Genomic DNA, 129,370 nt, shown 5'->3' on the forward strand with positions numbered 1-129,370 from the left:
CTTTGCCTCGACTAGCGACTTTGTTGACACACGTACGGGTCAACCGAGCATGTGGTTTCTGGTGGCACTGGTTACCCCGCCTCAGTTTACCAGAGCCGCCCGCTTAGTGACGATCTCGCTTGTAAAGAATTTAATTGTTTTTGTGCTTTTTTGTTTTTTGAACATTAATTATTTATATCATGCCATGGGTCTCAAGAAAGTCAGTGGTAAGGTTCAACCTAAGAAAATAGTTGTGAGTAGAGGCAGAAGATGTCCCTTCCTCATTAAGAAAATGTGTGAAGTATGGGAAGAACTGCAAAGTTTTGTTGAAAAAACTCACCCAGATAAAGCTGTAGCAGGCCGTTGCATTGACCTTTTAAATGACGATGTGATGTCTCACTACAGACAAACAGACAAGTGTTAAATGTAGGAAAAAACAAGTGTCTTTAGACAGAGTCTTAGTTAGACAAGCACGCAGTGAGCCACAACCAGGTCCTAGTGGTATGCCTACAAAATGTAGGAGAAAGAGAGAGAGTACCCCAGAGAAGTCATCAGTGCCTGATGTTATAATGGAAGGGGACTTCCCTTCCAAATAGTAACACCTCTCCTTCTCCCCTCCCTCCTCACCGTCTTCCATATGCCGCGAGTCCTCAATTAAGGCAAGATATACAGTCCATACTGTATTGTAGCTAATACAAAAAGAGTGGTATTCAGTATAAAATATATTTTAAGCTAATATGTTTTGGGGGTGTGGAACGGATTAATTCAATTTACATTATTTCTTTTGGATAAAGTTTGTTTCAAGTTATGAATTTTCGAGTTACAACCTGTCTCTGGGAACGGATTAAATTCGTAATTGGAGGTACCACTGTATGTGAATACTATATGCATTCTATAATTTGCTATAAATAAAACTTCAAAACATTTGGTGATAAATAGCCATTCCATAAAAGGTAAAAGTTCCCCAAATTCAGATTTCTCCCTAATTTGGATCAGGTCTGGAAAGATACTATAATCCACATTTTGGATGTTGTAAAGTTTATATACCTGTACATACATAAATACATTACATAATTTATTTATTTATTTTACTTAATTGAGTTGAGAATATTTCATCCGCTTAATTTTTTCCCAACAGAAAAAACAGTTGATCGTCTACTTAAGAAGCAAGACTCAAAAGTAGGAAAAATTAGTAGACTGAAATTCTCAAAAAAGGAAATTCCAATGTACTCTTACATTAATAATGAAGATATGGTGGCACTCTCTGTTCCAGTTTCTTTTCCTTTTCCAATGGAGAGGCAGCATGAAAGGTAGGAAGCAGAACAGAATGGAGTAAGTGATATTGTATAATTTATCCAATGATATAAGACTACCACTTCTTAGTGGTAATTTATTACATGCAGTTTCATTCTACTGAAATACCAAAGGAGTCTCTGTCCCTCAGTCTTTTAGGTAATGTACTATGCTGTGTTCATTATGGGGAAATATATTTAGGTGAATAGATGTATCCATCCCATTGGCCACTGCTGTGTGGTACAAAAAGCATCATATGCCGTATAATAAAACGGTCAGGAATTTGAACTTGGGACCTATGTTTTAATAATAGGTAAATCAAGATATACAGTGGATCAGATTACAGTTGTTACTTAGTGGGTAAAGTATTTGATATTTTATTTACTTGAGGGGCCACTAACCCTAGTGGCCTCGACGAGGGCAAGAAACCGGCAGCTTATTGAAGGTACTCCACATTTGTCTTGATCTTTTCCAGGTAGATTTGAAACTTAACACAGTTTTGGCATTTATGGCTTTGGCAGGTAGGCAGTTCCATGGGTTTATAACCCTGTGGGTGAAAAAGCATCTCCTGTTCTGTCCTACATAGAGGCTTGTTGAGATTGAAACTGTTGTTCCTTGTTTGTGTCAAATCTGACAGTACTAAGTAGTATTTCAAGGGTACTTTTTGTCAGGTGCCTACAATAACTTGCAACTGACCAAACTAGCCTCCCATGCATGCTTAATGATTTGTGCATTGCTGAAACTGCTATTGCAATCACTTGGAAAATTCATGTATATTTAGGGCAGTATTGGATTGATCTCTAATCTCTATTTGCTGCTTAGAGGGGGCAAAGGGATATTTCAAGGTTTATCATCTTGGGGTAGGCATTAAGGGTGCTGTAGGTATCTGACATTGCCTAGTCTTACATACAGTGGCCAGAATATATGCATAAGGTATGTGGATGCAAGATTAAGATGAAAGACAAGAGTAATTTTTTTGTTTAAATGAGTTTGAATATAAGAACTAGAGGAATTATTCTAGTGTAGTGGTTAGTGTGTAGAATAGGGATAGGAAGACAACAGAAAATAGGAACAAATTAGTTAGTGAAAACCAAGGAGAATTCTTTAGCAGAAGAGATTTGTGTGGATCAGATATTTACATAGTCAGCAAGTGGAGAAAACCTGCGGAAGATAAGGTGTTATGTGGCATTTATGGACTGTTGAGTCTTGTCATACGCTTTCTTGTAGATAGGGTCTGTCGAGAGTAATGAGTATGCATAATACTTCATTTTGTTGGGGACAGGAAGGCTGTATGTATAAATATATTTATTTAGGTTGGCATCGAGACTGCCCCTCCCTCCCCCCGGGTTGAACCACTGACCTTTACCAGGATGCAACCCCACAAGTTGCCTAACTGCTAGGTATCTATTTACTACTAGGTGAACAGCGGCATTAGGTGAAAAACATATCCAACCATTTATATCCCTCCCAAGAATTACACCCAGAATCCCCAATTAGGAGTCAAGAACGAAGCCAACTGTACTGTAGGTTGTTGGTGTAATGTTAATAAATGCTGTTGAAGAGCTTTTCAAAGGGAACCAAGGATTAGTATCAATGGAATTAAGTCAGTGGGAAACCATTGTAGGTGGAGTGGACCAGGGCTCTGTCCTGGAACCTCTATTGTTTATAATATACAGCATACTGTATAAACAATTTAGATAGAGGACTGAATGGCAACATTTGCAATATAATAGGGTGGGAAATAAATTCAGAAGACTCAGAATTTATACTAGATCATCTAGATAGGTTTTAAATGGATGAAAGTGTGGCAGAGGAGCTTAATGCTGAAAAATGTAGGGTTCTGATCCTAAGTATTGTTACCGAATGGTACCAAAAGGTTGAAAACTTCACATCACCTGCACAGGCACCAGCCGAGCCCTGACCACTCAAAGGTTCCCATAATGCAACCCACCAAACATCTAAGTGATTTGATCTGATATTGCTTTACATTTTACCATGGTGTCGGGAGTCTTTGGTAATGTTTTCACTTTAGTGACAGCTTTCCTTATGACCGCAGACTGGCATTATCACCCCTATGTTCTGGGGCTTGACCTTTGTCAACGACTGTGTTAAAACTCGGATAATAATGTTGAAGGTCGAGTGTCAGTGTTGATTTAGAGATACTGTACTATAGTGAGTTTGGTGGATAAACAATGGTACTTGGAGTTCTGTGCCATCATCCTTTAACCATTTTTTTTATTTTTTACCCAAATGCACTTTTTAGGTACATCTATTCTACTTTTTAATGACTGTAGAACTGCCTGGGAAACCAAATAAATTATGCAATAACATTTTCATCTTTAAACTCAAATATATTTTCCTTAAAATTTTCTAAGGATTCCATAGTCATGGAAAACCAGTTAAATTTTCATTCCAATTACAGCATTTTTATTTTAAATATATTTAACTCTTACTGCTGTACATGTGAAGATATTGAAAATTAATGGAATTTTTGCTGTTCATTTTATCCAACAATTAAGTGCTACAGATTTTTGGAGACATGTGCGGCTAAACATTTGCAACTGGCCGAGCATCAATGATCTTACCCTAAAAGTGCTCTTAATTATGAAAGTAAAATTAATTATTTGGTTTCTCATGCTTAGCTGTAATGTGAACATTGTATCTAATTGTCACATAAAAGTTGGTAGATTTAATTTAGTAATGAAAACTTAAAATGTTGATTCTGAAGACATATTATGGCGAGATAACATTTGTATTCTAAACGTCTTCAATATTTCAATGTCACAGGGAGAAGCCGGTGGCCAAGTTGTGTGGCGTTCCAGGATGTTCCAACCAGAAAAAATACTCGTGTTCCAGAACCGGTGTACCACTCTGCAGTCTCCAGTGCTATAAAATTAATATTTCTGTAAACAAATCTTCTATTACAGCATGAACAAATTATTTATAAAAAAAAATATACAGTATATATAGGAAATAAGTATGTAATTATCCCAAATTCTTATGTTTAAATAAAGAATCCAAGCAAGATGTCATTCATTCCAGAAGAGGAGGACAGTGTGGGTGAAGTTCTAATTCACCAACATAACAGATGTAGATAGAAAACATCACAGTTATTAAATGCAAACTATATTGGTTTGTTATATGGCTTGTGTAATGGGAGGCAAAAGGAAATAACAATAATGTGACTGAAAACATTGTCACTTTTCTCTTTTCATGCCCGTGGTGGGTCGAGTCAATACGGGAAAACTATTTTTGGTAACTTGTATAGAACTTGTTTGTTAAAAAAAAAAAAAAAAAAGACAAATCCTTTATATATATATAAAAAAAAATCTATGCCACAACATGAAATACCCTTTGCAGCGATAACTTGCGACGATTGAGGTAGTAATTCACATTTGTATGGTAGTGGTAACTATTTGGGTGGAGGCGGCTAGTGTTGGGAGAGCTCAACTCAACAATTGTCATCAGCTTTACATTGCAAGTCATCTCCTCACTCATCATCATTTTTTTTCTCCCCTAACAAAATAAGTGCAGCTTAGGTTTGGGCAAATATGGCACCAGTACTGTACTGCTTTTTAATTCAAATTTTGTATATCAGTATAAGGATTATATATATTTCCAAAATTCTTACTAATAAATTTGACATTTTAAGTGAAAAAGTTTATAAATATTTGTCAATAGTTTTGTGATAATAGAAATGAGAGTTTCACCACGCAATGAAGATTCCTGAGAAATGTGAATACAGTGATGGATGGTTCAGAAGCTTTAAAATCCACCATGACATTAGATACATTAGGGTACATGATGAAAGACAGTCTGCTGACGCTCCTGGTGCTGACGAGTATTTTAAGTAAATTTGCAGAGATGGTGCAGGAACAAAATTTATCTCCAGAGCAAATTTATAATGCTGACGAGACAGGTTTGTGCTAGCGTATGTTACCCACAGACACGATGGTTCATAGTGGTGAAGATGATCCTTCAGGTGGTTATAAGCTGAACAGAGAATTTCTGGTCAGTCAAGAATTAAAGTCAGCTAGGTGTCTCCCTGTGATTTATAAGAACCAGTGAAGGGGATAAATGTCTTGAGTATTATTTGCAGTGGTTTAATAAGAACTTTGTATCCGAGGTGAAGGAGTACCTGAAAAGTGTTGGCCTCCTGCAAAACAGCAAAGTTGTGCTTCTGCTAGATAATAATGCAACACATCCACGAGGTGATGAGCTAGTAAATGGCAATATCATTGGTACGTTCTTACCACCCAATACAACTTCACTGATTCAATCCATAGATCAAGGGATAATTAAGAATCTTAAGCACCACTACAAGAGATTGTTTGCCAGATGTCTTAATAATCAGCTAGGAACAGTTAAGTCTTAACAATAAAATCAGCTATCTGAACTATTGCTATGCATGGGACGAGGTAAAGCAAACAACACTAAAAAATGGTTGGAAAAAACTGGCCTACGTCAGGTCGGTTCCCAAAGAAGATGAAGATTTTGAAGGATTTGCAACCAAGAAAGTTAGCGAGAAGAAAAAATTGAGAGAGGAACTCCTAGCCTATGTCAAGGGGATTAAGTCCCCAGAACTGAAAGCAGAACTGATGACAGAAACAATAGATGACATAGATAAATGGAGAGATTATGACAAAGAAGCCCCAACCTTTCAAAACATGACTGATGATGAAATTATGGATTTATATACAGCAAAAAAGCCAGAAGAGGGCAAGGAAGAGGAAGAGGATGAAGCGTTAAAGGAAAAATGTAATATGGAAAAAGTTCAGCAATATCTTGAAGGCATTCTGGCATTTATGGAAATGCGTAACAGTGAGTTTAAAACTAAGGACATGACGAGCTTGTACAATTTGTACATGAAATTTTTTAAAACAAGAGCAAAGGGAATAAAACAAATATAAATTAGTCCTTTTGCAAAGGCTTCCAAAAAAGCTGGCATTGTCTCACCTGCGCCTGACTCATCACATGTTGACCCAAATTTGTCAACATCTGAGGTTACCTTATCACTATTATTCTCCACTTCAGTCAACCCAACATCCACCACCACCTCTTCCATGTAAATAACTATGCTTCATCAACATTTATCATTAAGATAGCAAGTGGGTCAGGACTTCTCGTACTGGTGAGTGCAAACAAAATACTGTCGAATTTATGCTATAAACTTCTCATTTTTCTCCCCCCCTAGATTTAAAGGCCATTTATATGAACGCAACAGGTTAACTGACAGGTTTCAGCCATAAGAGGTTCATAAAGCATATGGCTGTCTGTGGATTTATGTATGTACTGTATATATACATATGCTTTATTGAATAAATAATGACTGTACTATTGTAAATATGTTTACATAAATTAGTAAAGATGACTAACACTTTCGCGCACCCCGCGCGCCAGCCCTCAACTAGGCCTAGTGGGTCCCAGCGTTTCACGGGAGCGTGCGGTAGTTCTGAAAAGTGTTTACTCTCTTCAACTTTGTCACCTCAATTCTCGTCCAGGATTTTTCAATTTGGTATCATTGTGTTCGCAATAAAATTCTCTACACGACTAAAGACATAAATTCCAAAAGCCCGGCGTACCATCCACAACAAACAGAGAAAAAGAGTGCGCGTGTTACCCGGGAGCGCATAAGAGCAATAAAATGTGTACACTCCTTTCACACTTGTCACCTCAATTCCCGTCCTAGGTCTTTCATTTTGGTAACATTGTGTTCGCAATAAAATTCCCTACAGGAGTATATGCAAATATAAAGTCCAAAAGCCAGGCGTACCACCCACAGCAAACAGAGAAAGTGACGGAGCATAATCCCAGTGAGCGCTAATAAAATGGTATACTGTTTTCAACTTTGTTACCTCAATTCTGGTCCTAGGTCTTTCATTTTGGTATCAATGTATTCGCAATGAAATTCCCTACAAGAGTATATGCATATAATATCTAAAACCACTGTGCACCCCTCTTGAAGCCGCTGCCGAAAACGACGTAATGCTGCGTCATTCCTGGGATCGCGTCTACTAAAAAAATGACGCAATGCTGCGTCATTCCCGGACCAAAGTGTTAAAAAATAATGTTTTTCCCAATAACAAATACAAATAACGAGCATAACTTTTATCAATCAAATGAAGACAAACTAATAATTATTAGTATTTTTTTATGTAGAATTTGGCTCATTACAAAAGTGGGTACATTATTTACAATACATTACATTACTCATTACAATACCCTTTGCATCACCTTTCATAATACAGTACATAATAGATTAAAAAAAAATAAAAGAAGACAATATTTACACTTTATATTTAAGGTACAGTATAAAGAAAACCAAATGGTGACGGATGGCTGATGATAAGTAACACGTATCCTGAAAGGCTTTTCACTTTGGTTAGTTTATATTGAAAATGTTCCCATGCATAACATTTACACTTTTGGATATTTCATTTCTTATAACAATTGTTAAAACTTTCAATGGTTACATAAGGCACATATAAGCTGGAAATATTATATTTCTATGTATATGCTTATATATATATATATATATATATATATATATATATATATATATATATATATATATATATATATATATATATATTTATATATATATTTATATATATATATATATATATATATTTATATATATATATATATATATATATATATATATATATATTGCCTTATATATATACCTATAAGGCACAGTGGTTCAGAATGGTGACAGTAGTGTAAAGTAGTTTAAAAGGATGGATGTCAGGCAACTCAGTGGTTCATACAGGCGAGAAGTTGCAGCCACACTTGTTTCAGTAAATCATTATTTATATTATTCCAATGGTTCTGGTTATATACAAGGAGGGAGGGGAGGGGGGGGCACCTATAGTATTTTATTCACAACTTGAGTAATCACAAGGTCTTCTGCTTTTTTGTGGAGAAGGTGGGCTCATCAGTGGAATCTTCGATACATTCATCATCTTCTAACTGATCAAAATAGTTCAAGATGCTCTCTTGCTCATTTCCCTGAAAGAAAAAAGATGTAGTACTAAAGGTTACATGTTATAAAACTAACAATCCACGTTGACCAGACCACACACTAGAAAGTGAAGGGACGACGACGTTTCGGTCCGTCCTGGACCATTCTCAAGTCGACTTGAGAATGGTCCAGGATGGACCGAAACAACGTCGTCCCTTCACCTTCTAGTGTGTGGTCTGGTCAACTTACTTTAGCCACGTTATTGTGACTCATTGCCTGCTAACAATCCATACTACCATATTTACTCCGATACCAAAGACCTAGAATAAACGAAAGGCAAGATTCCAGGGTACAGAGGTACATAATAATTTACACGTGGAAAATATTAGAGGGGCTGGTCCCAAACCTGCACACAGAAATAACATCACATGAGACCAGAAGACATGGCAGGATGTGCAGAATACCCCCGTTGAAAAACAGAGGTGCAACTGGTACTCTGAGAGAGAACTCTATCAACATCAGAGGTCCGAGACTGTTCAACACGCTTCCACTACACATAAGGGGCATAACTGGCCGACCCCTCACAGTGTTCAAGAGAGAACTGGATAAGCACCTCCAAAGGATACCTGATCAACCAGGCTGTGACTCGTACGTCAGGCTGCGAGCAGCCGCGTCCAACAGCCTGGTTGATCAGTCCGGCAACCAGGAGGCCTGGTCGACGACCGGGCCGCGGGGACGCTAAGCCCCGGAAGCACCTCAAGGTAACCTCAAGGTAGGGTAACATTTGATACAATGTTCCAAAGAACTTTTGTCTAGCAAAAGCCTTATACTGTACTGAAAAAATGGCCATCTTCATTTCTGAGTTTTGGACAAAATCACGAGTTGCTGTCATGGATGTGAGACATGTGACCCTGACTGGGATTTTTCACCTATCCTGACCAAAGTGGCTATATTTCCAACTATAAATGCGAGCATCCAAATGCTAAAGCACGAATACACAATCTGTGAAATTTATACATCTAACGTTCCAAGTCCAGATATTGTACAGTATTATACATATTATATATTTAAACTGGTGTATGTAGTATCAGATCCGTTCCAAGCTGCAACAATACACATCATTACCACCACCACAACAGGGTGGAATGTATCAACTACACCTATTGCATTTAAAATCATACACAAAAGGGAGGCATCTTCACCCCCAAGAGTTCTAAATATTGAATATTAAATCTTATACACAATTTTAAAGTTAAAGGAGAAAACAACTGATTTTAGTGCTCAGTGTATGAATGGATTTTACAATGTCTGCACCAACCATTCAAGCATTTAAAAAGGTTTGAACTACTGTAATACTTTTGATAAGGCTTCCTACAAAGCTCAAAGTGAATACTAGGATACCTCCCATGTAATTCAAGACCTCCTTGGGATCTCTGTTGAATCCTCAACTTCCACTGTCCTCAATTAATACTACCATACCCAGGAAGACAATATTCCAAGATCATATGTGAAGGAATACCCAAATCCTAGGTGTGTACCCTAATAATGTACAAAATTGCATTTATACCTGTACAATGCTGCTTTGCTGCATTTAGTTTGCAATATTTAGTGATATAATTTATGGACAGAAACAATGTTTCAATGGATAAAACAAGCCATTTAGGCAAGGTCTTTGCCTGCCAACCACTCAAGGACAGTCGGAAAAAATATGACACGACTCAAATCGAGGAACCATGGGGCAGGCATTGGTGGGTGGCTGGTTTGATAAGGCATGCAGCCTGCTATCATAAACAATAGCCAAATGCTTGTTAATCTAGTTGCTAAACCCACCTGTTTATGAATGAAAAACACATTTTACACACAACTCAGCTGATGATTTAATTTTCTCGAACAGTACTGTACTTCGCTCACATTCTCTGTTTTGAGTCACCTCTAAGTGCTTCACCAATATTCTACAGATACAAATATTGTATAGTAATTGCCAACAGAGCCTTAACACCTAACATAATCTGGTCCTAACCCTATGCCAAAATCTAAAATATATAATAATTTTAATTTATATTTGAGAAAATAAAAATTTTGAATAACGAATAAATTTATTTAATAAATTTGAACAGTATAAGAGCAATTTGATGCACAATGAAATCACATTAACATCATGTATCAGTGAGAAAATGAGCAGGATCCATGAGAAGGATTCGAACCTGCACACTTGGTACTTACTCCCAGGGCCCCACATCGTGTGTGGTCTAGACCGTGTGCTTGGGAGCATACAGGTTCGAAACCTCCTCATGGCTCCTACTGATTTTCTCAGCAATTTGATGTCAAATCATTCAAAGCTGCACAAATTCTGTGAAATCCAAAGCAAGAGATGTTAAACAGGACTAGTTATCCACTCAGTGGTACTGCAGGTAAAATGCCAAATACAGTATTGTTTGTTTTCTATATAATGATTGACCTTGTATAGATAACAAATCAGAATAAGCAATTTACCTTCTGGAATGTTGAATCTGCAGTGGAAAAGTTGTCTTTAGTAAGGCCAGCCATTCCAAGCACGTCCAATTTAGACTGAATCAAATTCCAGATGTAGTCGTCAGCTGTTCCTCGAGCCACCAGATACTGCACCATCACACAGTCTTGCTGACCTATTCTGTGAGCTCGGTCCTCAGCTTGCACAAGAACCTGGAAAGAATGCAGGATTAAATTTTGTATTTTTTGCATTTATGAACTCAATCTTGACTTTTTGTAACTATAATTTAATAATTTTACAGCTACTGTACCTGTATTCTAAAGTATATTGTTTGTTACTGTAACATGTCCATTGTTTGAGGACAAATGACACTACATTTGTTTTGTTTTGCTTTGATGAATAAATATTAAAGGCAGTATAGGGTTACTGTACAAATACCCAATTACTGTAGTTCAAAAATGAGAGCTATGCTCACCGTGTCTTGTCTTCTCTATAATTTTTGGCTTGTAATGTTTAGAAGATCTATATGTTTTTGTATCCACTACCCACACATTTATTTTATTCCAACTGTTTACCTTTTTGTTCATAAAAGAGAATGTGTGTACACTTTTTGGCACTGTTTTCTTTATTTTATTCTATGGTCTTTTGTTCTTGAAGTTGCAAGTTAAACAAAAATTCCTGATAAATTCTGTCAATTCCTTTCTTAATTTTGCACGCAAGTACTCGAATCACCTTTTTTTTTTCTTTTTTTTCTTTTTTCTGGGTACTTGTTTTGCTATATATAACACCTTCAACCTTTCCTCGTAGCTCTTGTGGTTTGGGCTGAAAATTTATTTATTACAACAGCACATCTTTACACCTTTACTAATTACCGGTAATCATCATGCGTTTTGAGACGTGAATACTGCACAAATGCTTCTAATTTATTCTAATTTAGGTCCCACGAATGTTGTGGACAATTAATTCTGGCAGTTCTCCATCCATGAATACAATTTTGAAATTGGTCAAAGAAGCATAGTCCCCTCTTATAATGGTCCTTGATACAGTTCTCTGGTGATAGTTTATCATCAGTGTTACCTCTCGAGCTCTTTACTTGCACGAGTTCTCCAGCCACTTGCACTGGAATTTGCTTCATGCAGGTCACCATTTTATCCCCGATGGTCAAAGTCTTTTGTGTCTCAACCTTTGTACCCTTGAAATTAATTCAGGTCATACTTTAGATAAAAAAAACATGGATTTCACTATCAACTGAAAGGACATGATTTTTGTCTTTACTCTTGATAGTGGGTGAACAGAGATATTCATATCCTCCTCCTGCCCATGCATGCACACATACAAGCATATTTATACACACACAACATTATACAGTGTACTGTATATAAATAATATTAGATTTTAAGGAACATAGGCTAGTTTAGAAGCTGACAGTCATAAAACTGATACTGTACAAAAATACAATGAATATATAATGGTTTTACTGTGCAGTGTCAAGAATTCATAAGAACTGAAATGGTGATTGCAAGAACCCCAAAAAGGTGGAACGTGTGTATTTTTTCAGTCACAGTGACAAAACAAATACTATATGCAACGACAAACTTGTATACTCAGATGCACACAAATGTGCTCTTCATACAATTACAGTACTGAAATTCACTGATTATTTGTCACATACACTAGCTTTCTTGTTCATTATCTTTTCTCCCATTCAATTTCTTGTCTCTGCCCTATCATGCTTGTCTTTTCTATGCAGATAATAAGCACAATAACATGGCTGAAGACAAATACAGGAACCCAACCAACACATGGAATGAAAGGGATATGACAACATTTTGGTTTATCCTGGGCACTTGTCAAGTTGTGTGAAGGTTTTGGCCCATCTTGAATCTTTCACGTCATAACATTTTGCATTTTGGTCTGTCCTGGACCCTTATCAAGTCGTGACAAGGAATTGCGAAGGGCCTAGAAACGGCTGAAACATAATTACTTTCATTTAATTGTGTGTGTGTGTGTGTGTGTGTGGATTGGGTTATTTATCTATCCTGTTTAATACATTTGCTTTCCCTCTTTTTACTTACCCCTGGATTCCAAAATAATTCCGCAAAGACAACAATCTGAGCCGCAGTAAGCGTAATTCCAGTATTAGCAGCTGTAATGGACAGAACTGCAACTTTGATATCATCATTTGTTTGAAATTTTGTAACTAAGTTTTGCCTCAATTCTGCATTAGTCTTGCCATCGATCCTGATATACCTGCCAAGTAAAATTTGAATAGGTCAGACTATCACAAATACATAAAATACTTCATACATTGTGAAAGGATATGTATGTAGAGAAGCACCAAGAGGAGAGAAGATCTTAACAGTAGGTGACGTGTCACCTGTTAAGGCTTCATCAACTTTAATAGACAAACACAGGGGCTAGTGGATACAAAAGGGAAACATGTGGCAAAAGTGAAATTAGATAGGATGAGGTCAGTGATAGGGGCAAGAGATTACGTATTTTATATTTGTGAAATAATACGGGAGAGTAATGTTAAATTTTCCTTCATTCTCTTTGATGGTGTTGTAGTGCTTGATGGCTGCAGATCCCTACACTGTCTCTTAATGTTTTCTTCTTTGCTGGCATCCCTGAAGTTAATTGTGTGTTGCTCCTGGTTCCTGTGTGTAACACGGTTGGCGTATTTGTGTTTGTAAATCTTATCATCTAATTTTTGGGATGTTTTTCCTGTGTGTGCTTTTTCACCACTGTTTTGGTGGTACAGTATAGTTACCTGGAGCATACCTGGAGAGGGTTCTGAGAGTTGTTCTACTCCCCAAGCCCGGCCTGAGGCATGGTGATGTCACTAATTATACTGCTGGTGAGCGTTTTGACTGTACAGTAGTGGAAGTCTTGTGCACCATACCTTTTTATCAGTATTACTACAGGTTTTAGTTAAATACCCAACATCATTCATTAGGCCATGCAGAGAGATCAACATTAACACTAAAATAACAGGACCAAAATGACGATTTATTCTCCCGACAGGACAAATTAAAAAACAGCAACCAATACCTGCAATAAAGCCAATACAGTTCAGGATTGCACAAGGGTCTCCTAGTACCGTTGGCTTCATTCTCGATTCCCAATCGAGGATCCTGGGTTTGATTCCCGGGTAGGACAGAAATAGTTGGGCATGTTTCCTTTCACTTAGTGCTTAAGTTCACAAAGCAGGAAATGGGTATTCAGCAGTTAGGCAACTGTTGTGGGGTTGCATCTTTTGAAAAGTCAGTAGTTCAACTTAGGAGGGACCTCAAAGTACACTGTTGGTTGGGGCTTCCTCTCCTTGACAATGGGAATTAAACAATCAAAATCCCAAACAGTAGCAGAATTAGCAACAAAATGTCACATCAGATATGAATACTATACCCTGTAATATTTGTGACAAAGTGTACATAGATGAACCATCCAGAAACTTAAATGCAAGAATTTACAATCACAAGAATGCCTGCTGCATTAATAATACCAATAATGCTTGTCATACATACTGTATATTGTATACCTGGAGAAACACCTCATTGAGCATCAATGATGCTAAGCAAATCAACAAAGAACAAAGCAAGATTAGAAGACTGTGTATTGGATTTGTAGCCATCAAGCACTTCAATACTATCCAACAGTGAAGGAAAGTTCAACATGGCAACCCTCCTTTCTAAATTAACCACTACACTGCGCCAAACAACAAATAATATTTTGAAAATTGTTCGTTTTTATTTTTAATTAGGCTATATTTTAATGTTTTTTAATGTTTTCGTCACTCTTTGTGATTTAAAATGAAAATAGTTGAGTTTGGAAACATTTTGACATTAACTTTACCCGAACATTTATAAAAACTAAACAAAAATGTCCTTAACAATTGCACTATGAAGTTTTTTGCCGAAAACAGGTGCGCAGTGCAGGGTATATATACTATACCTTGTCTATATGTACATATATATATGTACTATGTCTATATGTACATATATATATGTACCTTGTCTATATGTACTATATGTACATATATATATGTACTATGTATAGTATATGTACTATACCTTGTCACTTTATAAAAAATCCATTATAATGCATAATCTCTTACTGTCTTCACAGACCACATTCTTTCTCCTAGAAATTGAAATAAGTTTATTGAGGTATAAACATACACAAAGGGATGAGGCAGCTCAAGTTACTTTCACCCTGTTCAGCACAACGTGTTCATATATCTATATACACAAACACACATCACAAACAAGCAAACAATTTTGCACCTTTGTAAGGCCAAGTCTTGTGTATTTCTCGTAGATTTGAGCAAAATGTTTACTCTGTCTTCGGGGTTTCTCTACTGTACATCGCTTGCCAGCATTTTGTGTGCTTCAGTACTAAGGATGTGCTTCTTTAATTATAGTTTACATTTCAAAGTAAATTATATGTCTAATGGAACATGGAATAATTTTTTGCTTCATGACACAAGTATGAAGATGGATACAGTAGTGTTGTTACAGCACTAATTGTAAGAGAATAGATGTTTTGTAATGAATTTGTAATGGTAATGAATAAATGCTGAACTATTCTAGCTTATGGCCAGAATGAACTACATGGCTAGCTAGCCCGTTATTGCTCACCATTTCCCATCCATGAAATGGCAACACATTTTACAACAGAACAGACCATTAGATCATCTAAATTCAAGATAAATAGGAGGGAGTTGCAATTAGGTTCATTGCTACAAAGGTGTGTGTGTGTGGGGTCACAAATTGGGAAATTGGTATGAATTGGTCAATTATTTCAGAAAGAATAATAATATACATTAATTGCAAAGAGAAAGTTGTTTGAAAAATTAGTCAACCTCTAAAGTTAAGTTTGTTAAGTTCCTGGGAAGGATACATTTAATTTACAAGAAATTCAGAAAACTTTAAAATAAAGAAATAAATGTAGGGTAAAATGAAAAGTGAGAAAGTTCATGACAAAAATCTTGATAGAATAATACTTTTTAGTATAAAGTAAGTTTGGCAATGATGTGTAGAAGTGGTATAAATCAAATGAGATGTCAAAGATAAAGAAAACGGGGAATACTGTACTGTAGTGTCTCCGAATGAGGTGAACACTAAGGAGAAGCTAAAGGTAAACTAAGGGGTGTATATGTATAGTTATAACACAGGTTGAACTATGTAAATGGGCTGAAGTCATGTGAAGGTTTACCCCTTCAAGTAGAATGAGAAATCATTTTGTTCATAAATAGAGTGACTAAATGTTAAATTTGTTATACTAACTTGCAGTTGACACTGTCACAAGTATTACACAGCTTGTCCATCATAACTTTGTGATGGGCAAACACTAGGAACTTCTTGTCCGACTCCAACAGCTCCTTGACGTAATCACTGTAAAAAAAATAAAAAAATAAATAAAAGATAATAATTTCACAAAGGTCATCTTTCCTTTAATAATCAAATACACTTTCAATTATATTGTATTGCAAGAACTTTGCTTACCATTCCCTTTAATTTTATGCAACTAGGTACACATACTAATGGATCAGGTTGATGTAATATAGACAAGCTCATGTCTTGCTGCTCTCATGTTGCAACCCGTTCTCGCAAATTTAATAAGTCAATATTGACTTATTAAATATGTGCATAGGTTACATACTTAACATAATAGATACCCTTAAAAATATTCATAGAAAACACCGACCTTACCTAACCTTGTTAGTATCTTAAGATAAGCATCTTATAGCTTCGTAATTACAATTATTACCTAACCTATACCTATAATAGGTTAAGTAATAATTGTAATTACGAAGCAATAAGATGCTTATCTTAAGATACTAACAAGGTTAGGTAAGGTCGGTGTTTTCTATGAATCTTTTTAAGGGTATCTATTATGTTTAGTATATCACCTATGCACGTAGTTAATAAGTCAATATTGACTTTACGAATTTGCGAGAACGGGTTGCATATTGGCATCTTGAGTAAGACATCTCACTCTTGCCAGCACTCTACTACCTTGAACAGTGTTGTTATAGTCATGTCAGTCTAAAGGCTTCTTCTGATATGTACTTACTTCATTGTATTGTTAGAATGATGTTGTTGTCTTAGATTCAGCTACTCGGAACACAACGTTCCTAGCAGCACGGGCTATGGTGAGCCCATAGTGAACTAACCTGGCACAGGAGTGGGGCTGTGTCCTACTGTCAGAAAATTATCTATTATCTAAACAAAAATCAATTGCAAACTGGATGAGGCTAGTCGTGATACCAGATAGATATATATTTAGATATATGCTAAGCGTCAAATATATTTACTACATATAGTAAAATATATATTTTTTTTTCTAGCTATAGAACTGGCCACACAGTTCATCTTTGGCTTAGAACAACTGCAATCAAGATGCATGCCTTAATTGAATAACAAATTTATAACGTTTCATGACATCACAGCTCGACCCATCCTCTTAACTGAATGCACTACATTTTTTATGCAACTGACTCCAGCATAAAAATTGTGGTGGTTTAGGGAAATTAAAAGCCCCGTAATATTGATGCTTTTTAGGAACGAATAAGTATCGGTTCCAGTAATGTTAGGTGGGGAAGGGAACTATCAGGAGAAAGCACCAAGCCGTTACGGCTATATCTCACGGGAAAGGAATAAGGATTTGGGATGGGAGAGGGAAAAAGGAATGGTGCCCAACCACTTGGACGGTCGGTGGATTGAACGCCGACCTGCATGATGCGAGACCGTCGCTCTACCGTCCAGCCCAGGTGGGTAGCCTGGGGTTTGATGCTTTCAGTCAGGCTAATCCACAGATTTGTTTTATGGAGGGGAAATTGAGCCAACAGACTGCACAATTATCTACCCACCTCACGGCTTTTAGCTTAGCTTGAGCTGTTTCTATAAAGAACTGGAGAAGGGCACCATGTCGCTCTGCTCCATTAAGAGTTTTCAGGCCAAGTTGCTTTGCTGCAGCTTGCATGGCTTTGGTGCCAGTTAGAACAGATGCTGGATCTAAGATGACTGTCATTCTGAAAGGGATAACCCAAATTACTTACACATTTTAAATAAATTATAATTTGACATGTGAAACAATATTCCCCTTGTTGATCTAACATGCACTTGGAACTTTTACAAAAAGAAAATTATATATATACTATTGTAATATGTACATTTATTTATGTATTCACTTGGATGTTCGGGGAATTGAATTTGAGCCTGTACAATACAATGTCATTGCAACTGCTAAAGATTTAAACCCTCTCTGGATCATCTCAAGCAACAAGTTGATAATTTCATAACATGCAACAAGTACTGCCTTTTACCTTAACTCATCAGAATATATATATATACCATGGACAAATGTGGCGAAATGCCAGACAATAAAGGTATGGGGAAAGTAAAAAATTTAATATTTTGAATGAAAAATGTATATACATGAAATATTGTAGGGATAAGAAAATCAAGCATTAGATGTAATGAAATGTACTTTTCTGGTGGAACCGCAGTAACTCCACGAGCTTAGTGCTGATACATGTACCATCAAGCCTTCAATAAACCCTTGATCTATATGTTTAACATTTCTCTAACCCTGTCCATGGAGGACAGAAGAAAATGTATATATGCTGGTTAGCATTGTAAATGTGTGGCCACGTCTGTGGTAGAAAATAATAATAATAAAAAAAAAAAAAAAAAAAAAAGCCTTAGCCCAGCACATCAGGCCTCTTGGGTCCCATCCACCACTTGTCAGAAGCCAGGACCAGCATGACCTAGCAGGGACATTTGAAAGGATTCTAACTGTGCTTTTTCAGAATTTTAGCTTGCTATTACTGAGCAGGATCCTATCCATGGAACCAATAGGATCTTGCCTTATGAAGCAGCAAAGTGTGACTGCATAGAAATATATAACTAAAATTCACCACTCAAAACACAGCAACATAATTTAGTACTATTCTATGTGCATACTGTAGAAGGAAATAGCATTAATGCCAAACTATATGCTATGCCTTATACAGAGGCAGAGGCAATTGAATGATGACCTTGCTTCTTGTAGGTCATCATTCAATCCCCAATGATCCAAGCTGTTGGGGATAGTCCCTTCACTGCATCCCCCTATTCCAGCTCCTATCCTGTCCTTGTATCCCTTCCATATGCTATATACTATATAGTCATACTGCTTTCTCCTCAATTTCCTTTCCTTTCCTAAAATACATACCTCATAAATATCCTTTTAAAGCAGTCTTTATTAAACATGCAATTACGGAAAACTTGAACATTACCTTTGTTTAGCAGGTAGTTGGTCGAGCACCTCCGACTTGAGTCTGCGGATCATGAGTTTGGCCTGCAAGATAATCTGTAGTTCTTCCATGTTGCTGAAACCCGAGAAGTCCCATCCCCATGCGGTATGATTCCCAGCACAGTAACGAATACCATACTCCTGGAAACTGATATCACATCATTCTCAACAAGTGTCCATTGAGCAACTCAATGTATGAGAAAATTTATACTCGATCTCAGAAAGAACAAACGCTTCTGTTGTATATTTGAACTGATAATAGTTTATTTATTCACTCACTGCCATATGGTTTGATTGCATCAGGTTGATTGAGATAAGGTTTCCCAGGACACCTATACTCATAAATCTCATGAAGCAAAGATTATGAATTATGGTGTGAGAATAGCTTGAGCTACCTCATCCCTTTGTGTGTATTTTACCTCAATAAACTTATTTCAATTTCAAGATTATGAAGTACTCTATATTTTTGTATTGTAATGTAATTATAATTATGTGACCACTGGGAGGTACTACCTGTTGGGAAGGGGAGGAAGAGGAATGAAAATGAGAGGGAGAGAGTGATACAGAGAAAGACCCAGTGTCCGGGGTAACCCAAGATTCACGTCTTGACCTATGAACCAAGATATGCACCAAGATTGTGATCCAGAGCACAAGCTATACAATGTAAACACCATTAACACGATCTGCTTTGTCTTTGAGCAGGATACACTACTGTATTAATGATGAGTAATTAAATATTTTATTCTGTTAAATTTTTTAAATTTTGCCCCGAGGGGCGAGTTTATTGGGCAGCGCCACTCATCTTGTGAGTGGACATACCGCCATAGCAGCATGTACAACACTCCCCCAATAGGAAGAAAACCCGCTGTTGTTTTCAATAAACTATTTAATTAGAAGTCTGCATACCAATAAAACCCACTCAATCGCTAATAATCTACCATCAATAATCTATAATCAATCATAAAACTATTTCACCTGGGAAAAAGCTTTGGGTTTATTCCATTAATCTGTGTGAAGAGTTCCGAGGGTCTCGAGAGGGCCGGTGTTCCACTCAGCAGCAAAACGCGTTTAGCTTTCTTCATGATGGGTGCAGCAGCCTTGTATCTCGCTGTCTTAAAACTCTTCAGCATATGTGATTCATCCTGTGAAAATATTAAACAATATGAGCTATACAAAAAATACACCATAATACTGTACAGTGAAATAATTATGCCCTCGAGTTCTAACTTTTAGGTCCGTAAGTACATAAATAGCACTTTAGGATAACCAATTTTTTATATGATAACTAAGATAAATGTTGAAAAGTAAGTTGATCTAAGTCATAAGAGGAAAGTATCTGAAAATATGCACTGGCCAAAATAGAACAAGTTATGCCAGACACCAGTGAGACTACTCACCAGGATCAAAGGGCCCTTGCAAAACCCTCATGATCCCCATTATGAAGTGGTGTACAGCCTCCATCCCCAGGTGGGACAGAATGGTTGGGCATGTTCCCTTCACTTTATGCCTCTATTCACCTGGCAGCAAATAGGTTCCTGGGAGTTAGGCAACTATTGCAGGTTGCCTAACTCCAGGAAAAAGGTCACTAGTTTGCTTCAGGGGACCTCAATAAGTCAAAGTAGAGGCTTTCTGTCTCTGACAACAGGAATTATGATCAAAATTCAACTTGGCACCAAAGCAAACCGCTCTCACAATATAAGATCCTACACACAATATAAGAGGATCACAAAAACTCAACTTCCCTCAGAGAAAAGTTTTGTTGAGTGCTGATCTATCAAAACAAAACTGACAACAAGGTAACTAGTGCTTCAAGTGTTGTCCCCTCTCCACAGGTCTGAATGAGACGTCCACCCAACTCGCTTGCCCAGGCCCAGTTTTCCTTTGATATTTATTTATTTGTAAGTACAAAAGCTGTCTGCTAACAAGAGTAGTCTGGCTAGACCAGATAGGAGAAAGAAATTATCTAAATATGGATGAAAATGCTAAATGAAAATTTAGCCACAGTGGAGTAAAAAAAATGTTGATGTTATATTCTGAGGGGTAATTTTCAAGTTAACTACTTGTAACAGATTCTTTCACATCACTAAGATCTTTCATGTCCATAAAAGTTCTTGCAATTTTGCATTGCATCAGTGGTTCCAAAAATGGGAATCAGTTAATGGATGGTGATGCACCAGGCATGGTGCCATCTTTTCACTTAGGACCATGATGAAAACTAAGGCTCGCAGGACTTCTTCCATTATGGCAAATGATTGCCAGAGGTTTCTATTGTTGAATGACGTCCACATATAATCAGTGAGACTCGAGTATTATGGGGTGCAGCTAGTCTTCCCACAGGCAAATAGCACAGAGGTGCTTATTGCCTGAGGGGTGACAGGAGCAGTTTAAGGGCTAAAGCCAGTAAAACAGTTTTTATCATATTGGTGTTTTTAATATTATATAACAATCTTTGCATATGTATTAAAAAATGTGTTCTATTGTTACACCACCACCTAAATACAAGGTAATACAGTGCAAGACTGTTAAAAAAAAAAAAAAAAAAAAAAAAAAAAAAAAAAAAAAAAAAAAAAAGGTTTCCTCGCAAATCCAGATTAGGTCTGGTAAGATATAGAGTTCTGCAGTCTGGATTTTGGAGTTGGCATTGTATACATTAGTTGTAGTGTAATCTGTAACAGTATAAATTCTGTACCTACCATTATTACAACTTGAAAGTTATGATCCAGAATTTCTTTGGCTCTACGTGACAAGAGGTCGTAACTCACGATGACCACTTCAGCTCCGTTGAAGTTATCCCGACCTGAGCCAATGACAACTATGTCTGACCTATTTACCGATGACACCCACCGTTCTATTGAACTGACCCATGAATACCTGTAAAAAATAAAACAAAATAAAATTATGCTCTTAGCCTATCTGTTCTCAATATGTACCTCACAGGTATAAAAATGAAAGTATATATTGAGATTATTAACCACAGTATCAGTAACAATTCAACAACTAACAATATCTGCATTTACAGTAGATAGGTATAAGTTTCTACAATCAGAATTTTTTTTTTTATTAGTAAACAAGAAAAGGATGTGCAGTATTCTAGATGATTAACAAATATTCAAGATTCAGCAAAAAGATGCATAATGGAGAGCAAGATGGAGACAATTCCAAATTCCTGCCCCATGAAGGGGTAGAATCACCTTGACTCTGGGGCCCATACCTGCACTGATTCCAGATAACAGCCGTAAGACTGCATGGCTGAGTGAAATGTTAAGATAAATAAATGAGGAGCAATGGAAATGGGAAACGGTGATATTTTATGCGGGATTTTTTTTTGGGGGGAAGGGGGGGATGGGGGCTATTAAGAGTAGGCATTCCATTAGTGTAAAGAGACTACAGAGTTGTGCTCTGCTTGTCGGTCTGGAGTAGCCTCTCCAGGATACAATGACAGGGTAGGTTGATATGGGGAAGCTGTCACCCTTGCAGCAGGTCCCCCCTCTCCACGGCACCGAACGACTCCAGTGGAAAGATAAACGCCAATACGATTGGTTCCAGCGCCATCGCAGGAACTGTCGGAATGGCGTTGAAGGCAATAATGAACTGCCCTAGGGGATCCAGCTCCGGGGTTTACCTCAAAGTTGATAAAAGAAGGCACAGGGACTCCAAACCTGCAGACCGTTGTGGTTGGGGCCGGAAAAGAATGACCCCAGCAAGGGCAAAAACGACCCCAGCTTCGGGAAGCAGAGCTTAGGCCGCACGAACCCCAGGAGGTGGATGTTCGAGCCACGCACCTACGGGTTCCAGACAAAGATCATCACAGCCCCCTTTCACCCGAGGCCGGCTTCTTTCATGACCCAGCAGAAGGAAGAGTAATCATTATTGATTAAAACAATTATTATTATAATTATTATGCAAAATGAAGTTGAAAGAAAGATAGAAGGGCACATTTTCTTACACCTCATGCATTTTTTCACTTAGCAGTCAATGGGTATCAAAGAGTTAGGTAACTGTTGTGGGCTGTGTATTGAGGAAGGTCAGTCATTGGTCTAGGTTCTAGGAGAACCTCGATAACCCTAACATACTTCCTATGACCATGACGGTTAAAACATTTGCTTGCATGTGACTGGTGCTGGCACTCGGTGATTCTGGCCTGAGCATTGATGTGATAAATGGATAGATCTCATTTTTTAAAATTCCTTCCCCTTTCTTTTTATACAGTACTGCTCTTCTAACTTCTCTATGCTGATACTTCCCACTACAGAAAATGGAGAATAGTAATAATAATAGTAATAATAATAATAATAGAATAAAGTTAAGGTAACATAGGGATTTATTATTTTTAATAGTTAAATATTTTTACACATACAAAAGTGACTGAGGTTGGTTTAGGTGAACGACTGATGTTCCCCAAGGATGTAACCAACAACAGTTGCCCAATTACCAGGTACCTAATGCTAGGTGAACAGAGCATTAGGTGAAAGGAAACGTGCCTAACTGTGCAGACAATGAGTCACAATAACACGGCCGAAAATATGATCAAACCATACATCAGAAAATGGAGAAACTACGACATTTCCGTCCGTCCTGGGCCATTATTAAGTCATGTGATAATAACTTGATAATGGTTAGTTTAGTCCCTCTCAGTGAGTTAACTCGGGAGTCTTGGTTGTGAACAAGGGCACAGACCACAGTGCTTCTGGACCCAAAGTTCAAGGTGATAAATTTATCGAAAGGAAAACCAAAAATATTATATGCATAACAAAATTATGAATATATGAAGAATGGAAATGAATACATGGTTGTAATGCTGAAAAAAAAAGGGAGATAAACGACTGGTATATGATAAAAAAAGCCGGAACTTTGTATATGTGGAGATTTGCTTTTGTGATTATGGCAGATATCTGAAACCATTAAAAGTAAACGACTCGAGGAGCTCTTAGAGTGAGGATCAAATTAGAGACTACAAGCATGCAATAGGTCCTTGGAAGTTGTGGAATGCAGATGGCAAAATGCTTTTCTTGGTAAATGAGAGTAACATTACGAGAACAAATACTGTAAAAGGAAAACATTTATAACAGAAGAATATCATAGTAGAATTTCATTTTTAGTAGTTGGGGTAAGGAGCAAGTTAGTAAAAAATCTGGTGAGTGAGTGAGTGAGTGTGTGTGTGTGTGTGTGTGTGTGTGTGTGTGTGTGTGTGTGTAATTACCTAAGTGTAATTACCTAAGTGTAGTTACAGGATGAGAGCTACGCTCGTGGTGTCCCGTCTTCCCAGCACTCTTTGTCATATAACGCTTTGAAACTACTGACGGTCTTGGCCTCCACCACCTTCTCACTTAACTTGTTCCAACCGTCTACCACTCTATTTGCGAAGGTGAATTTTCTTATATTTCTTCGGCATCTGTGTTTAGCTAGTTTAAATCTATGGCCTCTTGTTCTTGAAGTTCCAGGTCTCAGGAAGTCTTCCCTGTCGATTTTATCAATTCCTGTTACTATTTTGTACGTAGTGATCATATCACCTCTTTTTCTTCTGTCTTCTAGTTTTGGCATATTTAATGCTTCTAACCTCTCCTCGTAGCTCTTGCCCTTCAATTCTGGGAGCCACTTAGTAGCATGTCTTTGCACCTTTTCCAGTTTGTTGATGTGCTTCTTAAGATATGGGTGTGTGTGTGTGTGTGTGTGTGTGTGTGTGTGTGTGTGTGTGTGTGTGTGTGTGTGTGTGTGTGTGTGTGTGTACTCACCTAGTTGTACTCACCTAGTTGTGTTTGCGGGGGTTGAGCTCTGGCTCTTTGGTCCCGCCTCTCAACCGTCAATCAACAGGTGTACAGATTCATGAGCCTATCGGGCTCTGTCATATCTACACTTGAAACTGTGTATGGAGTCAGCCTCCACCACATCACTTCCTAATGCATTCCATTTGTCAACCACTCTGACACTAAAAAAGTTCTTTCTAATATCTCTGTGGCTCATTTGGGCACTCAGTTTCCACCTGTGTCCCCTTGTGCGTGTTCCCCTTGTGTTAAATAGACTGTCTTTATCTACCCTATCAATCCCCTTCAGAATCTTGAATGTGGTGATCATGTCCCCCCTAACTCTTCTGTCTTCCAGCGAAGTGAGGTTTAATTCCCGTAGTCTCTCCTCGTAGCTCATACCTCTCAGCTCGGGTACTAGTCTGGTGGCAAACCTTTGAACCTTTTCCAGTTTAGTCTTATCCTTGACTAGATATGGACTCCATGCTGGGGCTGCATACTCCAGGATTGGCCTGACATATGTGGTATACAAAGTTCTGAATGATTCTTTACACAAGTTTCTGAATGCCGTTCGTATGTTGGCCAGCCTGGCATATGCCGCTGATGTTATCCGCTTGATATGTGCTGCAGGAGACAGAGAGTGTGAGAGTGTGTGTGTGTGTGTGTGTGAGAGTGTGTGTGTGAGAGTGTGTGTAATTACCTAAGTGTAGTTACAGGATGAGAGCTACGCTCGTGGTGTCCCGTCTTCCCAGCACTCTTTGTCATATAACGCTTTGAAACTACTGACGGTCTTGGCCTCCACCACCTTCTCACTTAACTTGTTCCAACCGTCTACCACTCTATTTGCGAAGGTGAATTTTCTTATATTTCTTCGGCATCTGTGTTTAGCTAGTTTAAATCTATGACCTCTTGTTCTTGAAATTCCAGGTCTCAGGAAGTCTTCCCTGTCGATTTTATCAATTCCTGTTACTATTTTGTACGTAGTTATCATATCACCTCTTTTTCTTCTGTCTTCTAGTTTTGGCATATTTAATGCTTCTAACCTCTCCTCGTAGCTCTTGCCCTTCAGTTCTGGGAGCCACTTAGTAGCATGTCTTTGCACCTTTTCCAGTTTGTTGATGTGCTTCTTAAGATATGGGCACCACACAACAGCTGCATATTCTAGCTTTGGCCTAACAAAAGTCATGAACAATTTCTTTAGTATATCACCATCCATGTATTTAAATGCAATTCTGAAGTTAGAAAGCATAGCATAGGCTCCTTGCACAATATTCTTTATGTGGTCCTCAGGTGATAGTTTTCTATCTACAACCACTCCTAGATCTCTTTCTTTATCAGAATTCTTTAAAGATTTCTCACATAATATATAGGTTGTGTGGGGTCTATGTTCTCCTATTCCACATTCCATAACATGACATTTATTTACATTAAATTCCATTTGCCAAGTGGTGCTCCATATACTTATTTTGTCCAGGTCTTCTTGAAGGGCATGACAGTCATCTAAATTTCTTATCCTTCCTATTATCTTAGCATCATCAGCAAACATGTTCATATAATTCTGTATACCAACTGGTAGATCATTTATGTACACAATAAACATCACTGGTGCAAGAACTGAACCCTGTGGTACTCCACTTGTGACATTTCTCCATTCCGATACATTGCCTCTGATTACTGCCCTCATTTTTCTATCAGTCAGAAAATTTTTCATCCATGATAGAAGCTTACCTGTCACCCCTCCAATATTTTCCAGTTTCCAGAACAACCTCTTATGTGGAACTCTGTCGAAAGCCTTTTTTAGGTCCAGATAGATGCAGTCAACCCAACCATCTCTTTCCTGTAATATCTCTGTGGCTCGATCATAGAAACTGAGTAAATTCGATACACAGGATCTTCCAGATCGAAAACCATACTGTCTGTCTGATATTATATCATTTCTCTCTAGGTGTTCTACCCATTTAGTTTTGATTAGCTTTTCCAATACTTTCACTATTACACTTGTCAATGATACAGGTCTATAATTGAGGGGGTCTTCCCTGCTGCCACTTTTGTAGATTGGAACTATGTTAGCCTGTTTCCACCCGTCTGCTACGATTCCTGTACACAGGGATGCCTGAAAGATCAGGTGAAGTGGAATGCTGAGCTCAGATGCACATTCTCTCAGAACCCATGGTGAAACGCCATCTGGGCCAGCTGCTTTGTTCTTACCGAGCTCCTTGAGCATTTTATCCACTTCGTCTCTAGACACCTCTATGTGTTCTATGTTGTTCTCTGGAATTCTTATTGTATCTGGTTCCCTAAAGATTTCATTTTGTACAAACACACTTTGGAACTTTTCGTTTAGTGTTTCACACATTTCCTTTTCATCTTCCGTGAATCTATTTCCCATTTTCAACCTCTGAATATTATCCTTTACCTGCAATTTGTTGTTTATGAATTTATAGAATAGACCTGGTTCTGTTTTACATTTGTCCGCAATCCCTTTTTCAAAATTTCTTTCTGCCTCTCTCCTCACTGCCGTGTAGTTGTTTCTCGCATCTTTGTATCGCTGGTATGTTTGGGGGTTCGGCCTCTTCCTGTATTGATTCCATTTTTGTGTCTTTCGGTCTCTAGCCCTCTCGCAATTTCTATTGAACCAATCCTGTTTCCTAGTTCTGCATCTCTGTTTTGGTATAAATTTTTTTGTGCCTTTATCATATATTTCACAAAACTTGCCATACATCTCATTCACTTCCTTGCCTAGCATCAAGTCTGTCCAATTATACTCACTAAAAAAATTTCTAAGGTCACCATAATGTCCTCTCCTGAAGTCTGGTTTTTCAACTGCTTCAACCTCCTTATTTTCTTCCAGCTTATAACGCATTGCATACTTTATTCCCAAAAAGACATGGTCACTTTTACCCAAGGGAGGAAGGTACTGAATGTCAAATATCTCTTCCTCCTTCCTGGTAAATATCAAATCTAGCATGGAGGGAACGTCCCCTTCCCTCATCCTCGTAGCTTGTTTAACATGTTGATACAAGAATGTTTCCAGGATGAGGTCTACAAATTTACAGGTCCAAAAATCTTCTGTTTTAGCTTCATATGCTTCCCAGTCTATGGATTTCAAGTTGAAGTCACCGACTATCAACAGTCGTGATCTATCGTTATCCGCTCTCGCTATAATCTCTCTCATTATTGTTATAAGACCTTCACGTTTACTACCTAGCTCCTCCTTTGACCATGTGCTGCTTGGCGGTGGACTATATGCATTTATCATCATTAGTTTATCATCCTCATAGCAGATCTCTAGTGCTATTATGTCAACTTCTTGTGGATTGGCAGTCATTATTTCCTTCACCTTTAGGTGTTCTTTTACCAGCACAGCAACGCCACCGCCTTTCCTAATTTTTCTGTCCCGTCTCCAAATTGAGTAGCCCCTTGGGAATATGACCTCATTTAAAATTACATCTTCAAGTTTTGTCTCCGTGAGTGCAACAATGTCTGGTGTCTGCAGCTGTATTACATCACTTATAACATCAGCGGATAACATCAGCGGCATATGCCAGGCTGGCCAACATACGAACGGCATTCAGAAACTTGTGTAAAGAATCATTCAGAACTTTGTATACCACATATGTCAGGCCAATCCTGGAGTATGCAGCCCCAGCATGGAGTGTGTGAGAGTGTGTGTGTGAGAGTGTGTGTGTGAGAGTGTGTGTGTGAGAGTGTGTGTGTGTGTGTGTGTGTGTGAGAGTGTGTGTGTGTGTGTGTGAGAGTGAGTGTGTGTGTGTGTGTGTGAGAGAGTGTGTGTGTGTGTGTGTGTGTGTGTGTGTGTGAGAGTGTGTGTGTGTGTGTGTGTGTGTGTGTGTGTGTGAGAGTGTGTGTGTGAGAGTGTGTGAGTGAGTGAGCAAGTGTGTTTATACTGTGTTTATACTGTATTTAGAAACTGGTTTATAGCATGCACAAGTTCTAATACTGGACTAAAAAACATACTGTTATGATGTACAGTATTAGACACAAGTCTAATGACTTATTAGACATGCATAAGTTCTAATACTGTACTATATATCATACTGTTATGATGAGACCTATGAGACATAAGTCACATATCCCAAATTCATTTATCATCAAATTACAGACACCTTGTTATGAAGAGTAAAGAGAATATCCAGCAGGCTGTTCAGACAGCACAACGTTATTAAAAGATAAAATCAGTTCTCGTTAGAAGTGCTAACAAGAGTAATTTGCCCTCAATTATGCATCAAACAATTTAACAATAGGGGGCCTGACAGCTGAGTGGACAGCACTCGGGATTCGTAGTTCTAAGGTTCTGGGTTCAATCCCCGGCAGAGGTGGGAAGCAAATGGGCAGAGTTTCTTTCACCCTGATGCACCTGTTTGCCCCTAGCAGTAAATAGGTACCTGGGAGTTAGACAGCTGTTACTGGCTGCTTCCTTGGGATGTGTAACAAAAAGGAGGCCTGGTCGAGGACCAGGCTGTGGGGACGCTAAGCCCCGAAATCATCTCAAGATAACCACTGTAAACATGTTGTGGGCTGCATTTTTAATGTTAGTTATGACAGGATACAAAATGTTACCTATTAGTTGGCAGGACAGATTGGGATACTAACCGAACTGTGGATGGAGTCACCACCAACATTGGCCACTCTCTCCGGTAATAGGCTGCAACTCCCAGTGCTTGTATGGTCTTCCCAAGACCCATGTCATCAGCAAACATCGCACGGCCTCCAAGACTTACACCAAAACTGCAAGACAACATACATCCTTTAATTCAGTGTATATATAAATAGTAGTATAAATTTCTTAGCCAATTATGCTTAGAACAATGAGAACAGTGGTCCCAAAATTTGTGGCCTTTCAACTACATCTACTGAACAAAACAATTATGATTATAAATACTGTATGTGCAAAAATTTAAAAAATTCAATTAAAATCTGATTTGTTGTTGTATTTATAATAATGGATCCCACAAGGCGTAGCATACCTTAAGTATTCTCTCTCGGCATTCACATCAACATTGTGAACATACCTGCCTGTGTCACACACATTTATTATATGTTCATAATAACAGGAATGAAATAAGAATGCAGTTCAGTTTTCATCACTGTACTATAGAATGAACTTAAAGTCACTTGAATGTGTGAACAGAAAAGGCCAATAAAGTTAATCAAAGGAATCAGGAACCTCCTTATGAAAAGATATTAAAGTATAATTTACATTCGCTAGAAAGGCAAGGAGTGAAGGGTGACATGACTGAAATATATAAATGCATGAAAGGGGGTCTAAAGAAATGTTAATAATTCATTACATACATCAACACAAAATAGAATGCAAAACAATGGATAAAAATTGGACAAGTTTACAGTCATAAAAGACCTGGGTAAGTATTACTGATGAAATAGGGTTGTTGATTTACGGAACAAATTACCAATGCAACAGTTGTGGGATTATTGGATTGTTTCAAGTGTAAGGTAGACAAACACGAGCGAATTTGGTTAGGTATAAGTGAGATAGTCCATGAAAACTACAAAATCGTCCATAGGGCATTTTGACAAAGTTCAGATGCCACTAGGCTAGTCCCAGAACTAAGAGGCATGAGTTATGAGGAAAGGCTGCGTGAACTGCACCTCACGTCACTGGAAGACAGAAGAGCTCGGGGAGACATGATCACCCCACAAAAAATTCTCAGGGAAATTGACAGGGTGGACAAGGATGGATTATTTAACATGGGTGGCACACACGCACAAGGGAACAGAGGTGGAAGCTGAGTACCTAAATGAGCCACAGAGACACTAGAAAGAACTTTTTCAGTGTCAGAGTAGTTAGTAAATGGAATGCACTAGGAAGTGATGTGGTGGAGGCTGACTTCATACACAGTTTCAAATGTAGATATGATAGAGCTCAAGAAGCTCAGGAATCTGTACACCAGTAGATTGACCGTTGAGAGGCAGGACCAAAGAGCTAAAGCTCAATCATTGCAAGCACAACTAGGCGAGTACACACGGGCCAGTACAAAACACACAAACTAAGCAACAGCTAGACGGAGTTTTTAAACATCAAAACAACAACTTTGAAATTGATTAATATGTGACAAGAAAAAGACGGTCTGAACAGGAAGTGAAAGGTATGGGAAGTAAGTGGGAGAGGGAAAGGGAGAGGGGAAGGGAGAGGGGAAGGGAGAGGGGAAGGGAGAGGGGAAGGGATAGGGGAAGGGAGAGGGGAAGAGGTAGCAGAGGAAAGAGGAGGGGGACAAGAAGGGGTAGAGGAAGGATAGGGATACTGGGATGGTTTCATCTGGGATGAAGAATAGGATGGTTACATCAATACCTCTCTCCCTAAACCCATTCGTCATCCATTTGTGTTAAAAATATCTGTCAACATTTTGAACACCGGCCTCCCCCCCCCCCCCCACACACACAAAGTGGCACTGGTGGCTGAGTGGACAGCACGCTGGATACGTAATCCTGTCGTCTGGGGTTTGATTCCCAGCGACGGCGGAAACAGATGAGCAATTTCTTTCACCCTGATGCCCCTGTTACCTAGCAGTAAATAGGTACCTGGGAGTCAGACAGCTGTTACGGGCTGCTTCCTGGGGGTGTGTGTTGGGAGATAAAAACAAAATTAGTAGTTAGTAATAGTTGAGTCATTGACATGCGAGAGGCGGGCCGAAAGAGCAGAGCTCAATCCCCGCAAGCACAACTAGGTGAATACAACTAGGTGAATACACACAGCACGGATTCGGAGATAACATATCTGCTATCCTTAAATACAGCAAGATGGATTTATCTTGCCTTACAAACCTGACAGAAGAATTCTATAATCGGCCAACCAAAATCAGACAAGACAGGGAAGTCTCTCGTCAAAGTCAGACTGCATATATCTGGATTATCAGAGAGACTGACACTACCCCCACCCAACAGACTGGTGCACAAGTTGAACACGGAGGCAGGAGTGACGAGGAAGGTATTAGAGTGGGTATAACAGGATGTTTACGCAACAGAGGATAGAGCACCGCTCCAGTGCCAGGTAAGTCCACTACGGGCTCACCATAGCCCATGCTACTTGCCCCGCTCCTGTGCCAGGTAAGTCCACTACGGGCTCACCATAGCCCGTGCTACTTGCCCCGCTCCTGTACCAGGTAAGTTATGGGCTCACCATAGCCCGTGCTATTTGGAACTTGTTCCGAGTAGCTGAATCTATAACAACAACAACAAGAACAACAGAGGAGCGCCAGTCACAAGGCGCTCGGGGACTATTCATGTCCATGACATCTCTTCATTCATCAATCAATCAATCAATCTTCATCACTCAGCGAATGTCACCATCGGAATCCCACAGTATTCAGTCATCGAGTATATGTTGTCCCCATCTATATGTAGATGATCTTCCAGAAGGGATACACTCATTCCCTTCCATGGTTAATACACAAATTATGAAAATTAATTTGGAGGAAAACTTAAAAAAAAACTAAAAGCTGATCTGAATAAACTGAAAGAATGATCCAACTTCCTTATGACAGGAAGGAACAGGAAGACACCTTATCAGAAGTCTTCCTGTCACCACTCCAGTGTGTTCCAGTTTCCTAAACAACCTCTTATCTGGGTCTCAGAATGTTTGGTAATATGTTTATTGTTTGTGATGTGTGTCTATGTATGTATTAACACGATGTACTGAACGGGGTGAGAATAGCTTGAGCTACCTCATCCCTTTGTGTGTATTTTACCTCAATAAACTTATTTCAATTTCTTATCTGGGGTCTCTTGTCAAAAGCATTGTTCAGGTGCAGATAAATCCAATTAACCGCACCATCTGTTTCCTGTAAAACCTTTGTGCCTCTAGCATAGAAAATACGTATATTTGTTTCACAGGATTCGAACCCATACTGTTGCTCAACCCGTTCTCGCAAATTTAATAAGTCAATATTGACTTATTAAATATGTGCATAGGTGACATACTTAACATAATAGATACCCTTAAAAAGATTCATAGAAAACACCGACCTTACCTAACCTACTTAGTATGTTAAGATAAGCATCTTATTGCTTTGCAATTACAATTATTACCTAACCTATTATAGGTACAGGTTAAGTAATAATTGTAATTACGAAGCAATAAGATGCTTATCTTAAGATACTAACAAGGTTAAGTAAGGTCGGTGTTTTCTTTGAATCTTTTTAAGGGTATCTATTATGTTTAGTATATCACCTATGCACGTAGTTAATAAGTCAATATTGACTTTACGAATTTGCGAGAACGGGTTGTGTTGCTACATCATTTCTTTCCAGGTGTTTACTTATTTGGTTTTAATTGTTTTGTTCTAGTGTTTTGACTACCACGCTTGTCAACGATACAGGTCTATAATTACGAGGATTTCTGCTACCATTTTTGTTGAGTGGAACTATAATTTGCTCTTTTTCTATATATCTTAAGATTCTTGAACATTCAGTAAAGATGGTTGAAAAATCAATTGAAGTGGAATGCTCAGCTCAGATGCGCATTCTCTCAGAACCCAAGGTAAAATTCCATCTGGGTTAACTGCATTGTTTCTACTTAGTCAACCTTACACTAAGCTGTTTAAAGCAGCGGCCGTCCTCTCCAGACGCATTCATCAATTTTAACATACTGTGTATTAAAAATAAGTACTGTGTATTAAAAATTAGTTTGTTCTCATATATGAATTAATATTATTATACATAATAATTCTATGTATAGTTAGGCGTGGGTTAGGTTAGGTGTTTAGGTTCTGTTGGCGATTATTTATATTTGAAGTACATGGTTGAAACAACCCGTCCTCGACTCAAGTCCATTACATCCAGCGGTCGACCCCACAGACGCATTCATAATTTTTTACATGTTGTTCAGTCAAAACGGGAATTTTTTTCAAACATAAATTAATATTATATTAGTATATTGTGCATATATAGGCATAGGTTAGGTTAGGTGTTTAGGTTCTGTTGGCGATTATTTGTATTTGTAGTACGTGGGTGAAGCATTTACAGCGTTGTGGTTCGAACAAAATTCGTCAGTGAAGCATTTGTTCCGGAAGTGTTCGAACGTCATCAGTTGTGAGTCGTGTGTAAACAGTTTTTAATTAATAAACAGGGAGTTTGGCGGCTGCATGGAATCACTTTTGGGTCTTTATTTGGAGGACGGGCTGCATTTACAGTGCTGTGGTTTTTAACAAAATTCGTCAGTTGTTCCGGAAGTGTTCGAATGTCAACAGTGGTGAGTCGTGTGTAAACCGTTTTTCATTCAGAAACAGCGGGGGTTTGGCGGGTGCATGGAATGAATTTTTGGAGTTTCTTTATGAGGACAGGCTGCACTGATATTCATATAATGTGTCTGGTTCCCTGAACACCTCACTTTGCACAAACACATATTGGCATTGTTCGTTCAGTGTTTGTCACTTATTATTTTCGTTCTCTGTGACTTCCCCCCCCCTCCCTCTCCCCCCTGACCACTGGGGTGTGCGTGTCCCCAACGAGGAGGAGGGGGGGGGGGAGCCCCCCAACGAGGAGGAGGGGGGGGGGGGGAGCCCCCCACCACCGGCACTAATTGCATTGCAACACTGCCAAACCTCACGCTACGACAAGTGCAATGTTCGGAAAAATAATTCACGACACTAAAACCCCTAATTGGACCCCCCCCCCTGAAGAGGAGTGTATATTAAACTAGATTTCAGAAAATGAATCCACGAGACTGCTATAATCCCCGCCACGTCCAATGTGGCAACGAACATGTCTTCTATAATATGTTAATCTCAAATATTATTTGTTTACTAAAAGTCCGGGGATCCATCGCGCATTGGCGCGCGAAACCTGTACATCTTCTCTCAACCACGGCCGCAGCAGCATCGTTTACGTTTATACAACAGTTGATGAGCTCCGGAGTACTACGAGGTTGTTTATAACAATAACAACCTTGGGTTGTGAAGTTTCCAGCCTGGTAAACTGTTTAATTAATGTAAACAACGACGCCATTATCAAGGAAAGCTGTACAGGTTTGTTAAGTGGTTGAGTCGTGCTTGACGAGTCCTGGCCCAGCTTGGCAGGTGGGAGGTGGCCCAGCTTGACAGGTGGGAGGTGGCCCAGCTTGGCAGGTGGGAGGTGGCCCAGCTTGGCAGGTGGGAGGTGGCCCAGCTTGGCAGGTGGGAGGAGGCCCAGCTTGGCAGGTGGGAGGTGGCCCAGCTTGACAGGTGGGAGGAGGCCCAGCTTGGCAGGTGGGAGGTGGCCCAGCTTGGCAGGTGGGAGGTGGCCCAGCTTGGCAGGTGGGAGGTGGCCCAGCTTGGCAGGTGGGAGGTGGCCCAGCTTGGCAGGTGGGAGGTGGCCCAGCTTGACAGGTGGGAGGAGGCCCAGCTTGGCAGGTGGGAGGTGGCCCAGCTTGGCAGGTGGGAGGTGGCCCAGCTTGGCAGGTGGGAGGTGGCCCAGCTTGGCAGGTGGGAGGTGGCCCAGCTTGGCAGGTGGGAGGAGGCCCAGCTTGGCAGGTGGGAGGTGGCCCAGCTTGGCACGTGGGAGGTGGCCCAGCTTGGCAGGTGGGAGGTGGCCCAGCTTGGCAGGTGGGAGGTGGCCCAGCTTGACAGGTGGGAGGAGGCCCAGCTTGGCACGTGGGAGGTGGCCCAGCTTGGCACGTGGGAGGTGGCCCAGCTTGGCAGGTGGGAGGTGGCCCAGCTTGGCACGTGGGAGGTGGCCCAGCTTGGCAGGTGGGAGGAGGCCCAGCTTGGCAGGTGGGAGGTGGCCCAGCTTGGCACGTGGGAGGTGGCCCAGCTTGGCAGGTGGGAGGTGGCCCAGCTTGGCAGGTGGGAGGTGGCCCAGCTTGGCAGGTGGGAGGAGGCCCAGCTTGGCAGGTGGGAGGTGGCCCAGCTTGGCACGTGGGAGGTGGCCCAGCTTGGCAGGTGGGAGGTGGCCCAGCTTGGCAGGTGGGAGGAGGCCCAGCTTGGCAGGTGGGAGGTGGCCCAGCTTGGCACGTGGGAGGAGGCCCAGCTTGGCAGGTGGGAGGTGGCCCAGCTTGGCAGGTGGGAGGAGGCCCAGCTTGGCAGGTGGGAGGTGGCCCAGCTTGGCACGTGGGAGGTGGCCCAGCTTGGCAGGTGGGAGGTGGCCCAGCTTGGCACGTGGGAGGTGGCCCAGCTTGGCAGGTGGAAGGAGGCCCAGCTTGGCAGGTGGGAGGAGGCCCAGCTTGGCAGGTGGGAGGTGGCCCAGCTTGACAGGTGGAAGGAGGCCCAGCTTGACAGGTGGAAGGAGGCCCAGCTGGACAGGTGGGAGGTGGCCCAGCTTGGCACGTGGGAGGTGGCCCAGCTTGGCAGGTGGAAGGAGGCCCAGCTTGACAGGTGGAAGGAGGCCCAGCTTGACAGGTGGAAGGAGGCCCAGCTGGACAGGTGGGAGGTGGCCCAGCTTGGCACGTGGGAGGAGGCCCAGCTTGGCAGGTGGGAGGTGGCCCAGCTTGACAGGTGGAAGGAGGCCCAGCTTGACAGGTGGAAGGAGGCCCAGCTTGACAGGTGGAAGGAGGCCCAGCTTGACAGGTGGAAGGAGGCCCAGCTTGACAGGTGGAAGGAGGCCCAGCTTGACAGGTGGAAGGAGGCCCAGCTTGACAGGTGGAAGGATATATATTATATATATGACAATGTCAGACCACGGAGGAAAAATGAAACAGGAATTTCCTTAAGAACTTTCGTATATTAATACATCTTCATAAGGAGCACTTTTGAAGATGTATTAATATACGAAAGTACTTAAGGATATTCCTGTTTCATTTTTCCTCCGTGGTCTGACATTGTCACATTTTTAATCACGTGTTTATTTTCGTGATACACACACACACATTATATATATATATATATATATATATATATATATATATATATATATATATATATATATATATATATATATATATATATATATATATATAATGTATAAAACACTTTTAGCGGGAAGAAAAAATAAGCAGTTTGAAGTAATTGGTGTTGCGTGCTACAGGGGGTAAGGGGGGGGGCAGGGGGGCGGAGGAGGAGCTGTCTATGTCAAGTGGCCCAGCTCCTGCCCTGGGAGGGAGGGGGGGACGAGGGAGGAAGAGAGGGAAGTACAGGAGGGAAGGGGAGGAAGGGATTAGGAAGGGAGAGAAAGGGTTGGCAAGTGGGGGGGGGGACTGGGAAGAGGGGAAGGGGAAAGGCGGGGACTTAAAGGGCAAGGAGGGTAGATGAGGGGCAAGGAGGGTAGACGAGGGGCAAGGAGGGTAGATAAGGGACTCAACGTGCCGAGCTGGGTATTAACAACTACTGCATGTGACACCACCAAGCAATTTAAACACCCAAACAAAAGACAATTACTGCTAATTGGCTAACAGTCAACCAGGTATCAACCAGTCAACAAACACCTCCCCATTACCAGTGCTGCTGCCCCAATTAAACTGTATATATAATGGAGTGAGACACAGACACCAACCATTAATCGGAGAATCCCAGACAACATATTACACATGATGATGGATGAGTACTGGCACCTAGGTAGCCACCCAGGGTTCGAATCCTGGCGGGGGCAAAGTGGATTACGGTACATTATCTTTATCATACTTAGCTGACAACTTGGCCTCTTCTCTCCACTTCCCACTATGTTAAAAAATTGCTACGGTTTTTCCCTTAACCAGAAACGTCCAAACCTAACCCACCCACCTAACCTATCGACACCGAGGCTTAGAAAACGTCAATATTGCGTTGCTTGAACTTTTATAAATACGTCGCATATACGTCTAAAGCTGATTCGTATTTACAAATACGTAAATACGTATTTAGAAATAAAAACGTATTTACAAATACGTGTAAAGCTGATTGTATAAACAAAAAAAAATGCTAAATCAGTCACTTTGGGTTATCGGTTAACCGGTCAACTCCGGTTTATAGGGGCACAATAAGGCTTCCTAGTTTATAGTAGTACGGGTAAATGTAGACTTATGGCCCAATATGTGTAGTCTATTATTACTAATCCTGGTGTCGATGAAGGTAGTGTCTGGGATGCTCCCGGACGCAGGTTCGAATCCTCGTCACGGCTTTTGTGGATTTGTTCATCCTGGTGCTTTTTTGGTCTCTGTTCCGTAAATGGTCTACAGGAGAGCGTACGGGATACTTAAGTATCCCGCCTGACAGCTGAGTAAACAGCGCTTCGGATTCGTAGTCCTGAGGTTCCGGGTTCGATCCCCGGTGGAGGCGGAGACAAATGGGCAAAATGTTTCTTTCACCCTGATGCCCCTTGTTCACCTAGTAGTAAATAGGTACCTGGGAGTTAGACAGCTGCTACGGGCTGCTTCCTGGGGATATGTAACAAAAAGGAGGCCTGGTCGAGGACCGGGCCGCGGGGACGCTAAGCCCCGAAATCATCTCCAGATAACCTCAAGATAACATCCCATTCACTCCCTTCTCGCATCCTGAATTTACTGAATGGGGTGAGAATAGCTTGAGCTACCTCATCCCTTTGTGTGTATTTTACCTCAATAAACTTATTTCAATTTCAATTTCAATTTCTCGCATCCCAGTTTACTGTACTCTTAGTATCCCAGCTCATTGTCCTCTTATCCCAGCTTCTTGTCCCTGTACCCCTATCTCTTGTCCTCACATCCCAGCTCATTCTCCTGGTATCTCGGTTCCTTGTCCTCATATCCCAGCTCTTTGTCCTCGTATCCCTTCCTAGTGCTACTGGCTTAACGCTTTCTCCTGATGATTACGTTACCGTGGCTGGGTCAGTCATCGTGTGTAGAGGGAGCCGGTGGCTGAGCAGACAGAACACTAGACGCGTGATCCTGTAGTCCGGGTTCGATCCCGGGCGCCGGCGAGAAACAATGGGCAGAGTTTCTTTCATCCTGATGCCCCTGTTACCTAGCAGTAAATAGGTACCTAGGAGTTAGTCAGCTGTCATGGGTTGCTTCCTGGGGGTGGAGGCCTGGTCGAAGACCGGGCCGCGGTGACACTAAAGCCCCGAAATCATCTCAAGATAACCTCAAGATAGAGGGGGGGAGGGGGTCCTGGTGGACCCCGGGGGCCTCGTCCCAAGATTTGGCAGAGATTACAATTACAGTACTGCAGCTGGGTGTAGGGGAGGAGGGGGAGGAGGGAAATGGAAGGGGGAGAGGAGGGGAAAGGGTTAAATATCACGCCATCATGACCAGTCCCCCCCCCACTACAACCACACCCACCATCAACACTCCCCCACTTCACCACCACCACCACCACCTACACACCGTGGCACGAGGTGGCCAGCACCCTCACCTGTCCCCCAGTCTAGCCACCGCCACCGTCGGCGCCACTACACCGTCCTCACCCTCTAGTGAGTGTTCCTCTTCCTAGCTCACCCACACCCACCTAGTGTTCACCCCCACCCACCTAGTGTTCACCCACACCTATGTTCACTCACACCCACCTAGTGTTCACCCCCACCTATGTTCACCCACACCCACCTAGTGTTCACCCCCACCTATGTTCACCCACACCCACCTAGTGTTCACCCCCACCTATGTTCACTCATCCTCTCCCTCCCCCACCACCTTCACACTCCATGCTCCCTAGCATGCTACTTTTGTATATGTCACTGTCCCCACGTACAGTCACTTTCCCTACACACAACCCCCTACACCCACTCGCACCCATCTTTACCCCCCCGTACATCCTCCCTACACCCACCTACATCCACGTATACCTGGAGAGGGTTCCGGGAGTTGTTCTACACCCCCGAACCCGGCCTGAGGTCAGGCATGACCTGAGATAACTTGGTCCAACAGGCTGTTGCTTGGAGCGCCCCGCAGGCCCACGTATCCACTACAGCCCGGTTGGTCCGCCACTTCTTGCAAGAACTTATCCAAGTGCCTCTTGAATACATCCACCTTTGTTCCAGCAATATTTCTAATGCTTGCTGGGAGGGTGTTGAACAGTTGTGGACCTCTGATGTTCAGTGTTCTCTATGCTCTATAGCGACTCTACTCTTTACTAGTTCTATCCTGCATTTCCTTCCGTACCTTTCGCTCCAGTATGCTGTTATTCTACTGTGCAAATTTGGGACCTGGCCCTCCAGTATCTTCCATGTATATATTATGTGATACCCCTCTCGTCTCATTTCCAGAGGTTTGAGACGGTCCCAATAATTTAGATGTTTTATCGCGTCTATGCGTGCCGTGTATGTTCTCTGTACTCTCTCTATTTCAGCAATCTCTCCTGCTCTGAAGATGGAAGTGAGTACTGAGCAGTACTCAAGACGGGACAGCACAAGAATAAACATTGTCATGACATCCCTGGATTTGAAGATTCTCACATAATGCATCCTATAATTTTCCTATTAAATTTTCAATCACTTTCACCCACGTTCAATCGCATTCAATTCAAAGCGTTATATGACAGAGTGCTGGGAAGACGGGACACCACGAGCGTAGCTCTCATCCTGTAACTACACTTAGGTAATTACACTTAGGTAATTACAACCTTTACCAAACCTGGTTAAACACACACACACACACACACACACACACACACACACACACACACACACACACACACACACACACACACACACACACACACACACACACACACAGCCAGCAGCCTAGCGACCCCGACCAACGTACACACCAGCCCCGTCCTCTCAGGTAACAGGTCGTGTTTGGCACGTACTGGTAACCAACGTTACAAATGTCGCACACTCGGAAAAGTAACGGCTCACAAATATCCACATTTTCTATGGCACCGGACTATTCATCCGCCTTTTTGGCGCCATTTTCACCCATTCGCTCGTTTCACCAACTTGCGGAATATAAGTTAGATAGTTAAATAGATAATAAGTTAGTTAAGATAAATTAGATAAATAGCGTGTAAACCGTGCTATCTAATCCAGTCACCAGTTTAATATAGGTAAGACATACCTATAGACAGATAGTGTGTATGTACTCACCTAGTTGTGCTTGCGAGGGTTGAGCTCTTTGGTCCCGCCTCTCAACTGTCAATCAACTGGTGTACAGATTCCTGAGCCTACTGGGCTCTTATCATATCTACGTTTGAAACTGTGTATGGAGTCAGCCTCCACCACATCACTGCCTAATGCATTCCATCTGTTAACTACTCTGACACTGAAAAAGTTATTTCTATCATCCCTGTGGCTCATTTGGATACTTAGTTTCCACCTGTGTCCCCTTGTTCGTGTACCACCAGTGCTAAATAGTTTATCTTTATCTGCCCTGTCAATTGCTCTGATAATTTTATAGGTATTAATCATGTCTCCCCTAACTCTTCTGTCGTTTAGTGTCGTGAGGTTCAGTTCCAGTAATCTTTCCTCATAGATCATTCCTCTCAGCTCGAGGACTAGCCTGGTGGCATACCTCTGAACCTTTGCTAACTTCATTTTGTGTTTGACTAGATGTGGACTCCAGGCTGGAGCCGCATATTCCAGTATTGGTCTGACATATGTGGTATACAAGGTTCTGAATGATTCCTTACACAAGTTCCTGAAGGCAGTTCTTACGTTTGCCAGCCTTGCATACGCCGCTGATGTTATCCTTTGGATGTGGGCTTCAGGGGGGACAGGTCTGGTGTGTTGCTTGTCGCAGCACGCAGGCCCACGAATCCGTTAATTATAACCTGCCTGATCTGCCACTAACAGCACGAACTTATCCGATTCCCACTTGAATATCTAAAATTTTGTTCTGACAATGTTGCTTATATTTAATGGTAGCGTGTTGATGGGGCGTGGGGCTCTGATATCCACACTTGTGTTCTATTGTGCCTGTGGCAGTTTCACTCTTCACCGGGTCTGGTGTTCATACAGTGTTCACTGCTTGTGCCTGTGGCAGTTTCACTCGTCACCGGGTCTGGTGTTCATACAGTGTTCACTGCTTGTGCCTGTGGCAGTTTCACTCTTCACCGGGTCTGGTGTTCATACAGTGTTCACTGCTTGTGCCTGTGGCAGTTTCACTCTTCACCGGGTCTGGTGTTCATACAGTGTTCACTGCTTGTGCCTGTGGCAGTTTCACTCGTCACCGGGTCTGGTGTTCATACAGTGTTCACTGCTTGTGCCTGTGGCAGTTTCACTCTTCACCGGGTCTGGTGTTCATACAGTGTTCACTGCTTGTGCCTGTGGCAGTTTCACTCTTCACCGGGTCTGGTGTTCATACAGTGTTCACTGCTTGTGCCTGTGGCAGTTTCACTCGTCACCGGGTCTGGTGTTCATACAGTGTTCACTGCTTGTGCCTGTGGCAGTTTCACTCGTCACCGGGTCTGGTGTTCATACAGTGTTCACTGCTTGTGCCTGTGGCAGTTTAACTCATCACCCGGTCTGGTGTTCATACAGTGTTCACTGCTTGTGCCTGTGGCAGTTTAACTCATCACCCGGTCTGGTGTTCATACAGTGTTCACTGCTTGTGCCTGTGGCAGTTTCACTCTTCACCGGGTCGGGTGTTCATACAGTGTTCACTGATTGTGCCTGTGGCAGTTTAACTCATCACCCGGTCTGGTGTTCATACAGTGTTCACTGATTGTGCCTGTGGCAGTTTAACTCATCACCCGGTCTGGTGTTCATACAGTGTTCACTGCTTGTGCCTGTGGCAGTTTCACTCTTCACCGGGTCGGGTGTTCATACAGTGTTCACTGATTGTGCCTGTGGCAGTTTAACTCATCACCGGGTCTGGTGTTCATACAGTGTTCACTGATTGTGCCTGTGGTAATTCACTGGGCACATTGGGGCATTTCCTACCATATATTTAGCCACATAACATAAGTAATCTTGTTATTGTAGAAGACTTATTGACGCCTGCTTATAGCCGCTCTTATTCAAACCCAACCAAACTTATTCTTAAATGCGTCAATCTGCAACACTTGCAAAAGTCCCGGGGTCTAGTGGTCTACGTCCCCGACTCGCAATCGAGAGAACCAGGTTCAAGCTTCAAGCTGGGACAATAATGGTTGGGAGCGTTTCCTTCCACCTGATGTCTCTGTTCACTTAGGAGTTTGGAAACTGTGGCGAGATGTATACTGAAGGAGGTCAGTGGTTGGCCTCGTTAAGGTAAAGTTGAGGCAGCCTGGAGTACATCATGAGAGGATTCTGGGAGTTGTTCCACTCCCTAGGCCTTGGAGTAGACGGTAGAGCGACGATCTCGCTTCATGCAGGTCGGCGTTCAATCCCCGACCGTCCAAGTGGTTGGCCACCATTCCTTCCCCACCACCGTCCCATCCCAAATCCTTATCTTGACCTCTTCCAAGTGCTATATAGGTGAAATGGCTTGGCGCTTTCCCCCTGATAATTCCCTCCCCTCCCTCCCTCGGCCCGGGCTGGGGCCAGCCTAAACTTGCGATAACTGGGTCCAACAGACTGTTGCTTGACGCGGCCCACATATCCACTACAAGCTTGAAGTAGAATTCACTGCCAGAGTGTGTGTGTATACATAAATACATGTATATGTATAAATATCTCCCGGGTACCTACTTACTGCTAAGTGAACAGGTGCATTAGGTGATAGAAAACGTGCCCAACCATTTCTGCAACCCAAACAAAGGCCAAAAGTCCATTCCGTGCATCCGCCAAACCCCTCTGATTATAAAAAACGGTTTACACACACAACCCGTCCTCAGACCCAGTCCATTCCATCCAGCGGTCGACCCCAAAGACGCAGTCATCGATTTTAAACAAGCTGTCCATTCAAAAACAGGAATTTTCTTTAATATAAATTAATATTATTATATATTAGCATACTGTGCATATTTAGGCATTGGTTAGGTTAGGTGTCTAGGTTCTGTTGGCGATTATGTGTAGTACGTGGGTGAAGCATTTACAGCGTTGTGGTTCGAACACAAGTCGTCAGTGAAGCATTTGTTCCGGAAGTGTTCGAACGTCATCAGTTGTGAGTCGTGTGTAAACTTTTTTTTTTTCATTCATAAACAGGGGGTTTGGCGGGTGGATGGAATGAACTTTTGGGTCTATGTTAATGTGTATGGGCAGCATTTTTGTCGCGACCTGGGAGGGAGGGAAATTATCAGGGGGAAAGCGCCAAGCCATTACGACTATATAGCTGTCGCGACCGGGATTCGAACCCGACATTCTCGATTGAATCGCGACCGAACCCGACTGTACTACACACCGGCTTTCCGCTGTCGAGAAAAGGAATGAAACAGAAGTGGGCCTGCGGGTCGCTGCAAGCAACAACCCTGCCGATCAACGTATCCCTAGACAAACCTGCCCACCGGCCGGGTCTGGGGAGGGAACAAGCAGGTGAAAGGGCCAAGCCAAGCCAAGTTGGGGCCCCAAGAACTAGATCTAGCCCCCCCCCAAGTAGACATATGTGTACACTGTCACTTAGATACGTCATAGTTCAGTCCGTCCTCCTAAGGGTTCCCAACGTCCAGAAAACGGTCAATGTAAAGTGTCCTCTCCTAACCTAACCAGAGGACCCAAAACAGAAAACGGAAGAGTAACGTCACATTCGCCAGCCGCTTCCATTTTCTAGTACGACCATGTTTGGCCATTTGTAACGCATACGAGCGAAAGGCGACGATCTTTGTAGGACAGACAGACTGCAGCACAGTTACACAAGTCCTTCCACAGGCACACCAAGGTTCACAAATTGCCCCTTATGAAAGAACGTGAATGTTTTCTCCGACTTCGGAAATGTAAGGTAGAGAGTTTTGACAATTTTATACATTAACAAACGCCAAAATACTTGCGATGAGGCCCCATACCCGCTTTCTAAATTCGTCCAGATAACAACGTTTCAGCGTAAATTATCCTAAAAATCTCTCTCACACTCACACACACACGGGAGCCGGTCGGCCGAGCGGACAGCACACTGGACTTGTGATCCTGTGGTCCTGGGTTCGATCCCAGGCGCCGGCGAGAAACAATGGGCAGAGTTTCTTTCACCCTATGCCCCTGTTACCTAGCAGTAAAATAGGTACCTGGGTGTTAGCCAGCTGTCACGGGCTGCTTCCTGGGGGTGGAGGCCTGGTCGAGGACCGGGCCGCGGGGACACTAAAAAGCCCCGAAATCATCTCAAGATAACACAGTTACAATGAGGGGTGAGACCTCAGATTGGCGTGAAGTCACCAATGGAGTCCCACAGGGCTCTGTAATCGGACCTATCCTCGACTTGAGAATGGTCCAGGACGGACCGAAACGTCGTCGTCCCTTCACCTTCTAGTGTGTGGTCTGGTCAACGGACCTCTCCTGTTTCTGATATACGTAAATGATCTCCCGGAGGGTATAGACTCATTCCTCTCAATGTTTGCTGACGACGCCAAAATTATGAGAAGGGTTAAGACAGAGGACAGCTTGAGGCTTCAAGAAGACCTGGACAAGCTGCAGGAATGGTCGAACAAATGGTTGTTAGAGTTTAACCCAAGCAAATGTAATGTAATAAAGATAGGTGTAGGGAGCAGGAGACCAGATACAAGGTATCATTTGGGAGATGAAATACTTCGACTCAGAAAGACTTGGGGGTTGATATCACGCCAGACCTGTCCCCGGAAGCTCATATCAAGAGGATAACATCAGCAGCATATGCCAGGTTGGCTAACATAAGAACGACCTTTAGAAACTTGTGTAAGGAATCTTTCAGAACATTATATACCACATATGTCAGACCAATCGTGGAGTATGCGGCTCCAGCATGGAGTCCATATCTAGTCAAGCATAAGACTAAACTGGAAAAGGTTCAAAGGTTTGCCACCAGACTAGTACCCGAGCTGAGAGGTATGAGCTACGAGGAGAGACTACGGGAATTAGACCTCACTTCGTTGGAAGACAGAAGAGTTAGGGGGACATGATCACCACATTCAAGATTCTCAAGGGAATCGATAGGGTAGATAAAGACAGGCTATTTAACACAAGGGGACACAGGTGGAAACTGAGTGCCCAAATGAGCCACAGAGATATTAGAAAGAACTTTTTTAGTGTCAGAGTGGTTGACAAATGGAATGCATTAGGAAGTGATGTGGTGGAGGCTGACTCCATACACAGTTTCAAGTGTAGATATGATAGAGCCCGATAGGCTCAGGAACCTGTACACCTGTTGATTGACGGTTGAGAGGCGGGACCAAAGAGCCAGAGTTCAACCCTCGCCAGCACAATTAGGTGAGTACACACACACACACACACATTACAGATGGTGACCTACCCGAGCATTTAGCACCTGTGTAGTGCAAAGGTGCGCAACATTTAATCATCATTGAGCACCTTTCCACCACAGGTGTTCCATGTCCGCGTAGGTGACCTGTTGCCAAACATAATGACTCAACCACCACCTCCCCCACAAATTCACGCCCGTGGCCCCCTCTTGGTTGGCTTAATCTTCACCAATCAATTAATCAACTACAAACTAACGAGCTCAATTGTTCCCTTTTAGAACACCGGACTTGGAGACTTGGATCTCTTCCCACACCGTAACAAGAACACCGGATACATGTTAAGTGTAAACAAAACACTTGTTTGCTATTTGTCGAATGATGGATATGAGGGATGATTGTTTACAGGGCATGACGTATGAGGCATGATTGTCAACAGGGCATGACGTATGAGGGATGATTGTTTACAGGGCATGACGTATGAGGGATGATTGTCAACAGGGCATGACGTATGAGGGATGATTGTTTACAGGGCATGACGTATGAGGCATGATTGTTTACAGGGCATGACGTATGAGGGATGATTGTCAACAGGGCATGACGTATGAGGGATGATTGTTTACAGGGCATGACGTATGAGGCATGATTGTTTACAGGGCATGACGTATGAGGGATGATTGTCAAAAGGGCATGACGTATGAGGGATGATTGTTTACAGGGCATGACGAATGAGGCATGATTGTCAACAGGGCATGACGTATGAGGGATGATTGTTTACAGGGCATGACGTATGAGGCATGATTGTTTACAGGGCATGACGTATGAGGGATGATTGTTTACAGGGCATGACGTATGAGGGATGATTGTTTACAGGGCATGACGTATGAGGGATGATTGTTTACAGGGCATGACGTATGAGGCATGATTGTCAACAGGGCATGACGTATGAGGGATGATTGTTTACAGGGCATGACGTATGAGGGATGATTGTCAACAGGGCATGACGTATGAGGGATGATTGTTTACAGGGCATGACGTATGAGGGATGATTGTTTACAGGGCATGACGTATGAGGCATGATTGTTTACAGGGCATGACGTATGAGGGATGATTGTCAACAGGACATGACGTATGAGGGATGATTGTTTACAGGGCATGACGTATGAGGGATGATTGTCAACAGGGCATGACGTATGAGGGATGATTGTCAACAGGGCATGACGTATGAGGGATGATTGTCTACAGGGCATGACGTATGAGGGATGATTGTCTACAGGGCATGACGTATGAGGGATGATTGTCTACAGGGCATGACGTATGAGGCATGATTGTCTCCAGTATGACAGCGGCATTCAAAACATCAACTTGGTTATCCAGGATCATTGAGCATGAGGCATGTGTGTGTGTGTGGTAGTCGTTTCTCATCACAATACTATCGTTAGGCAGCTGGCAGGTACATATGGCCGATCAACCCGCGTTATGTCTCTTAGACACACGACCCAACACCAGTACCCGGGTACTGGTGGTACCCTCCCTCGGTGGGGAAGAAGAGAGAGCTTAACCCGGTACCAGAGTTACCAGGGGGGGGGGAAGGGAACTATCAGGGGGGAAGGGGGAACTATCAGGGGGGAAAGGGGGAACTATCAGGGGGGAAAGGGGGAACTATCAGGGGGGAAAGGGGGAACTATCAGGGGGGGGGAAAGGGGGAACTATCAGGGGGGGGGGGAAAGGGGGAATTATCAGGGGGGGGGGGGGGAAAGGGGGAACTATCAGGGGGGGGGAAAGGGGGAACTATCAGGGGGGAAAGGGGGAACTATCAGGGGGGAAAGGGGTAACTATCAGGGGGAAAAGGGGGAACTATCAGGGGGGGAAACGGGAACTATCAGGAGGGGGGGAAAGGGGGAACTATCAGGAGGGGGGGAAAGGGGGAACTATCAGGAGGGGGGGAAAGGGGGAACTATCAGGAGGGGGGGAAAGGGGGAACTATCAGGGGAGGGAAAGGGGAAACTATCAGGGGGGAAAGGGGGAACTATCAGGGGGGGAAAGGGGGAACTATCAGGGGGGAAAGTGGAAACTATCAGGGGGGAAAGCTCGATTGATTGATTGATAAAGATTAAGCCACCTAAGAGGTGACACGGGCATGAATAACCCGTAAGGGAAAGCTCCAAACCATTACGACTATATAGCACTGGGAAGGGATAAGGATTTGGGATGGGGGGGGGGGGGGAATGGTGGCCAACCACTTGGACGGTCGGGGATTGAACGCCGACCTGCATGAAGCGAGACTATCGCTCTACCGTCCAGGCCAAGTGGTTGGGCGACAGTTAAGCCGTCTGGAGGCAGTTCGGATCATTCCCTGGGGACGAGGGGTATCTTTAGTACAAACCCCTGTACGAACGCACCATTAATACGAACTTCATGCAGGTCGGCGTTCAATCCCCGACCATCCAGGTGGTTTGTACCATTCCTTCCCACCCCCGTCCCATCCCAAAACCTGATCCTAACCCCTTCCCAGTGCTATATAGTCGTAATGGCTTGGCACTTTCCCTTGATAATTATCTCTCTCCCCACCCCCCCCCCCCCCTCTCCCTGAGCCATAATATATTACACACCACCGACCAACAGAGGAGCTCCTGTCCCAGGTAGGTTTACTACGGGCTCACCATAGCCCGTGCTACTTGCCCCGCTCCTGTGCCAGGTAAGTTACGGGCTCACCATAGCCCGTGCTACTTGCCCCGCTCCTGTGCCAGGTAAGTCCACTACGGGCTCACCATAGCCCGTGCTACTTGCCCCGCTCCTGTGCCAGGTAAGTTACGGGCTCACCATAGCCCGTGCTACTTGGAACTTGTTCCGAGTAGCTGAATCTATAACAACAACAACAACAACAACAGAGAAACTCCAACACAACCAGCCCCCTCCATCATGTTAATGTCTAAAAAAGCGCTGGTAAACACACGTTTGTAATTATGATAAAAGGCCGGGTGTTCGGCCGGTTCCCAGAACCCTCACGGCACCTTAAACGAACCTCCTTTCGAACCACTCCCTAAACGAACCTCCTTTCGAACCACTCCCTAAACGAACCTCCTTTCGAACCACTCCCTAAACGAACCTCCTTTCGAACCACTCCCTAAACGAACCTCCTTTCGAACCACTCCCTAAACGAACCTCCTTTCGAACCACTCCCTAAACGAACCTTCTTTCGAACCACTCCCTAAACGAACCTCCTTTCGAACCACACCCTAATCGAATCACACCCTAATCGAACCCCCTCTTTTCGAACCATTCCCTAAACGAACCTCGGCGCCACATACCATTGTAAACCCCGAAATATCAAAGCTGTTCCTTATACCGTAGCCTTCAAACTACATCTAAGGCAACCGGAAGCAAAGATATACAAGTAACCCAATATACACTTAGTAGAAAGTGTATTTCTTAGTAGAAACAGTTGATTGACAGTTGAGAGGCGGGCCGAAAGAGCAGAGCTCAATCCCCGCAAGCACAACTAGGTGTGGAATGGTGTGTGTGTATATATATATATATATATGTATATATATATATATATATATATATATATATATATATATATATATATATATATATATATATATATATATATATATATATTAGTATATTTTGGTAGCAGTCTTTCCTGTAGACATATATTATTAAATATGACCGAAAAAGTAAGATTAATAATTCTAACACGAATTTTCTCTATCTTTCTTACGTTTCTTTTCACTGTTGATGGTAATTCAAAGATCAATTCTCCAAAATTCATTTTTATTTCTAGTCTGACGCGACACTTGAGCGCGTTTCGTAAAACTTATTACATTTTCAAAGACTTTAGTTTACAAACACACAACTGAAACTGACTAGAGCTTACACATCTTTCGAGTTTATATCTACATTTGGGTGAGGTGGATGAGGTGAAACCAAACTTTCAACAATGGGTATTGAATGGGTATTAAATTCAAACACAAGACAGAACACGAAACACTGGGTATTGAATGGCTATTAAATTCAAACACAAGACAGAACACGAAACAATGGGTATTGAATGGAAGTAATTGTAGAAAGCCTATTGGTCCATATTTCTTGATGCTGCTATATTGGAGCGGAGTCTTGAAGTGGGTAGAATATAGTTGTGCATTAATTGGCTGTTGATTGCTGGTGTTGACTTCTTGATGTGTAGTGCCTCGCAGACGTCAAGCCGCCTGCTATCGCGGTATCTATCGATGATTTCTGTGTTGTTTGCTAAGATTTCTCTGGCGATGGTTTGTTTGTGGGAAGAGATTATATGTTCCTTAATGGAGCCCTGTTGCTTATGCATCGTTAAACGCCTGGAAAGAGATGTTGTTGTCTTGCCTATATACTGGGTTTTTTGAGGCTTACAGTCCCCAAGAGGGCATTTGAAGGCATAGACGACGTTGGTCTCTTTTAAAGCGTTCTGCTTTGTGTCTGGAGAGTTTCTCATGAGTAGGCTGGCCGTTTTTCTGGTTTTATAGTAAATCGTCAGTTGTATCTTCTGATTTTTGTCTGTAGGGATAACGTTTCTACTGACAATATCTTTCAGGACCCTTTCCTCCGTTTTATGGGCTGTGGAAAAGAAGTTCCTGTAAAATAGTCTAATAGGGGTATAGGTGTTGTGTTAGTTGTCTCTTCAGAGGTTGCATGGCGTTTCACTTTCCTTCTTATGATGTCTTCCACGAAACCATTGGAGAAGCCGTTGTTGACTAGGACCTGCCTTACCCTACAGAGTTCTTCGTCGACTTGCTTCCATTCTGAGCTGTGGCTGAGGGCACGGTCGACATAAGCGTTAACAACACTCCTCTTGTACCTGTCCGGGCAGTCACTGTTGGCATTCAGGCACATTCCTATGTTTATTTCCTTAGTGTAGACTGCAGTGTGGAAAACTCCGCTCCTTTCCATGACTGTTACATCTAGAAAGGGCAGCTTCCCATCGTTCTCCATCTCGTAAGTGAAACGCAACACAGAATTCTGCTCAAATGCCTCCTTCAGCTCCTGCAGATGTCTGACATCAGGTACCTGTGTAAAAATGTCGTCAACATACCTGCAGCATATGGCCGGTTTCAAGTTCATGTCGACTAAGACTTTTTGCTCGATGGTACCCATGTAGAAGTTTGCAAACAGGACACCTAGGGGAGAACCCATGGCAACCCCATCTACTTGCTTATACATGTGTCCATCCGGGCTCAAGAAGGGTGCCTCTTTAGTACAAGCTTGGAGTAGTTTCCTTAGACTGTTTTCTGGTATGTCAAGAGGAGTACAGGCCGGATCACGGTACACTCTGTCGGCTATCATCCCGATTGTTTCATCCACAGGTACGTTGGTAAACAGGGATTCTACGTCCAACGAGGCTCTTATCCCTGTGGCCCGTGTTCCCCGCAGCAAGTCAACAAATTCCTTTGGAGACTTCAGGCTGAAGGCGCAAGGGACATAAGGAGTCAGCAAGCCGTTGAGTCGTTTCGCCAGTCTGTACGTGGGTGTGGGTATCTGGCTGATGATTGGCCGAAGTGGGTTTCCAGGCTTGTGTGTCTTGACATTTCCATATGCATATCCAGGTTTATATTCCCCAATAATCTTTGGCAGGTGGAGTCCAGATTTCTTGGCGTTCACAGTTTCGATCAGTTTGTTGACCTTTGCTTTCAGTTCGGCTGTAGTGTCCTTCGTTACCCTTTGGAATTTAGTTTGGTCAGAGAGTATGAGGTTCATTTTCGCCAGATGTTCGTCTTTTTTAAGAATGACGTATATTGGCGACTTGTCGCCTCTCCTGACAACTATCTCCTTGTTCTCACGAAGGCTCTTAGCTGCCGCTTTGAGCTCGGGGGACAGTATGGTGCTTCTGTAGTTGCCTCGATTCTTTCCTCCTTCCGCAATAAGTTCTGCTTGTAAGGTATCTTTGGTGGTGACCTTCTTTTGTGCTTCGAGGTCGAATATGTCGTCCAACAGAATTTCCAACTCCACTTTCCGGGCCATCTCACTCGCTCTGGACATAACGTGACAGTTTATACCCAGATTTAGGAGAGTGACTTGGTCCTCAGTGAGGTTGATTCCTGCAAGGTTCAGGAAGCCATCTCTTGGTCGTGGAATTGCCATAGGTCCTCCATATAACGTTGTTAGTTTCTTGATTATCCTTATATATATATATATATATATATATATATATATATATATATATATATATATATATATATATATATAATGGATAATTATAGCCCATAATTTGTTGGTAATTTAGATAATAACATATAGCTCATGTTAGATCATTCTAAATCATCACGTTAATGTGACATTCTTTGCTCGTGTACATCAGCCCATGCTCCTAAATTTAAGAGTATTTATAGTAATGATGCGGTCGATCGTACAAAATATGGACGCGACCAACCAAGAGAACGTAAACTTTTCTATCAATGCATTTGGACGAACAGGGGGAAAAGTTACATGTAAATGCTGACAGTAATTGCTGATAGGACAAGACTAAGAAGAGCTGGTTCATGAACACTCCATAAATACACATTTACAAAAGCACATGTTCCCTCTATTTTCATGTGCAGGCCATTATGACTATTAGTGTGTGTGTGTGTGTGTGTGTGTGTGTGTGTGTGTGTGTGTGTGTGTGCTCACCTAATTGTGGTTGCGGGGGTTGAGCTCTGGCTCTTTGGTCCCGCCTCTCAACTGTCAATCAACTGGTGTACAGATTCCTGAGTCTATTGGGCTCTATCATATCTACATTTCAAAACTGTGTATGGAGCCAGCCTCCACCACATCACTGCCTAGTGCATTTCATTTATTAACTACTGACACTGAAAAAATTCTTTCTAACGTTTGTGTGGCTCATCTGGGTACTAAGTTTCCACCTGTGTCCCCTTGTTCGTGTCCCACCCGTGCTGTGTGTGTGTGTGTGTGTATAATACACATCTGGAGGATGAAGAAGCACTAGATCACTTAATCTTTCCAGTTTTATTGATGTGACATCTTCAGGAGTACACTGATGAACTGACACAGGGATACTGGGCTTACGTGATTGACTGATGAAGATTAAGCCACCCAAGCGGTGGCTTCAACGGGTTATTCATGCCCGTGCCACCTCTTGTGGCACGGGCATGAATAGCCCATAAAAGTTATATGGAGAAATCTAGACATTTATAAGCGTGGGAACGCCTCACTATTGTTCACTTAACTCCCTTATTTGAAGGGAGCGGCGAAGGGCAGAGGGAGGCGATTGTTGCCTGACTCCGGCTTCTATCTGTCCGCCAGGTCTTACATCTTCCCTCTGGGTCAACGAAGGACCATCAAACAGTTGTATGCTCCAAGTTGTCCAAGTGAATTCATCTGGTTGTTGATTACTGGTGTCAGCTCCCGAATGAGCACAGCCTTCAGTATAGACAGTATACAGTATAGACAGGGGTCTCGTAGCCTGGTGGATAGCGCGCAGGATTCGTAATTCTGTGACGCGGGTTCGATTCCCGCACGAGGCAGAAACAAATGGGCAAAGTTTCTCTCACCCTGAATGCCCCTGTTACCTAGCAGTAAATAGGTACCTGGGAGTTAGTCAGCTGTCACGGGCTGCTTCCTGGGGTGTGTGTGTGTGTGGTGTGGGAAAAAAAAAAAAGTAGTTAGTAAACAGTTGATTGACAGTTGAGAGGCGGGCCGAAAGAGCAAAGCTCAACCCCCGCAAAAACACAACTAGTAAACACGACTAGTAAACACAAAGTCTCGTACGGTCGTCGGTGCGTGTGATTACTGTCGTATCTTTCACTACGTTTTGACGATTAAGGACGGTGTTGAGAATAATGTTGTTTAATACCTCCGTCTTGCAAATGAAGTAAAAGACGTCTACTCAGTGTATTCGTGGTACCTTGAGGTGCCTGGAGGTGCTTCCGGGGCTTAGCGTCCCCGCGGCCCGGTTGTCGACCAGGCCTCCTAGTTGCTGGACTGATCAACCAGGCTGTATGTCCAATGTAGCATATATTTCAGAGCGCACAGTCTCCAGAGCCTCATTTGCATTGATACACTACATTAGTGCACCTCAGGTTGTCAGAGGTGGCAGAGATGTTATTTATCATAATAAGGGAAGACGTACGAGGGTTGTTATAATAAATAAGAGGACGAACACTTGCGTATTCACTGCAAGGTTTGCAATTCCTGTCAGTTATGTCTCCTATCATCTCGTCCTTTTTGTGTGCCTGAGTGAATGTAGTTTTATAATATACCTGGTTGATACCTGGTTGATACCTGGTTGATGGGGTTCTGGGAGTTCTTCTACTCCCAACCACAATGTCTTCTCTTGGGGGATGATTTTCCACCCTTGGGGGTCTGATTAGCCTCAGTCAAAAGGCGGTCTAGCTTCTTACGATTTCGTCGAATTCTGTATTGCTGTAATTGTTGTTCAGAACAATTTGGCGGATTCGTTCAAGTTGGTGGCGCAAGAGGTGCCGAGAAGAGCATGCACGTGTTGCACGACCTACAGCGGCAATGTTGACGCTTCTCTTATACCTGTGAGTGCCTTCACTCTTACCGTTCATACGTGTTCCTGCAGCAGTTGGTTTACACATCTGTTGATGAATGGACCTGAATTACCGTCAACGTCTCCTTCACTGTTCAACCCACCTCCCTTGCCCACCACACCCTGCCCACCAAGTTGAACCCACCTTCCTTGCCCACCACACCCTGCCCACCAAGTTGAACCCACCTTCCTTGCCCACCACACCCTGCCCACCAAGTTGAACCCACCTTCCTTGCCCACCACACCCTGCCCACCAAGTTGAACCCACCTTCCTTGCCCACCACACCCTGCCCACCAAGTTGAACCCACCTTCCTTGCCCACCACACCCTGCCCACCAAGTTCAACCCACCTCCCTTGCCCACCACACCCTGCCCACCAAGTTCAACCCACCTCCCTTGCCCACCACACCCTGCCCACCAAGTTCAACCCACCTCCCTTGCCCACCACACCCTGCCCACCAAGTTCAACCCACCTCCCTTGCCCACCACACCCTGCCCACCAAGTTCAACACACCTCCCTTGCCCACCACACCCTGCCCACCAAGTTCAACACACCTCCCTTGCCCACCACACCCTGCCCACCAAGTTGAACCCACCTCACTTGCCCACCACACCCTGTCAAGAAAGAAATTAGCCAATTACACTTTTCTAAGAATGAATTTTTTGTATTAGATTTCCCCTCCCTCTTCCACCCTTCCCTCTCCACACCCCTCCCCTCTACCACCCCTCCCCTCTCCACACCCTCCCCTCTCGCTCCCCTCCCACCAAAACCAACTGTCCCAGCACTAATGAAGGGAGTAGCTTTCTGCAAGCAACCGATCCCCTTCAACCTAACGCCTCGAATTTTGAACGGAATCGACCAAATCGTTAAAAATGCGACGCATTAGTTCAAATTAAAGCCCCACCCCCCCTTAATTAAAACATTCCCGGTTCCTATGCATAGGGTAAGGTGGGTTGCTTGGGTTACCTTGAGGTGCTTCCGGGGCTTAGCGTCCCCGCGGCCCGGTCGTTGACCAGGCCTCCTGGTATGCGTACATTCCCGGCTACGCAAGTGATTATCAAAAAGCACCAACCTCCGGTGAGGTCAAAAAAAAAAAGATCCTTTTGTTTACAATTCTGGTTACGCAAAAAGGAGATTAATTTTTACGAAGTGACAACCCATATGTATTAACACATATGTATTAACACGTTCAGTATTAACACATACTGAACGGGGTGAGAATAGCTTGAGCTACCTCATCCCTTTGTGTGCATTTTACCTCAATAAACTTATTTCAATTTCAAAACCCAAGAGGAGCCGAGGTGCCCAAACAAACACACACACACACTCGTAACAAAAGTGCGTCATAAAACAAAGACAATTACACACAAACAAAAAAACACGTACACAAAGGTGGGAACAAAGACAAGAGGGGTATGAAAAGAATCGTTTTGTTTATAAATTACAGGGCGAATGCGGGAAAGTGTGTGGAAGCGGTTGGGCACTTACAGCGCAAAGGGGGAGAAAGACATAACCTGTACAATTTACTTCAAGGCCACCATTTCTCTCTATAGTACTCCTCCACGGGGACAGGAAACCGGCGGCTTGCCAAAGATCCTCACATTCCCCCCCCCCCTGTGATTGTATTCGGTTGGATTTTGGAGGGGAAAAAATGGCGTTTGAAAAAAAAAATAAAAAGTTGGCATTTATGGCTTCCGCGGGTAGGAGGTTCCACGGGATCATAACCTTGATAGGACAAGAGAGGGTACAACAGGAGACTGTCCCGGGAGCCAGAAAAATGGTACTATTGACTGGAAGAATGGTACTATTGACTGGAAGAATGGTACTATTGACCGGAAGAATGGTACTATTGACTAAAAGAATGGTACTATTAACTGGAAGAATGGTACTATTAACTGGAACACGAATGGTACTATTGATTGGAACAAGAATGGTACTACTGACTGGAAGAATGGTACTATTAACTGGAACACGAATGGTACTATTGATTGGAACAAGAATGGTACTATTGACTGGAAGAATGGTACTATTGACAGAAAGAATGGTACTATTGACTGGAAGAATGGTACTATTGACTGGAAGAATGGTACTATTGACTGGAAGAATGGTACTATTGACTGGAACAAGAATGGTACTATTGACTGGAACAAGAATGGTACTATTGACTGGAACAAGAATGGTACTATTAACTGGAAGAATGGTACTATTGACTGGAAGAATGGTACTATTAACTGGAAGAATGGTACTATTGACTAGAAGAATGGTACTATTGACGGAAAGAATGGTACTATTGACTGGAAGAATGGTACTATTGACTGGAAGAATGGTACTATTAACTGGAAGAATGGTACTATTAACTGGAAGAATGGTATTATTAACTGGAAGAATGGTACTATTGACTGGAACAAGAATGGTACTATTGACTGGAAGAATGGTACTATTGACTGGAACAAGAATGGTACTATTGACTGGAACACGAATGGTACTATTAACTGGAAGAATGGTACTATTAACTGGAACAAGAATGGTACTATTGACTGGAAGAATGGTACTATTAACTGGAACACGAATGGTACTATTGACTGGAACACGAATGGTACTATTAACTGGAAGAATGGTACTATTAACTGGAACAAGAATGGTACTATTGACTGGAAGAATGGTACTATTGACTGGAAGAATGGTACTATTAACTGGAACAAGAATGGTACTATTAACTGGAAGAATGGTACTATTAACTGGAACAAGAATGGTACTATTGACTGGAAGAATGGTACTATTGACTGGAAGAATGGTACTATTAACTGGAACAAGAATGGTACTATTGACTGGAAGAATGGTACTATTAACTGGAACAAGAATGGTACTATTAACTGGAAGAATGGTACTATTAACTGGAACAAGAATGGTACTATTAACTGCGTGTGTGTGTGTGTGTGTGTGTGTGTGTGTGTGTGTGTGTGTGTGTGTGTGTGTGTACTCACCTGTGTGTGTGTGTGTACTCACCTAGTTGTACTCACCTAGTTGTGCTTGCGGGGGTTGAGCTCTGGCTCTTTGGTCCCGCCTCTCAACTGTCAATCAACAGGTGTACAGATTCCTGAGCCTACTGAGCTCTATCATATCTACACTTGAGGTTGTGTGTGTGTGTGTGTGTGTGTGTGTGTGTGTGTGTGTGTGTGTGTGTGTGTGTGTGTGTATTCACCTAGTTGTGTTTGCGGGGGTTGAGCTTTGCTCTTTCGGCCCGCCTCTCAACTGTCAATCAACTGTTTACTAACTACACTAACTACTTTTTTTTTTTTTTTTTCACACCACACACACACACACATACCCCAGGAAGCAGCCCGTGACAGCTGACTAACTCCCAGGTACCTATTTACTGCTAGGTAACAGGGGCATTCAGGGTGAAAGAAACTTTGCCCATTTGTTTCTGCCTCGTGCGGGAATCGAACCCGCGCCACAGAATTACGAGTCCTGCGCGCTATCCACCAGGCTACGAGGCCCCCAGCCTGTGTGTGTGTGTGTGTGTGTGTGTGTGTGTGTGTGTGTGTGTGTGTGTGTGTGTGTGTGTGTGTGTGTGTGTGTGTACGTGCGTGCGCTCTCAAAAATGCAAGATCACTTCCTTCCACCTATTCTCACAGTTTAACCCCTTTGAGCTCTGGCACTAACCTAGTTGCAAACCTCTACACATTGTCAATTGTACTGTAATTGCTTCACAAGGTGCGGACTCCACACACCCCAGTACTGGTCTAACAAAGCTGTGTAGATGATCTTGAAGAGTGTCCTGGTTTAGGTTTCTAAACAACATTCTACTGTTTGCCAGCGTCCCATACGCCGCCGATGTTACCCTGTTTGTGTGTGTGCCTCTGGTGTTAGCGGAGGAGTTATATCCAGACATAAATCTCTCTCTCTCTCCTTCTGGTCCTCTTTCTCCCTTCCGTATCCTTACTACCTTGTCAAAGAACTCTATCAAGTCTATCAGGCATGACTTTTTCTTCTTCTAAAATCGATGATGTGTTACAGAGATTATCCCCTCCAGGTACTCCATTACTGTCAACCTGATTACTCTGTCCAGCACTTTGCATAGAATGATTGTCAATGACACTAATATGGAATTGAGTACCTCCGTGTCTCTTTTCTTGAATAATGGGGCTACATTCGCCTTTTCCAGAACTGAGGGAGAGTTCCAGTTTCAAGTGTTTTATTAAAAGACATCAGTTTGCGGGTGTCAAAGCACCTCTGTACCCTCCTTCAGCAGCCCATGGTGATATTAAATCTGGTCCCTATTGTTTGTGTTGCAGTTAGTTTCTTATCTCTTCCAGTGAATATACTACTATGTCATTCGGTTCCTTTTATTACTCAACACTGGTCGCTATGTTGGTTAGTGTGTATAAGGGCCTCCTGAAATCTTTTGGCGAGTTCCCAACACACACACACACACACACACACACACACAAACCCATGAGAAACCCATGGTTTAATCAGAGATGTAGGCTAGCTAAGCAGCAAAGTAAAAGGGCGTGGAGAAACTATAGGAATAACAGGACACTGGAGAGCAGAGAAAGATACCAGAGTGACAGGAATGAATATGTCAGGATGAGAAGAGAGGCAGAAAGACAATACGAAAATGACATCACAAGCAAGGCAAAGACTCAGCCTAAATTGCTGCATAGCCACATCAGGAGAAAAACAACAGTAAAGGAACAGGTTATGAAATTAAGGATAGGGGCAGAAGGATTCACTACAAACGACAAGGAAGTGTGTGAGGAACTGAATAAGAAATTCCAGGAGGTCTTCACCTTAGAGCAAGGAGAAATTCCAGAGATAAGAGAGGGAATAGTTAACCAGGATAAGAACATAAGAACAAAGGTAACTGCAGAAGGCCTATTGGCCCATACGAGGCAGCTCCTATTTATAACCACCCAATCCCACCCATATACATGTCCAACCCGCGCTTGAAACAATCGAGGGACCCCACCTCCACCACGTTACGCGGCAATTGGTTCCACAAATCAACAACCCTGTTACTGAACCAGTATTTACCCAAGTCTTTCCTAAATCTAAACTTATCCAATTTATACCCGTTGTTTCGTGTTCTGTCTTGTGTTGATACTTTTTATACCCTATTAATATCCCCTTTGTTATGTCCATACACCCACTTGTAAACCTCTATCATGTCACCCCCTAACTCTTCGCCTTTCCAGTGAATGCAACTTAAATGTTGCACCACTGGAAGAGTTTGAGATCACCAGCGGGGAAGTAAGGAAGTGTTTATTGTTTGTTTCAATCGACTTGAGAATGGTCCAGGACGGACCGAAACGTCGTCGTCCCTTCAACTTCTAGTGTGTGGTCTGGTCAACGTGTTTACTAGAGTTGGATGTGACAAAGGCTATAGGATTTTAGTTGGTCCTTAGCTTTTGTTGCTGAATATATGAAAAATTTGTTGCTGAATATATGAAAAATGTTGCTGAATTTATGAAAAACATAAATTAATAATTGAGTCGCAACATGGTTTTAGAAATGGCCGTTCATGTTTAACAAATTTGTTATCTTTTTATTCTAGCATTGTTGAGGCAGTTGATAGTGGTAAGGATTGCGATGTTGTATACCTTGACTTTAGCAAAGCTTTTGATACAGTGCCACATGAAAGACTGATTAAAAAAATAGAGTCTCATGGTATTGGGGGTGCTATATTAAGCTGGATTAGGGCATGGCTATACCAAAGGAAACAGAGAGTTAGTATAAATGGAATCAAGTCAGAGTGGGAAAATGTTGTAAGTGGAGTGCCTCAAGGCTCTGTCCTGGGACCTCTGTTGTTTATAATATATATAAATGATTTAGATTCAGGTTTGAGTAGCAACATTTGCAAATTTGCCGATGATACGAAAATCGGTAGGGAAATTAATTCGGAGGAGGACTCACTATCACTTCAAGTTGATCTAGATAGGGTTTTGAAATGGTCAAAGGATTGGCAGATGCAGTTTAATGCTGATAAATGTAAAGTTCTGAGGTTAGGTAATGATGATAGAGTTACAAGATACGAGCTAGATGGTGTTGTGATTGCGAAGTCGGATTGCGAAAGGGATCTGGGAGTTATGATTAGTAAGAATTTAAAACAAAAGGATCAATGCATAAATGTTCGTAATAAGGCAAATCGGACACTTGGATTTATTAATCGCAGCGTTAGTAACAAGACACCTGGTGTGGTTCTCAAGCTATATCTTGCTCTAGTTAGGCCCCATTTAGATTATGCAGTTCAGTTTTGGTCGCCATATTATAGAATGGATATAAATTCACTTGAACGTGTCCAGCGTAGGATGACTAAGTTAATTCCCCAAATTAGAAATCTTTCATATGAAGAAAGATTAACAAAGCTTAAGTTGCATTCACTGGAAAGGCGAAGAGTTAGGGGTGACATGATAGAGGTTTACAAGTGGATGAATGGACATAACCGGGGGGATATTAATAGGGTATTAAAAGTATCAACACAGGACAGAACACGAAACAATGGATATAAATTGGATAAGTTTAGATTTAGGAAAGACTTGGGTAAATACTGGTTCAGTAACAGGGTTGTTGATTTGTGGAACCAATTGCCGCGTAACATTGTGGAGGTGGGGTCCCTCGATTGTTTCAAGCACGGGTTGGACAAGTATATGAGTGGGATTGGGTGGTTATAGAATAGGAGCTGCCTCGTATGGGCCAATAGGCCTTCTGCAGTTACCTTTGTTCTTATGTTCTTATGTTCTTAATATTTCTGTCTCTCGGCTTCCCTCCTGACTCTGGTGTATTCATTTCTGATTCCCTTGGTCCTAATCCTTTGCTGCTCTGCCCTGCCTGCTAACCCACGAGTTAACTTTGCCTTATGCGTGCGTGCTTGCGTACTGTATAGCAGCAGAGTATGTATTAGCGCATGAGACAGGCATGTGTGCGTAAATGTGATCCTGCCAGCGTGCGTAAATATAATCCCACCAGCTTGGAGTACCTGAATTAACCCCTGGTGAGCCGCGCACGCACGCGAGCGAGCGAGGCGGCGATGGCGCTAGCTACTACGTGCAAGAGAGTAGGGAATAATGAGCCACAAGGTAGCAAGAGGTACAACAGCCCTCCCTGAACATGTGAGACATAAGCAAGCACTATTGATCGGCCGCGCAGGAGCAGCCCGCACCGGTTGATGCATCACTCAAACCTAAAATACCAACCCTACTTAACTTAATTAATAATATAGATATGAAGACCAAACCACACACCAGAAGATGAGGAAGACAACGACGTTTCGATCCGGCCTGGACCATTATCAAGTCGATTGTCAGGCGAAGATGGTGGTCCTCGACTTGATAATGATCCAGGACGGACCGAAACGTCGTCATCTCCTCTTCATCTTCCTCTCCAACAGCGAAACCCCCAATGCTGGCTAAACGTCTCGAACGAACCCCAAACGCTGGCTAAACGCCTCGAACGAACCCCAAACGGAAGCTGAACGCCTCGAACGAACCCCAAATGCTGGCTAAACGCCTCGAACGAACCCCAAACGCTGGCTAAACGCCTCGAACGAACCCCAAACGCTGGCTAAACGCCTCGAACGAACCCCAAACGCTGGCTAAACGCCTCGAACGAACCATAACGGTAGCTAAACGCCTCAAACGAACCCCAAATGGTAGCTAAACGCCTCGAACGAACCCCAAACACTAGCTAAACGCCTCGAACGAACCCCAAACGCTAGCTAAACGCCTCGAACGAACCCCAAACACTAGCTAAACGCCTCGAACGAACCCCAAACGCTAGCAAAACGCCTCGAACGAACCCCAAACGCTAGCTAAACGCCTCGAACGAACCCCAAACACTAGCTAAACGCCTCGAACGAACCCCAAACGCTAGCAAAACGCCTCGAACGAACCCCAAACGCTAGCAAAACGCCTCGAACGAACCCCAAACGCTAGCTAAACGCATCGAACGAACCCCAAACGCTAGCTAAACGCCTCGAACGAACCCCAAACACTAGCTAAACGCCTCGAACGAACCCCAAACGCTAGCTAAACGCATCGAACGAACCCCAAACGCTAGCTAAACGCCTCGAACGAACCCCAAACACTATCTAAACGCCTCGAACGAACCCCCAAACACTATCTAAACGCCTCGAACGACCCATTAACACCAATACTGCCCTGGAGAGCATCGCGTGTCCCCACCCCCTTCGTTAACAACCCCAGTCCCGGGGTGGGGAGGGGGGGGGGGGAAGGGACCTTCGTTACCAATATCAACAACTATTCACGTTAACAAGCACTTCGTTCGTATCTCAGGCAATTATGTTGTATTATGTGGTAAAGCCCGCAACATACACGACTATTTTATGTGGTAAAGCCCGCAACATACACGACTATTTTATGTGGTAAAGCCCGCAACATACACGACTATTTTATGTGGTAAAGCCGCAACATACACGACTATTTTATGTGGTAAAGCCGCAACATACACGACTATTTTATGTGGTAAAGCCCGCAACATACACGACTATTTTATGTGGTAAAGCCGCAACATACACGACTATTTTATGTGGTAAAGCCGCAACATACACGACTATTTTATGTGGTAAAGCCCGCAACATACACGACTATTTTATGTGGTAAAGCCCGCAACATACACGACTATTTTATGTGGTAAAGCCGCAACATACACGACTATTTTATGTGGTAAAGCCACAACATATGACTATTTTATGTGGTAAAGCCCCCAACATACACGACAGCAACGATGTCAAGAGTCAACGATAAAAAAAATATATATAAATGCAATTATAGTACTAAAATATACTTATATATTTGAATATATATTAGATAATATACTTATCTATATGAAATAGTTAGTGTCTCGCCCGAGGTCTGGGGCTAGCCCCTCCCCCCACATGGGGTGTGATGCTGTGGGGTATCATAGAGGAGGGGAGGGGGAAGGGTCAACCCCATGCCCCCCTTTCATGAAGGATCTGATCCTATTGCAACTCTAATATAAAGTCTGAAACTGTGGTTTTGTTTCCCATAGAGTTCTTCAACAGTTTTCATACTTGGATTATGGTACTGGGTGGTTTACAAACTCCAACAGGGAAGTCAAGGAGTACTCATAGCCGTACTGAGCACGGTTATGAGTCGAGTACTCATGAGTACTACGGTTGAGTACTCAACTTTCAAACCCACGATGGTCCAGTCAGTAGTGCGTGCATGTGTCAGGCTAGTCCAGGGATGGCGGCGGTGGTTCAATCCCAATTCATAACCTCAATGCGAGAATCACATTTAGCACAATAAACCGACACACACACACCAATTACTAACACCACCACAAGAATACCAATGCAGATAGCATATATAATAAACAAAAAAAAGCTGTGAATTCACAGCGCAGCTCCAACATATAACACAGGCTTAACGAAGCCAACACGACTCACATATACTCATCCACCGACGAAGATAGAATTGACTAACACATAGCGGGGCAGCCAGAGTCAGATTCAGGAAGCAGTTACGCAAGTGCTTACGAACGTGTACATCTTTCCTCAATCTTTGACGGTTTTGTTTACATTTATTAAACAGTTTACAAGCATGAAAACTTCCCAATCAACTGTTGTTATTGTTATAAACAGCCTCCTGGTACTTCGGAGCTCATTAACTGTTTAATAATTGTAAACAAAGCCGCCAAAGATTGAGGAAAGATGTACACGTTCGTAAGTACTTGCGTAACTGGTTCGTGAATCTGGCCCCCAAAAGTTTAGGGCCCGCGCAGGAATACCTTTACAGGAAGGGAAACAAAACACAGGTGTACCGAGTCATACCTGTGTCCTCCAGTCTACACAAATGTGAGAACTGAATAGTAAGTCAGGTTGGTAATGATGAGAAGCTGCCACTGTTTGTGTGTGTTGCGTGTGTGCGTGTGTGCGTGTGCGTGTGCGTGTGTGCGCGTGTGCGTGTGCGTGTGTGCGTGTGTGCGTGTGTGTGTGTGTGTGTGTGTGTGTGTGTGTGTGTTACATCATAGATACCCCTGGTAGCGTGACTTCGGCCAGGAATACACATTTATGCATATTATACGGTGTGTGTGTGTGTGTGTGTGTGTGTGTGTGTGTGTGTGTGTGTGTGTGTGTGTGTGTGTGTGTGTGTGTGTGTGTGTGTGTGTGTGTGTGTGTGTACTCACCTAGTTGTATTCACCTATTTGTGCTTACGGGGGTTGAGCTCTGGCTCTTTGGTCCCGCCTCTCAACTGTCAATCAACTGGTATACAGATTCCTGAGCCTATTGGGCTCTACGTACGTACGTACGTGTGTGTGTGTGTGTGTGTGTGTGTGTGTGTGTGTGTGTGTGTGTGTGTGTGTGTGTGTGTGTGTGTGTTTAGGGAATCAATGTTGTCCCGGAGAGAAATAACAGACACACTTTCCCACGCCCATCCCACCACAGGTGTACAACCTAACCCATCCTCTCTCTCTCTCTCTCGGCTGCCCACCCAGCTCAACAACTGACCGTCACCACAATGCAACCCACAACAGTTGAGCAACTCCTAAATGGATACAAGTATCAGCTTGAGGGAGGGCCGAAGGAGATGGGGAGAGGAGAGAGAAAGGAGGGCAGAGAAGGAGATAGATAGATAGATTGATAGATAGAGGGGGAGCACACTCCAGTGTGGTGGTGGTGCTCCGTCCCCCCCATTTAGCGGTAATAATTCAATGGTTGCTACCACACACACGCCTACTGGTAACTAGGACCTCCCAACCTGGCGGTCAATCACCACTACCACCACTGTCGCCAGCCACTGACACCCCCACCACACCACACCCCTTCCTCAACCAACAGTCACCATCACCACAACTACTACTAGCTACATCAGTCTCACCACCACTACCACCACATTATGTGACAAGAGCACAAGGCCCACCCACCACCTGAGGCGGGACCAAAGAGCCAGAGCTCAAGCCCCGCAAGCACAACAAGGTGAGTACCTCGCTGGCTAAGTCTTCAGCATATCAGTCTGATGACCCGTATGCTGCCTTCAGTAAGGTTATCTTGGGTGAGTTTAACAACGTCTCGGACGTTCTTAAACACACCCAAGAAAAACGTTAGTTTGTAAAAAAAAACGTTTAAACGTTAGTATGTTTTGTATTAACGAGATGACGGGCTACAAATGGTAATAGTTGAAACAAGCCACCAACGCGGATTCAGCAATGGTAAAAAAAAGAAAGTGATAAAAAGATATTCAAAAAGTGATAAAAAGTGTCAAATTCTATAAGAGAACCGTATTCCCAGCCTAGCAGAACATTATCCACTCCCCACACCCAACCACTTGGGGTGGACGGTAGAGCATCATGCAGGTCGGCGTTCAATCCCTGACCGTCCAAGTAGTTGGGCCACCATTCCTTCCCCCGTCCCATCCCAAATCCTTATCCTGACCCGTTCCCAGTGGTATATAGTCATAATGGCTTGGCGCTTCCTCCCGATAGTTCCATTCCATTCCCTGCAGTGCAATGCAGGGGGTCAATCCTAAACTGCTTCTAGCACAGGCATCCCTCGCTGCCACTCAAGGATGACTTGTGGCAGTGTCGTTCTAGAAAATGGAAGCGACTGGCGAAAGTGACGTACTGTCCCGTTTTCTGTTGTGGGTCCTCTGATAGGTGAGGAGAGACCACTTTAAACGAACAGTTTTCTTGACGTTTTGAGACCTCAGGAGGACGGGTTGCTGGGAGACTCCAGAAGACCACTTGAATCCCCTCCTCTCAATAACACAACGCTAGAAATATGCAGGCGATGAGTCACAATAACGTGGCTGAAGAATGTTGACCAGACCACACACTAGAAAGTGAAGGGACGACGACGTTTCGGTCCGTCCTGGACCATTCTCAAGTCCAATGGTGAATGGTCCAGGACGGACCGAAACGTCGTCGTCCCTTCACCTTCTAGTGTGTGGTCTGGTCAACACGCTAGAAATATTATAACCAAGCACTCCCGGCACAGATACACTATATACACTATCTGTCCACTCACCAATGACGTAATGAACGCTAACACTATGAAGATAAGCGGGCATCACCCAACGGAACGCGCAGAAAGTGTCACAATGTCATAATAATAAGTGTGTCAAACGTGAAAATCGTGAAGAATGCAATGGAAACAATAAACAGTAACAGTCTCCGTGGTGTAGTGGTAAGACACTCGCCTGGCGTTCCGCGAGCGCTATGTCATGGGTTCGTATCCTGGCCGGGGAGGATTTACTGGGCGCCTTAACTGTAGCCTCTGTTTAACGCAACAGTAAAATGTGTACTTGGATGAAAAAACGATTCTTCGCGGCAGGGGATCGTATTCCAGGGACCATAGGATTAAGGACCTGCCCGAAACGCTACGCGTACTAGTGGCTCTACAAGAATGTAACAACTCTTGTATATATCTATAAAAAAAAAAAAAAAAAAAAAAAAAAAAAAAAAAAAAAAATTGTGAATGGAACACGAAAATGGACAAAAATGCAATAAAAACAAATGAGTGCTAAAAAGAGGCACATCAAAAATCAACACGCGACCACCAGACCAACCTCTTGTCGGGAGAAGTGTATACACTATACTGTATACAGGGAATTTCATGAATACTGGAGTCCCCCCCCCCCATTGTATACATAAATTGTTCTGAATGATTCAAGAGACTACGCTGGTGGGTTATATACACTGAGGAAATCAAGAGTATCAGGATGAGTGAAGACTGAAGCTGGTTCAAAGCTGACGTGTAGAACCGAAAGAACTGGGCCAACACATGGCTAATAGATGTTCACCCCCACAAATGCAATGTTATGAGAACGGGACGCAGGAAACTCAAGACGAACAGAACTCAAAGGGGGGTGAGAGATCTTCCTGCATCTGAGGAGCCTGTGAAAATAACTCAAGAGCAAGGAACACAAATAATCGTATCCTGTAGCGCAGTGGTCTACGTCCTCGGCTGACAATCGAGGGAACCAGGTTCATATGTCCTGGGTAGGACACAAATGTCCAACCCGGGGCAAAAGTTTTTGGTGTTAGTACCTATAGTTGGGTACTTATATTGTGAATTATATTAGGATTAGGTTTTATTATATAGAATTAGAATATATCATTAGAATTATATTATATTAGGTTAGTACTTATATTGTGAACCTCGCAACCCCTTGTTTTGACAATAGGCTGTGGAAATTCTATGCTAAGCTGATGAACGTAAGAACACGCTTCAGACGCCAAGATAATGCTACTTTCAAAACTCTGCATAACCTATGAGAGACCAACTGTAGTGTATGCAGCGCCGACTGCAAGCACTTTCCTCATAATAAGCAGAAGGCCGAGGAAGTCCAGAGGAGTGAATGTGACGAGGTTTTACGAGTGAAGACCCAGAGGGAACATGATCCAATACTTCAAGATACCAAACGGAATTGACAAAATTGACGACGAGATATGTAAAATGTAAATAAGTGAATAGTGAATGAGAAAGCATGATTGGAAACTAGATACACAGACGAGACACAGACGTACAGAAGGGAGGGAACTATCAGGGAGAAAGCGCCAAGCCATTACGACTATATAGCACTTGAAAAGAGTCAGGATAAGGATTAGGGATAGGACGGGGGGAAAGGAATGGTGCCCAACCACTTGTGGACAGTCGGGGATTGAACGCCGACCTGCATGAAGCGAGACCGTCGGCTCTACCGTCCACCCCAAGTGGTTATAAAGAAGGAATGAAACGGAGAAATCAGAGAGAACGGGAACATAACACGGCACTGCCCTAGACGACCACCCAACTAAAACGACGCCCATGAGCTGAAACTCGACCCGTAAATCAGTAATAAGAACATAAGAATAAAGGTAACTGTAGAAGGCCTATTGGCCCATACGAGGCAGCCCCTACCACTTGGGCTGCACGGTAGAGTGACGGTCTCGCTTCATGCAGGTCGGCGTTCAATCCCCGACTGTCCAAGAGGTTGGGGCACCATTCCTCTCTCTCCTCCTCCCAAATCCTTATCCTGACCCCTTCCAAGTGCTATATAGTCGTAATGACTTGGTGCTTTCCCCTGATAATTCCATTCCATTCTTATCTATAACCACCCAACCCTGAGGTGCTTCCGGGGCTTAGCATCCCCGCGGCCCGGTCGTCGACCAGGCCTCCTGGTTGCTGGACTGATCAACCAGGCTGTTGGACGCGGCTGCTCGCAGCCTGACGTATGAGTCACAGCCTGGTTGATCAGGTATCCTTTGGAGGATACGCAGCCCCAATCCCAGACAAGTCTAATAGGCAAGTCAATGCAAGAAATATTGCAGGAACACGTGGATATTTTTTCTTTTAAAGAAGCATTTGAACAAATTGCAGCATGGAGTTGCTGACTGCAGTGGAGACTCTGGCCTGAGTACTGCGGCGAGTACCAGCCCCACACAACCAGTTATCACAGAGTTTACTCTAGTAACCAACTAGATGTAAACTAGAGATACAGGTAAACCTCCTCTTGGTGGTGAGGGTGCAGCCCCTCCCTCCCTCTCCCTCTCTACCTCCCTCCCTGTCTCCCTCCCACTCCCTCTCTCTCCCTCCCTCTTTCTCTCTCCCTCCCTCTTTCTCTCTCCCTCCCTCCCTCCCTCTCTCTCTCCCTCTCTCTCTCCCTCTCCCTCCCTCTCTCTCTCCCTCTCCCTCCCTCTCTCTCTCCCTCTCCCTCCCTCTCTCTCTCCCTCTCCCACCCTCCCTCTCTCCCCCACTCCATCCATCTCCCTCCCTCCCTCTCCCCCCCCAGCATTCACATCGTTACTAAACTGATGTACTAAATTACCCGAACCTAACCAAACCGACGACCCACGAATAGAAAACGGGACATCACGTCAATTTTGCGAGTCGCTATAATTTTCAGTACACCAGCTTTTGGCCTTAGTGGATTGATACGTCAAAAATGCGATGTACTATTCTGGAGGACGAATTGATAGGGGGCTGCCCTCACTAGCCTTGGCCCTGGGTGGACCTCAAACTTCAACCGCTCTTTATTGCTCATTTTCTCTCCAAATACTGAGCAATAGGCTTATTATTTATAGTCTATTTTTCCCCTCAAAAAATCTCTCCCTCTCAACTTCAGCGTTTCTTTAAGCTCTCCATTTCTGGGTACCAAGGGGCCAGATTCACGAAAGCAGTTACGCAGACACTTACGAGCCTGTACATCTTTTCTATCTTTGGCGGCTTTGTTTGCAATTATTAAACAGTTAATGAGCTCCGAAGCACTAGGAGGCTGTTTATAACAATAACAACAGTTGAATGGGGAAGATTTCATGCTTGTAAACTGTTTAATAAATGTAACCAAAGCCGTCAAAGATTGAGGGAAGATGTGCACGTTCGTAAGCGCTTGCGTAAGTGCTTTTGTGAATCTGGCCCCCTAGTCTGTCCGTTTAACCGTTCGAGACCTATCCGTTTAAGAGTTCCTGGTCCATTTTAATAACCGCTACCTGTTCACTTTCAGTGTTTCTTGCCTGTCTACTAGTGTACCTTGCCTGTCCGTTTCAGTGTTCGTTTTTTTGTTTTGGTCGGTTATATTTAGAATATCGACCCCATCTACGTAAGACAATTACACCTTGTGTACACTAAGCGTCGCAAGTCATGGCTAATAGGAGAGTCCGCTTGGTGACGTCACCAGGCCCCACCACCATTATACATACAATACATACGAATACACACACATTCATACATATACACGCATGAAAAAAAGAGGAAACATTCACAAGTCATACTAATAGAACAAGAATGGAAGCTTGAGAAACAGACGAGGCATGGAGATATGTTTGAAAGTTTCCTTCGGCGTTTTGGCGGGAAAATTTGAAGGAACTCAGAGGCCAGCCAGGCTTGACTTGTGAGAGCTTGGTCCACCAGGCTGTTGCTTGGAGCGACCCGCATATCCATTACAGCCCGGTTGGTCCGGCACTGGATCTTCATTCACAACTTGAGTAGAAGAAATGATGAAGAGCAATAGGTCGAGTCACTGCTCGAGACAGCCAGCGGCTAGCAAAGCGGGGTCCAGGAACCAGAGGTCGACCCTGCAGGCATGAGAGGATGAGTACACACACACACACACACACACACACACACACACACACACACACACACGTTACGATAGTCGTCAAGAGAAGATCAAATCACATGGCAATAGAGGTGTATGTGCGTGCATGTACGCGTGTGCCATTTCGTTTGTGCGTGCGTGTTTATGAGTGCACGTGCGTGCGTGTAGATGCGTGTGCGCCGCCTCGACACAACACAAGAGGGCAGAACCACCCCCACATCTCCAAGCAACAGTGTTGACCAAGCAGAAACACCGCACTAATCGATGCCCTACTGGGACCATTTCGTACACAAATGAGTTCCATGACCAATTACCATATTCGAACCATAGCATGAAAACTAATCACCAATGTACCAAATTGGTGTACCAAATCACCAATTGCCAAAAATCGTGAACTTTCGCAACCCTTCGTACGGGAGGGAGGGTGAGCGAGACAGACAGACAGACCCGGGCACCGCCGGGGACCCCATCCAGTAAAGTAAATAAAAACCTGTGATTATTTTTCACAGTCACACGGTATTCTCAGCAAAACCAGAATTTTTTTTTGTCACAGCCGTTACGGGAGAGGTACACACAGGCCTTCATAGCTCAGCCGTAATCAGTACAGGGAAGGTAATGATTACAGAGTGCTGTAATGGGTACATAATGGACGAGTTGGTGGTGGTGGTGGTGGTGGTAGTAATGGTGGTGGTAGTAGTAGTAGTAATTGTGGTGGTAGTGGTAGTAATGATGGTGGTGGTAGTCTGGGGGGGGGGGGGTAGATTATGGGTGGTTGTGGCGTAGTTATGTTAATAATGGTGGTAGAAGTAGATACTATGGACTGTGGTGGTGGTGGTAGTATGTGATTGTAAGGGGGTGGGGGCGCCCCCCCCCCCCACACACACACGCACACACAGGATTTTTATTTAAACACAGGTCTATTTAACACAAGGGGAACACGCACAAGGGGACACAGGTGGAAACTGAGTGCCCAAATGAGCCACAGAGATATTAGAAAGAACTTTTTTAGTGTCAGAGTGGTTGATAAATGGAATGCATTAGGAAGTGATGTGGTGGAGACTGACTCCATACACAGTTTCAAGTGTAGATATGACAGAGCCCGATAGTCTCATGAATCTGTACACCTGTTGATTGACGGTTGAGAGGCGGGACCAAAGAGCCAGAGCTCAAGCCCCGCAAACACAACTAGGTGAGTACAACTAGGTGAGTACAGGAGAGGGCCTCGCGGCTGAATGGACAGCGCTCAGAGATCGTAGTCCTAATGGCCCAGGTTCGATTCCCAGCCGAGGCAGAAACAAATGGGCAGAGATCATTCACCCTTGTGCACCTGTTCACCTAGCAGTAAATAGGTACCTGGGAGCTTGACAGCTGCTACGGGTTGCTTTCTGGGCGCGTGTGTGTGTATTATGAGAAATATATGTAGTAAAAATGATGAGGAAAAATAAATTGGTTAGAAAGGCGGGGTCCAAGAGCTAATGGTTCGATACTGTAAGCATAAATAGTAGAATACAGACACAGTCGTGACCAGATGCAGTTAACGCCTTGATTAAGAGGCTGTTAAAATACAAATAAATACCAAATACTTAAATCAATATCAATGAACGGCTATCTTTCTTATTCAAAGATAGTGTATGGACCTAAATGTGAGAGTTTACCTAGTTGTGCTTGCGGGGGTTGAGCTCTTTCTGCTCGCCTCTCAACTGTCAGTCAATCAACTTCCCCCCCCCCCCCACGAAGCAGTTATCTTGAGATGATTTCTTGAGGTTATCTTGAGATGATTTCGGGGCTTTTTAGTGTCCCCGCGGCCCGGTCCTCGACCAGGCCTCCACCCCCAGGAAGCAGCCCGTGACAGCTGACTAACACCCAGGTACCTATTTTACTGCTAGGTAACAGGGGCATAGGATGAAAGAAACTCTGCCTATTATTTCTCGCCGGCGCCTGGGATCGAACCCAGGACCACAGGATCACAAGTCCAGCGTGCTGTCCGCTCGGCCGACCGGCTCCCATAACAGTCCGTAACAGTTGTCTAACTCCCAGGTACCTATTTACTGCTAGGTAACAGGGGCATCAGGGTGAACGAAACCCAGCCCATTTGTTTCCACCATCGCTGGGGATCGATCCTCGGCCCATATGATTCCGAGTCCCAAGCGCTGTCCACTCAACTACCAGGCCCCCTATATGTATACCTACACAACCCGTACTCGCAAATTTAATAAGTCAATATTGACTTATTAAATATGTGCATAGGTGACATACTTAACATAATAGATACCCTTAAAAAGATTCATAGAAAACACCGACCTTACCTAACCTTGTTAGTATCTTAAGATAAGCATCTTATTGCTTCGTAATTACAATTATTACCTAACCTATAATAGGTACAGGTTAAGTAATAATTGTAATTACGAAGCAATAAGATGCTTATCTTAAGATACTAACAAGGTTAGGTAAGGTCGGTGTTTTCTATGAATATTTTTAAGGGTATCTATTATGTTTAGTATATCACCTATGCACGTAGTTAATAAGTCAATATTGACTTTACGAATTTGCGAGAACGGGTTGCCCTACATGCGTGTACCTGGGGTGTGTGTGTGTACCTAAATGTGCTGGCCGGGTCGAAATCTAGCTCCTGAGACCACCACCTTATCAGCTGTCGATCATCTAATATAGTAGCTCCAGACCAATTTATTTTCATATTTACCTCGGACACTACTGTATTTATTGGAACAGATTCTACTATTTCTCAAGCCAATACCTATCTTTTCCTAACTACCTTGATGTTAAGAAAGTTATTTCTTACGTACTTGTGTACTTGAGACCTTTTTTTTCATACTATGACTAACAGAACATGTCTTGGACAAACTTTACAGATTCTCGTGAGAATTTTAAATGTCGTTATCGTGTCTCCTCCATTCCATTACCATGGTTGGTGAGGTTCAGCTCCAATTGACCTTTCCTTGGAGTCATACCTCCGGACTCTCTGATGTTATAAGTTGGGTTTTATACTTCCTTAGGTGGGGGCGTTCCACGCTGGGGCGGCGTACTCCAAACTGGGCCGCGAGTACTTCGAATACAATGCTCCAAAGGCCTCCTTCCTCAGGTTCATAAATGCTGTTCTTAAGCTTCCTGGTTTTGAATATGCCGCTGATCCATTTACTTGAGCCAAATGGTGCTAGACTCAGGATAATATTAACTCCCAGGTCTCACTCGTTCGCTGTTTCAGGGAGTCGTTTCCCCTTTCATTTTGTATTGGCCAATGACCCCTTCCTAGCTCCCTTTTCAGTTCCCATTATGGTGCATATGTTATGATGCTCTTCGATGGTCGATATTCATGATTGACAGTGATGAACAACACTGTTTAGTAAACCTGCACCTCCCTCCGGCTCTTGTGTACACTCTTCACTAGCTACCAGTACATTATACACTAATGTAAACTCTGGTAGTCCATCGCCAGGAACATTCAGAAAGAGGCGGGCTTTCACCTCTCGTGTGTCGCCCTTAATGATAGCCAGTAAAGTCAAGGTGGAACACAGGCTCGCCCATAGCCCGTGCTACTTGCCCCGCTCCTGTGCCAGGTAAGTTACGGGCTCACCATAGCCCGTGCTACTTGCCCCGCTCCTGTGCCAGGTAAGTTACGGGCTCACCATAGCCTACTTGGAACTTGTTCCGAGTAGCTGAATCTATAACAACAACATCAAGGTGGAAGGATTGCGGGCTATTGCAGGCGAGGAGTCACAATAAAGTGGCTGAAATATGTTGACCAATCCACACACCAGAAAATGAAGGGTACGACGACGTTTTGGTCCGTCCTGGACCATTCTCAAGTCGACAATCGACTTGGGAATGGTCCAAGACGGACCGAAACGTCGTCGACCCTTCATTTCTAGCATGTGGATTGGTCAACATTGCGGGCTATTCATGCCCGTGCCACCTCTTGGGTGGTTTAATCTTCATCAAGCCAGGTGGAAAATGGGTAGTGTAGCCTGTCCAGGTGTGAGGGGAATAGCCAAGGTCACGGACAAATTTCTTCCTGGAAATCACGAGGTATAATCCATTTGTGCTAAACATAGGAACTTAAGCACTAATTTGCTCATTATTTTCAACCAATTAACCCTGTCGTCAATCTGTGTTGAACAATACCACTCTTTAATTAACAAATGGCGTTTGACCCCTTAGGGGGTCACGCAATCATGACGTCACCACCATTGTCGACACACTTCCCACAACTCAAAATCTGTGGACGGATCACGTTATTCAAGTTCAAGTATGTTGAAAATTTTCGGTCTTTAACTCTGAAAAACACTTCTATGATTATATGAACTCTGAAATATTTTCATAAAAAGGAACTCTGAAATATTTTGAATTTCTCCCAGAAGATCTCTTAACAAACTTGTAAGATCTCTGAAATTATTTTTCTCATAGGAATTCTTTAATTCAAAATTGGAAATTTATAAGGAAACCCGACAGTCTAAACGGGATTTTCCAAAATTATAAGGATTGCCGACAGTCTAAACGCGAATTTTTTAAATTATATGAAAACCTGACAGTCCAAACACAATTGGAAAAAATGTTAAGGAAACCCGACAGTCCAGCGAACCTTTCCCAAAATTAACTGGAAACCCAACAGTCCAGCGAACCTTTCCCTAAGTTAACTGGAAACCCGACAGTCCAGCGAACCTTTCCCTAAGTTAACTGGAAACCCGACAGTCCAGCGAACCTTTTCCCGAAAAAAAAAGATCCGCTGGACTGTCATCCCTTAATCTTCAACCTCACCAGATGAATATGTTATCACCAGGGATACAGAAGCAGTTACGTATATCACTGTAATGTATCGTAGCTTCGTTTATATTTAGGTTTATATACGAGGTTAGGTGTTTAGCTTCTGTTGGCAATAATTTGTATTTACTGTACGATATGTGGGCAACCCATCCTTGGGTTATGGTCGTCCAAGGTCAGACCAACCCCCAACCCCATCCCCAAGCTATGTTCGTCCAAGGTCAGACCAACCCCCAACCCCATCCCCAAGCTATGCTCGTCCAAGGTCAGACCAACCCCCAACCCCATCCCCAAGCTATGCTCGTCTAAACAATTATCAAGCCCCATTCCAAAAACATTTATCAACACCTGTGTCAAACAATTATTTACCCTCCGTGTCAACACAAGTCATTTAGTGCGGTGCCATGCCAGCTTGTGCTGATGGTGGGCATGTTACAGGACTTGGAGTCATAGAGGAAACGCATCACGCACGACTACCTTCACGAGGCAATGTGGACACCATTCTATAGTCATCGTACACTACTATACCAATTTTCCCCTCCTAACACCACACTCAAGCTTGTTGATTTTGATTCTCACCTTTTATGAAAATGATACGAAAAAATTATGCAATTCTCATTCTTTCTGTACAGGTGTGTGTGTGTGTGTGTGTTGAACACTTGATGCAGCAGCTGGAGTAGAGGAGGACCCCTAGCAGCTACCACCATGGTGGAGAGGGATGAAAATGGCCGCCTGAAGCTGCCCAGCGACAGATACATCCCCTTCCAGCGAGTGCTCACCAGGTCCACCCGCAGGTGTGTTGTCCCCTGGAGCTCACACCCCCCAAACACTCCTAACGCTCACCTTACACTTAATATAATTACATGCAGTACGAAAATGATTCAATACATACGTTACATATTTATTAGCCTTCGTGTTAACATTTGCATAATCCTGTACACGTGTTTGCCATGGCGGGATGCAGCTCGCGGCGCCCTTCCCCCGTCGGCCACAACAGCCAGTGGGGCGAAGGCGGCAGCAGCAGGATCTCTCGCAACCACTCCCGCAACCACTCTCACAACGCCTCCGACGACGAGCACCACTACCACCACCGCTTCGCCAACCCCGACGATGTTGCCAGCACTCTGGGCAACCTCCACCTCGACCGACGGAAGAAAGAGAGGCGGAGCCACAGCCTCAGCAACGACAGTAACAGCAGCCACACCCCGAAGATGCCGTTCATTCCCTTCCAGCGAGTCCTCAACAGGCGCCGCACTCCACTTCCTCCCGCCTTCACTGACTTCAGGCATGATCAACCAAAGTCTAAGTAAGTTTTTCCTTAACCTTGGCCTGTTCTCACCGAGCCACTCCAGCATGCATTGTGTCATGTTTATTGTTATAGATTCAGCTACTCTGAACAAAAAGTTCCAAGTAGCACGGGCTATGGTGAGCCCATAGTGGACTTACCTAGTACAGGAGCGGAGCTGTGGAACTACGGGACGTTTAACTAACCCAGCAGTTCGTCCTCTAAGGGTTCCCAATATCAAGAAAATGGTCAATTTAAAGTGTCCTCTCCTAACCTAACCAGAGGACCCAAAACAGAAAACAGGACAGTACGTCACTTTGAGACCCACTTCCATTTTCCAGTACGAAAATTTTTGGCCTTGTGCAATGAATAGTCTCCGTGGTGTAGTGGTAAGACACTCGCCTGGCGTTCCGCGAGCGCTATGTCATGGGTTCGTATCCTGGCCGGGGAGGATTTACTGGGCGCAATTCCTTAACTGTAGCCTCTGTTTAACTCAACAGTAAAATGTGTACTTGGATGAAAAAACGATTCTTCGCGGCGGGGATCGTATTCCAGGGACCTGCCCGAAACGCTACGCGTACTAGTGGCTCTACAAGAATGTAACAACTCTTGTATATATCTCAAAAAAAAAAAAAAAAAAAAAAAAAAAAAAAAAAAGATCGAACTGCGACGTTCTTTGTAAAAGGACAGGTCGACAGGCTACCTCACCCAAACCATGGCCAATTTCCACTGAAGCACTATACTTATCATACCATGTCATATTCCAATCAAGTAATGCTTTATTAGACAAACTATCTATTCCTACATATACCTCCTAAACCATGATGGATTAGTTTGTCAAACTATGGTACAACTATGACCTGTATGACCTAACTAAACCACAGGCTGTTCTAGTCTGCCATGACCAAACCCCCAACCTATTTCTTCTAACCAGGACCAATTGGTGCTCATTTCTCATAACCAAAACCCCGGTCTCGCCCGACCAATACTCCACGGTCTCGCCCGACCAATACTCCACGGTCTCGCCCGACCAATACTCCACGGTCTCGCCCGACCAATACTCCACGGTCTCGCCCGACCAATACTCCACGGTCTCGCCCGACCAATACTCCACGGTCTCGCCCGACCAATACTCCACGGTCTCGCCCGACGAAAACCCAGTCTCGCCCGACCAATACTCCACGGTCTCGCCCGACCAATACTCCACGGTCTCGCCCGACCAATACTCCACGGTCTCGCCCGACCAATACTCCACGGTCTCGCCCGACGAAAACCCAGTCTCGCCCGACCAATACTCCACGGTCTCGCCCGACCAATACTCCACGGTCTCGCCCGACCAATACTCCACGGTCTCGCCCGACCAATACTCCACGGTCTCGCCCGACCAATACTCCACGGTCTCGCCCGACCAATACTCCACGGTCTCGCCCGACCAATACTCCACGGTCTCGCCCGACGAAAACCCAGTCTCGCCCGACCAATACTCCACGGTCTCGCCCGACCAATACTCCACGGTCTCGCCCGACCAATACTCCACGGTCTCGCCCGACCAAAACCCAGTCTCGCCCGACCAATACTCCACGGTCTCGCCCGACCAATACTCCACGGTCTCGCCCGACCAATACTCCACGGTCTCGCCCGACCAATACTCCACGGTCTCGCCCGACCAATACTCCACGGTCTCGCCCGACCAATACTCCACGGTCTCGCCCGACCAATACTCCACGGTCTCGCCCGACCAATACTCCACGGTCTCGCCCGACCAATACTCCACGGTCTCGCCCGACCAATACTCCACGGTCTCGCCCGACCAATACTCCACGGTCTCGCCCGACCAATACTCCACGGTCTCGCCCGACCAATACTCCACGGTCTCGCCCGACCAAAACCCCACGGTCTCGCCCGAATAAAATCCACAGTCTCGCCCGACCAAAACCCACAGTCTCGCCCGACCAATACCCACAGTCTCGCCCGACCAATACCCACAGTCTCGCCCGACCAATACCCACAGTCTCGCCCGACCAATACCCACAGTCTCGCCCGACCAATACCCACAGTCTCGCTCGACCAATACCCACAGTCTCGCCCGACCAATACCCACAGTCTCGCCCGACCAATACCCACAGTCTCGCCCGACCAATACCCACAGTCTCGCCCGATCAAAACCACACGGTCTCGCCCGACCAAAACCCCCCGGTCTCGCCCGACCAAAACCCCCCCGGTCTCGCCCGACCAAAACCCCCCCCCGGTCTCGCCCGACCAAAACCCCCCGGTCTCGCCCGACCAAAACCCCCCGGTCTCGCCCGACCAAAACCCCCCGGTCTCGCCCGACCAAAACCCCCGGTCTCGCCCGATCAAAACCCGCAGCCTTTTATGACCAAAAACCATGGTCTCTCCTGATCAAAACCTATGGTCTGTCCCGACCAAAAACCATGGCCTTTCAAGACCAAAACGTGTGTGTGTGAATGAGCGAGTAGCTGAAGGCTATAGAATTAAATTAATATTACACAACTGATTTCAAAATTTATATAGAATAAAAAATTATTGCAATTTTTGTATTCCAGCGAGCATCGAGACAAACACAGCAGGCACCACAAAGCAGAAACCTACCATCACAAGCCCTTTGCCTCAGAATACTCCTCCAAGCACAAGACTAAGCACGGAAAAGTCAAGCGGAAGCCAGGAAGGCACAAAAATAAGCCTCAAATCAACAATATGATACATGACAACACAGAAATGAGACAGCATGAAAAACACCACAACGATGATGATTATGATGATGACAGGGAAGATGCCAACTACGACCATGAGAGTGACAGAAAGCATCACCACAAGCCGGAATATAGGGACGATGTGGATGAAGCGTTTGAAGAAAATAACTCGGCACACAGCTTGAGGTCCCACCGTGGATCAAAGCATTCTGCAGATTCCAATGATTATGATGATAGAGAATTGGACCACGAAGAGAGAACTCACTCCAATTCATCTGTGAAATTTCCTCAGATCCGAGGATCACCCCTTTCCTCTGACAGTGCACGATCTGTTCATGGCTATGGCGCTGCCCCTCCTAAAATGCCCAGTTTGTCATCACCTAGTGGGTCCCCAAGTACCCCTTCCCAAAGACCAGAATCACAGACGACACTGGATCCCCTTGAATCGTCAAAATGGGTAGAAGGAAAAGGAGCAGGTCGAATGCACAACTTTTTCCAAACACTTCAGCCTAAAAAAGATATGGACAATAAAGATGCAAGAAGCCCAAGAGATACATCCTCACCTGTAGTGCAGTGTCGTGACACAGCACGATGGGTTGAAGGTAAAGGAGCAGGTCGAATGCAACATTTTTTCCAAACACTCAAGCCTCAAAAAGATGTGGACGACAAAGACACAACAAACCCAAGCGATACATCTCCATCTTTGTTGCAGTGTCGTGACACTGCACAATGGGTCAATGACAAAGGGGCAGGTCGTCTTCGTGAAGGTTTTCAGCTACCCAAGGTTGACCAAACTGAGAATAGTCACTCATCATCTGGCCCCTCTTCTCCTGTGACTCCAACTGATGGAGGCTCTGAGTCAAGCAATATGTATAGTAAGGATAATTCTTACAAAGACAGAAAGACCACTAAACAAATTAGTACAAAAAAAAAGAACTTGACTCGTTCTATGAGTGATTCAGCACTCTATCTTCCCCGTGCCCATGTAACGAACAGCAACCAACAAGTGAAAATCGTGTTAAAAGCAAACCAGATCGTATTATTTAATGAGAAAGCAATACGTCATAAGATAGACAGGGGGATGAGACCACATACATCATTACCAAGAATTATCTTAACTTTACCGGAGGAAATAGGTGGCAGCCAACCCAAACTAAGGAAGACGAGACACAGTGTCATAGTGAAGACCAGAGAGAATGCCATGTCTGGTATGACTAGAGTTCCAAGTCTCCCTAATATTTATGCCAAGGTAAATGTACAAATGAAGAATAGCAAGCCAGTTCTGCCACCTTCAAGTGCCATAAGTCAGCAGGCACCAGAAAGCCAGTCATTAAACCAGGTTGATTGTGTATCCCAAAATTCCATCCCTGTTTCCTCAACCACAAATGATAAACTAAACACAGAAAGACAGGAATCCAATCACTCTAAGCCTCGATTTAAAATAGCAACAGCAAGGCACAAACGACAATCAAAGAAGAGGTCACTCTCAAGACGAAAATCAGAAACTACACTACTTGGAAGGAAGCACATAGCTCCATACTGGCGAAGACATTCAATGCCCACCATTAACACACACGCCCGACGTTTTAGCAAGAGCTCAAGAGCATCATCTAGAAAACGTTATGAGAGTTACCAAGCACAAGAGGTGGGAGAGTCAGAGGACAGCCCATGGGGGAGTCGGGATTTCAAGTTAGATAACATCAAGTCTCACATAATTGCAATCCAACAAGAACGAGGACATCGACAACAGCGTTTTGCCCACTTTCTGAAGTCTTCAGTCTCCAAGCAAGGTCTGTACTTCCACATTCTTTCCACTATTTATTACACTATTAAAGTACATTGTATTGTACTTTATTTAATATAATATTGAAGTAAGCACACACATTTTACATAATAGGTACTCTCTACAATTTCCCCTAGTATATCAATATCTTTCATTATATCATCACCCATCAATTGTTCATTTTCATGGGGTGTGGGGGAGACATGCCAGAAGATAGGAGCAATACAGTACAATACAAGAAAGTAAATTGTACAGTATTAGAATTTATATCTACTGTATTTATCGTATTTTTCCACATTAAAACAGCTTCACAGAGAACTCGACTCATTCACCACCAAGTGATAAAAGGTACAAAAATTTTACTGACAATGCTCCTGAATACTTGGGTAGAAATTTCAAATCGAACGTGTGTTCCTACACTCCCATACTCGCAAGTCACCTATTGCAATGGCCCCTGACCCCTCTTGTTTCTTATTATAACTACAGTATTTCTGAAACTATAGACAGAGTTAGCCTCAACTACATCCTCCCCTTTCAGCTCATTCCACTCGCTCACTATTCTTACACTGATAAAGTACTGTTTTGTATCTCTATCAGAGTTTCTAATTTATACTTATGACGTCTATATACTGTAGTCGTAATGACTCGGCGCTTTTCCCTGAGAATTTCTTCTTCTTGTCCTACCTCTGTTCACCTTATAGTTTCCTATAATGGGAGACAGGAAGCTTGTTGGGCTTATCAAGGTATCTTCCCTTTAGACCAATTACTGATGGCCTTTCTCAGTATGCAACCCACAACAGTTACCTAACTCCCAGGTACCTAATTACTACTAGATGAACAGAGGCATTGCATGAAAGAAAATGTGCCCAACCATCTCTGTCCCACCAGGGAATCAAAACCAGAATCCTTGGATGTGAGCCGAGGACAAAGACCACTGTTTTCAGTTCTGTTCATTTTATGAATTCCATTATAAATCATTATAAATCTCAAACCATGTTGCAGCTTTCCCTTCTCTTAGTATATTGAGGTCTCATTTCCTCAGCCTTTCCTTGTATTTCAGTTCTTCTAGTAACCAGTTCAATAACTAGGCTTCAAGCACACCTTTGGACGCTCTCGAATTTTACTTTCTACTATTCTTGGACAAGGATTCCACCCAAGGGGTATATATACTGTATTCTAGTACAAACCTAACTAGGTAGTGCAGTGTCCTGAAAATTTCCTTGTCCAAACGCATTAAGGCTACATATGTTTACCAGCTTTACATATTTTTCTGTACATATTTATAGGTCATATTGACCTATAAATATGTGCCTCCACTGATAGGCTGCGGTTATAATTCATAATTCCCGTTGTCAGAGACCGGAAGGCTGTATTTAGACTTACTGAGATCTTGTGATAACTACTGACTGTCTCTAGGATGCAATCCACAACAACTGCCGAACTCCCAGGTACCTATTTAATTACTGTACTAGGCTAAAACAGGCATCAGACGAAAGGAAATACAGTATGCCCAACTACAGTATTTGTCATGCCTGGAAAGTAAACCCAGGTCCCTCAATAGTGAGCCAAGGAGGTAGACCATTGTGCTACAGAGTTATATCTATTCCCAGAAATTTTCCTTTTTGTGACTCTTAGTAATTGGGTCACAAATCTCCCTGTAGCTTCATCATAAGAGTTCAAAATCTCATCACCTTTCATTTGTTTCTATTAATTTTGAGCAATCAGTACTCAGACCATCTCTCTTTTTAATCCAGTCCACCTGAAACATTTTTCAAGTTACTTCTTTTCTGATTTGCATCATTAGCAGATATTGACATGGAGAATCTTACTTCGTCAGTTTTGTTACCGATAGAAATTAAAAATAGTAAGGTCATGCATTGATCCTTATTGTACACAGCTCATTACTTCCCTATACACTACAGTATTCTAATCACTTCGTTCTCACTGCTATACTACCCTATGCATTCTGCTGGATACGTATTCTCCCACCCAGTTCAGTTGGCTACCAGTCACTATACTCCAACCTGTTTCTCAAATTTGTACATTAACCTGGAAAAGTATTGAAAGGCTATCTGGAAATCCATGCCACCAGTCTGTTCTTTCATTTCCAGTGTGATCTTTAACATTTTGTCATAGAACTCCAGCAAGCTTGTTAAGACACTTCTTCTCTTCTGTGAACCCATGTTGAAACTTCATCACAGAATTTGGTTGTTCTGATTATTTCATTGATCTACAATTTAATAATTTCCCAAGGAATTTGCAAGGTATATATATATATCAACAATAAAAACTTAGTTTAGTGCCATCTGTCAATTTCCCTTCTTGTACTGAATATGAATGCAACATTAGCAATCTTTCAGCTGTCTGATAATTCACTCATTTGTAACCACTGTACACTAAGTCAGTCACTACCTTTACTTTGTCATCGAACTTGTTGGCAGTGGTCATGCCTTTCCATCCAGTACCAGCAGTTCAGCATGGCTACTACAATCCCCACTCTTGCTTTCATCCTACTTCGTCCAGAATTCATGCTAATATCTACAGTATAATAATTCCAATTTTCTGCTATTGCCTACTCATAATACATAGCATATTATGCTATGTGCAGTATACAATATTGCATGAAATCACTTAAGAAATTACACAGTATAATGACTTTTTTCACCGTGATTATCTGCAGAGGAACGCACACCAGCAGCAGAAACAGATGAAGCAGCACACGGAGAAGCACACCATTCCTATGAGGCGCATCACTCCTCCACAGAACACCCTTCAATTTATACCCAACCACTATCTCAGTCATCAACACAAAGCCCTGTAACTCAACCCACCACCATTCATGAAACTGCCACCATTACTCAAATCTTACCCCACCTTTCTGATTCCCATTTACATCCCTCTACACAATCACCTCACCTCACTCAAGAAACAGTCGCCCAAGACACCCACGACTCAAGCCATGACATCACCACTGAACAGTATATTGAGGATTACCTCAGGTGAGAACTTTGGTGCTTCAATCCATTAATATTAAAGTTAGCACTTTCTTTAGAAATACATATGGCATATTGTACATTATATCATGTTTCTACATTACAGTATTTCTGTCTACATTTATAAATTGTTTTCATACACTTCCTGGTCGAGATGACAATTTTATTTTCTTCTGAGCAAGGCACCCTCAGTTGTTCCCCTAAGCCATGGGTAAAGTCCCACAAGACAATACTCCCACCAGGCTCTCATTGGCCTGTGCCCAACTGTGACACAGCGACAAACATTTAAAGTGGTTTTATCATCTAGGCCTAGCTGGGGAGTTAGGGGGAGATACAGTTCAATCCACCACCAAAAAAAAGTCCACTTGCTATGACACTAAAGAACAAAATTAAAAACTAAAACTTTCCTATCCAAGAAATAACTGGAAACACAAAGGATGCCAGTTATACCTCTGCTACCCTTTGGTGACTCCACTAGATGGCAGTACAACATACCACAAAAAGTACGGAGAAGCCGGTTACCCTTCTTTGCCACCCGGTAATCTGCCGAAATTCTACCCAGCTATGCAGAGGACGATTAATTTTTTTTTTTATTTATATATACAAGAGTTCTTACATTCTTGTACAGCCACTAGTACGCGTAGCATTAAGGGCAAGTCCTTAATCCTATGTTCCCTGGAATACGACCCCCCACGAAGAATCATTTTTACAACCAAGTACCCATTTTACTGTTGAGTTAAACAGAGGCTACAGTTAAGGATTTGTGCCCAGTAAATCCTCCCCGGCCAGGATACGAACCCAGGACAAAGCGCTCGTGGAACGCCAGACGAGTGTCTTACCACTACGCCACGGAGACTGCGTAGTTGACTAGTTATTCCCTGAGAAGCAGTCCTTGTACAAAGTGTCCATTGTTTAATATTCACTTTATTTGCAAGTCTGGCTTTTTTATTTTGTACTTTAGAATGGTTATAGGGGTTAACTTCCATGGCTGGATTTTTGAAGTGAAGGAAACATATATGGCACAGAGAAAACTTAAATTACTGGCACCATCTTAAAGTCCCTATAATATACTCACCACATGGAAACAATCGACCAGAATCATTAAAAAGTAGGTGTGTCATAAGCAGAATTTGACAACACTGTATGGTATGAACATCAGAGGCACCTGGCTTTTCAACCCCCTTCCACTAATTATATGAAATACTAGTATTTCCAAAACATAATTAAACATTTTCAAGACACAATTGGATAAGTTCCTGAAGAAGTGCTGGATCAGCAGAGTTGTATGATTGTGTGCCTGCAGTCTGCTACAAGCAACAGCCTCACAGCTCGAGTTATCACTAGACTGGGGTGAGGCTTGGAGAGTAGAACAACTCGAGAATCCATTTGTAGATAAACCATGCTTGTTCACTCCATTGTGGGAGCGAGTACTGAACCTCTATAGTACGTGACTACTTTAACCCTTCCCTGTTGGCAATGATGAGGTTCAATGTGTGAATGTGAAGTACATGCTTGTTGTAACTAGACTGCCAATTCAGGGTTAGCCCTGGGGTTCAGTTAGTCTAGCTATCATGCTCCAAGAGTTTAATAATGCTTGTTTTGTGCAATGGTGTCTCTTACTAGTGTAAAGAAGTCTGCTGTATGCAGTTTTTCAGGGTAAATTTCACAGTTTTTCAACCACCCCTGTTATCTCTGACATGCCTCATGTTGAGTGCAGTATGGCTTATTTCAGAGATAGGCTACAGTCCTCCTTGAGCCTCCTTCCTGAATGCTTGGTCGTGATGTGGGAACTCAGAGCTTGTACATCACATCACAAGTACAGTACCAGTTGTTCCCTGCAATTGCTAACATGAATTTGGGCTTGCCCAAGCCTTTTAACAAGGAAAAGACTGAGCAGCAGGTACTTGCAACTCATGAATTACTTCTCAATTCTTCCTGTTTGTGCATCCTTGCACATTTGTTTGCTGGTCCAAGACATGCCTCTCGCAGCTGTTGATTCATATTAAATGGAGTCAGCCTCATGTTTACCTTCATTCTCATAACCTCTTAGTAAAGTTCTGTTTGCAGACTAGTTTAAGAGGGTTCCAGAGGCCAAGTTAGGGTTTACCTTCCATTATCTTCCTTGAGTGCCTTGGCTGTAGCAGAGCTGTGGCCTTGGACTCTCTCCAACAGCTAATTCCTGTTCTGTGCATCATATTGTATTAGTGTGGCTGTCCACCTTCAGTCTCCTTGCTCTTCAACTTCTTGAGTATGGCTGTGATACATTTCTGTTAGTGCTTTTTTCCGAGGCATTTCCTGTGAGGAGAGTTGGCTTGGGGAGTAATTGAGATAACCTTAATCAGAAATATGATGATGAATATATGAAATGCTCCTGCTTAAGCAGTTTCTCAGCCGCTCCCCTTTGCACTCTTGAAGTCCTCACTTACCTATCAATGACTATGGAGGAGTTAGATCTATTGCTTTATGCCCCAATTTCTAACCATTTATCCATTTATTTCTAGCCAACCCACTAATTCTCTCTCAACATTAATGTTTGTGAATAAAATTTCTTAAAATTGTGAATGTAAGTGGCTTCAACAACCTCTTCCTTCATTGCATTCCCCTTGTCGACCACTCATACAGGGAATGATAACTTTCTTATGTCTCTACGAGTCACTTGCTCGTCCAATTTTCACCGACGTCCCATGTCTTTACTCCTTTTAATTTAAATAGGATTCTGTTGTCCATTTCATCTGTTCCTCTCAGAATCTTTTATGTAGTGATCATATACCCTCTCCTTTTCTTATCTCCAATAAGGTTGTGTGGATGAATTTTCTCAAACTGTCCTCGCAGCTAAGCCCTCTAAGTTTTGTTATTAATCTAAGTTGCAAAATTCTAAACTTTCATGTTTCTTTTTATGTTTACAAGGTATGGGTTCCATACTAGTGCTGCATACTCAAGTAATGATCTTACATAGACAGTGTGTATAGACTTGAAAGCCTCATTGTTTAGATTACTAAATTATGTTCTTAGTTTGCTAACTTTCAATATGCTACTGAGGTTATCCTGTTCATATGAGCTGTTAGTGTCGGGATTATATTCACTTCCAGGTCTTTTTCTCTTTTTGCTTTTTGTAATTGTCTTCCCTTTAGGATGTAGTTAAATGCAAATCTCTTATCTCCCTTACCCATTTTCATTGCTGTACAATTATTTGGATTGAATTCCAGCAGCCATTTTATCTGTCCATTCCTGAAGTTTGTCAAGGTCTTTTTGCAGTACCCTACAGTCCTCTTCAGTTCTTACTCTCCTCATTTACCTCACATCTGAAAAAACTGACATGCAAGAGCTTATTCCATTTGGGAGTAATTTGCATGGCCAGTTCCTATGACTTGGCTGTGATGGAGGTACTGCCATCTTGTGGAAGTTAAGAGTAGTATGTAGTTAGCCAACTGAAAGTTATCAGAGATATGCCTGCTATCCTTGTCATGAAATGACTAGTATGCAATATCTTGCAATTATTTTCATTAACCTAAATGTTTTCTTCTTATTTAAAATTCAGTTTGTTTTATTTTTATTTTTGCTAATGGTAATTTTTTATGTTTCATCTGCTACTCTTTGCAAGTATGCTGTGTCTGAGAGTAAGTTTATGTCTGTAAAGTAGATTTCCCCATGAACTTTTGTTAGGGGTAGCATCACTGATCACCACTCTCCAAGGGAAGCTGAAGCTAGTAGCAGACAGAGGTTAGAAATACTGTACATGAAATGGAACATATATAACAGAATAAAGTATTATATCACTCGCCAGATAACCGCACCATTGTCCAATGAAAATGACAAAACTGAGGCAAATGCCTTAATAGTTAGGTTGATGCCTCACTCGTCCTTCCATCTGCTGCTACAGTGCTGTACCTCTAGTTCCCCTCCGAGAGTGGTGGAGGGCAGTGATGCTACCCTCACAAAAGTGTGCAGGAAATCTACCTTATACACAGACAAACATTTTTCTCATACACATATTTGCAAACACCAGAAATGAACCAAAACAAAATTAACATTGAAAAAATAAAACAATTTAATTATAAATAAAAACAAAAAATTAAGATTAATAAAATAAAACCTAGACATTATACACCAGTCACTACAGTATTTCAGCTATTTCTTAAGAGATTATGTCATATTTTTATTTCTCTTTGGCATCATAGTGAGAAGTTTTAGGATTCAAGATAATTTTGTAAAGTTCTTTGTCACTATGGAACCCAGGTCGGTAAGAGTCTGGCGAGAGTTTTGTGTCGTGGGAAGACCCAAAACATGGCTTTGGGAGCGTGCAAGGAGATGCTCAGAAAGGAGTGTTTCATAAATTCAACATCCTATTTTTCCTACAGGTCACCAAGCCACGTGTCTCAGGCGCCATCACTTGCTGCCTGCTGAGCAGCTCTCTCATTTCCCTCTTACTTAATCCCTTCCCCACTTCCACGTCTCTTCCATCTTCTCCCCCCCTCCCTCTATCATGTTCCCTTCTCTTTCTCTCTCACTTCCCCTTCTCTTTGTCATTCTTGTTTCCCATTCTCTTTATTACTCTTTCACTTCCTCTATTCTTCCTCCCCCATCTCTCACTTCCCCTATTCTTCCCCCCACTCTCTCACTTCCCCTACTCTCTCTCTCTAGTTCACATCTTCCTCCCCCATCAAACTCAACATTGTACTATGCCATTTTCTCTGTACAACTTACTCTGCTAAATAAATTACCCAGTAATTTACCTCAGTTCATTTCTTAACACCAATTATTTTCACTACCTTTCTTTCAATATCTTTCCCGCCCAATTGCTGCAGAATGTCTGCCTTTCTCCTGACCGTGGTGGTGGTGGGAGTGAGTGTGAGCGTGTCTTGGGACTTGGGACACTCATGGCACATGGATGGTCTCATGATTTGGTCCAGACAGCAAACAGATTGGAAGAAGGGAAAAGAGAATGACCAGGACTTATGAGTAATGCGAGTAATAAGACGCTGATTTGGTAGAAGGGTCAAGTCTTGTGTGAATGATAAGACGTGCATTGAACACATCTTGATCCTAGGACTTTGAATGATAATTTCACAGGCTTTCAAGAAGAGCAACATATTTAATGTTTAACAATTCACTGTAATAACTTGCATTTATAATATGTACACAATTATATTATTAACTCAAATACATACCTGTATTAATTTTATAATTAACATTAACCTATACATTACAGCACAATATTTATTAAACAAAATAAAAACACTATGTACAGTATTACAAATAAATATCTTTATAAATTAACTACTGTAATTGTATTTGCATGCTTCTATTTTACTTCTGATGCAAAACTCAACACATGGCTACATCAATCCTAAAAATTCTCATTGTCAGAGACAGGAAGCCTGTACTTGGGCTTATCCATAGACTGTATCTCCTAAGCTACTTGGGCTGGATGGTAGGTTACCTTGAGGTGTTTGCGACGGTCTCGCTTCACGCAGGTCGGTGTTCAATCCCCAACTGTCCAAGTGGTTGGGCACCATTCCTTTCCCCTGTCCCATCCTAATACTTATCCTGACCCCTTCCAAGTGCTATATACAAGCCAACTACTATCATCTTTCCTCAGGATTCAACCCACCACAATTTCCTAAAATCTCCCAGGTACTTATTTTACTGCTAAGTGAACAGATGCATCAGGCAAAAGAAACCCAGCCCAACCCTTACTGTCCTGCCAGGGCATTGAGCCTGAGTTCTCAGTTGTGACACAAGGACGTAGACTATTGTGCTACAGGACCTATGGGGCATTTGCATGTGAAGGATGAGACAAGAAACTGAAAAAGTACTGTACTCAAATGTCCATTTCTCTAGATAGTTTACTGGAAGAAATGAAAGGGAATCCTGATTTCAAATACTGATTCATTCCTGTAGATTTATGTAGAATCAAAATACATAAGATTATGTAAAACAATGTTTAGAACTGTCAGAAAATATTGTACCAAGAAAATTTAATGTTTACATAATAAACTAATTTATGCAATACGACAACATGCAATAAACTAGAATAGCTTCTAAAATGTTATGTAATTAAATTATTGAGATGAATGAACAAATGCATAAGCAAATTATAGTAGACCAGAGAGGAACTCAAACAGTAGCACCAAAGAACTGTTGTCCACCTCTCACAACTATTCTTACTTATTCGTGTTGGCTCTGAGCCTAATTTTTAAATTATGTATATACATAAGGCTTATACAGTAACTACTCCAAGGATGAACTATTGACCTTTCCCAGGATGCAACCCAACAACAGTTGACCAACTTCCGGGTATCTATTTACTGCTAGATGAATAGAGGCATAAGGCAAAGGGAAATGTTTCCAACCACCTCTGTCCTGCCCGGGAATGAAACCCAGGAGCCCAGATTGAGAGTTGAGAACGAAGCCAACTGTATACAGGGATGCAGGTTCAATCCCATCATACAGCTTCAATATTTTCTCATATACTGTATCATGTTATTGTGATTTCACTGTACTGTGTATACAAAGCTTTGAGTATTATCAATCTACATATATATATATATTTTTTATACTGTACATTTTTGTGGATTCTAAAACTCCCAACCATATAGGACCAAATAACCATCTAAAAATAAATACTGTCTCAATTACTGTACAGTGCAGTACTGTATAGAACTGTATTGTTGAGGATTGGGACCCAACTGTAAATAAAATGTGGAGAGTAACTTCACAAAATTTTATGGCTAGTTCAATAAAATCTTTCTTCGCTACGTTTTGTTCCTGCCATAAAGTTGTTTTCCTACCACAAACGAAGCCATTCATTTATACAATGTTAATCAGCATATACTGTACATTATATTCTGTCCTCCAGGGTTAGAGATCTGTCTGGACAGGGTTAGAGATCTGTTCAACATACAGTGAATTATTGAGCATGCAACCTCAAAAGGTGATTGATGTAAAGAAGTGAGAAATTGCTACTTCGCGCAGCAAAGTTTAACACAACCATCACCCAGCAACACCATGGATAAACTGACACACACAGACACATTTACACATCAAGATTCTCAAGGGAATCGACAGGGTAGATAAAGACAGGCTATTTAACACAAGGGGCACACGCACTAGGGGACACAGGTGGAAACTGAGTGCCCAAATGAGCCACAGAGATATTAGAAAGAACTTTTTTAGTGTCAGTGGTTGACAAATGGAATGCATTAGGAACTGATGTGGTGGAGGCTGACTCCATACACAGTTTCAAGTGTAGGTATGATAGAGCCCAATAGGCTCAGGAACCTGTACACCTGTTGATTGATGGTTGAGAGGTGGGACCAAAGAGCCAGAGTTCAACCCCCGCAAGCACAACTAGGTGAGTACATCAGAAGGAAAACAACAGAGGAACAGGTAATGAAACTGAGGATAGGTAGATGGCTCCTACTGATTTTCTCACTGATGGAAGTCATTTACTTTTATATTACAGTAAAGGGGGAAATATGTAAAGACTTTAGCACAAAAATTAAATTTCTTTAATTGTCTTATTGTCAAATATCAAAGGTGGGGTTGTGTTTAAAGTCAAAGAACTCTACTACATTATGCAACGTGTATATAATAATAGGTTTGAGATGCCAAGAAGCACTGTGGTTGACTCTAGTATTATATCATTGTTTGAAAGGGCGCCAGCACACATAACTGAAGTGTCTTAGGGAGACGGATAACAACACAAATGCCATAGTGAGGTCATTTAGTCCATAGCAACATCACACTAGCCACCTGCTCACCAGCCCGTTACTTTTAAAACATGTCGACACTTCCTTCACCTTATAAAACCACTTCAGTCATTTGTGTTCTCTTGATTCATTCGGATGTTTGGCACACTCCATTCAACAACACAGTCATGCTTATTTTAACTTCAGTTTCCCATTTCATTCAACTGTGTGACCTCATTTCTTTCATCAAATGAACTGTAGTACTTCCTGGAAATACACAGCACCCTTCATTCAACTGCATTTAAATCTAAACAAAACATTAATGTACTGTACTTTTTATATTTCAAGTCTTCTGTTTTCTCTTACACTTCCATCTCCCTGTCTCTTGCAGCTGCGTATGTAAGGTTGGCCAACATTTGAATCTAATCTCCCTTTAGGAATTTGAAAAGGATTTGTATATCACATACAGTACTGAATATCACAAATTTTTGAGTGTTAGATTAGTGAATAAATGGAATGTGCTCTGAAGTGAAGAGGGCAAAACAAACTCTGCCATACACAGATTCATGTGCAGATATGACAAGAGCCCAATAGGCTTGGGAACCCTGCACCTCAGTTGACCGAGGGTTAGTAGGTGGGACACAAGACCTAAAACTCAAACTGGCAAGCAAAATTTGGTGAGTACCGTATATAATACAGTACTTTTCACATGTTTTAATGAACTAACTGTAGGTACGATGAGAGAGAAGCAGCTTGTGTTATAGAATCTTCTTCAAAAATGTAATCATATTGTATACAGTAGTCATAAATATTAATTCCCATGCTGCAAACTTTATTTCAACACTGCAAACTTTATTCCCACATTACAAACTTTATTCCTATATCACAAATTTTTTGTATTAATATTCCATCAACACTGATATTTCATAACAGTGTACTGTAGCTGTGTCCTCTTGTTCAAGTGAGGCATGCAAATATAAGTCTTATTTATTAATAACATTCTCAAACATTGTCATTATTTTATGTGTGCATTATTGTTCGTGTCCCAATGTTTTTATCTATCTTTCCATTTAGGCAACTTCAATAAGTTTATTCATTCTGAAGGGTAATCGAGTTCTGGAACACTTGTTGAATGCCCCTGAATTCCCTCAAATTTACAAACATGCTTTTTTCCATGTGGAAACAACACCACTGCAGCATACAGCGGAAACTCCGTTTTTGAATGACCCCTCTTTTCAAATTTTTCTTTTTTCGAGCTCAATTTCTTCTAAAAATTTGACTCGGTATTCAAGGTTTGCCTCGGTGCTTGATGCAGGCGATGAGTCACAATAACAGGGCTAAAGTAAGTTGAGCAGACCACACACTAGAAGGTGAAGGGATGACGACATTTTGGTCCATCCTGGACCATTCTCAAGTCGATTGTCGCAGTTCACCATTCTCACAATCGACTTGAGAATGGTCCAGGACAGACCAAAACGTCGTCGTCCCTTCACCTTCTAGTGTGTGGTCTGGCCAACTCGGTGCTCGAGTCTGTTGATACACATATGGGCCGACCAAGCATGTGGTGCGCTTCAGTTTACAAGTGTCTCCTGCCTAGTGATGAGCGTGCTTGAATTCTTTGTGAAGAATTTCATTGTTTTTGTGCTTTTTTGGTTTATGAACATAAAAGTTCTTATTATATATAAGGCCATGGGTTCCAAGAAAGTCAGTGGTAAAGTTCAACCTTAGAAAATAGTTGTGAGGATTACAATAGAGGAAAAACAAGAGATCACTCATAGTGAAACAATGTGATGTCTCACTACAGACAAGTGTTAAAATGTAGGGAAAAACAAGTGTCCATAGACAGATTCTTAGTAAGACAACCAGGTCCTAGTGGGATGCCAGCAAAACATAAGAGTACACCCCCAGAAATGTCATCACTGTTCTTATAATGGATGGGGACTCCCCTTCCAAACTAAACACCTCTCCTCCTCCTCCCCCCTTTCCTGTCTTCCATTCACCAACAAGAGTCCGCAATAAAAATAAGATATACTTGTACATACTGTAGTAAAAAAATATATGTATAAAATGTATTTTTAAGTTCATATTTTTGAGGGTGTGGAACGGATTAATTCAATTTACATTATTTCTTGGGGAAAAATTAGTTTCTGTTTTGAATTTTCGGTTTTTGAACCATCCCTGGGAATGGATTAAATTATAAAACGAAGGTATCACTGTACTGGTATTCTAATTTTGACTTAACATAAGTAATAAGAACAGTTTCATCAATGGAGCATCTGTGTGCTTCATATTGCCATCTTAAGGGTAGCTATCATAGCATGGGCCACATGCACTCTGCTATGTATGTGATCAAGTCACATATTGCTTGTAACAGTCACTTCAAGGTACATTTTCCTGTCTGATTTCTTTATTATTCTTTATTATTGGTTGTAAATAACACAATGTCCACTCCTTCTCCACTCCATTACATGACATATTTCAACAAATTCCATCAACCACTGTTCACTCCACTTGCTCAATCTGTCCCAGTCATGCGGAAGGATTATGCAAGCTGTCCGATTCTTTCGCATTATATATGAACACACAGTATTCTTGTAACTATGTACTCTTTCTGACAGGTCACTGTTGTAATATCTGTTATTGGGGACAGGAAGCATGTAACTTAGGCTTATCATGGTCACCCCCATCCCTACTAGGCCAACTACTGACCTTTCCCCAGTGGTTACCAACAACAATTGCCTAACTCCTGGGTTACCTATTTTATTGCTAGGTAAATAAGAGGCATCAAGTGAAAGGAAACATGGCCAGCCATTTCTGTTTTGTCCGGGGATTATACCCGAGCGCTCCAGTTGTGGACCGAGGACGCAGACCATTGTGGACAGATCCCTGTGGCACCCATCTACAGGGTTCCTTTTTTTCAGTGCCTGAACCTTCTTGTCACCTTATGTCTTTGCATTTATCATTGGTATCATATCATTGGTCTTTGCAGGGGGTATCATTGCATTTATCTCTCTCCTCTCACTCTCTCTTTTCTTTCCTCTCACTCACTCTCTCTTCTCTTTCCTCTCTCTCACTCTCTCTTCTCTTTCCTCTCTCTCACTCTCTCTTCTCTTTCCTCTCACTCACTCTCTCTTCTCTTTCCTCTCTCTCACTCTCTCTTCTCTTTTCCTCTCACTCACTCTCTCTTCTCTTTTCCTCTCACTCACTCTCTTCTCTTTCCTCTCACTCACTCTCTCTCTCTCCTCTTTCCTCTCACTCACTCACTCTCTCTTCTCTTTCCTCTCACTCACTCTCTCTCTCTCCTCTTTCCTCTCACTCACTCACTCTCTCTTCTCTTTCCTCTCACTCTCTCTTCTCTTTCCTCTCACTCTCTCTTCTCTTTCCTCTCACTCTCTCTTCTCTTTCCTCTCACTCTCTTCTCTTTCCTCTCACTCTCTCTTCTCTTTCCTCTCACTCTCTCTCTTCTCTTTCCTCTCACTCACTCTCTCTCTCTTCTCTTTCCTCTCACTCACTCTCTCTCTCTTCTCTTTCCTCTCACTCACTCTTTCTCCTCTTTTCTCCCTCCCTCTCTCTCTCCTCTCACTCACTCTCTTCTCTTTCCTCTCTCTCTCTCTCTCTTCTCTCTTCTCTTTCCTCTCTCTCTCTCTCTCTTCTCTCTTCTCTTTCCTCTCTCTCTCTCTTCTCTCTTCTTTCCTCTCTCTCTCTTTTCTTTCCTCTCGCTCTCTCCCTCTTCTCTTCTCTTTCCTCTCACTCTCTTCTCTTCTCTTTCCTCTCACTCTCTCCCTCTTCTCTTCTCTTTCCTCTCACTCTCTTCTCTTTCCTCTCACTCTCTCTTCTCTTTCCTATCACTCTCTCTTCTCTTTCCTATCACTCTTCTCTTTCCTATCACTCTCTCTTCTCTTTCCTATCACTCTCTCTTCTCTTTCCTATCACTCTCTCTCTCCTCTTTCCTATCACTCTCTCTCTCCTCTTTCTCTCTTCTCTCACTCACTCTTCTCTTTCATCTCTCTCACTCACTCTCTCCTCTTTCCTCTCACTCTCTCTTCTATTTCCTCTCTCTCTCCTATTTCCTCTCTCTCTCTCTTCTCTTTCTCTCTCTCTCTCTCTTCTCTTTCCACTCTTCTCTCTTCTCTTTCCACTCTTCTCTCTTCTCTTTCCACTCTTCTCTCTTCTCTTTCCACTCTTCTCTCTTCTCTTTCCACTCTTCTCTCTTCTCTTTCCACTCTTCTCTCTTCTCTTTCCACTCTTCTCTCTTCTCTTTCCTCTCACTTTCCTTTCCCCATTTATTTACTTTAAATTCTAAGTCACTCTAGGTACACCATCCTGTCCTGACCTATCAAACAGTCGCCAGCTGCCACAATCAGATAAAATGTAATAACCCCCCTTGCCATTATAATTAGTGAAAATATGGCCCAGCAGGGAGCTGGCACTGTCAGTTCAGTAATTACTGAATGTGACTTACTGACCCCAAAGGACTAGGAAGTGGGACGGGTCAACAAGTTTCAGATTATACAAGACTCTTATTGTCATAACTATTTATTTCAACTGTGATATTGATCCTCACAAAAGATAGTGAAGGGTCCATCGAGGGGGGTGGGGGTGCATCAGATGGGTTGCGGAAGTAGAGTTACAGGCAGAGGGAGGGGGTATAAGGGGTGTTGGGAGGTGAAAGCAAGAAGGCATTGCTCCCCAACATTGCTATATTTAGTGCACTTGCCCTCCACACCCTGACCTCTTTCACCCTTTACTCACTCTCCCTTCCTTCCTTCCCCCTCTGAATTTCTACCTCTAACCCTTTCCACACCCTACACTCTTTTTGTATTAAAAATTTTATTTCACACACAAACACCTAAAAATGTACTGTACCACTACAAGTTATTCAAATTCAAAATTCAAATGTTTATTTAGGTAAAATACATACATACAAGGGGTGATACAAAAATTGATGAATTTATAGATAGAGCTAGTACTGTACATACAATGCCTAAAGCCACTATTACGCAAAGCGTTTCGGGCAGTAATTCATTGCAACCGAATAACTTTCCATCATTAAAGGGCCTATTCTATCTCCACTACTCTCATTCCCTTTCACTCCTGCTCATGGGGCCTGTAACACAATAGTCTACATCCTCGACCACATCCCTCACACCAAGGAACCTGGGGATTAAAAGAAATGGTTGGGAATGCTTTTTCCACTTGATGATCCTGCTCACTTAGCAGTAAATAAATACATGAACCCAAAAGTTAGGAAATTGTCATGGGCTGCATCCTGGGAGATGTTGTAGTTGGCCTAGGGAGAGGGGGGGGGGGGGACCTTGATAAGCCTTGGTACAGTACAGGGTTCCTGTCTCAGACGATGGAAATTATATAATCCTTACCTCATTGCACTTTGTTTGGCTTCACATAAACCAACCATACCAACCTACCATCCGTAAAATTATTTCCCATTTTCATCTTTTATTTTAAACTTATTACCCTCACATTCCACACACTTATACGAGCCTACCTTTGCTTTCTAAGACTAGAGTAGACAAGACACAAATTCTGGGCCAATTTTACCTTTCAGGGACATATGTTTAGAAACCTGGGTCCCTTGAGCCCAAACTTCCCACCCACTTCATTGCAGGGCTCATGTGACTTTTTACCCGACTTTACGTGAGGGGTCACTCTCTCTCTAGTGGCCTCGATGGGGACAGAGAGCTGGTGGCTTGTCAAAAATTGCCTCCGTTATTTCCGAGGATTTTTGCACCATAGTGGTAGGCAATGGTATCACTACATTCCTGTCCTAAAATACCACCTGTAATGACAAACTGACAAAATATTGCCGGGGGCAAATTGAGAAAGCTAAATGCATCATTAATATATTATGAACAATTATTGCTCTTTCCAGTTCACTCATCCTAGTGCTGCAAGTCTAGGCCTGCATAAGTACAACCTCAAGATTAGACTGATCTATTATATCGGAATAAGGTGTAACATGGACTAAATCCTAGTAGAGGCAAGTCGCTGTCAGACCAAGCATTGATTGGTCAGAAGCCACAAGTGCAAAACTTGCCACTAAAACCTTCCAGGAACAAGTTTCACTCACACAACTATGCAGAACATAATATGATTTAGAAAAAAAAATTATTTAAATTGTTTAGGGGATGTCAAAGAAACACTCAAATAATTTATTGACAGTAGAGACAACTGGTAATAGGGAAAAATTCAAATGGTTAAGAAATAGCACTGAAGCAAGATAAAAGCCTTTGTATACCATTACCCCTTGCCAGGGAAAGCAAAGTGTGCTCACAGCATTGTACAGAAACAACAGATCGAGTGCACATGATTTGTGGATAATGTTTTGCTAGTGCTTAATGGGAAAAACAAAATAGGGAGAGAGAAGGATGAGGTCAAGGAGGTGAAGGTAGGGCGAGGTCAAGGAGGTGAAGGTAGGGCGAGGTCAAGGAGGTGAAGGTAGGGCGAGGTCAAGGAGGTGAAGGTAGGGCGAGGTCAAGGAGGTGAAAGTAGGGCGAGGTCAAGGAGGTGAAAGTAGGGTGAGGTCAAGGAGGTGAAGGTAGGGTGAGGTCAAGGTGGTGAAGGTGGGGTGAGGTCAAGGTGGTGAAGGTTGGGGCGAGGTTAAAGAATTAAAGTGTTTTGACGTCAGAGAGGCAAAGGCTTATAAGTCATTGTTAAACTGTAATTATAAAACAATTATGCACCACAGTTTATATCAAGTATAAAATAAATTTAGTAGGAGGGATTGCTGAATTTATTCTGATTCTGTTCAATAATAGAGATTTACGATAACAAAACCTTTACCCTGCTTTCCAATGCAAATTTTTAATATAACTTCAATGATGCTAAAGTTGTCATCAAATATGAAAACAACATTAGGAGATGGTGTACAGAATCTGTAGCTGCCAGACACTATAATACCATCAAACAGAATATGGAAAAATTCATCATTACTTTCCCTCTGGCTAAATTCATTTTAACGAAACATTAATTGCTACACACATCCCTTGCCTCCCTGATCTCGCTGCACCTTCACCTCTTTATCCTCACTCGTATCCTCATTTCCTCCCTTTATAAGCACTAATTCAGTGTATTCCCTGTTCAATTTGATAAAGCCTTTATATACAAAATATTATGAATAAATAAAATCTACTCTTATCGTGGTGTTTTTCTAGACTGTTGCCCTACCAAACTGCACATGTGTGTTCAAAAGAATAACGAGACCATAAGAAAAGGGGAAGCTGTGAAATACCTTACATGCTGCTATGGCGGTATGTCCACTCACAAGATGAGTGGCGCTGCCCAATAAACTCGCCCCTCGGGGCAAAATTTAAATTTAATTACAGTCCATCCTTGATCTTTATCATGCCACAACTTGATTAGGGTCCAGAATGGAATGTGAATTGTAAATTACAATTCACGTGTGGGTCGGGTTATGAATAGTAATAACATGAAAACTTTTCAAATCAAAAACACCTTGATATAATTAACATCAGCATTTTTCCCCCCAGAGTCTATAGCCAAGAGTGTCATTAGTTATAATGACTAGAAACTTGGAAACTCGAGATGTGGGAACTGACACATCTACACATCACACTGACACTACACCCACTTTCTGGAACCTTTTAAACACATTTAAAAACATTATATATGTTAAATGGTGAGGCCCATTCAGCACAGCATTCACAATAGATATCTGACCACCAACGAGCAAAGAGAAACAAGAAAAACCTGTTTCTCTTTGCCCTTTTCTCAGTGCCAACTATGGTAATATCTGGCAACAGTGCCAACTATGGTCAGCTGGAGAGATTCAAGACAATTCTGGAAATTCAATCCTTTCAAAGAGGTAACTTGCTTTAGCCTGATATAAAGAAAATTTATAGTATTTTTGCCTTTGCCATGAAAGGAATAGGAAATGGCAATCCCTAATACTGTGCAGGCGATGAGTCACAATAACGTGGCTAAAGTAAGTTGACCAGACCACACACTAGAAGGTGAAGGGACGACGACGTTTCGGTCCGTCCTGGACCATTCTCAAGTCGATTGTGACCAGTTGTCCTGGTCCCCAAATACTGTATTTTATTATTGGCAAGATAGTCATTTGAAAAATTATTACCGTTATCAAATATTTCACACACAGTTCCGCCTGTATTCGTTATATTTGTAGTACAGTTGATACAAGTATCTACATGAAATACAGTATCCTAATTCATAGCCAAGTTTTAATATGCACGCAATTTTCTACAACCAAATTCTCCCCGTTTGTCTATTAGCTATTATTCTATTTTTCTATAATTCTCTTATTTTTATTATTTAAAATATTTTTCTTTTATTCTATTATTATTTTTTTTATTTAGACTATAGCTATGTTAACTAGGATTTTTATAATATTCTTCAGAGAACACAATTTTCTTTTTTTAGAATGGCACCTCAACATAATGGATATCAAAAGAACGAAAACCATGACGAGTCAAAAGGAATTTGCAACGGGAAACCACGATTATTCGAATCAATCACGGCACAGAGAATAGAATGATTGTACAGTATATGTCAATTGCTATAAGCTAGACATGAATGTTTATACTTTAATTATTTGTGCTAATGCAGCTATGTGTTTTGTCCTATACAGTATTTCTATTTCAGGCACAGAAATTGCCTCAAGTTATTGCTTTATTGTGTGCTATACAGAAACCCAATATTGCATAATAAAGTAAATATATTTTATGCGAGTTTTTAAAATCCAAGTCAAACATTGCCTCGCTGAACAGTTCGAGAGTTAGCAACTGGAAGGCCTTCAAAAGTACAGTACTCACCACACACCGTCATGTTGAAAAGGCATCAGGGAGTCCAGGAGCTTGGGATCCAACCCAAACAAGTCCACACACGAAGCTGGAACTTGTTGTGTAACAGATGCCAGGGCCTACAATTAAACGATTAAAAATAGTGTCAAACAAATATTTGAGTGTGACACCTCTGGAGTTCACATAATATGCCAGCTATGGTGAAAATAAAATTAAGCCTCTAATAGCAGACAGGTCAAAAATATTTGATTTAAAGATAAAGAAATTACAAAATTACTCAACAGCTTTTTAATGTACAAAAAAAATCTGCAATAAAGCTTCATTTTATATTTGAAATGAAACAATTTTAATTAGTAAAAAATTGCATCTGCTATTCCAGGTTTGTGTGTCAGTCAGTTTGGGGCATAGTCGACTCTTTGCAATACTGTAGTTAGTTTTGAAAAGTGTCTGCTCACAAGAGTAAGTTGTTCCGAACACAGATGCATATTTCAATGTATGTCTCCTCAAAATGGGAAATTCATTATTCAGCGTATGTAACATTCATAGAATTTAAGCAGTGGGAGGTTGTTGTACCTAGCCTTCAGATCATCACTGCTATGCAGTGAGCTGAATCATCATCGCTGATTCAGCTCATTACCTACCCGAGTTTCAGCTAGGTAAAGAGGCGAAACATTACAGAACTGTCTTCTGATAGTTCCCTTCCCTTCCCTTCCCTCCATGTATTGCTTGATTTCATCCCACAGTTCGCAAAATCTCATGAGCATGGTCCCGTGACTCAGCCACCGCACTTCACAGTGATAAACAAGATTACTGAACTGTACTGATTCAAGATCGTTCAGTAACTCCTTGAACTGGCAGCTGTTAAGCCCCTCTGCTTTGACAAAATTTATGCACGAGACTACTAATGACATCAGATTGTTGAGCCACAAAGACTGTGAACAGAGTTTCTTGGTGTATGATGCAGTACTATCATACCAATCAACATTCCTTGTTTGTCCCTCAAAATTTACATTATTATAATTATTATGATTCACTTAATATATATTTATGCTGCTCTGAAAAAAACTCCTGCATTGACTGACTTTCCCCGAGTCCCGCCCGCAATTTCGTGGGTTTTATACGGCCCACAGGCCAGACGTCCCCCACCCCTTGACCTCAGTGAACTCATTACTATGATAGGGAGAACCACCTACGGGAATCTTACTTAAAAAATCATAAATGAACACCTATTTCTAAAGTGGAGCGTGACCATAAGTCATGAATACAGTATAATAGAAACTACTGTATTGTATACTGTATATTCCAAAAGTAATGTTTCTATATCAACAATATGTATGAATAGTTTATTTATACTGCATTGGAAAAAAAATTATCCACGTAACACACTAACCTTGCGAACAAATGATGGAAGAGGGCTAATGCAGACAGCTGGTCTGAGGGGAGAGAGAGCTGTAACCAATTTATCATGTTCACTTAAAGCAAAGTTCCATTTTCGTATAGAAGCATCTGCAAAAAATAAAATATATATACGGTAAATAACAAATGGCAATATATACTTGGAATGATAAAAAATAGAAACATTCTTCCTATTATGTGGCTACAAATCATATGAATGTCTTGGGTCAGGCAAAGTTGCTTATCCACGGATACTTAAGCAAATCTTCTTGGTTGGTAAAAGGAATAAAATGTAGGCTGATGTATATCTGTATATACATATACAGTATATATATATACTGTATATGACAAGTGCATTTTCTAAACAGGTCACTAGGCTGCTTCCCAAGGTCACATTTCACAAAGTAACAACTATAACCTGTAGTTTGGTAGGGCGATTATCTGGTACCAGTAATGGCACCAGATTTAACTTTTCAAGCAATCCCTGCAGGGTCATAATGGTACAGTACTATGGTGCACTGAAGAATACCATACAGCTTGACTAACCTCAAGAATGCATGATTCAAATAAACATTATACCCTTCTTGGCACTAGAGATCCCCCCAAAGAGCACTCTAGCAAACAACTACAGTACAGTGGAATCTCGGTTTTCACATGCCCATTTTCGTATTTTTCAGTTCTCGTACTCAATTAAACAGAACAGGTGTGGAACAGATTAATTCAATTTACCTTATTTCTTACGGGAAAATTCATTTTGGTTTTCGTACCGTCCCTGGGAATGGATTAAATACGAAAACTGAGGTACCACTGTAGTTGGTTAACCTGCCCCCACCATCAATTAGTTACACATAACAAGTTTCCCCTCGGTGAGCCACCTAAAAGAATACCTAACACAGACATCTTGAGAATGGGGGAAGACTGCGAACCCACCGGTATTCTCAAATAACACATTGAATTTTGACGCTATGATCCCCAATCGACAAAATAGAGGTTACTATGAAAAGTAGTGGCTTACAATCAAATTTTCTATGCATTGGTTGGTTAAGTTAGGTCATAATAGTTCAAAAACTTAACACTGTCCATTAAATATCTGAAAATACTGTACATCATAGATATAAGGTTATATTGTATATGTAAAAATCGAGGAGGAGAAAAGGCAGACATTCAACTAGAAATCTCTATGTTTACAATAACAGAAGCTTCCTTAAATCAATTTAAAACAGTGTACAGTATAACACAATAACGGCTTACCATATTGTTTTGTTGTCATAGTTTTAAACACCTCAATCATTTGTGAATGGAATACTACATCCACAATGAATCTATCTAAGGACTGCAGTCTGAATGTTCCCTTTACTGTCTTGCCCAATGTCACTGCAAATATAGAGAGTAACATATTAGAGCTTATTACTATGTTTTGATATACAGTACTGTATAGCAAATAAAAATCCCTCTGTATTAAATTAAGATCAATTCTAATCTGGTTGACACACAGTGAAGTTCTAGTCATACAGGACTCAATCAAACAAAAGTGCAGATGCAACAAAATTATTTTGATATGGCTAATTAAGCAGGATTAGGCCTGGGCAAATACACGATCTTTCTGAGTGGCCTCGGTATCTATGCTGTACATTGACTGGTATCACAGACATACCACAAAATTACCAGGCCTCTGGACTTGAGTAGGCCTACCTAACACCATGATGAGAATCTTGTGTGCTCAGAGAGTGAAGGGAGATTGGGGAAAAAGATCAACCTCATAGTCGGGCATAATTGCACAGGAAGTACAAGTGAAGCAATACAATCAATATCTTCATGAAAGATAAAAAATATTTTAACAAAGGAAACATTAGTTTGCTCAATGTTAACAAAAAGTGTGCTGGTATACACAAAAGGATAAATACTGTATAGATAATGTTTATCACTGACAGTTAGCTATTTTACCAATACCTTTTGTGGGACTTCCTCCGGATGATCCACCTTCAGTCCCTTCTAGGTGATTCAGGATCGTGTTGACTTTTGTGGGGCTCAGGTACAGCCCATTGACTGGCTGTGCAGCAGCTTTAAAAGAGGTTACAGGTTTGCTTGTTCCACTATTATATTTATTAGGTCTGAAATTAGGTACAGAGGTTTGATGCGATTGATTTGTTTGACTTGTTTTATAAAAACTTGATGCCGACTTTTCACCCAAAGAAGATGGATTATCGGCATTAATATGTAAAGAATTTTGCTGTACTGAACCCTGGGAATTTACATTTCCTGTCAGACTTTTCATTTGAGCTGCACGTTTTTCCAAAGCTCTTCTTCTGTTTTCTTCTATTCTTTTGGCCTCATCAGTGTAGGTACTTGGTGTGTTAAATGAGGCCTGATCATTATAATTGCTATGAGATGCATTGCTGCTACTCCCTAATGATTGTGGTTGATATGCATTATTTACATGTTCGGTGTTTTTGTTCTGAATGGTCTGGGCTGAAGAACTGCTTACAAAACTTGGGCCAGTGCCTTTGAAAACATTGGAAAAATCACTGCCACCAGAAACTTGTTGCTTTGTCCTTTTCTGAAGTGCTTTTAATCGGTTTTCTTCTATGCGGCGTCGTTGTTCTTCAGTTAGGCTACTCATTTTTATTTTTGATGTGCAGTATCGGTATACTGTGCTTCATATATACAGTATATTTATACTTTCAAAAATACTACAGTGCCTGAAAATAAGTAATTACATATTAATACTATGTGCATCAACCTAGAGCAGATTTATTATAATTTACAAGTAATAATGAATTAAGATAATTTAGGTTTACTTTTTATGCACTGTACTTATACAGTAATATAATTAATATTATACAACTAAATAGCACAATAAAATAAACATTTTAACAGTATTTTATTTTGAACTACAGTGGAAGATATCTGGTTAATAGATAGCTGCATCTAGAACAGATATTCCTAAGGAGTGCAATATAAATAACTAGCAGAATACTTCAAATGCCTTAAAAGCTTCCTAGAAGATCCCATGAGCACCACACCAGAAACAAATACCTATTTGATATTCCAAGAGTACGACTTAGTCAAACTAGAAATGCTTTACAAATCAAGGGACCTCGAATGTGGAATGACCTTCCCAATTATGTTAAAGACTGTACCTCTCCCAACCAGTTTAAGATAAAAACTAAGTACTACCTAATTAATTCAATGTAACCTACCTCACCCCCAAAATGTCAACCCATGTCTTCTATTTTAAACAATGCTGTTTGTTGACCAAATTGTATTTTTGCTTTTTTTCTGTCATGTTCCCCCCCACCCCCTTTTTTCATTTTTTTTTTCTTATTTTTTCTCAACACAATTTATACTTTAATCTCAATTAGTATTAAGTTTTAGTCTTCTTATAGATAAGTCTTAAGAAGTCGTGTTTTTCCTGCCCGAAACGCTTTGCGTAATAGTGGCTTTAGGCATTGTATGTACTAGCTCTATCTATAAATCCATCAACTTTTGTATCTCACCTTGTATGTATGTACTTTACCTGAATAAATATTTGTATTTGTATTTGTTGAATTTGTCAGGTTGCAAACACACTAAAACATCTTGAAAAGGTAATCGGTGGTTTCCACATTACCAGCAAATTAAGTGTTATTTCTGAGTCCTTTGACACTACCCAACTCTAATCATGCTATGTTATCACTACTCTCTAAACAAAACTAGCTTATCCTAATCCTTACCTAGCAAAATGAAAAATACTTTTCATAAATATATTGTTTGTGAAACATCTCTATTTAACTAGCGATTTTTTTAATATACAATTTATGGGCGTGTAGTAACTTAGCAGTACACCGTATTGGCGTTTCCACACATGGAAACACCCTATTGGAAACACAATATGGTGTTTATAAATAAATAAATAAATGTTTATTTAGGTAAGGTACATACATAAAGAAATTTTACAAAGTTTGTTGGATTAATAGATAGAGCTAGTATATACAATGCCTAAAGCCACTATTACGCAAAGCGTTTCGGGCAGAAATGCTTCTAGATGATAGATGGAACAGCAGAAACTGCAACAGTACAGCAGAAGTAATTTTAACTAAATAAACAGAAGACTACAATTTAAATTTACTGTATTTGTCTGTAATTGTTTATGTCGGCTGTATCAGCTCCTTTATGAAAACACAATATGGTGTTTCCACTGTAAGTTAGGTAGTGGATGTCGATCTACGTTAGCATAAATAGCTTAAAAGAATTCCCCAAAAAAGATGATAATCCTTATAATAATAAAAGAAACGTGTAAATCTGCATGTCTCGGGCGTTCATCTTTAACTATCAAGACTGCAACCTTAGACCATATTGACATCTGTGTTGTCAATCTGTGTCTTGTTGGCACTAAACATTACACGCTTTTATTCCTCCGTACGTCTACTACCACCCTCCTGGCAAGCTTCTAGACAACGAAGACTGTGTAAACGCTGTCATCCCACTCACTAAAATAAAACCACAAACCCACAGTAATCTGTCTTAGAAGCTGCTTTCATGCCGACCGCGCGCCTGTGGAGCTCCCACCACACTCCTTCCTGAGCGTCAGCGGGAGCACCTATTCATGACGTCATCACTGGACAACACATTCGCCCTCAAATTAATTAATTAATTTATTTATTTATATACAAAAAGGTACATTGGGGGTTAAGAGAGTACATAGCAAGGATGATTTTTACATTTACATTTACAAATATTTTTCTTGAGACATTCACGTGTTTTTGCGACGTAAATTAGTAAGTAAAGTAAATTTTATTCAGGAAAGTATATGCATAGTTGTTTTACAAACATAATGTTGGATTTATAGATAGAGTCCAATCGGGAAAGCAGACGCGTCCCGGCAGACCGATACCGGGAAAAGGCGGAATAAGGGGATCCTTGCAGCCTCTCTAGGAAGACCAAGATGTGTCTGGCTTCCATTGAGGACTGTACGGGTCTCGAACCGTGGGTATGTGTCTGGGTACAAGTGACGGGATATGAACCCAGCGGGTTTTCTTTCTATTGGGGAGTGTTGTACACACTGCTATGGCGGTGTGTCCACTCACGGGATGAGTGCCGCTGCTCAATAAACTTGCCCCTCGGGGTAAAACTTAAAAAAAGTGAAAGGTATGGCTGAGGATGTTAAGATGGACGTCTTCATCTCGTGCGCTTGCCTCGTCAAGGAGAACGGTACTCACCTAGTTGTACTCACCTAGTTGTGCTTGCGGGGGTTGAGCTCTGGCTCTTTGGTCCCGCCTCTCAACCGTCAATCAACAGGTGTACAGGTTCCTGAGCCTATTGGGCTCTAAGGTGAGGCAGGGAATATGTCTCCGACGCTCCTGTGCCAGGTAAGTCCACTACGGGCTCACCATAGCCCGTGCTGCTTGCAACTTTTTGTTCCGAGTAGCTGAATCTTAAACAACATCGAGACATGTTTTAGCTAAATCTTAAACACCAACAACAACATCGAGACATGTTTCAATCTTGGAAGTCTCAGCTGATTTGTGTTTACATCGGGGATGTGTTTGTTTCCTTGGCGTTAACTGGATGTCGTGCCGTGACGTAATGAAGTGTACTGACGTCATTGATATATTCTTGTGTATAATAATAATAATAATAATAATTTTTATTTAGGTAAGGTACATACATAAAGAGATTTTACAAAGTTTGTTGACTTTATAGATAGAGCTAGTACATACAATGCCTAAAGCCACTATTACGCAAAGCGTTTCGGGCAGACTATGTGTATTTATTTATTTAAGAAGTGCATTGCATTTGTTAGAGTACATATCATTGGTATTCTTATATTCTTGCAAAGACAAAACACTAATTAAGGACGCATCCAATCCCACGATCGTGTTCGCCCCTAAATCAACAACACGGTAATTACCTAACGGCCGCCAGACTGGTCTAGACGGGAACAGGCAGCCAGCGCCTTGTGAAAGGTACTCACTTTTTTTTTCCAATCACTTGGACTGAACGATAGAGCGACGGCCTCCACTCTTGCACGTCGGCGTTCAATCCCCGACCGTCCAAGTGGTTGGGCACCATTCCTCCCCCCCCCCGGTCCCATCCCAAATCATTATCCTCACCCCCATTCCAAGTGTTATGTAGTCGTAGTGGCTGAGCGCTTTCTCATGATAATTACCTTACCTTACCTTAGACTGGGCAGTACAACGATGGTCTAGCTTCTTATAGATTCTCGATAGCGGCCTTCAGGTAAACACAAATTAAGGCTACGTTATTGTGCACCCTGTACTCATCCTGTGAGCGATTGCGCAAAAAGGATTACAGACTTGGGAGGAAATTTTTACATCATTAATTACAGTCATTTGCACCTTATATAATTACCTTTACAGTTAGTATCATAAATGATTAGTGATATTTGCATATTATCAAATTGCATGATAAAGGAATCCTCTATGAAGTCTACAATCCTATATATTCTGCTTGTGATACACTCAACAGTTCTTTGGTATTATGAGTTACATCTCTGATTATGGATGCTTGAGCACCATTGCAACTTTCATAACTTGATGCAGGTCTGCAACTTCTTCTGTTGTTGCGATTAACCTATACATATGCTTGCATTTGCATGAGTAATATTACACTATAACAAACATTAAACATTCCATGCGGTTCTTTATTACTAGAGGGAAAGGGAGGGTGTCAAAGGCAGTGTAGCGAGTACAAACAATATACTCATTACATAACAGTTATGTAGTGAGTATATTGTTTGTACTCGCTACAGCAGCTATAGGCCATGTCTGAGGGCTCATAGGTGCCGCGCTAAGCCCTGACGCCTATCCTTCAGAGTGGTAAATGCCAAGAAAATAAATACTTCAGCTTGAAATCCAACTGGAAAAATCCTCAGGAATAATAGGGTGGAGCTTTTGCCGAAGTAATGACCCCTCAGGTTAATTTAGATAAATTTATGATATTTAGGGTCTGGAACGAAATCTGTATCCTATCAGATCCAAAATCCAGTTTTAAAAAAATCCTCAGGAACAATGAGGGGGGAGGGGACATTTGACAAGGTGCCGGCATCTTGTCCCAGTCAAGGCCGCTAGAGAGATGGTTGCCCTGAGGTAAATACTGTAGTGTTCTGGTACAAGGGGCTGCCATGTTTTTCACCCAGGCTAGTATTTTCACCCTACCTGTGCTAGTATTTAATATTGAACTATAACGTTAAAAATAGGGTCACCGTTATATAAATATGTAGTAAAACACGGCTCAGAGAATATTTTTAATTCGATTTTTTTTCTCATAAACACCATTGTAGGACCCCAATAACTTCCCTCACCATGGTCACAAGGTTTATAAATAAAATATGAGCGTATGTTGTCATGCCAACATAACACAGTCTCGAGACGTTACATAGCGGTATAAAATAGGTAAATATATTATCATCAGGTCCAGCGATATCCATATGTTTCCTTGTCCATCGCCATCTGGATCTCAGGTTCTGGCGGTGTCTCAGACGTCGAGCGGCGATGAGCCATCTTGAGGGTGTATAGCCTGTCGTCCTCCAAAAAAAAGGTTTACGGTCTATTCATGCCCGTGCCACCTCTTGGGGTGGCTTAATCTTCATCAATCAATCAATCCCAAAAGGTGATGACACCACAGATCCAGTCGACGACGGCGGTAACGTCAGTGTACACTCCGGGGTAGCCTGGCCTGCCGCAGCCGGAGCTCCAGGACGCCAGGCCCACCACGATGCCGTCTTTGCTCACCAGGGCGCCTCCCCAGTCCCCCTGTAAGCAAGGCAACTAGTCTCAAGTAACCGTGCCGATAACTTGCCATAGGCATGAATTAAAGAATAGGAAATATAGCACTCTGCAAAGAAGACCAAGAATAGGGATAACACGCACAATAACCAACGTAATTATCACAATCACTATTAAAACTCATTTCTTGCATACATGAATATATAAATAAAAATGTTATTCGAGCACATTGATCAGGAAAAAACATAAATGCCGACACCATATTAAATTATATAGTTATTAGACTAATATTATATTTGTTGACGAGACGACACACTAGAAAGTGAAGGGACGACGACGTTTCGGTTCGTCCTGGACCATTCTCAAGTCGATTGTGACTTGAGAATGGTCCAGGACGGACCGAAACATCGTCGTCCCTTCACTTTCTAGTGTGTGGTCTGGTCAACATTTTTCAGCCACGTTATTGTGACTCGTCGTCTGCAAATATTATGTCTTCCTGGAGCATGTATTAGTTCAATTAGGGTATTAACATTCACTTTTGCTAGGATACAAATACGGTATGTGAATTGCTAGGCTATAGGTCTTGTCAGATTAGATCTTCCCATCCATTCTATAGAAAAGGAGTTTCATCCATTACACGATACTATCCACCATTCAGAAAGGACAATAACAAGAGAAGGTGGGGTAAAGCTGTATAAAAAAGAGGACCTGAATGCAACCACCAAGGAGGAATTGAATGTCATGGGATCCTCTTTATCGTGCAACATTCTACCTCAAAATGGTAGCAAACTGACAGTAGGAGTATGCTACGGGGCTGACAGATCAGCGACGGCATGCATCAGTTGCTGATCTACATTATGGGATCGTTTCGGCATCAGAAACCCAAACCATTATAATAAGAACATAAGAATAAAGGTAACTGCAGAAAGCCTATTGGCCTATTGGTCCAGGCGGGTACCCAAGGCGGAATTAGGGATAGCCAACAGGAAGTCCCCGGCATGGGGAGCTATCACAGCTAGGAACCTTGCTTTATCCTTCCCAGAAGCTGCCTCCAGCATTCCCGAGGCGATGTTCTCCACAATGAGGTTATCCCATTTGGTCTGTTTACAGTCGCTTGGAGAAGTTGGTCGCGGTTTAGAGTTTGCAAGAGTGTCTCATTGGCTGGCTCCTTCAGTGAACACGGGATATACATATAAAACGAGAAAATCCAAAAGTATTTAATTTTGTTATTTGTTGTCTAGTTATGTCATACCGCACCAGAATTTATAATACAATCAATTTGTTTGTTAATGAAATACTAAATGAATGCACAACATACCTACTACTGCACAAGGCTACACAACATATCTATTACTGCACAAGGCTACACAACATACCTATTACTGCACAAGGCTACACAACATACTTATTACTGCACAAGGCTACACAACATATCTATTACTGCACAAGGCTACACAACATATCTATTACTGAACAAGGCTACACAACATATCTATTACTGCACAAGGCTACACAGCATATCTATTACTGCACTAGGCTACACAACATACTACAACACGACTACACACGTGGCATGGCTGGAGTCCCCCGGATGTAACGTTGCCAGCGCACAACATGGAGTCAGTGATCTGGTTCGGGTAGGCGTTGATACAGTCCTCGTAGGGCACTATCGGAGTGTAAGCGTCCAGTATTACGTTGGAAATATCGCCTGTTTCCCCTCGTTTTCCCCATCCGGCGATGAAATATAAGCCAGCTGGTGGAACGAAATACATTTAAAATAATTTTAATGTTAGCCATAAAAAGAGTTATTATACAAAGTTAAGTACATAGCGTAGAAAGTGACGTATAAAATCCAGTGTTTCCATAGCACACATCTGCTCACCATTTACGTGAGAATGTCTGTAGAAGGATATGTTATGTTGGCAGGTGCGCTTCCTGTTGGGTAGCGGCAGCGGTCTGATTCTCTCGTTGAAGCCGACTGGGAACAGCATCTCGACGAGGGCGACATCGAAGTCATGGGTGTATTCGTCGTACCTTGGATGTACCTCGACCTTCCAAACATTGCGTGTCCGTTCCCACCCTTCCTGCACACTCATATCGTACTCCCCGACCACAACCTGGTACCGCAAGGAAGAAAATGCTAAGCCAGTATAACAATATGACACTTGGGAAGGGGGTCTCACAAAGCTAACCAAAGAGTAAAAGCATTCTCAATAATAAAACAGAATATGGGCTTCTTTTATATGTTGATGGAATCAGATAACAAGCCATTCATACAGACGAATAGAAGGCTCTCAGACACGGTATACTTGTGTAAAGGAGGAAATGTAGATGTTTATCTCTCAATGTTTGGTAATATGTTTATTGTTTGTGATGTGTGTATATGTATGTATTAACACGATGTACTGAACGGGGTGAGAATAGCTTGAGCTACCTCATCCCTTTGTGTGTATTTTACATCAATAAACTTATTTCAATTTCAACACGGTACTAATGAGGTATATGTTGTGACCTGTAGGAAGTCAGACGAGTCCCTGTATCCCGAGACGCAGGAGGCGGTGGTGAGGACCCAGAGGTGAGAGAGGAGCGTGCCGCCGCAGAAGTGCGCAGGCTTCAGGTACTGAGCATCCTGCAGGGAGACGAGCCACGGCGTCGATCCTGCCAGGGGGGAAGAAAGTCTGCTGTAGCGGTAAGAGAAGACATTGGTTCTGTTCTCTCTACTCGTCTATTGTCTGTGACATGTGTACCTTCAAGGAGATCAGACACGGAAATGTGTCCCTTCAAGTAGATCAGACACGGAAATGTGTCCCTTCAAGGAGATCAGACACGGAAATGTGTCCCTTCAAGGAGATCAGACGCGGAAATGTGTCCCTTCAAGGAGATCAGACACGGAAATGTGTCCCTTCAAGGAGATCAGACACGGAAATGTGTCCCTTCAAGGAGATCAGACGCGGAAATGTGTCCCTTCAAGGAGATCAGACACGGAAATGTGTCCCTTCAAGGAGATCAGACGCGGAAATGTGTCCCTTCAAGGAGATCAGACACGGAAATGTGTCCCTTCAAGGAGATCAGACACGGAAATGTGTCCCTTCAAGTAGATCAGACACGGAAATGTGTCCCTTCAAGTAGATCAGACACGGAAATGTGTCCCTTCAAGTAGATCAGACACGGAAATGTGTCCCTTCAAGTAGATCAGACACGGAAATGTGTCCCTTCAAGGAGATCAGACACGGAAATGTGTCCCTTCAAGGAGATCAGACACGGAAATGTGTCCCTTCAAGGAGATCAGACACGGAAATGTGTCCCTTCAAGTAGATCAGACACGGAAATGTGTCCCTTCAAGTAGATCAGACACGGAAATGTGCCCCTTCAAGTAGATCAGACACGGAAATGTGTCTCTTCAAGTAGATCAGACACGGAAATGAGCCTGATCTACTGCACTTAAATGTGCAGGACATTTGAAATTGTGCAGAATGTCAGACTCTATTAGTTAGCTACCAATCATATTATTATTTATCCACGTCATCGACTCGCAACTCAGAACAGAAATGGTTAGGCACGTTTCCTTTCACCTGGTGTACCTCTTCACCTAGCAGTTCAATAGGCACCCAGGAGTTAGGAAGTTGTTGTGGGTTGCATCTTGGGGAATTTGGGAAATCTCAGCAGTTGACCCAGGATAGGGGGGGGGGAACCTTGGTAAGCCTAAGTAAAGACTTCCTTTCCTTGACAACAGGAAGAGAACTATAAGGAGAAAGCGCCAAGCCATTACGACTATATAGCACTGGGAAGAGATCAGGATACTTATTTGAGTTGGGACGGGGGTAAGGAATGGTGTCCAAGCACTTCGGGGACGGTCGGGGATTAAACGCCGACCTGCAGGAAGCGAGACCGTCGCTCTACCGCTCTACCCAAATGGTGGTTGGGCACCATTCCCTTTTCCCATCAACAGGAACTATACCAGATGAGGTTCCGGCTGTGCCAGAGTCTCTCTCCCTCCCTCCCCCCTCTCTCTTCTACTCTCCTCTCTCTCTTCTCCTATCCCCCTGTTGTTGTTGTTTTAGATTTAGCTACTCAGAACGAAATGTCCATGTAGCACGGGCTATGGTGAGCCCGTAATCCTATTCCCCCATTCTCTTCCCCTTTTAACCGTTCTCCTCCTCCCCTTTCCCCCCTTACCAATCTCTCTTCTAATCTCTCTCTCTCTCTCTCTCTCTCTCTCTCTCTCTCTCTCTCTCTCTCTCTCTCTCTCTCTCTCTCTCTCTCTCTCTCTCTCTCTCTCTCTCTCTCTCTCTCTCTCTTAATATTTTTTGAAATATTTAATATTTCAAAGCACAGGAAAACTGCTAAACAATTGTTCTTAAAGCACAACCTCTATTTCAAACTTGACTTGTTGAAAATGGCAAGGGAGGTCACTATAGACGCCGATATGTTTTTGTTTTGTTTTAAAGTTTGGCATTGGGACAACCCCAACTGGCCTATTACACCCCCATACCCCCATGTGTCATCTTGGAAAGTCGAGTGACGCTAGCCACTAGCGTCTGCCCCACAACCCCGGACGGACAGACATCCTCCTTTAAAGTTACAGAATGTAACACTATGTTCTATTCATCTGGGCTGTGAGAGGCTCGAACCTCTGACGTGTGAGGGTGCGAGACCTGGCTACAGCACTGACATACCTGGCTCTGCAATCTGACCATCGGTGATCTTGTCCTGGGCAGGATAGCGAGGCAGGTCTGGGTCTGGTGGACCGGGCCATCCATCCAAGTCAGGTTCACGCAATTATATACAACAAATAAAATAAATACACCTTATTAACCACAAATGGATGCCTAGGCATTTTTAATTAATATGTTCGTTTATTTATTATTCACTTTACCTAATGATTATTATTGACTTTATTTGGTCTATTGTTGACACAAGATGTAAATTATGTATAACAAAATTTTATTCGGACATTGATAGATATGTTTATTATTCAACAGCGGAATAGCTGAGGTATCAATGAATAATGTCCCAACTAGGTTTTGTTGTGTTTATTTGACCCATCCTCGTGCAGTATAGAGGAGACGCCCATCAACACACTCACGCACACACTCAACTATTTTGAGAGACTCTTAACTCACCACAATCCATTTTGGGTTTGACACAAAGGTTACTTCTCATGTCTCTTCCTTCTGCGCCCAACACGCCGCCCACCACCGCCACCCACACGCCCATCGCCGCCCACACGCCCACCATCCCTGCCAAAAATGGAAAGCGGAATGATTCTTGGTGTCCTGTAATTGAAATAGTCATTTTGACTGCTCTCTGGAACATAGTCGAGAAAATGACTTTCTAGCTGCGAAACACTTTGATAAACAGTGATTTGTTAGGCTTATCGAGGTACCCTTAGGCCAACGAATTCAAGTTCAAATATGTTTATTGAGACAAGAAAGAAATACATTTCAAAGGGATAGAGTAGCTTAGGCTATTTCTACCCCCCAGTCCAACGAATGTCTCTCTCCTGGATGCAACTCACAACAGTTGCCTAACTCCCATGTGCATATTTTAGTGCTGGGTTAACAAGGCATCAGGTGCAAGGAGGCGTGACCAAACGTCGTCCTGTCAGGGAATCGAACCCAGAAGCATTCGGTTGTGTGTCGACTGTTCAGGTCACTGCGCTCGAGGACGTTTTTATTATTATTATTATTATTATTTTCTACCACAGACGTGGCCACACATTTACAATGCTAACCAGCATATATATACATTTTCTTCTGTCCTCCATGGACAGGGTGAGAGATTTGTCAAACATACAGTTCAGAGATTTATTAGATAACCACAGAAGGTGATCGTAGTGCTTTTAAAATGTTAGGCTAAGCTACATACGTAAATACATAGATACACAGATTTATGAATGCATTAATGTGAATTTATAATGGTGAAATGTAATTTTGATCAGCTTTATACTTTATACACATACATACACAGCTCGAGGACGTGAGAGAGAGGTGTCTACGTAGAAACAAGAATTGTGATGCCCGTTGGCTAGAGGCTTCGCAATACTAGGTAAAGTAAGTCGATTCATAGGATCCAACCCTTATATTTCCTCGTCGAGCAGCGGCAGCGTTAGGGAATATGTCATCTTGTATTCCAGTTCGAACCCCACATTACTTTTAAATGAATTATAAGACAGGAATCCTGGCATTCAATCCTTCAAGTCTAGCACCTGTCCAGCGTATGTAGTTTATTTATTTCTCAGATTCTGTGAAAACTCTTACTGACAGCAATATTTGCTGTCAGTAAGACAGCAAATTACTGTCTTTGGGTGGCCACTTACCACTGGAAGAGAAAGGAATCATCAGGAGAAAGCACCATGCTATTACGACTATGTAACAAGATGCTGCATGATCTCTGATTGCCAGCAAGGCTAAGTATTGGTCTCTTGCAACTAGCAACATTTGCAGTGGTCTCTCACTGCCAGTAAGAGTCATGGTACAGTTGTCATGGCACTGTATCATGGTACAGTTGTCGTGGTACTGTATCATGGTACAGTTGTCGTGGTACTGTATCTTGGTACAGTTGACTATTGAGCGCGTCTGGAAACATCCCGCGCATAGCTTACAATCCACATTATGAGGATTGTGGATTTATTCAAGAGTCATAGTGTTGTGACTTCTCGTTATCACCGAGATCCTCATTCTAAACAGGGTCTCGTAGTACATTTGGATTCGTTTTCGACTGCCAATCGGGAATCCCGGGTTCGACTCTCGAGCCGGACAGAAATGATTGTGCACATTTCCTTTCACCAAATGGCTTACGATGAAATGGCTTCGCCTAGCAGTAAATAGGTACTTAGGAGTTAGTCAACTGTTGTGAGGTTCCTGGGGGAAGTGTCAGTAGTTCCATCTAGGGGAGTCTCAAATATATATATATATATATATATATATATATATATATATATATATATATATATATATATATATATATATATATATATATATATATATATACGTAAAAGAGCTGCCAGTTTTCTTTTTCAGCGCCTTAGTGTGGCAATCCAGAGAGGAAATGCTCACTGCATCCATGGTTCCTGCCCGCCATCTGAGGAGCTGGAAGAGCTGTACAACTTGTGACAAGCAGCCTTGCACCCTGCATGTAATCAATATTGTAACTTTTTTTGTGTAATGACATTTTCAAATAAAGTTTTTTTTTTTTTTTTTTTTTGTTAGATAAATATACACACATACCAAAAGAATAGGGGTGGTAGGAGAAGAAAATATCAAAGTGTTCAGCGAGGATCCACAAGGTCTTCTCTGAGTACTCTTTATTTTCTTCTCCGAGGCTATGGGTCCCTACACTTGCACCAGAGGTGGTACCCCTTCTACGTAAAAAATCATTACAAGAATTTTGGCACCTTGGCACATGCGAATATGTCGAAAATAGGTTCGATACCATAATTGTTTTTTCCTTCATTTATCCCTGTTTAAATCTCATTTCTTACATTAATCATAAAGGAAAACATAAATTTAAGGGATAACTATTCATCAAAATTTCAGACACTCAAATCCAACCCGTCCTCGACTCAAGTCCATTACATCCAGCGGTCAACCCCACAGACGCATTCATAAATTTTAACATGCTGTTCATTCAAAACGGGAATTTTCTCAAGTATAAATTAATATTATAATATATTAGCATATTGTGCATATATAGGCATAGGTTAGGTTAGGTCAGGTGTTTAGGTTCTGTTGGCGATTATTTGTATTTGTAATACGTGGGTGAAGCATTTATAGCTTTGTGATTCGAACAAAATTCGTCAGTGAAGCACTTGTTCCGGATATGTTCGAACGTCAGCAGTTGTGAGTCGTGTGTAAACCGCTTTTCATTCATAAACAGGGGGTTTGGCGGGTGCATGGAATTACTTTTGGATCTTTGTTTGGAGGACGGGCTGCTCAAATCAGAATACAAGGGTGTATGTAGCTAGTGTTGATCTTAAAATAATACCGTAGGCTAAAGCCTAATTCTCTGTTGCATCAATTACCGCGAAAACACTGAAAAAGCCTAATGAGCAAATTTAGATTTATGACTGATAGCTACTGCGAGGAGTCTCTCAGGCTTTTAGTTAGACTTACCTGTAACTAGGGAAGGGAGAGAGGTCGTTTGCCATCCCATTATGAATTTGTCGTGGGTGACGACAGTTGTAAACTGACTAATGTGGGTGTGGTTGACTTGGACCGTTGCTACTGGTGCTTGCTTGGAAGAGTTTTAGTTGCTGCCTGCTGAGAGTCGTGAAGATAACTCTTGTGTCGTGTTCTTGCTGTCGTCGTTCTTCTAAGACGTATGCAGTTTACAAGCATTAATCATATTTATATCTATATATTTATACATTATTCAAATTCAGTACCCATCAGACGGGCACTGGACACGTTTATGTATGAAGATAATTTTTTTCTTGGAATTGCCGAGAGGAATATTGGTTCCCAAGTCCACACTACTCGCCCACCTCCAACATTTTGGGTCCCCTTGCGTGCGACGAGGCTGTTCTCTTGCGTCTGCTAACAAGTGCGTTCCGTCATGCATCTACAAGAACAGGGAAGTTGCGCTGTGTCTGTGTATGAGGAAGGTGTGCTGGGTCATATGCCTGCTAACACTGTACGGAAGGTTCCTCACACTGGACGGCCACCAGCTGCTACACTGTACGGAAGGTTCCTCACACCGGACGGCCACCAGCTGCTACACTGTACAGAAGGTTCCTCACACACTGAACGTCCACCAGCTGCTACACTGTACAGAAGGTTCCTCACTGGACGGCCACCAGCTGCTACACTGTACAGAAGGTTCGTCACACTGGACGGCCACCAGCTGCTACACTGTACGGAAGGTTCCTCACAGTGGACAGCCTCCACATGGTGTACTGATAACCTACCCTCCGCCACCTCCTTTTAAATCTCCCTCTCCTTCCGACGGGAAACAGGGAGTCGACGTCACGCCGCTCACTCACCACCACAGCTGATAACAAGAAAAATAAATTCCTGATAAACTTTCTGTTGTCTTCTACCTAACGTGTTCCCAGATTGTGAAACACAGAAACAACCAAGCGGATGTCTGAGCCTCAACAGTAAGAGTTATTGTACGTTAGTTATGATTGCGACTTATTTATTTAGTGTTATGAAAGCATATTATGGAAGCCTGAGCCTTTTCCCGATAAGGTGCATTATTCATTTTACTACAAGCAATGGGGGGACTAACATTTAGGAGCCGCGCTCCGAGAGATTATTTTCAAAATTGCTTCTGAATTTCGAAAATTGGTGCCTCACACATTAACATTTGTCTCGTTACTTGTGAGTGTTCTGCGTTAGGAAGATCGAAATATTTTATGAGTATTTCTCGGTGTGACCGTTGACGACTTTATTGGATGCTGATGCGGCCACCATCTTCCCTTAAAATCAGGATTCACTAAGCCTTTAAGTGTTCACTTACAAGAGCTGTACAGCTTTCCTCAATCGTGGCCGCATTGTTTGTATTTACTAAATAGTTTATGAGCTCCGAAGAGTTAGGAGGTAGTCTATATCAATAATAACCTTGGGTTGAGAACGACCTCGCAGCGTTTCAGAGCGCGTAAAATGGTTAGTAAATTCAAACTAAGACGCCATGATTGAAGAAAGATGTATAGGTCTTCGAAGTAAACACAGAAATGCTAGATGAATCCTAGCCTACGTGATAATTGAGCACAGTACCTCATTGTTTTGGTGTTTCCTCCCCACTGACGACCATTCCAACGCCCATTAATGACGAATTCAAGAGCTTTTCTACTCTCTTTGTATGCCGGAGCATATTAAGTTATCACTAGCTTTGGCTGGTGATAACTTAATATGAGTGTTGCTTTCAGCGGCCCGCAGGCCCACATAGCCATTACAACCTGGCCCATTCAGCACTTCCTACAGGAACTTGTCCAATCATCTTTTCGAAGCATTCACTTTTGTTCCGGCAATATTTAAGACCAGAAACTACTAGTAATGAAATAAATAAGTTAATGGAAATATAAAAGACGTGAACCTCTGATGTTCATAGAGTGTTATCCGTGTAAATGGTCTCTCTGCTCTTCACGTCAGATGTTCATTTATTAGTTCTGTCTATGGCACTGTTATCTTGTTGGCGTTCAAGTCTTGTTTTCTCTCTCATGGTGGGAAGAGTGAGATGTCTTCTACGCTTGTCCCGGACGAGAGAAACACCGGGAATTCCCTGTGATAAGGAAATGCCACTCGAGATAATCATTACAATATAGGAAACTGCAGAAGGCCGGGCTAATGGTCCATGTGACCCAACTACCTGGCGTAGTCGGTAGAGCGACGACCTTGCTTCGTGTCGGAGTCGGCGTTCGATCCCTGATGGTCCAAGTGGTTGACTTCCAAGTGCTATATAGTCATACTGGCTTAGTGCTTTCTCCTGATAATTACTATTTACCATTGATCCTTGCAAGGGAGCTCCAGTTTATACCCAACCAAACTCATTCACACGAAACAGTCCAGCGATCCCACCTCGATTATGTACCCGGTAATTTGTTCCATACATCAACCCTATTCTATTATAAACAAAGAAATATTGCCGGAACAACCGTGGACATTTTCAAGAGGAAACTAGATTTATTCCTCCAAGGAGTGCCGGACCAACCGGGCTGTGGTGGGTATGTGGGCCTGCGGGCCGCTCCAAGCAACAGCCTGGTGGACCAAACTCTCACAAGTCAAGCCTGGCCTCGGGCCGGGCTTGAGGAGTAGAAGAACTCCCAGAACCCCATCAACCAGGTATCAACCAGGTATTCCAAAACCAGTATTTACCCAGGTATTTTTCTGAATGTAAACTTATCCGATTTGTATCCATTGTTTCGTGCCCTATTCCGTGTTGCATTTATAAACAAAATATATGAAAACAGGGTATACAAAGGGGCTTGTCGACAGGGGAGGAATGTTCTGACGTTGATCCTCTCACAAACTGTCCTCAGGGAGGAAATGCGCTCTCGGAAATGGATTGAAAACGATTACATAATTAGTGATATTTACTCTCTACTCGTGGTTAGGTTGAGTTAAGGTTACTTTAGGTTACTTTAGGTTACTTTGGGTTACTTTAGGGTAAAGTTTGGTTAGGTTATGTTTCACTACTTTTGGTTACGTTAATATGGTGTATTATTGGTGATAATGTGAAATATGGGACACGAAAAATAATTGAGTGTTTTTGTAAATGGAGAACTCTATTTACAGAAAACCAAATATTTAACATAAAAAAGCATATACTTTTTATATTTTAAACAAACGATTTATAATAAAATAAAGTTATAATTTGAGAATAATCCCTGTTTAGCACAAAGGTTCACTTACCAATTTACATGTAGACTATTACTGGAGCCATAATATGTTACGAGACCATCACATATTGATAACTATCCAGGTGGATCGAGTGCATGGGGGAGTTGTGTAAAACCCTGGTTTGTGTCTTGGAGAGGCTGCAGGGTGGGGGTGATATTTCATGGCAGTGAATATGGTCTGAGGACGGGCTCCATTCTTTACATTCTTCCCTTTTCTCCTTCCACCTTCTTGCCTTATATTGAATATCTCTTCTCCACTCCTTCTTACGGGCTATTCATGCCCGTGTCACCTCGTGGGTAGCTTAATTTTCATCAATCAATCCACTTCTTCATTACACTATTTGTTAAGGGTTCAGGACGGACCGAAACGTCGTCACTTCTTTTATTTTCAGATTTCTGGTTGGGCGTCTATGGGACATGTTCAGCGACATCAGAAGCAATAATATATACGAATGGTGATCGAACACCGCCCTAGTGGCCAGTATTATGGCTCTGTATTATTAGATAACCCGGCCAGAGGCCCAGGGTGATCTAATTACCCTGATCGACAGGGTAATATAGGCACTATGTCGATCAGATTTTACTAACATTTTGTCGGAGGGCCGCCATGCAGTTCTCTAGTGGCCTCGATGGGGACAGGAAGCCAGGTGCTTGCCAGAGGTTTCCCAATGGTTTCCAAGGATTTTTTTCCAGCTAGATTTTGAATTGAAGTGATGTTTTGACATTTACAGCTTCGGCAACATGCACGGTTCCACGGGTTTAATAACCCTAGGTGAAAAATCATCTCAGCACCGCTCCTGTGTCAGGTAAGTCCACTACGGGCTCACCATAGCCCGTGCTACTTGGAACTTGTTCCGAGTAGCTGAATCTATAACAACAACAACATCATCTCCTGTTTTTTTGTCCTACATAATTGTGTCTTATTGAGCTTAATGATGTTGCCTCCCCCTTTTTTCAATAAAGGAAGACGATACCAAACTCAAGTCCGTTTATGGAGACAATCAAATACATCTCAAAGGGATAGAGTACCTTAGGCTATTTCTACTCTCCTCACGACGATATCGTTTGTAAACTAAGCTAAAAGTGCTGGGTAAATGTAAAAGAATGAGTAGGTACAAGTGAAATATGACCAAACATCATGTTTCACAATATCCTACGAACCAATGCTTATAATTAGACAAAACCACTAGAAAATAGAGGAGTGTGAGGTGGGAGTGTCGGAGGGGAACAGGTGCCAGTTCACACGATACAAGTCTAGTAATAACAAACGACTGATATCTTTTGTTTCACAAGTGAAGATAAACAACATTTTATCCCACAACGAATTTTATTGATATACAAAGGAATATAACATCAATATATTCTAATATAACATCAATCTAACGTATAACATCGCAAATACACAATATCTTCAACGCATATCTCTAACACCTAGCATCTCCAATGCAACAATGTCAAATACATCTTCAATGTATTCAACGTCTTGTACCAATGTCTTCAACGCATTATATCTGCAACACATAACATATCCAGCGCATAACATATCCAATGCATAACATCTCCAGTGCATAACATTTCCAACGTATAATACTGGTATCTCCAACGTATAATATCTCTCGTGCATAACACCTTCAATGCATAACAATGTGATTTCTTTGTGCATTTGACGAGAAAGACGGGAGATAGAATGCTTGGACTACAAGTAAGAGCGCATGGGGTGGAGGAGCATTGTGTGAAACCCTGGATAGGCTTCAGTGGAAGCCTCAGAAACCCTAGAGACGTTTCTTGCCCGAAACGCTATGCATACTAGTGGCTTTACAAGAATGTAAAATCAACTTAATTTCTATGTTCTCTGTTAACCCCCCAATGTACATTCTTGTAAATAAATAAATAGAGGATTCAGTTGAATCCCAGGTTCCAGTGTTTTTACCATGTCGTGGTGCAGTGGTCTAAGGCGTCTGCATGGGAATACCCAGAGCATAGGTTTGAATCCTCCTGGATCCTACTTATATTCTCATTACTAATGCATAACATTTCTAATACATAATATATTTCCACTGTACAACATCTCCAACGTATAACATATCCAACGTATAACAATTCCAATGCATAACACCTACAACGTATAATATTTCCAGCGTATAACATCTTCAACTTATAATATTTCCAACACGTAACATCTTCAATGTATGTCAACCAACATATAACGGCTCCAATCTTCTATTGTCGTTCTACCTGTCAATTATTTTAGTGTTGTTTGTCAGGATATCTTTGATGATGATCTGACTGTGTGTAGAGATTATATATGTTCTTTGATGTGGGAGGGAAGTTTGTGCATCTCTCGCTGTTTGCGCATTGTCAAACAAATGCCAAAACCTAGTACTTGGTAATGCCACCATTAGGGTCTCCTGGCTGGACTCGAGATTGTCTGACATATGATTGGCTGGCAATGTTCATAGATCTTTATTCCTGGCTGGACCCTCTATGCTTTAAAAAAAAGTGGGGGACAATCATACCCATTGCTATTCATAACCCTGACTCTTATAGTCGATATAAGGCTTCGGGAAGATTAGCCTAGCCAAGAAATTACCTCCATGGTAGAACCTTATTAGTCTGGGTATAAGACTTTCCTTGGCTGTAAAGTTGTAGCACATATGCCTCACGAATACATTAATTATACCTTCAACCATGTCAGATGAGATGCAGTTCACTGAGCCGTTCGTCGCTGTTTCTCTCCCCTTTATCCATTCTCCCACTCATGCTACGGCGGCAACTCAAAGTTTATCTTTTAGGGAACAATATTGATAAAATTCTGGTGTGTGGGTGGGGTGCAGGGGTGTCTGGTACTTGCTGAATTGTGTTTCGACTCTAATTGCTCCCAGAATTAAATTTTCAATCTTATTGTGTATAGATTTTCCTGCATGTGGGCTATATTTTCATCTTCCATGACGTTATCTCTAAACATATCATGGTTAAGTAACTAACTTCACCTTCCATAACTTCCGTAACCAATGATAAAATGTAAAAGGACACGGGTTCGATCCTCTTCCAATATATCACGTTATTGTTATTTCCTTGTGTATGTGTTTGTCTAACCAGACATTCCTCAATATATTTAGGTATTTAGCGCGATGTAAGCAACATCACAAGGGGGGAAAAGCCCGTAGCCTCCATAACCCGAGACAGACGGAGCTCTAGCCTAGTCATGTGCCTGGCATCATATCATTCCTGGGATGTTAATTAGATAACTGATAAAGCTGCTCACAATTTATGTAATGTCATTAACATTTTACAGTGCACTTTTCCCTGTCATCAATTTCTTGTTGGGTTAGTTAAATACAATGGAATTAACATGTTTGTTAGTCTTTGTGTTTGAATCTGCTGACGGTGACAAGAATGCGCTTAGAACTAAAGCTCCTTATATTGCCAAGTGCTAGAATTACACATTATCTTGTATAACTGTCATAACAGACAGCATTGTTTTTCATGTCTGCTTGATGCGTAGACAAATAGGATTAAATGAAGATAACAGCATTACGTAAACAAAAATGGTATGATTTCCTTATCACTATTCACTTAATTCACATATGGTGGCCACCATATCAGGTGACCTCGGTGCACGCACCAAGCCAACGGTGCGTGCTTGAACGCACAAGAACAAGACTTGAACAAGGACAAGACAATACAAGAACAAGACTTGTACGTAACCTGTCCTCAGGGAGGAAAACCGTACACGGTAATAAATAGATTTCGAACGGCTACTTAAAAATTAGTGCTATTATTTCCTCTCTCTCTCTCCATGGTTAAGTTAGATTAAGGTTTGGTTAGGTTAGATTAGGTTAGGCTTCATTGCGTTTGATTACATTACTACGATGTAATATGGCCCAAAATGTGAAATATAAAAAAAATATGAAACTCGGAAAAGACTTAAGTGTACCCTTGAATTTTATTTACAGAAAACTAAATTTTTCAGACCGTTTCAAAGAAAACGTTTTCAGCATATACATTATATTTTAAACCAACGATTTATAATACAATAAAGTTATAACTTGAGACTTATCTCTGTTTGGAACAAAGGTTCACTTGCCAGTTTACAAGTAGACTATATCTTGAACCGTAATATGCAATTAGATCATCACAAATATCTAGATAACTATCCAGGTGGTTTGACAGGACAGCTTGTCGCTCAAGGTAATGGAATTGCTCTGAGGACGGGCTCTTGCTCGAGTTTTTGCGGTTTAATTAAAAATGTGGGCAAATTGCCTTCAGTATATCTAGTGTCGGCAGTTGCTTTAGCAGCATCAAGGGTCTCAGCTACTTCAACAGCTTCAGGTCTTCTACTGCTTCAGCTACTTGTTCAGCAGCCTCATCTTTTTCAGCAGCCTTAGCGACTTCATCAGCTTCATTGACTTTAGTGATTTTAACTATTCCGTGAACTCAGCGGTTTCAACAGCTTCAGTGAATTCTATAGATTCAACAACTTCAGCTGTTTCGGCAACTACAACATGTAACTTCATCGATTGCAAAGGCCTCAACGACATCATTGGCTTAAGAAGTTTCAGCGGATTAAGCAACTTCAGCAGGCAGCCAGTTCCTTAATTAGATCTAGATCTATTGCTCTTTGATATTATTTTATATTGTGTGTTTGTAATGATAATGTGGCAAGTACACACTCTAGGCCTCGTAGCCTGGTGGATAGCGCGCAGGACTCGTAATTCTGTGGCGCGGGTTCGATTCCCGCACGAGGCAGAAACAAATGGGCAAAGTTTCTTTCACCCTGAATGCCGTCTGTCACGGCATTCAGCTGTCAGCTGTCACGGGCTGCTTCCTGGGGGTGGAGGCCTGGTCGAGGACCTGTCCGCGGGGACACTAAAGCCCCGAAATCATCTCAAGATAACCTCAAGATAGGCCACGACTGTGTGTTACAGCTATACGAAGGTCTTGTCTAATAATGAAGTACAGACAACAGAAAAGGTAGATCGACTCTGAAATCTTCCAGTAAGATTTTAAGGTGGGGTGATATATAGATAACAGAGAATGGCGCAAAATAGATAAAAGTTTCCCGCTCTTGCCGTTTGTTTACAAGTTTTGGTGAAGGCCGCGGGACCCGCCACCTGCACCTCGCAACAATATATAGTTTTTCGCTCCCTGTATCACTCAGAGGGCCGTCCCGGTGCCTGGTACTGCTGCTCTGGCTCCTGGGAGACCTTGTGGCGGTCATGTGAATGATGCCTGCCATGCTCCCGTCTCTCCTTCATGCAATAGTGGTGTCAGTATTCTTACAATGCTGGCAACACTTTCACACTAATATACCATAAGCTAGAACAAGACTTCTAGATTATGGTATGCCCTTCAAACTTAGTTTGGTATGTTTTTCAAGGCTCGGGATGTTGGTATCCCATAGAGCACATTTTGCATGGTAGCACCATTTCGACAAGAAGTTACACACACACACACACATTCCTTGTATCGAAGATACCCCCTCATCTTCCCCTGTGATTCTCATATTGAAAGTATGCTCTCCTGGTTATTATTCAGAAGGCATTCCACGTCATCATACTGAAGGTTACCCAACCCTAGTCGTCATATTGAGGGCACCCCCCCATTCTTAGTCATCACACTGAGGGCAACTCTTCTAGTTATCATACTGAATGCATGCAGATGACATCTGAATCATTGTAAACAAGCTACAAGCTAACCTTAACACACTTGCAATCAGAAGTACTGAGTGGGGCCTTATTGTTTCCGCAGAAAAATCTAGGACCCTATTTGCTCTCAGAAAACACCATTGGGTGTTTTCGGGATGGGTATGAGGTGCATAATAAAGAAAGAAATTGAAAGAAATTGAAATCAGCAAGAAGGGCGGGCCTTAATCAGCAAGAGGGAGGCCCTTAACTCACTAGAGAGAAGACGAGAGAGATATCAAATATTATACACGTGGAAGATACTGGAGGGCCAAGTACCAAATCTACACAGTAAAATGACAACATACTGGAGTGAACGATATGGAAGAAAATGCAGAATAGAACCAGTGAAGAGCAGAGGTGCCATAGGCACAATCAGAGAACACTGTATAAACATCAGAGGTCCGCGGTTGTTCAACGTCCTCCCAGCGAGCATAAGAAATATTGCCGGAACAACCGTGGACATCTTCAAGAGAAAACTAGATTGTTTCCTCCAAGGAGTACCGGACCAACCGGGCTGTGGTGGGTGTGTGGGCCTACGAGCCGCTCCAAGCAACAGCCTGGTGGACCAAACTCTCCCAAGTCGAGCAGGCCGGGCTTGGGGAGTAGAAGAACTCCCAGAACCCCATCATCCAGGTATCAACCAGGGTATTTGTATTGCTTCGCTTATAATTCACCAGACAAGCGAAATTGTAAGTGAATTTATCTTAGGCTCAAAGAAAATCTGAAATCTCTAAAAACACTTGCTAGTAAACTGATTGGCATTAATATTAATATGCCAACATATTCTACATGAGGTTCATCCAAATGGACTACCGTACCCTAAACCTTATAAATTTCACAGAGATTAGGATAAGGGCACCAGAAACAATTGAAAATGAATCCATGAGGATAATTTCTGGAGCCCCCACACAAAAAAATCGTGAACATGAGGCAAGAGCTAAAACTCTCCACCAAATATGAAAGCATTATGTAACTAAATATGACCTTCTGCGATAAGGTCATGAGAGACTCAACATCAGCAGCGTTGCTAAGAGACAGACTGGTGCTGTTGACAGACCAGTACATGTAAGTGTTGCCGAATCTACGCCAGACAATCTATATATAAATTGGGTAAGTATGGAAGTACTGCCGACCTCCTAAAACTGAATATTACTATTGTATGCAATGAATCAGTAATGATATTCTCCTTTATCTGTACCATACAATACAAGTGTCATACACTTCCATCAGCAAAAAAAAAAGTAAAAAATCCAAAAAGTTGAGAAATACAGTATTTCTCAAAGTAACAACACTTGACACCTTTGATTCCATTATAAGTACATTTAAGTGTTGGGAGCCTCCAGAATGCAAATCTGCCATCAGAATATGCGTATTTCATGTTAACATCTGTACTATTGAAAACAGCTGAAAAACTACAGTGAAAAACACTAATTTTAAGACTTCGTGGAGGTCACCATAGGAAGGGGCCCCTCTTTAAGGGGGGAATGAGAAATATGGCTAGCACTGATACACCTTTGGAAGTTCCTTAACATCTACGAGTCACCTTACAAAACTTAACGTGACTAGCCCCAGCATCTGACCTCCAATCTTGGACATACATGTAAACAGTCAAACAAAAAGGCATCAATTTTTATAGCTATAGATCTATGGGCACATAAACGCTGTGCTTGCACTAATAGCTCTGTTGAAATATCAACAGGTCGTACTGCAGCAGCCTGTAATTTATACAAAACAACAGATTTACTCACAGATATTACTAGTGTACACTACAAAATTAACCTAGCTCTACACATACAACTAGTTGCATTACAACTTGTCACTGATAAATTGTAAAATACAAGAGTAGTTTTCTGTGATTAAAAGTCAGCTCTTCAAGCACTTTAATTAAAACCCAACATTCGAAATAGATACTAGGAATGTTGTAATATCAAATATAATTAATTTTGTCGGGGACAGGCAGCCTGCGTATATTACGTTAAGGTTATATCGAGGTTCACTCTCCCGAGGTCGAACTACTGACCCTCCCTTAGGATGCAACCCCACAACAGTTAGCTAACTTCCGGGTACCTAGTTACTGCTAGGTGAACAGAGGTATTAGGTAACAGGAAACATACCCAACCATTTCTGTCCCGCCCGGGATTCCTGATTGTGAGTCCCAAATGAACCCAACTATATACTACCGATAATTATACAGCCCATCTTCTCGAGCGTTCACAACATCACTAAACTGATCTATTAAATTGCTCGAATCTAACCTAACCGAGGACTTCTACTGACAAATAATCTCACCCCTGACATAATTTGCCCAACTATAAGTGTTATACCTGCTTAATTGGGTTATGGGAGTTCTTCTACTCCCCAAGCCTGGCCCGAGGCCAGACTTGACTTGTGAGAGTTTGGTCCACTAGGCTGTTGCTTGGAGCGTCCCGTAGGCCCACATATCCACCACAGCCCGGTTGATCCGGCACTTATTGAAGAAAACTATCTAGTTTTCTCTTGAAGATGTCCACGGTTGTTCCCGCAATATTTCTTATGCTCGCTGGGAGGATGTTGAACAACCGTTCATGTTTATACAGTGTTCTCTGGTTGTGCTAATGACACCCCTGTTCTATTCTGCATTTTATAATCCCAGATATAAAAAAAACTTGTCATATATGTTAAAAGCTCTTTGCCACATGAGCCTCTCTCTTCTCAAATGTGACAGGCTTCAATATCATGGTATCTTGGTACACTGGTAATTCTACCCATTACGTTTTAAATGCCTATGCATTTAAA

The 129,370-nt window shown here is 42.3% G+C and overlaps 4 protein-coding genes and 1 long non-coding RNA gene across 8 annotated transcripts in view; 3 read left to right on the forward strand and 2 right to left on the reverse strand.

Annotated features, from left to right (window-relative positions):
• The window catches only part of LOC123746229 (INO80 complex subunit B), a 14,567-nt gene extending 10,318 nt beyond the window's left edge, over positions 1 to 4,249 (forward strand). The window contains 2 exon segments of the mRNA XM_069315083.1: positions 1,069 to 1,289; positions 4,060 to 4,249. Of these exon segments, the coding sequence (XP_069171184.1) occupies positions 1,069 to 1,289; positions 4,060 to 4,204 (366 nt within the window). The 3' untranslated portion in view covers positions 4,205 to 4,249.
• Positions 4,250 to 7,927: 3,678 nt separating this feature from the next.
• Marcal1 (SWI/SNF-related matrix-associated actin-dependent regulator of chromatin subfamily A-like protein 1) lies at positions 7,928 to 106,447 on the reverse strand. Of its 4 annotated transcripts, none has more exons than XM_045727837.2 (14): positions 106,333 to 106,447; positions 103,791 to 104,539; positions 103,092 to 103,214; positions 101,836 to 101,951; positions 100,458 to 100,564; positions 29,357 to 29,491; positions 21,698 to 21,875; positions 19,980 to 20,146; positions 18,988 to 19,152; positions 17,578 to 17,739; positions 15,992 to 16,099; positions 12,782 to 12,956; positions 10,730 to 10,918; positions 7,928 to 8,283 (listed from the first exon to the last, which is right to left on the reverse strand). In XM_045727837.2, the coding sequence occupies exons 2-14, from the start codon at positions 104,458 to 104,460 to the stop codon at positions 8,170 to 8,172; spliced, it is 2,409 nt and encodes an 802-aa protein (XP_045583793.2). In that variant the 5' UTR covers positions 104,461 to 104,539; positions 106,333 to 106,447; the 3' UTR covers positions 7,928 to 8,169. The 4 variants fall into 4 exon arrangements, with proteins under 4 accessions (XP_045583793.2, XP_045583794.2, XP_045583795.2 ...); XM_045727838.2 differs by having other exon boundaries at positions 106,329 to 106,445; XM_045727839.2 differs by having other exon boundaries at positions 106,311 to 106,406.
• LOC123746360 (uncharacterized) lies at positions 39,014 to 83,822 on the forward strand (the record flags this gene model as incomplete). The annotated part of the gene is made up of 5 exons (XM_045727835.2): positions 39,014 to 39,055; positions 75,817 to 75,978; positions 76,149 to 76,490; positions 79,034 to 80,970; positions 83,644 to 83,822. Coding segments are annotated over exons 2-5 (2,547 nt in total), but the record flags the coding sequence as incomplete, so codon positions are not given.
• Positions 83,826 to 89,119, forward strand: LOC138357789 (uncharacterized). The gene is made up of 2 exons (XR_011225142.1): positions 83,826 to 83,962; positions 88,315 to 89,119. It is a non-coding gene; the product is annotated as an uncharacterized lncRNA (long non-coding RNA).
• A 2,626-nt stretch (positions 106,448 to 109,073) lies between the features above and the next one.
• LOC123746362 (trypsin-1) lies at positions 109,074 to 118,449 on the reverse strand. Its single transcript, XM_045727840.2, has 7 exons — positions 117,682 to 118,449; positions 114,691 to 114,807; positions 114,244 to 114,306; positions 112,080 to 112,225; positions 111,450 to 111,684; positions 111,136 to 111,320; positions 109,074 to 109,594 (listed from the first exon to the last, which is right to left on the reverse strand). Exons 1-7 carry the CDS (start codon positions 117,719 to 117,721, stop codon positions 109,439 to 109,441), a joined length of 942 nt encoding a protein of 313 aa, XP_045583796.1. The 5' UTR covers positions 117,722 to 118,449; the 3' UTR covers positions 109,074 to 109,438.
• Positions 118,450 to 129,370: the final 10,921 nt, after the last annotated feature.

This window comes from Procambarus clarkii, chromosome 80 (genome assembly GCF_040958095.1).
Source record: "Procambarus clarkii isolate CNS0578487 chromosome 80, FALCON_Pclarkii_2.0, whole genome shotgun sequence".
Lineage (NCBI taxonomy): Eukaryota > Metazoa > Arthropoda > Malacostraca > Decapoda > Cambaridae > Procambarus > Procambarus clarkii.

Excerpts from the sequence above, each read along its gene's own strand:
- Marcal1 (XM_045727837.2), bottom strand. The coding sequence starts at position 104,460 with ATGAGTAGCCTAACTGAAGAACAACGACGCCGCATAGAAGAAAACCGA. Across the intron at positions 100,565-101,835 it reads TTCCATCATTTGTTCGCAAG|GCCCTGGCATCTGTTACACA; the intron begins GTTAGTGTGTTA and ends GTTTAATTGTAG. Across the intron at positions 21,876-29,356 it reads GTGACTCCATCCACAGTTCG|GTATTCATGGGTCAGTTCAA; the intron begins GTTAGTATCCCA and ends TATTTTTTACAG.
- LOC123746362 (XM_045727840.2), bottom strand. The coding sequence starts at position 117,721 with ATGGGATGGCAAACGACCTCTCTCCCTTCCCTAGTTACAG. Across the intron at positions 112,226-114,243 it reads TGGTCAGATTGCAGAGCCAG|GATCGACGCCGTGGCTCGTC; the intron begins GTATGTCAGTGC and ends CCCCCCTGGCAG. Across the intron at positions 109,595-111,135 it reads GGGGACTCCAGCCATGCCAC|GGGGACTGGGGAGGCGCCCT; the intron begins GTGTGTAGTCGT and ends CCTTGCTTACAG.